General features: G+C 37.9%; 1 protein-coding gene and 3 long non-coding RNA genes across 5 annotated transcripts; 2 read left to right on the top strand and 2 right to left on the bottom strand.

Annotated features, from left to right (window-relative positions):
- Positions 1–30,009: 30,009 nt before the first annotated feature.
- On the top strand, positions 30,010–85,504 carry LOC108948887 (uncharacterized). Its single transcript, XR_011409067.1, has 4 exons — positions 30,010–30,141; positions 30,247–30,351; positions 31,663–32,055; positions 85,235–85,504. It is a non-coding gene; the product is annotated as an uncharacterized lncRNA (long non-coding RNA).
- A 14,208-nt stretch (positions 85,505–99,712) lies between these two features.
- Positions 99,713–101,552, top strand: LOC104115198 (uncharacterized). Its single transcript, XR_690554.4, has 2 exons — positions 99,713–100,305; positions 100,861–101,552. It is a non-coding gene; the product is annotated as an uncharacterized lncRNA (long non-coding RNA).
- Positions 101,553–121,385: 19,833 nt separating this feature from the next.
- On the bottom strand, positions 121,386–124,649 carry LOC104092816 (uncharacterized). The gene is made up of 6 exons (XM_009598490.4): positions 124,403–124,649; positions 124,087–124,307; positions 123,360–123,579; positions 122,608–122,693; positions 122,167–122,258; positions 121,386–122,050 (listed from the first exon to the last, which is right to left on the bottom strand). The coding sequence occupies exons 1-6, from the start codon at positions 124,490–124,492 to the stop codon at positions 121,809–121,811; spliced, it is 951 nt and encodes a 316-aa protein (XP_009596785.1). The 5' UTR covers positions 124,493–124,649; the 3' UTR covers positions 121,386–121,808.
- Positions 124,650–138,077: 13,428 nt separating this feature from the next.
- LOC104097931 (uncharacterized) lies at positions 138,078–142,443 on the bottom strand. Of its 2 annotated transcripts, none has more exons than XR_686659.4 (4): positions 142,172–142,443; positions 141,715–141,782; positions 140,800–141,121; positions 138,078–139,286 (listed from the first exon to the last, which is right to left on the bottom strand). It is a non-coding gene; the product is annotated as an uncharacterized lncRNA (long non-coding RNA). The 2 variants fall into 2 exon arrangements; XR_004507431.2 differs by lacking the exon at positions 138,078–139,286 and adding an exon at positions 140,581–140,719 and having other exon boundaries at positions 142,172–142,442.
- Between the last annotated feature and the right edge of the window lie 1,736 nt (positions 142,444–144,179).

Below are 144,179 nucleotides of genomic sequence, written 5' to 3'. Positions count from 1 at the left end.
TTGTGGATATAATGGATCATTCTCAATTACGACATTGTTCCGATTAGGCCTATTTCTAGCACATGGCACATGACTTTCAAAGTAGTAAGAACAAAAATGGACAGTTTTCTTTGCAAGATAGGCTTCACATATGGATCCTTTAATCCTATTTCTCCGTTTAACAAATTATTTACACTTGCCGATAGTCCTTCACATTGTCATATTAGACGATAATTTTAACGAAAATTACAAGAATGAATCAAGGTTTGATCATTACCTCTTGAATGGATACATCCCTGCATTGAACCGGCCCTCCAAGTCGCACCTCGTGTATAAGGTGAATTGGAAGGTGTTCCATCACATCAAAGAAACCACATGGAAAAATCCTTTCCGTTTATTACTGATTATAGGAATGTTCTGATTCATTTGAAATAGGTTTTCTTCCCTTAATATGGTATAACATAGGTCTTTGAAGAACAAACTTATCTCTGTGATGGGTTTCCAGATATTTTCAGGCAAACCACAAAATGCAATAGGGATTAAGGTTTCCATAAAGATATGATAGTCATGACTTTTCATATGAGTTAGCTTTCCTTCAACCATATCAGCACGTTTTCCCAAGTTCGAAGCATAGCCCTCGAGCATCTTTAGGTTTGTAATCCACTCACAAATATGTCGTCTTTGTTCCAAGTGAATGTGTAGCTGGCCTTGGGCTTGAACACCTTATCATTGTTTGGAGACTGCAAATGTAGTTCAGGTCGCCTGCAATATTCTTGTAAGTCTAGTCTAGCCTTCAGGCTATCTTTTGTCTTATTCTTATCATCCATCACTTTATTGAACAAATTGTCAAAATAGTTCTTCTCAATATGCATGACATCAAGATTGTGTCTGAGAAGATTATCCTTCCAATATGGCAACTCCCAAAATAAGCTTTGTTTGGTCCAGTTATGAGTAACACCATATCCAGGAGATCTAGAAGGTGGGGCCTTGGTAGCTTTAGTGAAGTTTTGAACCCTCTCCCATATTTTCTCACCGGACAAAACTGGAGGTGGAAAATCATGTCCAGCTATATTCTTTTTGAGTGCATTCTTCATTCTTCTACACTCATGATCAACTGGCAAGAATTGAAATGGTTCGAGTGACATTGCATGCCTAATAAATTCATTAACCCCTTCTATAAATTCCTCCCTAAAAAACCGACGATTAGGATAATTTCTATAATACATCCAACTACGATATTCCATCTACATAGAGAACAAATATATTGCATGTAATATTAATTGAGTATTCAAATTAATTTATAGTTTAAGTGTATAAATTTCATAAATAATTGATATTATCGTTACAAATTAATTTATACATTAAATAATTTAAGTGCATAAATTTGAGTTTTATTAATCCATAATCAATGTAATTCAAACCACAGAATTAAGAGCGATAAGTTCATAATTTAAGGTTCCCTAAACCCTAGTTTATATAATTTATAACCCACAAATTAACTATTAATCATAATCAAATAGACCACTATTAGTGCATAATCGATTCGAGTTACAATGTAGTTAACTTTAATTATAATGTATTTAATTCTAAATCTAATATAGTTCAAACAACAAAATTAAGAGAATTCAACTTCATAAATTAAGAGCACTAAACCCTAGTTTATATAATTTATTGTGATAACCCAAAAGGCCATCTTATATTTTAGAACTCGATTCTACGGTCTTAAGCCTTCAAAGTCTCACCTTCACCCTTCTCGATTTGTGTGCGCAGCCCGGGCGTGTTTCCGGAAAGATTTTATGATGAAAATTGATGAAATTAAGAATTTTTGCCTTAAAATTTGATTTTAGTTGACTTCGGTCAACGTTTTGAGTAAACAGACCTGAGCCCGTCTTTTGACGGTCATGGTGGGTCCGCATCAAAATATGGGACCTGGGCGTATGCCTGAAATGGAATGCGGAGGTCCCTAGCTCGAGTTATGAATTTTTGATGAAAATTAAAAGTCTGAAAATTTAATTGTTTTTAAGAATTGATTGATGTTTGGCCTTGTTAGTACCGGGTCCGTATTTTGGTTTTGGAGCCCGGTGTTCATTATAATATTTAAGACTTGTCTATGAAATTTGGTGAGAAACGGAGTTGGTTTGACGTGATTCAGACGTCCAGTTGAGAGAATAGAATTTTTAAAGCTTTCTTAAGAATTTCATTGGATTTGGTGCTAAATTCGTAGTTCTAGGTGTTATTTTGGCGATTTGATCGCGCGAGCAAGTTCGTATGATGTTTTTAGACTTGTGTGCATATTTCGTTTGGAGCCCCGATGGCTCGAGGTAGTTTCGGATAGGCTACAAGATGTTTTGGACTTGGAAAATCTGATTTTTTTGCTGCAACAGCTGTTCTGGTATGTTCCTCTTCGCATTAGCGAAGGTACTCTCGCGAACGCGAAGGGTAAGCTAGTGAGGGTAAGTTTTTACTCTTCGCGAACGCGAAGGGTTGGTCGCGAACGTGAAGCGATGGGGGCTTTACCCTTCGCGAACGCGACCAGCTCATCGTGAACACGTAGTGTTAGGGACCTGGGGGAGGGGTCAATATTTCCTTCATCGCGAACCAGAGAAAGATCTCGTGAACGCGAAGGCTAGGGGGGAGTAGCCTTCAACTTTTCAAAAACCAAACGGGCTAAAGGCGATTTTCAAGCTACATTTTCTTCCCCAAAGTGTTGGTAAGTGATTCTAAACTATTTTCTTTCAATTACCCATTACATTTCTTGAATTATCAATCTAAAATCTAGAGTTTTCATGGTAGAATTAGGGGTTTTGAGTAGAAATTAGAGATTTCGGAAATTTGGGGATTTAGACCTCAAATTGAGGTCGGATTCCAAAACCAATTATATATCCGGGCTCGGGGGGTGAATGGATAAATGGATTTTGGTTCGAACCTCGGGTTTTGACCAAGCGGGCCCAAGGTCGATTTTTGACTTTTTGGAGGAAAATTTGGGAAATCTAAATTTATGCAATGTAATTGATTCCTTTAGCAATATTTGATATTATTAAGTTATTTTTGAATAGATACGAGTGGTTTGGAGGCCAATTCTAGAGGAAAAGTTGTGGTTGAGTATTGAGTGATCTTCGGAACGAGGTAAGTGTCGTGGTTAACCCTGACTTGAGGGAATTAGGAACCTCAGACTATTTGCTATGTGAAATTCATGTGAGCGGCGTATATGTGAGGTGACGATTACTTATGCACCACCAATTTACCTGTTTTTCCCGTTTCTTCCATTTTTCTTAAATTGTCTCTTTTCCATGCCTAATTGCTACAGGTTTAGTCTAATATCGTTAAATTAATCGTTCTTATCATGCTTACGGGTCTTTTGGTGATAATTGAGTATTTATTTCGAAGTTGAGATTGATATTGTGGAATCAAATGTTGAAGTAAAGCTTGTACTTGTTATTCTATCTCCCTGTTGTTATTTATTCATTGCATTATGGTAAGGGAGAGTGTTAATGCACGAAGGGTGATGACGTGCCATATTGTCAGTATTAATGCACGAAGGGTGATATCGTGCAGTATTGTGAGTGTTAATGCACGAAGGGTGATGTCATGCCATGATATGAGAGTTAATGCACGAAGGGTGATGTCGTGCCGTATTGTGAGTGTTAATGCACGAAAGGTGATGTCGTGCCATGATATGAGAGTTAATGCACGAAGGGTGATGTCGTGTCATTTCTATTGATTTTATGGTGAGGTTGAGAGTAAAAGCACGAAGGGTGATGCCATGCAATTTTTTTTCCTTTATTGTATTAGTTGTTCCTGTTGATTCATAGTACATTGGTTGTTTTAGTCATTATTCTGTTGTAGTTCTTTATCTCGTATTTCCCTCAGCATGCTCCCTCTCCCGATATTACTTGTCTAGATTTTCATTAATGTTACTTGTATATACACGGTTAAAATATATAGGTTGATTTGTAGGTGCCTTGTCTTAGCCTCATCACTACTTCGTCGAGGTTAGGCTCGACACTTACCAGTACATGGGGTCGGTTGTACTGATATTGCACTCTGCACTTTCTGTGCAGATTTTGGTACCGGCTCGGGTTGATCGAGATTTTAGATGTTGGACCGCTATCCGGAGACTCAAGGTAGATCTGTCATCATTCACAGACCTTGGAGCCCCCCGTCTATCTTTTCTGTTTTACTGTTTCTTTCATTCAAACAGCTATATTTCTTCCAGACTATTACTTGTAGTGAATTCTAGAATGCTCGTGAATTATGACTCTAGATCCGGGTAGTAGTAATTAAATGTAGTCTTTATATTATTCTGCACTTACTATATTTCATCTTATCTAATTGTCGTTGTTTAGAGAATGGAATAAGGATCAGTTTAAATTATTTTCTAACGTTGGCTTTCCTAGCAAGTGAAATGTTAGACGCCATCACGGTCCCGACAGTGGGAATTCCGGGTCATGACAAGTTGGTATTAGAGCACTAGGTTGCCTAGGTCTCACAATTCACGAGCAAGCTTAGTAGAGTCTGGAGGATCGGTACAGAGACGTCTGTGCTTATCTTCCAGAGGCTATGAAGTTTAGGAACAAATTTCACTTTTATTCTTCTCTGTCGTACGATTTTGTTTTCTCAATACTAATTGAACTCTTCTACTCTTATTCTCTCGCAGATGGCGAGAACACGTATCGCTTCCTCAGCTGAGCACCAGCCAGAGCCCCCTATAGAAGCTCCTACGAGGGGCAGGGCTCAGCCCAGAGCTCGTGCAGCAGTACTAGCAGTGGAGCCTCAGGTAGAGTTGGGCGAGGAGGTTCCAACCAAGACTGTTCCTACCGGTCCAGCTTAGGTTCCGGAGGGGTTCATTGCCACCCCAGTACTTTAGGACGCTTTGGTCCGTTTGGTGGGCCTTATGGAGAGTGTGGCCCAGACTGGCACATTTTCCATGGCACCAGCTGTCTCTCAGGCTGGAAGAGAGGCCCAGACTCCCACTACTCCCGCTCCGGAGCAGATAATTCCCTAGTATCAGTCTCCAGCAGCCCATCCAGTCGGAGTAGTTCAGTCGGTTGTTGCGCCACCGACCGGTGATGGGTTAGCTATGTATTATGAGGCTTTGTGGAGATTGTACAGGTTTACCAAGCTTTTCCCAGTTCACTTATGTGGTGCTCCTTCAGAGGATCCCCAGGAGTATCTGGACAGCTGTCGCAAGGTTCTACGGAACATGGGTATAGTGGAGACCAATGGGGTCGATTTTGTTGCATTTCAGATGACTGGTTCTGCCAAGAAATGGTGGAGAGATTATTTGTTGACTAGATCAGCTGGGTCGCCTGCTCTTACTTGGGACAAGTTCTCTCAGCTCTTCCTAGAGAAGTTTCTGTCTATAACATTGAGAGAGGAGCATCGCCGTCAGTTCGAGCGTCTCCAGCAGGGCAGTATAACTGTTACTCAGTATGAGATCTGTTTTGTGGATTTGGCCCATCATGCTATTCTTTTGCTTCCCACCGAGAGAGAGAGGGTGAGGAGGTTTATTGACAGACTTGCTCAACCTATCAGATTGCAGATGGCTAAGGAGACTGGGAGTGAGATTTCTTTTCAGGCAGCTGCTAATGTCGCCAGAAGAGTCGAGATGGTTCTTGCTCAGGGAAGTCAGGGGTCTAACAAGAGACCTCATTATTCCGGTGAGTTCAGCGGTTCCTCATCTTGAGGCAGGGGTACTTTTGGTAGAGGCCATCCTCCCAGGCCATTTCATTCAGCACTCCATGCATCCCACGGTGCCTCAGGCGGTCGTGGCCCTCAGATGCATTATTCCGACCAGCTAGCCAATAGTTCACCACCAGCTCCTATTAGTGCATATCCACTCCAGAGTTATCAGGGTGGTTACTCAGGTCGACAGGGTCAGTTTCAGGGAGGTCATGTTATACTTGTGGTGATACGAGGCACATTGCTAGATTTTTTCCTCGGACATCGGGCAGCTCACAACATCAGGGTTATCATGCCATGGTTCCGGCACCACCTGCTCAGCCAGCCAGAGGCAGGGGTCAGGCAGCTAGAAGTAGGGGCCAGATTGTTAGAGGTGGAGGTCAGACCGTTGGAGGTGGAGACCAACCAGTTAGAGGTTGTCCCAGGGACGTAGGTCATGGTGGTGGGGCCAAGACCCGATGTTAAGCTTTTCCAGCCAGGCCTGAGACTGAGTCATCGCTATGTTATTATTACAAGTATTGTTTCAGTTTGCAGTAGAGAAGCTTCAGCTCTATTTGATCCAGGATCTAATTACTCCTACGTGTCATCCTATTTTGCTTCATATTTGGTTGTGCCTCGTGATTCTTTGAGTGCTCATGTGTATATGTCCACACCTGTGGGAGATGCTTTTGTTGTAGATTGTGATTATCGTTCATGTGTAGTCACCATTGGGAGTCTTAAGACTCGTGTAGATCTCCTACTTCTCGATATGGATGATTTTGATGTCATTCTGGGTATGGATTGGATGTCACCTTATCATGCCATATTAGATTGTCACGCCAAGACGGTGACCTTAGCCCTGCCGGGTTTGCCTCGATTAGAGTGGAGAGGGACTCCTGGACACTCTACCAGCATGGTTATCTCTTATGTGAAGGCTCATCATATGGTCGAGAAGGGGTATCTAGCTTATTTGGCTTATGTCCGCGATTCAAGTGCGGAGGTTCCTTCCATGGATTCAGTGTCGGTTATTCATGAGTTTCTAGAGGTGTTTCCTGCAGATCTGTCGGGGATGCAACCCGACAGGGATATTGATTTCTGCATTGATTTGGCTCAGAGCACTCAGCACATTCCCCTTCCGCCATACCGCATGGCCCCGCCAGAGTGGAAAGAATTGAAGGAACAGTTGCAAGATTTGCTTGATAAGGGCTTCATTAGACCTAGTGTCTCGCCCTGGGGTGCACCTGTGTTGTTTGTGAAAAAGAAAGATGGATCGATGAGAATGTATTTACATTATCGGCAATTGAACAAGGTCACCATCGAAGTTGAGATTGATATTGTGGAATAAAATGTTGAAGTAAGGCTTGTACTTATTATTCTATCTCCATGTTGTTATTTATTCATTGCATTTTGGTAAGGGAGAGTGTTAATGCACGAAGGGTGATGCCGTGCCATATTGTGAGTGTTAATGCACGAAAGGTGATGTCGTGCAGTATTGTGAGTGTTAATGCACGAAGGGTGATGTCGTGCCATGATATGAGAGTTAATGCACGAAGGGTGATGTCGTGCCGTGATATGAGAGTTAATGCACGAAGGGTGATACCGTGCCGTATTGTGAGTGTTAATGCACGAAGGGTGATGTCGTGCCATGATATGAGAGTTAATGCACGAAGGGTGATGTCGTGCCGTGATATGAGAGCTAATGCACGAAGGGTGATGCCGTGCAATTTGTTTTCCTTTACTGTATTCGCTATTCCTTTTGATTCATAGTACATTGGTTGTTTCAGTCATTATTCTACTGTAGTTCTTTATCTCGTATTTCCCTCAGCATGTCCCCCCCCCCCCCCGATATTACATGTCTAGATTTTCATTGTTGTTACTTGTATATGCATGGTTAAAATGTACAGGTTGATTTGTAGGTGCCTTGTCTTAGCCTCGTCACTACTTCATCGAGGTTAGGCTCGACACTTACCAATACATGGGGTCGGTTGTACTGATATTGCACTCTGCACTTCCTGTGCAGATTTGGTACCGGCTCGGGTTGATCGAGATTTTAGCTGTTGGACCGCTATCCGGAGACTCAAGGTAGATCTGTCATCATTCACAGACCTTGAAGCCCCCATCTATCTTTTCTGTTTTACTGTTTCTTTCATTCAAATAGTTGTATTTCTTCGAGACTATTACTTGTAGTGAATTCTAGAATGCTCGTGAATTGTGACTCCAGATCCGGGTAGTAGTAATTAAATGCAATCTTTATATTATTCCGCACTCACTATATTTCATCTTAGCTAATTGTCGTTATTTACTAAATGGAATAATGATCGGTTTAAATGATTCTCTAACGTTGGCTTGCCTAGCAAGTAAAATGTTAGGCGTCATCACGGTCCCGACGATGGGAATTCCGAGTCGTGATGGCGGAATTACACCTCTATTAGTGTCACGACCCAAAATCTGTTAAAGGTCGTGATGGCGCCGGACACCACTGTTAGGCAAGCCAACACTAAATAGTTCATTAAATTCTCATTTTAATATTTTTGACATCGTAAATATACTTCAATTTATCTAGTAAAAGATGAATTTACAGAATAATAACAATATTTTCCAATTTCAATACTGAACATCCCATAATTATCCCAGAACCTGGTGTCACAAGTGCATGAACATTTTTTAGGAGTTTAAAATAAAATACAATAACTGTCCGGAATACAAATTTGGACAGGAAAGAAAATACAATACTCTAAAGGAGACTCTGCTGGCTGCGGATCGTATATAAGATGCAGCTCACCTAAGTCCCTGTAATAACCACGCCTCTGCACCCACAAGACCACTAGTCATATATGTACATGCACAAAACGTGCAACAAGTGTAGTATGAGTACGTAAATCAACACGTACCCAGTAAGTATCTCGCCTAACCTCAAAGAAGTAGTGACGATGGGTCGACTTCGACACTTACTATGGGCTATAAGTAAATAGAATAATATCATTAAGTTAGACATGGATTAATTAATACGGTGGCAAGTCCATTATTCTGAAGTAAGTAAGCAGTTCTTTTCTAATTAAGAACTCTCCAAATTGATTTACCATTATTTAACAATTTATCTCAAGCTGAGAAGGCAATATCAATTATTACAATTTCCAAATAAATCAATTAAATCATGCGCAAATCATGTCGAGGTCGTACGGCCCGATCCAACAAATATTAAAACGGTGCACTGCCAAAGGGTCAAATGGCGCGAACCATAGATGCATCTATTTACTACCGAGGCTCTCGGCCCGATCAACAAATAACAATTATTTTCAAGAAAACACAAATTTCTCATTTACAGTCATAGAAACCTTCATGTAAGTGAGTTTAACCTTATACAATTCTTTTATCAATTTCTATCATGAATAGGTGATTATATTAGCAAGTAAGGGTACAAACATTCCAAGTATAGCATGATACAGGTCCTAAACTACTCGGACAATAGCATAATAGTAGCTACGTACGGACTCTCGTCACCTCGTACGTACATAGCCCCCACAATTAGGTACAAACATTTATTTAATTCACCTATGGGGTTAATTCCCTCTTACAAGGTTAGAAAGGAGACTTACCTCGCTCCGTAGTTCCATAACCGGCTTCTGAGCCCTTCAAACAACTAGAATCGATGCACAACGCCCCAAAACTAGCCAATAATAATGCAAACCCATTAATATACACTCAATTACTCAATATAATCCAAGTTATAACAATTTCTAACCCTGATCGAAAAGTCGATAAAACTCACCATCAGGCCCACGTGCCCGGATTCCAAAAAAAATCGAAGATAACTTTACCCATAACCTCACGAACTCAAATTCTAGGTCTTCTATCAAAACCCCACAATTTATACTAATTTCCATGTTTAAATCCTTATACAAACCATATATTTAACTTATAATAAGTGAAAATCACTTACCTTGGCATTGATGACGAAGAATGAGCTCCAAACTCGCTCCAAGACCGGCTCTCATGGAGAAAATGAGGTGAAAATAAGCCAAGCCGTCGTTTTTAAAGAACACATTGCCCAGCCGCGACGTTCGAACCTGATGCCTCTTCGTCGCATTTGCGGTCTCGCAGGTGCGGCCAAAAACTTGCACTTGCGCATCTGCGACCTCACAGGTGCGGACAACCCTTTGCACCTGCGGTCACTGCCCAGCTTCACCCACACTACACCTGCGACCACTGGCTCGCACCTGCGACCTCGCACCTGTGTCCCTTATAGCGCATGTGCAATCACACCAGATATCAGCTACCTCATCTTTTCCTCCAAGTCCAAACTCAAACCGTTAACCATCCAGAATCCACCCGAGGCCCTCGGGACCTCAACCAATTATACAAACACGTCCCTAAATACATTACAAACTTAGTTGAGCCTTCAAATCACATCAAACAACGTCGAATTCATGAATCGTACCCTATTCCAAGCTTAATGAACTTTAGAATTCCAAACTTCTACATTCGATGTCGAAACCTATCAAATCCCGTCCGATTGGCCTCAAATTTTGCACACAAGTCATCTTTGATATTACGGACCTACTCCAACTTTCGGAATCAAATTCTGACCCCGATATCAAAAAGTCCACTCCCGGTCAAATTTCTCAAAATTATCCAAATTTCCAACTTTCGCCAAATGACCTCAAAATGACCTACGGACCTCCAAATCCACTTCCGGTCGCGCTCCCAATATCGGAATCACCATGCAGAGCTATTCCTAGACTCAGAATTCCAAAGTAGGCCTGGCAAGTGGGACGGTCCAGGCCCGAGACCGGCCCAGGACCGCGGGCCAGACGGGCCAAACGGCTAAATGGACCAGGATCGGTTGGCCCGCCAGGGCCCGGTCCCCTTAGCGGGCCTAGCGGGCCCAACGGCTAATTTTAAATTATTTTTTTAAAAAAAAAAAAACGTTGGACATAGTATACTATATATACTATACTACATATACATCTTAAGATATACATAGTATACTAGATATATATAGTAGATATACATGTATATATAGTATATCTTAAGATGTATATATAGTATATAAATCGAATATAGCTTATATATAGTAAGATGTATATATATTATAGTATAGTATAGTATACATATAAGCTTATATTTATACTATACTATAGTCTATACTATATATACATCTCATAAGATATATAAACTATATTCGATATACTATATATACATCTTAAGATATACTATATATACATCTTAAGATATACTATATATACTATACTATATATACATATTAAGATATACTATATATACTATACTACATATACATCTTAAGATATACTATATATACATAGTATACTAGATATACTAGATATATATAGTAGATATACATGTATATATAGTATATAAATCGAATATAGCTTATATATCTTAAGATATATACATAATATAGTATATATACATAAGCTTATATATATGTATATCGAATATATCGAATATAGCTTATATATCTTAAGTTGTATATATAGTATATACTATACTATATTATATATATACATCTTACTATATATATCTTAAGATGTATATTATCGAATATGACTTATATACTATGTATATATAGTATAGTGTGTTTATATATAAGATGTATATATAGTATAGTGTGTTTATATATAAGATGTATATATAGTATAGTGTGTGTATATATATATATATATATATATATATAGATATATATATATATAGTATATCTTAAGATGTATACTATAGAATATGACTTATATACTATGTATATATAGTATATTGTGTGTGTGTATATATATATATATATATATATATCTTAAGATGTATATATAGTATATAAATTGAATATAGCTTATATATCTTAAGATGTATATATAGTATATATATATAAGCTTATATATATATACTATATATACTATAGTATATCGAATATACTATGTATATATAGTATAGTGTGTATATAACTATATAACTATTTATATATATATATATATATCTTATAGTTATATAGTTATATATACACTATACTATATATACATAGTTATAAGTCATATTCGATAGTATACATCTTAAGATAATATATACATCTTACTATATATATATATATATAGCTTATATATCTTAAGATGTATATATATATATATTAAGATCTACTATACTATACTATATATATATATATAGTATATCTTAAGATGTATATATAGTATATTTTAAGATGTATACTATGTATATATAATATAGTATATATATATATATATTTTAAGATGTATATATAGTATATAAATCGAATATAGCTTATATATCTTTATTACTATTTTTTTCTCTAACTTCTATAAAAACAAATTTAAAAATAGAAAGTTTCTGTTGGGCCCGGACCGGGACCGACCCACTAAACCCAGGCCCGTTAGTTCATGGTCCCGGTCCCGGGCCGGTTCCAGCAATAAGCTCGCGAGGCCCAGGACCGTTTAGGACCGGACCGTATACGACCGGCCCACTTAGGACCGGGCCCGCGAAGCCCACTTAGGACCGGCCCCGGCCCACTTGCCACCCCTATTCCAAATAGACATCGATAACATTGAAATGTACTTCAACCCAAATTTATGGAATTATTCCAAAATGCTTAACTTTCATAATATGTGCCGAAACGCTCCCGGGGCATCCAAAACCCGATCTGAACATACGTCCAAGTCCGAAATCATCATACGAACCTGCTGGAACCTTCAAATCCCAATTCCGAGGTTGTTTACTCTAAAATCCAAATCTTAGTTAATTCTTCCAACTTAAAACTTTCGAAATGATAATTTTCTTTCCAAATCAACTTTGAACTTCCGAAATGTCAATTCCGACCACGCGTACAAGTCATAATACCTTCTGAAGTGAAGCTCCTCATGGCCTCAAACCGCCGAATGACGTGCTAGAGTTCAAAATGACCAGTCGGGTCGTTACAATTAGAGCATAATCAATTTTAGTTATAATATAATTAACTTTAATTACAATATAGTTCAAAAATCCTATTTATTCACAAAAATCCAAAATAGACAAAAATCCTAAAACATTGCATAAAATTATATTAGGCATGCAATAAATTAAAAATTAAAAGGCTAATAAGGTAGAACACTAACCTTGAAAGAGAATGGCAGTGGTGGCAGCGGGAGGAGAGTGACAGTGGTGGAGGCGGCAGGCGGAGAAATATTGGTGGGGCTAGGGGAGGTGGGGCTTCGATTTTGGGGGTGGGGACTTGATTTTGGTTGGGATTTGGGCAAAAAGATGTGAGAAAGAGAGATGGAAGAGAGAAAGGGAAAACTTGTCTGTTCAGTCTAATTAGAATATTAGCGATCGACGTCGATCGGAAATGTTGGTCGGTAATAATAAAATAATATTTGACCGTTTGACCTCAAGTATACCGATTGAATTCGGTCGGAAACTTTGATTTAATCTTTTCCGCCCAGGTTCAATTATTTTTTTCAATAACAAAAATAAGTTTTTAAAATTATTATGAATATACCGGCCGATTTCGGTTTGTATTAGTGGTCAAAAATGACCAATCTCTTATATATTATTGTTATTTTCAATCTATATATATTTAACAATATAAATTGTATAACACACACACACACACCATATATATATATATATATATATATATATATATATCATAGCATGTTGGATACAACGACTATATCAATTAAACTAGATCAATTATATATATAAAGTTTATCATCTGTGTGCTTTCGTATAAATTACACTTCATATCTGTATACGTGTAATAGATTATAATAGAGTGTATGATTTTATTTTATTTATGATAATTTACACTTACATATATATGATAAGCGTTGATGATGTATTCTCAAATGTTCATACTCGAATGCTTGATCGGTGAATAAATAAGAAAACAAATCTTGGAGTTTAAGTGACTAAATACTCTGGTATAATGAGTGACTAGATGGTCCAAGATGTGTACAATTGACGCAGTCTTGAATGTTTTATTCTCGATCACCTTATTAGTACTTTGCTCGGATACTTCATCAGTGGATCAATTGAAAATTCAATTATATTCGATTAAAACTTACTATAACATATTTAAAAATAAAGTGTATAGTTCTATAAGATGTAGTGCTATATTAATACTTAAATTTTAACAACAACAACATATGTATACTTATATTAATATAGCATATGTTAATATATCATCCTAAATTTTTATATATCCCCCTCCACACATATTTACTACTATTAATAAAGGAGAATCGAGAGGAGATTCCGGTCAAAGTGAAATGACAGGAAAACCATAGTATTTTAGTTTATTCCACACCACACGTCATTAATATTTACTGAACCATTAGATCCCGCTTAACTTTTGCGGCCTACACGTACAATTGCATGCTTTATGGCTATTTACTCTCTTACCATGGGGGCCTTCCTTATAAGAGTAACTTTTAGTTAGGGTGGCAAATGGGAGAGTTTGATTGAATTTGAGCGGGTCAAGATGGGTTAGGTCAATAAATTAGTCATTGTCCAACCCAACCTAAAGTGTAATTGGGCTAAGATGGATTGAGTCAAGATGGGCTAAACAATGAGTCATAACTCAACCCGCCCAACTTGACCCATGTTTAAGAACCATGTTTATCTTGCATAAACAAAGCCTTTTACCTTTTATACACCTATGTATAAAAGGTAAATAAATACTATCAGTATTTTGAGAATCAAAATATATTTTCTTAAATAATAAATTAGTATTTAAAGCGTGTAAGTTGAAAAATATTTTGCAGGTGGGAGTGGGGTGGGGTGGAGATGGGTGGGTGGTGCAGAAAAACGAAAAAAACAGAAAATTGAAAATACAAAAAAAAAAGAAGAAAGAAATTGCGAGGGTGGGTGGTGGGTGGGGGATGCAGAAAAACGAAAAAAGAGAAACTTAAAAATACAAAAAAAAAAATTGTGGAGGGGAGGGGGCGTGGGTGGTGCAAAAAAAAAAATTCCAAACTATTTTGTGCAACCAAACAGTGAAAAATATTTTTCATCATACCAAACACACCCTAAAATTTAAATACCTTGATTCTCATTTTGAAACTTAGATACAAACACTAATTATGTGGCAACTAAGTAAATTTCTAGATAAGTTGGGTTGAGATCCCTTTGTTTTGGGGTGAGTTTCATGGGTTGTATTTGAGCTATTTTATGGGTCAGAATGCGCTATAAAAATTAATGAATTAACTTGGGTTCAGCATAAATAGACTCATGAGCTAAAATATTGTAGCCCAACCCATTAATCTCTGGACGGGTTGAATGAGTTGGATGAGTTTGGGCTCAAATTGCCACCCATACTTTTTAATATTGTTGACTCAACTTTTCGTGTGCACTATCTTTACAAATTCATATTGCACTCATAAATAGTTATGAGAACAAATATATAGCCAGCAAACGAATCCAAAACGAGAATGCATGTAATTTTATTAGGAAATTTGGTGGCATTAATTAGTAAGAATATAGAGCTCCATTTGTTAATATATCTGATAATATATCCGTATAACTTTGTCATAGGTTTACAAAAAATTCTCTACTTTGATGCTAAGTAAGTTATAGTAGTACTTAATAGTTCTATCCACATTAAATCTATTCATCCAGAATGAATGCCCTATTTTACTGATTCTATTTTTACGTTACAATTAATTATTATAGATGAGTATATGGAAATGTTAATTTGCTTTTATGCAATGTCTTAAAATTTGAGATTTATAAACTAATAATCTCATAAATATTGGTTATCTTCCACCTTACAAGTGTTCTTTTTGATTTGATAAAATTTAATTCTTTGTCATTTATCTCTATTAAGTTAATTGACTTTAATAGTAGGATTAGAAACGATTTGACAAATAAATAAAATTACAGTAGTAACACCATTGCCCTCCCTGTAGATGTGGCGTATTTCTAGTGATAGAATATCATCCATGAGGGACCTGCAATCAGATAAAAGATGTAAGTACTTCGGGTTTGGCACTTTAATAATAGAGCAATACCTCAGAATCGTTTTAATAAGTAACAGTGTCAAATTTTTCATGTAAGTGTCACGACCTAAAATCCAACTAGTCGTGATGGCACATAACCCAACCCCGCTAGGTAAGCCAGTTAACCACTAACCAATTCCAATAACAATGAATAAAGTAATTAAGTAAAGAAATATCTGAATCTAATACATTTTCCAAGAACTGGTAGTACAAATCATGAGCTTCTAAGAATAGAGTTTACAAAGCGGAAATAAAATAAATACATAGTATGTTTGAATAGTACATAAACAAAGTTTTACAGATCTAAAGCTACCACGAACAAGAGGCGGCTATAACCGGGACGCAGGCACATCTTCAATCCAGCTCCCATCGAACACAACAACATCAACAACCAACGTCTGCACGCAAGGTGCAGAAGTGTAGTATGAGTACAACCGACCCCATGTACTCAATAAGTAAGAAACCTAACCTTAGGTTGAAAGAAGTGACGAGCTAACAGAAAGGTCGGGTCCAACACCAATATTCTACAATAGTTCATAACAGCATAGTACACGTAACAAAAGAGTATCTCAGAAATAAAAGGCTCAGTCCGTTCACAGTTCCAAAAAAATAGGCATTTCTTTTCAAGTATCTCACTGAAAATCCAAATTTTTACCGAAAAAGCAAAAATACGAGTAAGTTTGAAAACTGTGATTTTTTCCAAAACTCCTTTCAACAAATAGTAAGATATTTCATTTTCAGGTAGAGTGAGGAAAGTACTTCTCTATGCCTACATGTCAAGATATAGGTAAAATCATACATGTCCCCAAAACCGTGTAGCAGAAGAAAATGCACATCTATGCATGTATCTCAAGTACGCATGTCAAATGCAATGAATCTCGATGATGAGCTTATGTACTCACACTCTCAAAGTACTCAATGTCACTGTCTCGCATCCTCTCTCACTATGCTTAATGCTCGGCACACTCAATCACTCAGCGATGTACAATACCCGCTGCGGCATGCAACCTGATCCACACACACACACACACACACACACACACATATATATATATATATATATATATATATAATAGATTGCGCTCACTAGGGGTGTGCAGACTCCGGAGGGGCTTCTTCACCCCAAGCGCTATATTGCTGCGACATGCAGCCCAATCCAATATTGTTGCGGCGTGCAACCCGATCCAATATTATATATATATATATATATATATATATATATATATATATATATATATATATATATATATATATATATATATATATACCTGAAGGCTTGTTGCGGCGTGTAACCCGATCCATATAAAATATAATCAATATCATATGCTGCGGCATGCAGCCCGATCCCAAAATGTCACTCTCACTCACGCCCTCGACCTCACTCAATCATCAATCTCTCCAGTCTCACTCACGGGCTCACAATGCCATGAAACTAGCCCGACAACAATGATATGATGTATCAATAAACAACAACTGAGACTGAGATATGATATGAATGCATGAATATGACTGAGTACAATATATCAATGAAATCAGTGAGATGACAGCAAGAAACGACCAGTATGGGTCCTAACAATATCAGCATAAAGCCTAAAACATGATATTTAGCATGATTGACAACTTAACTACTTTAGCACATGGTGAAAATACAGATATAAAAAAAGTAGGACCACTATAAAGAGCCATGGGAACAACAGAGTCTTAATACACATGGTGCACGCCCACACGCCCATCACCTAGCATGTGCGTCACCTCAATACCAATCACATAACACGTATTTTGGGGTTTCATACCCTCAACACTAAGATTATAAGAGTTACTTACCTCGAACAAGCCAATTCCAACACCGAGCAAGATAAGTGATGCTCCAAAATGCCATCCCGCGCGTTCCGACCTCTGAACGGCTCGAAACTAACCAAAAATAACTCAAGTACATCAAACAATACTAAAGAATCCAATCCCGATCGAAAAAGATTAAATTTTGAATCAAAAGCCCAAAATCGGCCAAAATCCCAACCCGGGATCGTACCTCGGAATCCGACAAAATTTATAAAATCCAACAACCCATTAAATTACGAGTCAAACCATACTAGTTTCACTCAAATCCGACTCCAATTCGATATTCAAAACTCAAAAATTCACATTATGAAACTTTAGGCCAAAACCCCCAATTTCCTCTTTATAATTCACAATCCAATTACCAAAAACGAAGGTAGATTCATGAAATATAACCAAAATCGAGTAGAGAATACTTACCCAATCCTTGTGATGAAAATTGCTCCAAGAATCGCCTCGATCCGAGCTCCATAGCTCCCTGAATGTAAAACTGTCTGAAACCTTTGAAACAAAGTACTATATACACTGCCCGTACGTCCTCTTTCGCGAATGCGGGAAAACTATCACGTTCGCGATGAACAAAATTCACACTGCCACAAAAGGCTCTACGCGTTCGCGATGCACCCCACGCGACAAGATGAACACTACTTCCAAATCTTCGCGAATGCGACTAACCTTACGCGATCACATAGAAGAACGCTCAAATTCCCGGTTGCCATCCTCAACACTACGCGAACGCGATCCTCCATACGCGAACACGAAGAGGACTTGCCCCAACTCTACATGAATGCGAGACATACTTTGCGATCGCGAAGAAACATTGTTGCTGCCATCAAAATACACTACGTGTTCGCGATACTTGACATGCGAACGCGATGAAGAAATGTGACACCAGACACCAGAACACACAAGCATTGAAAACTTGAAGGAAAATAGCACGAAACCGATCCAAACTACGCTCGAGCCCCTTGGGACCCCGTCTAAACATACCAAAATATCCCACAACATAACACTGACCTACTCGAGGCCTCAAAACACACAAAACAACATCGGAACGACGAATCACACCACAATTCGAATTCAATGAACTTTGAAACTTCAACTTCCACAACCGATGCCAAAACCCATCAAATTACGTCCGATTGACCTCAAATTTTGCACACAAGTCACATTCGACATTACAGACCTGCTCTAACTTCCGGAATCAGAATCCGACCCCGATATCAAAAAGTCCACTCCCGATCAAACTTTCCAAAATTTCAACTTTCGCCATTTCGAGCGAAATTCAACCACGGACCTCCAAATCACAATCCGGACGCGCTCCTAAGTCCAAAATCACCCAACGGAGCTAACAGAACCATCAAATTCCAATCCGAGGTCAAATTTTAAAAAGTCAAACTTGGTCAACTCTTTCAAATTTAAAGCTCCCTAGTTGAGAATCATTCTTTCAAATCAGTCCCGAATAACCTGAAAACCAAATCGACGATTCACACAAGTCAAAATACATCATATGAAGCTACTCACGCCCGTAAACTACCAAGCAAAGTGCAAATGCTAAAAACGACCGGTCGGGTGGTTACATCCTCCCCCACTTAAACATACATTCATCCTCGAACATGTCCAGAGTTGTTCTCAAAGCCATTAAACCGCCGTATAACCTTGCCATGCTCATACCCGGGGGTGATCTCACGTCACCCTATCCTATATAGGCCCGACAACACAACATAACTGCAGTTCTTAATTCAACCTAGCCCATAAACCTTAGAATCCAATTTCCAACATCCACGATTTCTATAAGATCAGAATCTCGCATCTACACACTGTATAAGTCTGAACAAGCTGTATCAAGCCATATCTATAACCCAAGATGTAATCACATGATGTACCACATAACTCAAATACCCATAACAAAAATTTCAAATCACAGTAGCTTCTCAAAACAACCCAATACCGGTAATAGACCTCATATCAACCCAAGACTCGCTTTAAAACCTTTGTACACTGCCGATGATAAAAGAAACATGCAGAACTCATAACCATTCATCAGATCAACCAGTCATGGAACTCTCTCTCATTCGACAAGAACTATAGCTAATTCTAAGCCGACTTTCAATATTATCCTTCCAAACATGCTGTAATCAAATCCGATAGTATCCATCCTAAGTCCAATGACCTTATCTCATCCAACACGACCACTCTAGTGACATGACATATCAATACAATCTACAACCACAACCCGTGCAATCCGTGCACCAAATAGCAATATTCCAAATGTACTCAATCATGGAAAAATGACTCAAACGAGAAACCATCCCACAAGCTCAACAAGTACCACCGCAACGAAATGCTTAAACCCATCGCGCACCATAGAACCATAACACACAACTCTAACACAAAGGATCATATTTCCACATAACTCTGCTGCAATGATCTACCCTATCCAAATACTGGTCTATATGAAATACCTCAGACACCATGCTCAAAATCAATAACCATGCATAATCTGACATCAAGTACTCGAAGTGCATTACCATAACCACGGAGAAGCCAATGACACAATGCCACCCAAAACTCGAAAGGACATAACCAATACGTAATCAATCATGCAATACCCAACTACTAATCTCGCTCAAATTCCGCTATAAGACCACAACAGAACCGCACCATGTGTGCCTAAAACCAACGAATCACAACTCCTCGTAGCATAGAAGAGTAACTCACAAAAAATTCCAGAACACGAATAAGCTCAATAACAACCGAATGGCACATTCCTTAAGAATAGCAGTATGGAGCCAACCAATCCGGCTCGGTGTAGAATATACATCCTAATTGGGCCTACCAGTGGACCCCCAAATCAACTCCAGCCACCCACAAATAGATAAATAACCCTCCGAAAGCCCACAATGACTAAATCATAACACATACTATCATCTGGCTAGCTTCGGCCACGACTTCACAGTTCACAACCATGAAACAGTCTGCTCCTGAGAACTCCCAGTCTCCAAATCCATAGAACACACGAATCACCATTTCTGATTCCATCTCCACCGCCCGAATGTCTAACGCATCTCTCATACACGATCATACCACGAGGAATATTTCTAAAATTCTTCTATGCCACCTGACAAAATTTGAATATCAGCAGTCGATCAATCATGAGAGTGTCGTAATACCAATGAAGTGCCCATAAATCAAAACACCTTGCCCCTTATGCAATATATACTCTCATCAGGCCATACCGATTAGTAATATCATTTGCCTAGTCATCTGAATCCGTTCATGCTGCCTACGAATTTATTTCTCTCCCTTCAAAACTGAACTGTGACTTTGCACAAGCAAATCTCAATCCCATGCAATACACCACGTCTACCATGCCATCTTGCGAAGAGTATAAGAATCTCATAATCAACTCTGAGTCACAAGCAGAATACATACCCGATAAGTCAGAAACCTTCCATTTGATCTCATCCCGGAGAAAATTTCAATATGCAACATATTCCTCACACCGGTAGGAAATATACCCCTCAAGCCATGGTAAACGCCATTGAGAACTCTTTGAAACCCATTTGCACACAACCAAGTTATCTGAACCAAATCTCTCTAACTCAACCTAGCCACGCAGGTTGCCAAAACCCAAGAGCATTGCCACGAAACACCTGTAGAGTCTAGCCACATCATAAGTACCCAAAGAACCGATCATACATACTGTTGTGCTAACCCAACCTACTACCACGCTGTCCTACTTCTCCAAGTCCCTTCCAAATTGCCTTCAAGTTGATACTTCTCCTTGCTGGAGCACCACGATTCTTAACCAAAATTCACCACACAAGAGGCCCTAGTATAAACCACCATGCCCTAAGGGCCCATAAGCCGTTGACTTCCCTCGTAAGCACCCCAAAGCACCACAACCGAGATACCCACTCTAAAAAGACCTTATGTGAACCTAAAATTGTTTCCTTCACCTTCTTGATACTGAAATGCATAATCTACCATGATATAAAAATGCCACAAGTCTCGACATGATCCCATGCAAATATTAGATCCTAGCCATATACCAATCCAAAATTCTCAATTTCTACATATAATTCTTGAATCCATTAGAACCATTCTCAAGAGTCATCCACTATACTCAAATCTCAATTGAACCGACCAAACGGGCCGAACGACCTGTGCCCATTAGTACATCAACACCCAAGGGAGCAGTCCATACTCTTAAGTAATCAAGCAAATTCTTACTCCATGTACCCTACATCCTTCGCGAATAACCACTCAATTATTTTACGATTCCCATATACCCATAGAGCGTAATATAACTTGTATCCAGAAATTCCTTTACCTGAGTCATCCTCAATCTCGACCTCTGCAAGTCATTACTGATTCACCAGTATACCCCAAACCGAAACCAATACGACACATAACTGTGCAAATAAGACAAACCGGATAATACCTCAAATCGTCCGCAAATCTCGCACTCACCCTTGTAATAGTCAAGCCAACTTCCACAAGCAATCCAAACTCAAATTGCAACATATATCATTCACTGGTAAAAGAGAACTCTCTACAAAACATCATAAGGACCACACAACCTCAGGACACCTCGCAGGAGATAACCCGCCTGCTCTGCCTCAAATTGACATCTCTCTATACCCTTCCACAGTCACGATTACTATGCAATCACTTAATCTTCTTGATTCTGAACTCATCAACAAGACATGAGAATCTACTTCACTACACAACTAAACAACATGAGAGATCCCTCATCACACCCATAACTCGAAACCATACGCCAAATCAAGATAGAAATCAAACACCCCATAGTCCTTGATATATCTCCTGTAAACTCTTCTCGTCACATTCGAACAATTCGAACATATCCAGCATTCATATCATACTCACCACATAGTTATTCTACCACTCATTGAGCCACAAATTCCACTCATAGAGACACTACCAGACATATAAGTCCAAAAGCACGTGCTCACATAATCAAAATCTCCATGCTCAAGCTACAATCAAAATTCGGCCTTAAGTCCTCCAGACTGGACCATCACCAGCACGCCAAAATCATATCTCGGACCTCAACCATAGAATTAGAAGCCGTCGGCGCACAACAGATACCGAGCGCTCACATGCGCATACGAATGCGTGGAAGGAATTCAAAGAGTTACGCTTCAAGATGAATCAATGTCACATGATAAGGAAAGAAAGATAGGAAGCATATCCTAAATGTCCTGTAGCCTCTCGAAGATAGGTATGGACGTCATCATACCGATCCGCAAGACTCTACTAGATACTTGCTCATGACTTATAGAACCTATGAACCTACAACTCTGATACCACCTGTCACGACCCAAAATCCAACTAGTCATGATGTCACCTAACCCAACCCGCTAGGTAAGCCAGTTAACCACTAACCAATTCCAATAACAATGAATAAAGCAATTAAGTAAAGAAATATCTGAATCTAATATATTCCCCAAGAACTGGTAGTACAAATCATGAATAGTCCTTAAAATCTAACCAATTCAAAGAATAGAGTTTACGAAACAAAAATGAAATAAATACATAGTGTGTTTGAATAGTACATAAATAGAGTTTTACAGATCTACAGCTACCACGAACAAGAGGCAGCTACAGCCGGGACACAAGCACATTTTCAATCCAGCTCCCATGGAACACATCAACAACCAACATTTGCACGTAAGGTGAAGAAGTGTAGTATGAGTATAACCTATCCCATGTACTCAATAAGTAACAAACCTAACCTTAGGTTGAAAGTAGTGACGAGCTAACAGAAAGGTCGGGTCCAACATCAATATTCTACAACAGTTCATAACAGCAAAGTACACGTAACAAAAGAGTATCTCAAAAATAAAAGGCTCAGTCCGTTCACAGTTCCAGAAAAATAGGCATTTCTTTTTCAAGTATCTCAGTAAAAATCCAAATCTTTTACCGAAAATGCCAAAATACAAGTTTGAAAACTGTGAATTTTCCCAAAACTTCTTTCAATAAATAGTAAAATGTTTCATTTTCAGGTAGCATGAGGAAAGTATTTCTCTATGCCTATATGTCAAGATATAGGTAACATCATAAATGTCCCCAAAACTGGGTAGCAGAAGGAAATGCACCTCTATGCATGTATCTCAAGTACGCATGTCAAATGCAATGAATCTCGATGATGAGCTCATGTACTCATACTCTCAGAGTACTCAATGTCACTGTCTCGCATCCTCTCTCTCTATGCTCAATGCTCAACACACTCAATCACTCAGCATTGTACAATACCCGTTGTGGCGTGCAGCCCGATCCACATATATATATAATCGAATTCGCTCACTAGGGGTGTGCAGACTCTAGAGGGGCTCCTTCAGCCCAAGCGCTATATTGATGCGGCATGCAGCCCGATCTAATATTGTTGCGGCGTACAACCCAATCCAATATTATATATATAGCCTGAAGGCTTGTTGCGGCGCACAACCCGATCCATATAAAATATAATCACTATCATATGTTGTGGAGTACAGCCCGGTCCCAAAATGTCACTCTCACTCAGGCCCTCGGCCTCACTTAGTCATCAATCTCTCCAGTCTTACTCACGGGCTCACAATGCCATGAAACTAACAACTAAGACTGAGATATTATATGAATGCATGAATATGACTGAGTACAATATATCAATGAAATCAGTGAGATGACAACAAGAAACGACCACTATGGGTCCTAACAATATCATCATAAAGCCTAAAATATGATATTTAGTATGATTGACAGCTTAACTACTTTATCACATGGTGTAAATACGGATATCAACAAAGTAAGGCCATTATACAGTGCCATGTGAACAACAAAGTCTCAATTCACATGGTGCGCGTCCACACACCCGTCACCTAGCATGTGAGTTACCTCAATACCAATCACATAACACGTATTTCGGGGTTTCATACCCTTATCACTAAGATTATAAGAGTTACTTACCTCGAATAAGCCAATTCCAACACCTAGCAAGCCAAGCGATGCTCCAAAATGCCATCCCACGCGTTTTGACCTCGAATAGCTCGAAACTAACCAAAAACAACTCAAGTACATCAAACAATGCTAAAGGAAGCAATCCCTATCGAAAAATATCAAATCTTGAATCAAAAGCCCAAAATCGGCCAAAGGCGCAACCCGGGCCCACACCTCGGAACCCGGCAAAATTTACAAAATCCAACAACATATTCAATTACGAGTCCAACCATACTAGTTTCACTCAAATCAGACTCCAATTTAATGTTCAAAACTCAAAAATTCACATTATGAAACTTTAGGCCAAAACCCCCAATTTCCTCTTTAAAATTCACAATCCAATTACCAAAAACGAAAGTAGATTCATGAAATATAACCAAAACCGAGTAGAGAACACTTATCCCAATCCTTGTGATGAAAATTTCTCCAAGTATCGCCTCGATTCGAGCTCCATAGCTCCCAGAATGTAAAAATGTCTAAAACCTTCGAAATAGAGTACTATATACACTGCCCACACGTCCTCTTTCGCGAATGCGGGAAAACCATCGCATTCGCGATGATCAAAATGCACATTGCCACAAAAGACTCTAGATGTTCACGATGCACCCCATGCGAACGCGATGAACACTACTACCAAATCTTTGCGAACGCGACTAACCTTACGCGATCGCATAGAAGAACGCTCAAATTCCCGGCGGCCAACCTCAACACTACGCGAACGCGATCCTCCATATGCGAACGCGAGACATACTTCGCGATCGTGAAGAACAATTGCTGCTGTCATCGAAATACACTACGTGTTCACGATACTTGCCTGCGAACACGATGAAGAAATGTGACACCAGGCACCAGAACACTCAAGCATTGAAAACATGAAGGAAAATAGCCCGAAATCGATTCGAACTATGCCCGAGCCCCTCGGGACTCCGTCCAAACATACCAACAAGCCCCACAACATAACACGGACCTACTCAAGGCCTCAAAACACACAAAACAATATCGGAATGATGAATCGTACCTCAATTCGAATTCAATGAACTTTGAAACTTCAACTTCCACAACCGATGCCGAAACCCATCAAATCACGTCTGATTGACCTCAAATTTTGCACACAAGTCACATTAGACTTGAGCATTTGCACTTTGCTCGGTAGTTTACGTGCATGAGTAGCTCTGTATGATGTATTATGACTTATGTGAATCATCGGTTTTAGTTTTCAGGTTATTTGAAATCGAATTGGAAGAATAGATTTCATTGTTGAAACTTTAAATTGAGAGAGTTGATCAAGTTTGATTTTTTGTAAATTTGAACCCGGAATGGAGTTTTGATGGTTCTGGTAGATCCGTATGGTGATTTTGAACTTGGGTGTATGCCCGGATTTTCATTTGGATGTTTCTAGATGGTTTTAGCATACATTGGCAAAAATATTAGAAATTTGAAGCTTTGGAAAGTTCAAAAGTTTGACCGAGAATAGACTTTGTGTATATTGGGATCATATTGTGGTTCTAGGAGTCAAAATAGCTTCGTTATGTCATTTGAGACTTGTGTGCAAAATTTGAGGTCAATCAGACGTGATTTGATAGGTTTCGGCATCGGTTGTGGAAGTTCAAAGTTCAAAGTTCATTAAGTTCGATTTATTGTGTGATTCATCATTTTGATATTGTTATGTGTGATTTGAGGCCTCGAGTAGGTCCGTGTTGTGTTATGGCACTTTTTGGTATGTACGGACGGGGTCCCAAGAGGCTTGGTTGAATTTCAAACGTAGTTCGGATCATTTCAAATGGCTTTGCATTGCTGGTTTTTCTGTTGTTACCTGTTGCTTCTGGCATTCTTCGTGATCGTGAAGGTGATCACACAATTATTCTGTTATTATCTCCTGTCCGTTTAACTACTCCTCGAGACATTTCTGCTGATGGGCCCTTGAATTATAGTAGGAGCAACCTCAATTGTCGTACCCAGGCGTCGGTCTCTAGAAGCTTCTGGAATGTTCAATTTGTATGGCCTCAGTAATAAGAATATTTTGTGTGCCACTTCTGATGATGTATTCATTGGGCATAAGTATATGTTATTTCCGTAGATCAAGGCTTTCAAGGACTCCTGAGTTATGGATTTTCAGTTTATGGGGGGTAGTATGGGATCCGTAGTGGAAGAGAAAATCACACATTTGATAGAACGTGCTGCCAATCAAATTTTACATGTAGCCGCGATTGCAAAAGGTGTTTGGTCAGTGGAGCTATTTGTTTTTCGCGTTCGCGCTTCTGAGGTTGCGTTCGCACTGGGATGAAGATTTTTATCTTCGCGTCCGCGTCCATTGCTATGTGTTTGCATAGTATTGAGGTTTGGCAGTTGGGAGTTGGAGAATACTTCAACGCGATCGCGAAAGGTGAGTCGCGTTCGTGAAGCTTTGCATCAGTGGTCATCGTGTTCGCGTGGGGTGTATCGCGAACACGTAGTGCTTTTGGCGGCAGTGTATTTTTGTTCATCGCGAACACGATGAACTTCCCGCATTCGCGTAAGAGGATACCTGGACAGAAGTATAAAGTACTCTATTTCGGGGGTTTCGGCCATTTTTACATTTTTGGACCTTTAGAGCTCAGATTGAGGCGATTCTTGAGGCAAGTTTCCCATGTGAACTGGCGTAAGTGTTCTCTACTCATGTTTGATTTTATATCATGAATCTATCTTCATTTTCGGCATTTGATTGAGGGTTCCAAAAGAGAAATTTGGGGGTTTTAGCCTAAAGTTTTGTAAAGTTAATTTTTGAGTTTTGAACATCGATTCGGAGTCGGATTTGAGTGAAATTAGTACGGTTGGACTCGTATTTGAATGGGTTGTCATATTTTGTGAGTTTTTCGGGTTCCGAGGTACGGGCGCGGGTGGGACGTTTTGGCCAATTTTGGGCTTTTGATTAAAGATTTGACCTTTTTCGATTGGGTTTGTTTCCTTGGGCTATATTTGATGTATTTGATGTGTCCTTGGGTTTGTTTCCTTGGAGCATCGCTTGGATTGCTCGACATTGGTATTGGCTTGTTCAATGTAAGTAACTCTTCTAAACTTAGTGCTGAGGGTATGAAATCCCAAAATACGTGTTATGTAATTGGTATTGAGGTGACGCGCATGCTAGGTGACGGGCGTGTGGGTGTGTACCATGTCTATTGGGACTCTGTTGTTTCCATGGCACTGTATAGTGGTCCTAGTTTGTTAATGTACGTATTTTCACCATGTGATAAAGTAATTGAGTTGTCAATCATGCTAGATATAATGTTTAGGCTTTATGATGATACTATTAGGACCCATAGTGGTCGTTTCTTGATGTCATTTCACTGATTTCATTGATATTTCATACTCGGTCATATTCATGCATTCATATCATATCTCAGTCTCAGTTGTTATTTATTGATACATCATATCATGGTTGTCTGGCTAATTTCATGACATTGTGAGCCCGTGAGTGAGACTAGAGAGATTGATGACTAAGTGAGGTCGGGGGCCTGTTTTTGAGGATATTGATACTATAGCACGTGAGTTGTCTGTTCGGATCTAGATATTGATACTATGGCACGTGAGTTGTCCGTGCGGATTATAGCACTTGGGCTATAGGAGCCCCTCCGGAGTTTGCACACCCCCAATGAGCGCAGTTGATTATATATATGTATATGGATCGGGTTGCACGCCGCAAATGAGCCTTAGGGCTATATATATGTGGATCAGGTTGCACGCCGCAACGGGCCTTATGGTCATATGTGGATCAGGTTGCACGTCGCAGAAGGTATTGTACAGTGCTGAGTGATTATGTGTGTTGGGCATTGAGCACAGTGAGAGGGAATACGAGACGGTGAGATTGAGTACTCTCAAAGTGTGAGTACATGAGCTCATCATTGAGATGCATTGCATTTGACATGCGTACTTGAGATACCTGGATAGAGATGTATTTCCTTCTGCTACCCGATTTTGGTGATATTTATGATTCTACTAGTATCTTGACATGTAGGCATAGAGACATACTTTACTCATGATATCTAAAAATGAAACATCTTACTGATTATTGAAAGGAGTTTTGAGAAAAATCACAGTTTTCAAACTTACTCGTATTTGGGCATTTTCGGTAAAAGATTTGGGTTTTCATTGAGATATTTGAAAAGAAATGTCTATTTTTCTGGAACTGTGAACGAACTGAGCATTTTATTTCTGAGATACCTCTTTTATTACTTGTACTATGCTGTTATGAACTGTTGTGGAATATTGGTGTTGGACCCGACCTTTGTGTTAGCTCGTCACTACTTTCAACCTAAGGTTGCATTTGCTACTTACTGAGTACATGTGGTCGGTTGTACTCATACTACACTTCTACACCTTGCGTGTAGATGTTGGCTATTGATGTTGCTTTGTTCGATGGGAGCTGAATTTGAAGATGTACCTGCGTCCCGGTTGTGGCTGCCTCTTTTTCATGGTAGCCTTAGATCTATAAAACTCTGTTAATGTATTTTTCAAACAGATTATGTATTTACTTCATTTTAGCTTTGTAAACTCTATTCTTAGAAGCTCATGATTTGTACTACCAGTCCTTGGGAAATGTATAAGATTCAGATGTTCTCTTTCAATTAATTGTCTTATTAATATTATTGGAATTTGATAGTTATTAGTTGGCTTACCTAGCGGGTTGGGTTAGGTGTCATCACGACTAGTTGGATTTGGGGCCGTGATATTAGTATAGTCTTCAATTTATACTCAATGTTTTTAAATTGTTTCTAATTTCAGATTCTTGGGATGAAAAGAAGTAAATTTGTTTTGTTTAATTTTTGGGTATCAAAGTTTTAGTTTTTTTTTATTACTAATTTTAGATTCTAGGATTGAAAAAGAGTAATCTTTTCTATTTGATTTTTGCTATCTTTGAATGATGTTCCTTCTTATACTTAAAATTTCAATTTGTCTAGCTTCTTATTGAATTTGTTTTTGGGCCGATAGAAGTGTTTTTTGTTTTTGCAATATTACTGGGTATCTTTGTATAGTCTTTATTTTATACTCAAAATTTTTAATTTTTTTCAATTTCAGATTATTGGGCTTAATAAATAATTTTTTTGTTTAATTTTTGGCTATCAAGGTTTTTAGTTTTATCCTTGTTTTATATTCTTGAGTTGAAAAATAAGTTATCTTTTTGTTTGCTTTTGGGTGTCAAAGCTTTAATCGGTTTTTGCAATGTATACGTTTACTGAGATTTGCCTTCGATCTAATTATACCGAAAAGCTTCACAAGTAGGGCGTTATTTAGCTTGAGTTTTTGATTTCAAAATATTTGAAATTGCTTATGAATTTGGTGGTTATTTTGACTTAATTTCAGTTGTACAACCACTTTGTTTTACGTTTTACTTGAATCATTGTACGATAATTTTGTGAAACTGATTTTGTGAAATCGTCTAAATAAGATACCAGAAGTTCAATTCCGCCAATTAATTGAGTATTGGAAGGACTCAGATGTCCAAGCAAGATTAAATTATGCATTTCTACTCTCTTGCATTATATCTTTTTTGTTTTAGTTTCTGATTTATTAATTAATATACTTCTTTTGGTGTTAGGCTATGAGCCAATTAAATTCTGAAAACCGGAAAAAATAAAAGTGGAGGCATCGAATGTGACCTATTAATTTCGAAAGAGTACGCGTGGCATTGGTAATATTTAGTTGACACTTTGAAAAAATCTGACTTCCATTTCTTTTTGTACTTTATCGTAACACATTGGTGTTTGTTTTTTACTTTCTTTGATGTAATTTGTAGCGCGCAATCAAAGAGAACAACGAGGAACCATCAAAGTCTGAAATATTTATTACAACCCGTACAAAGAAAGGGAAGAAAGTTCATACAGATACTCAAGTTGCAATAGTAAGTCATGTTGCAAGCTAAGATCTTGTTATTATATTTTTTTCTCTCTTTAACTGAATGTGTTTCTTGTAATGTTTCAGCTTTATTTTTTTTAAAAGATTTACAATGTTACAAAAACTGAAAAGTTATTGTGAAACAATGAATAGTGATAATTTGAAGAAATTTGGCAACAGAATAAGGGGGTGCTTGGGAACAAAAATCAGTTCTGTTTGTGCGAAACTTCATATTAAAATTGTTCCTATTCTTTTCGCTGAAAAATCTATTGACACTCTTGGCTAAATTTTGAGGTTCATTAAACGTTTTGAAATTTTTTTAATTGTTCATGTTATTCATTTCCATCTTAAGGTCAAGAGTTGACGTAAAATAGTGGGAATGTGACAAACTAATTGTCAAAACAAATGAAGCAACAAAGTTTTTGGACTTATTATTCTAATAGTTAGCAAATAGAGTTCTTAGGGGTTGTCTATCCCTTGTTAGTTCTAGACAATTAACTCTAAGAAGAAGCTCTTGCTCGTATTGTTTTAGCGTTGGGACGGGGCGAAATATTTTATTTATTATTGAGTAGCCTGTAGAAGACTATTTTTTTTCTTTCTTTTTCTTTTATGGTGCTTGACTCGCTTCCTGAATTTCTAATTTCTGCCATAACCAACATTCTTAGATGATTACTACAGCGCAATATGGTATATAATGCAAACAGTTTACAAGAAGTAAATTTAGTGGCAACACTCAGATGCATAATGGCAAATTTTGTAGTGAGATGTGAGAATCAAGTTTAAATCAAACAGATTGAAACATGACTGAATTAAACAGGTGTAAGTGCTTCAGGTTTCTAGGCATTTAGCTGCTTTTCACTAATTTGCATAGTTCTAAGTATGCATGTAAGTGGATCATTATCAAACTATTTTTTATTTATTTAATAACTCCGCTTTGTTCTATATATATAACACTTTTTATTCTAGTAGTGGAACAATTTTCTCCTTTAATGATGTTTTTAGTGAGTTTTAAATATTTTTTACTATAAACTTGTAGAGGAACAGGGTTATGACCTTGCTGAAGCTTTCCTCTATAAAACTGTAGTTGTTGCAAGATCACTGAAGTAATACAACAAGCTCATAACCCTTTTTCCTCTACGAACCTTCTGTGGTCATTATTTTCTTATGTTCTTTGCTATTTTGTTGTGTGTTTCTTCTGTTCGATTGAAGTGATTTTCACATAAAGAACATTAATCTAATTTGACTTGTTGAAACTTATTTTAGTGTTCATTCTATCTTGACTTGTAAGTGATGTTCAGTAATATATTTGTTTTGACAGTCTGAACTTGAAAATCATCAAAGTTCCAGAGAAACACCAGATGATGTATTTAGGGCTGTGTTTGGAAAGGAGCAACCTGATCGGATTAGATACTATGGTAGATCGGTCACGATAAGCTCTATGAAAAAAGATGAGGAAATTAACAAGCTTAAACAAAATCATGCTAATGAAATGACTTCTCTGAAGGAAGAAATGAAAGAAATGATGAGAGAAGAAATGCGAAACGTTTTTATTTAGTTGGTACAAAATAACCCTGGAATAGATATTCATGATATACAAGGGTGTGCCGGATCTAATCTTCCTTTACCTGTTGATGCAAGTAGTGCACGAGCTATGAGAGGCCAAAATCTACCACATTCTTCTGGCTCAACTTATGCTCCGAGTCTTGAAAAGGTATTTATATTTCACACTCTCGAAAAATACCTCAGGTTAACTTACAAGACCATGCTTTTCTAAATTATTTGCTTTTTTTAGATGGTAAACTATTTGCTTTTGATGGTTCTGTTACATAATAACATGAGCTATGAATGAACGGAAGGAAAATATGTTTTAGGAATAGAATTTATTTTTTGTAAGTGATTTTTAAAATGTCCTAGGATACCAAGTGAGCCAACAGGATAAGAGGAAATTTTTTTAAGAGTTGGATGAACTTTTAAATTTTGAATAAGAGGAAGCCTTCTCCAATGATACCAAGTGAATTCATTATTTCTTTGACAACTAAAATGTATAAAGTTAAATGATATCAATTGTTTTAAAAGGTTCAAAATCTTACCCACTGTAAATTAGTGTTCGTGCCAGTAGGACTGTAAACTGATGCCTTCAAGTATAGTTGGAAGAGGAAACACTCTATGTCCCCATAAAAGTCAGCATGCTTCTCCCATGGTTGAGAAGCATAACCTCCATAAATATAGCCTTCTTTGTCTTTTATTATCAATAAAGTTGATCCTTTGTCATCTCTGCAATTCAAGTTGGGAGTTAATAGTTTGGATAAAGGAGTTTAACACTTGGCTCAAAAAATGATACTACAACAACCAGACATTTGATGCATGAAGAGGACTATAAAAAGTTGTATAAAATAGCGTGATATTTTAAATTGAATATCGAAAAGCTACTTGAATTTGATGCATGCACCTTTTCTTGTACAAGAATTTCCTTATCTTTAGTCGTTTTGGAGCTAATAGTCATAGATTAAAACATTAGGACTGCTTTCATTGAGGATCAATCAATTTTCTTGTCTTATGGACAATCAGTGTTATCAAAGGTAAAAAACACAAAAAAGTTCTAATGTCTGTGGGAGAAAATTTATCTGTAACGATCTGTCCGGTCGTTCCGAGAGTTATAGCCACGTTTCCCCCATTTTTGGTTTTTTTTTTGTGTTCTTCAGCTATATTATGATATATCGGGTTAGTTGGTTTGGGTCCGAAGTAGTTTCGGAGGGGATTGAGACACTTAGTCCCTAAAGTAGAAGCTTAAGTTGGAAAAGTCAACCGAACATTGACTTATATGTAAATGACCTCGGTTTGAATTTTGATGGTTTTGTTAGCTCCTTTAGGTGATTTTGGACTTAGGAGCGTGTCCGAAATGTGATTTGGAGGTCCGTGATAGATTTAGGCTTGAATTGGCGAAAGTTGGAAATTTGACGATTTTGGTCGGCAGTGGAAATTTTGATATCGGGGTCGGAATAGAATTTCGGAAGCTGAAATAGGTTCGTGGTGTTATTTTTGACTTGTGTGTAAAATTTGAGGTCATTCGGACGTAGTTTAGCGGGTTTCGGCATCATTGGTGGATTTCGGAAGTTTAGGAGTCCTTAGGCTTGAATCCGAGTGTAATTTGGTGTTTTGATGTTATTTTGAGTATTTTGAAGGTTCGACTAAGTTCGTATGTTGATATATGACTTGTTGGTATGGTTGGTTGAGGTTCCGAGGGCCTCGGGATGATTCCGGGTGGTTAACGAATTGTTTGGAGTTGGAAAAAATGCAGCTGAAGCTGTTGCTACTAGTATTTTCGAACCTGCGGAAGGGGAGCCGCAGGTGCGAGGGCGCAGAAGTGCTTGGAGAAGTCACAGGTGTGGGAAAGGTTAAGGTGGACTGGAACTGCAGGTGCAATAAGGCTATCACATCTGCGAGCCCGCAGGTGCGAGACCTGGGGCGCAGATGCGGAAAGGAGGAAAATGACTCGCTTCGTAGATGCAGAGAGTTATGCGCAGGTGCGCAAGCGCAGGCGCGAAAGGTTGACCACAGATGCGGAACCTGGGATCTTAAGTGAGTTCCGCACCTGCGATAGAAATTCCGCAGGTGCGGTGTCGCAGAAGCGGAAAAAGAGACCACAGGTGGTGCTTCGCTGGGCAGAATGTACAAATTGAGGACTTCGTGTTTTTTGCTCATTTCCACCATTTTTAACTCGGACTTTGGAGATTTCTTGGGAATTTTTGAAGGGAATTCAAGGTTATTCACTGAGGTAAGTTGCTTGAGCTCTATTATCATTAGCTATGGTGTTTTCCCATTGATTTCTCACCTAATTAGTAGGATTTTTGAAGTGAAATAAGGGGTTAGGGCTTGTGATTTTAGAGAGTTTAATTTAAGGATTTGAGGGACCAAATAATGTCGGATTTTGATAAATTTTGTATGTATGGACTCGTGAGTGAATAGGCTTTCTAGTTTTGTGACTTTTGTCGGATTTCGAGACGTGGGCACGGGGGCCGGGTTTGAGCCGATTTCGAATTTTAGCTATAATTTGGTATTTTTCTTGTGGAATTGATTCCTTTAGCCTATATTAATCGTATTGTATTGCTTGTGGCTAGATCCAAGACGTTTGGAGGCCGAATCGAGGGGCAAGAGAATTGCGGAGTAGAGATTTGCTCGGATTGAAGTAAGTAACGGTTGTAAATCTGGTCTTGAGGGTATGAAACCCCAGAATTTTGTATCATTTTACTATTTGGAGGTGGCGCACATGCTAGGTGACGGGCGTACACCGTTGGGGATAGTGACTTGGTCTGTCCCGTATCAACTGTAAAGTTGAATATTTTGTTGAAACTATATGATTTTATGTATTTTAGAAAGAATTTATGTAAATCGGGTTGGATGCCATGTTTAGGCCTTATGCCAATGTTATTTGGACACTTAGAGGTCTTGTCTTACTATCCTCTCGTTGTTTTTGATTGAAAATATATACTCAGTCATATTTATACATATTTACAGCATAACTCAGTCTCTATTACTCTATTTGGATGCATCATATAAATGTTGTTTGGGCTGAATACTTTATTTTCTGAGAGCCCGAGAGGCTGGAGAGGTTTATGATTGAGTGAGGTCGAGGGCCTAATTTGTGAGGATATTTATGGGATCGGGCTACACGCCGCAACATGTTTGATATAGGTCGAGGGCCTCATTGATTTATGCCATGATTGGCTTGATATAGCGCTTGGGCTGAAGGAGCCTCTATGGAGTCAGTACACAGCCCCAATGAACACAGGTACCTACTAAGTGCGAGTGCCGAGTGCTAAATGACTGGAAGGCATGAGTAATGGTGAGGTCTGCCTATACGAGTGATTGTGAGGTTTGTCCGAGGGGTTATATATGAGTGATGTTGCCCGAGGGGCTGATTATGATTTCATTATTTTGCTCACCTTTGCATTGAGCCTTTGTTTGAAAACTGTTGAAAGATGTCTTTAAATGATTTTACTGGAACTGGATTTAAAAGAGCTGATTTGATTCAAACTCTGGTTTTAAAAGCACGTTGTATTTTACTGAATTTTTGTGATATGAACTTTACTTGCATTATTGCTCGTCACTACTTCTCAGTCTTTATTTACTATTGTTACTTACTGAGTTGGCGTACTCACATTACTCCATGCACCTTGTGTGCAAATCCAGGCGTATCTGGACATGGTAGCGGCTATTGACTATTCCAGTTGCAGATTTTCTTGGGAATAGCAAGGTAGCTGTCTGGCATCGCAACCCTGCTCTTCTACTTCTAATCTTCCTTTAGTTGTATTTAGCTATTTTTCAAACTGTGTTAGTCTCAATATTATCAGACAAATTGTTGTAGATGCTCATGACTAGTGACACCCCGATGTCGGGCTTTTCTTTTCCGCACTTTTATTTTGATTTGAACTCTTTTACGAAGGTTTTCATGTTAAATAGCCTTGAAATTATCTTTCAAATAAAAATATCGGTTTGTTTTGGAAATGAGTCGGCTTGCCTAGTTCCACGATAGGCGCCATCATGACAGGGTTAGTTTGGGTCGTGACAAGTTGATATCAGAGCCTAGGTTACATAGGTCTCACGAGTCATGAGTGGGTTTAGTAGAGTCTTGCGGATTAGAACGGAGACGTATGTACTTTTTTCGAGAGGCTGCAGAACCTTTAGGAAATCTCACATTCTTGAGTAACTAAACTTTTGTTGTTTCATTCTCTCACAGATGGAGAGGACTCGAACTACCGGTCAGGATGGATAGCCACCAGTACCACCAGTCAGGGCCGCGAGAGGTCGAGGTCGTGGTAGAGGCCACAGTAAGGGAAGAGGTGCAGCCCGCACAACAGCTAGGGTACTACCTGCAGACCCACCAATTACCCTAGATGAGGATCATATTCCAGTTGTTGATGCACCAGCTCAGGGACCACTTGTGCCTATTAAGATTCCAGGCCTTCAGGAGGCCCTAGCTCAGATTCTGGCAGCGTTTACCGGACTTTCTCAGGCTGTCTCTATCTCGACGGTCGTAGCCACTTCTCAGGCCGGGGGAGACACTCAGACTCCCACCGCTCGCACACCGGAGCAGGTTGTTCAGGGGCTTCAGACACCTGGGGCACCACCAGTCAGCCGGTTACAGCTGCTCAGGACTATGCAGTTCTTGTTATGCCTGAGGATGAGCAGCGTAGAATGGAGAGGTTTGGGAGACTCCAGCCTCCATCTTTCAGTGGTGCAGAGGGTGAGGATGTACAGGGTTTCTTAGATAAGTGTCAAAGGTTGCTCCGGACAACAGGTATTCTGGAGACTAGTGGGGTCTAATTCACTACTTTCCAGTTCTCTGGGGCTGCATTCCGTTGGTGGGAGGCTTACGAAAGGCGTAGGCCGGTTGGCGCAACACCCCTTACTTGGCAGCAGTTCTTCATTCTCTTTCTGGAGAAGTTTGTACCTCAGTCCCGCAGAGAGGAGCTGCGCAGACAGTTTGAGAAGCTTCGTCAGGGTAATATGTCTATGACACAGTATGATATGCGGTTCTCCGAGTTAGACATCATGCGATCTGGTTGGTTCCCACAGACTGAGAGAGGATCAGGAGGTTTATAGATGGCCTCGGTTTTCATCTTCGGTTGCTTATGACCACAGAGAGAGTGTCTGATGCTACTTTTAATGAGGTTGTCGACATATTGAGATTGTTTGCAGTCAGGAGAGGGTTGAGAGGGATGCCAAGAGGCCTCGTGGTCAGGGTGGATTTAGTGGTACTCCTCATGGGGATGAGTTCCAGCACGACAGAGGCCGTCCATTCAGGCATGCTCAGTCAGCTCGCCCAGTTCACCGTGGTGCATCATCGGGCCATGGTTCTTATAGTTCTCATCAGGGCCACTCATCCTTTAGTGCCCTCCCAGCCTAGAGTTCGTCCCGTGCTCCATCAATTCAGGGATCATCCATGTCGGGTTCTTCTACCAGTTATATCCCGGTGCTAGGGGTTCCCTTCAGTCCCCGTCTCCAGCATCAGGGGGTTGTTTTGAGTGTGGGGAGTTTGGGCATATATGGAGGCAGTTTCCTCGTCGTCATGGGGGTTCACCTCAGTAGAGGAGTCAGCCATCAACTTCAGCACCAGTTACTTTACCACTCGCCCAGCCAGCTAGGGGTGGAGGTCAGTCAACTAGGGGCCGCCCTAGAGGGGGAGGTCGATCAGGTGGTGGTCAGGCCCATTTCTATGCCCTCCCTGCCAGACCAGATGTTATTGCTTCAGATGTTGTGATTACAGGTATTGTCTCAATTTGTCACAGAGATGCCTCTGTATTATTTGACCTTGGTTCCACATATTCATATGTTTTCTCATATTTTTCTCATTTTCTGGATATGCCCCAAGAGTTTTTAGTTTCATCTGTTCATGTATCTACTCCTGTGGGTGATACTATTGTTGTGGACCGTGTATATCGGTCATGTGTGGTGACTATTGGGGGTCTGAAGACCCGAGTGGACCTTTTGCTGCTCAGTATGGTTGACTTTGATGTAATATTGGGTATGGATTGGTTATCTCCATGTCATGTTGTTCTAGATTGTCACTCTAAGACCGTGACGTTGGTGATGCCAGGATTTCTGAGGGTTGAGTGGAGTGGTTCTATAGATTATGTACCTAGTAGGGTAATTTTATATTTGAAGGCTCAGCATATTGTTGATAAGGGTTGCCTATCTTATTTGGCGTTTGTGAGGGATGTTAGTGCAGAGACTCCTGCCATTGATTCTGTTCCGGTGGTACGTGATTTTCCGGATGTATTTCCTGCAGACCTGCCGGGCATGCCGCCTGACAGGGATATTGACTTTGGTATTAATTTGGTGCCGGGCACTAAGCCCATTTCTATTCCACAATATAGTATGGCACCGGCGGAGTTGAAGGAATTGAAAGATCTGCTTCAGGAAGTACATGATAAGAGGTTTATTCGACCTAGTGTGTCACCTTGGGGTGCACCGGTTCTATTTGTGAAGAAGAAGGATGGTTCCATGAGGATGTGCATTGATTACAGACAGTTGAATAAGGTCACAGTCAAGAACAAGTATCCCTTGCCTCGTATTGATGATTTGTTTGACCAGCTTCAAGGAGCAAGGGTGTTCTCTAAGATTGATTTGAGGTCCGGGTATCACCAGCTGAAGATTCGGGATTCGGATATTCTTAAGACAACTTTTGGGAGCCGATATGGCCATTATGAGTTCTTAGTGATGTCTTTTGGGTTGACCAATGCCCTAGCAGCATTCATGCATTTGATGAACAGTGTATTCCAGCCTTATTTGGACTCATTCATTATTGTATTCATTGATGACACCCTGGTGTACTCTCGTAGCCAGGAGGAGCATGCTTAGCATATGAGGATTGTATTACAGAGATTGAGGGAGGAGAAGCTTTATGCAAAGTTCTCTAAGTGTGAGTTTTGGCTCGGTTCAGTAGCATTCGTGGGGAACGTGGTATCCAGTGAGGGTATTCAGGTGGATCCGAAGAAGATAGAGGTGGTGCAGAGTTGGCCTAGACTGTCCTCAACCATGGAGATTATGATCTTCCTTGGTTTGGCGGGTAATTACCATCGCTTTGTGGAGGGATTTTCATCTATTGCATCGCCCTTGACCAAATTGACGCAAAAGGGTGCTCCATTCAGGTGGTCAGATGAGTGTGAAGAGAGCTTTCAGAAGCTCAAGACTGCCTTGACCAGAGCTCCAGTGTTAGTTCTACCATCAGCTTCAGGTTCTTATACTGTGTATTGTGATGCCTCGAGGATAGGCATTGGATGTGTTTTGATGTAGGAGGGTAGGGTGATTTCCTATGACTCTCGCCAGTTGAAGACCCATGAGAAGAACTATCATGTCCATGATCTTGAGTTAGCAACTATTGTCCACGCCTTGAAGATTTGGCGTCATTATTTGTATGTGGTTCATTGTGAGATCTATACTGATCACCGGAGTTTGCAACATCTATTTAAGTAGAAGGATCTTAATTTGCATCAGCGGAGATGGTTAGAGCTTCTCAAGGACTATGATATCAATATTTTGTACCATCCGGGGAAGACCAATGTGGTGGCCGATGCCTTGAGTCGCCGGAAGGAGAGTTTGGGGAGTTTAGCGTATCTCCCAGCAGCAGAGAGACCCTTGGCATTAGATGTTCAGGCCCTAGCGGTCCATCTTGTCAAATTGAATATTTCGGAATCAAGTCAGATATTGGCTTGTGTGGTGTCCAAGTCTTCTTTATATGATTGTGTTAGGGAGCGTCAGTATGATGACCCCCCACCTACTTGTTCTTCAGGACATGGTTCAATGAGATGATGCCAGTGATATGACCAGTGGTGATGACGGCGTGTTGAGGATATAGGGTTGGATATGTATGCCTAATGTAGACGGGCTCAGGGAGTTGATTCTTGAGGAGGCCCACAGCACATGGTATTCCATCCATCCGGGTACCGCGAAGATGTACCAGGATTTGAGACAACACTATTGGTGGAGGCGAATAAAGAAGGATATAGTTGGGTTTGTGGCTCGGTGTCTCAACTATCAGCAGGTTAAGTATGAACATCAGAGACCGGGTGGCTTGCTTAAGAGGTTAGAGATCCCAGAGTGGAAGTGGGAGCGAATCACCATGGACTTCGTAGTTGGGCTCCAACGGACTTCGAGGAAGTTCGATGCTATTTGGGTGATTGTGGATCGGCTGACCAAGTCCGCACACTTCATTCCAGTTGGTACTACTTACTCTTCAGAGCGGTTGGCGGAGATTTACATCAGAGAGATTGTTCGCCTGCATGGTGTCCCGGTTTCTATCATTTCAGATAGGGGCACTCAGTTTACATCGCAGTTTTGGAGGGCCGTGCAGTGAGATTTGGGTACTCAGGTTGAGTTGAGCACAGCTTTTCACCATCAGACGGACGGGCAGTCCGAGCGCACTATTCAGATATTGAAGGACATGTTGCACGCTTGTGTCATTAACTTTGGGGGTTCATGGGATCAGTTTCTGCCGCTCGCGGAGTTTGCATATAACAACAATTATCAGTTAAGCATTCAGATGGATCCGAATGAGGCTTTATATGGGAGGAGGTGTAGATCTCCAGTAGGATGGTTTGAGCCGGGTGAGGCTAGGCTATTTGGTACAGACTTGGTCCAGGACGCATTAGATAAGGTGAAATTGATTCAGGAGCGGCTTCGCACGACGCAGTCTAGGCAGAAGAGCTACGCGGACAGGAAGGTCTGTGATGTATTTTACATGGTTGGGGAGAAGATCTTGCTGAAGGTTTCACCCATGAAGGGTGTTATGAGATTTGGGAAGAGGGGCAAGTTGAGCCCCCGGTTTATTGGGCCTTTTGAGGTGCTTCAGAGGATAGGGGAGGTGGCTTATAAGCTTGCCTTGCCACCCAGATTGTAGAGTGTGCATCCAGTGTTTCATGTTTCCATTCTCCGGAAGTATGTTGGCGATCCGTCCCATGTTTTGGACTTCATCACAGTTTAGTTGAAGGGTGATATGACTTATGATGTGGAGACGGTGGCCATTTTGGATCGGCAGATTCAGAAGTAGAGGTCAAAGGATATAGCGTTAGTGAAAGTGCCGTGGAGAGGTCAACCTATGGAGGAGGCCACCTGGAAGACCGAGCGGGAGATGCGGAGCAGATATCCACACCTATTTGCGACTCCAAGAGGGGGAGGATGTAACGACCCGACATGTCATTCTGAGAGTTATAGGTCTGTTTCCCCCATTTCTACTTCTTTTTATGTTCTTCAGCTATATTATGATATATCAGGTTAGTTGGTTCGGGTCTGGAGTGGTTTCAGAGTGGATTGAGACACTTAGTCTCTAAAGTAGAAGCTTAAGTTGGAAAAGTCAACCGAACGTTGACTTATGTGTAAACAACCTCAGATGTGTTAACCGGGTTAGTTGGTTTGGGTCCGTTGATTTCTCACCTAATTAGTAGGACTTTTAAAGTGAAATAAGGGGTTAGGGCTTGGGATTTTGGAGAGTTTAATTTAAGGATTTGAGGGACCAAATGATGTCGGATTTTGATAAATTTTATATGTATGGATTCATGAGTGAATGGGCTTTCGAGTTTTGTGACTTTTGTAGGATTTCGAGACATGGGCGCTGGGCCGGGTTTGAGCCGATTTTGGATTTTGGCTATAATTTGGTATTTTTCTTGTGGAGTTGATTCCTTTAGCCTATATTGATCGTATTGTATTGCTTGTGGCTAGATCCGGGATGTTTGGAGGCCGAATCGAGGGGCAAGAGCATTGCGGAGTAGAGATTTGATCGGATTGAAGTAAGTAACGATTGTAAATCTGGTTCTGAGGGTATGAAACCTTGGAATTTTGTATCATTTTACTATTTCGAAGTGGCGCACATGCTAGGTGACAGGCATGTGGGCGTGCACCGTTGGGGATAGTGACTTGGTCCATCCCGTATCAACTGTAAAGTTGAATATTTTGTTGAAACTATATGATTTTATGTATTTTAGAAAGAATTTCTGTAAATCGGGCTGGATGCTATGTTTAGGCCTTATGCCAATGTTGTTTGGACCCTTAGAGGTCTATCCTCTCATTGTTTTTGATTGAAAATCTATACTCAGTCATGTTTATACATATTTACAACATAACTCAGTCTCTATTACTCTATTTTGATGCATAATATAAATGTTGTTTGGGCTGAATACTTTGTTTTCTAAGAGCCCGAGAGGCTGGAGAGGTTTATGACTGAGTTAGGCCGAGGGCCTGATTTGTGAGGATATTTATAGGATCGGACTGCACGCGGCAGCATGTTTGATATAGGCCAAAGGCCTCATTGATTTATGCCATGATTGGCTTGATATAGCGCTTGGGCTGAAGGAGCCCCTCCGGAGTCTGTACACACACCCGGGGGCTGTATACGAGTGATTATGAGGTTTGCCCGAGGGGTTGTATATGAGTCAAGTTGCCCAAGGGGATGATTGTGATTTCATTATTTTGCTCACATTTGCATTGATCCTTTGTTTGAAAACTGTTGAAAGATATCTTTAAATGATTTTACTGGAACTGGATTTAAAAGAGCTGATTTGATTCAAACTCTGGTTTTAAAAGCACGTTGTATTTTACTGAATTTTTGTGATATGAAATTTACTTGCATTATTGCCCGTCACTACTTCTCAGTCTTTATTTATTGTTGTTACTTACTAAGTTGGCGTGCTCACGTTACTCCCTGCACCTTGTGTGTAGATCCAGGCATATCTGGACACGGTAGCGACTATTGACTATTCCGGTTGCAGATTTTCTCGGGGATAGCAAGGTAGTTGTCTGGCGATCGCAGCCCTGCTCTTCTCCCTCTTATCTTCCTTTAGTTGTATATAGCTATTTTTCAGACTGTGTTAGTCTCGATATTATCAGACAAATTGTAGTACATGCCCATGACTAGTGATACCCCGATGTAGGGCTTTTCTTTTCCTCATTTTTGTTTTGATTTGAACTCCTTTACGAAGGTTTTTATGTTAAATAGCCTTAAAATTATTTTTGAAATGAAAATATCGGTTTGTTTTGGAAATGATTTGGGTTACCTAGTTCCACGATAGGCGCCATCACGATAGAGTTAGTTTGGGTCGTGACATTATCATTTAGTTGAAGAAGAATTAAGGCTACATGAAGATGGTATATTGTGAATCCTGTGATAGGATTCATGCACATAATATTTCTTTGTGGTTGTCAATAGCCATTCCACGTCTTAAACAACCGATTCTCGAATCATCCTTGGATTCCTCTAGTTAGGTTATAGACACCTTATTAGTTTCTTGATTGGGTTTGAGACTCTGTTTATGCAAGCTTATGAAGATATTCAATGATTCTTGTCTTTTTCAGATTTACACACTATGAGCACATAATTTTTAACTATATTTAAATTTTTATCACCTTCTACTTTGTAAATACTTTTAGAAATTTAATATATATATATTTTAGCTTTGTAATATTTTTTTATATATGGTAAAAATTTGAAATAATTTAAAAGGTTAATTATTACTACTAGTATTATTTTTATTTTTATCTTTATTTTAAAATAAAATAAATTAAAAAAACAAAAAAACTAGATATATATATATATATATATATATTTTAAAATTTTTGGATGGGAATAAAAAAATAGAAAAAGTAGAAGTATGGAATTAAAAAGTAAAAGTAAAAGTTGGTGAATTGTTTAATAAAAAAAGTAAAAGAGAGTTGAAAATTAAAAAATAAAAGTAAAAGAATGTGAAAATTTAAAAAATAAAAAGTAAAAAAAAGTTAGAATTAAAAAATAAAAGTAAAGGTAGGTGAACTTTTTTTTTTAAAAGTAAAAGAAAGTGGAAATTAAAAAAAGAAAAGTAAAAATAAGTGAAAAATAAAAAAATAAAAAGTAAAAGAAAGTTGGAATTAAAAAATAAAAGTAAAGGATAGTGGGGAATTTATTTTTTTTTTAAAAGAAGAACAATGGGAAGTAGGAATTATTTAAATTAAAAAATAATAAAATAATTTTTAAAAAAATCCGAATTTTTTTCTATAAATAGAAGAGAAAATGTGAGGAAAAAAGGAAGAAAAAAGAAGAAGAGAGAATTGAGAGAATTTGTTTTTTTTTCTTTTACGCTATGAGAATTTCTACTCGTGTAATTCTTTCTTCCTCTTTCTTTCGAAAAATCCAGCCAAAAAGGAGCAGCAAAACCAGCTGCGAAATAGCTCGAAAACAGCTTCAAAATTAGTCCAAAATCAGTTCTGAAACCATCGTTAAAGTGAGGTGATGTTCGAGTTCGCCGGTTCGAGGTTCCGGCGATGTCGCCTTTAGAAGCCTCCGATCTTGGTTCAGATCTCTAGCAGAAGTATTAAGTCGAATTTCTTCATTGTACTTGGATTTGAGAGCTCCTATTTTAAATGAAAATTGCAGCTAATTGAGGTCCGTTCTTGCCTCTTTCAATTTATATTATTTGGTCGATCTTTTCATTTTTTGTTCATGAATCTCTATTTATGTGTTTTCTTGTGGTATTTGTTGAAGAATTTTCATTGGTTCATGTCACGACCTAATTTCCCCTTTGTATGACGTCGTGACGACACCTAGTCTCTATAACTAGGTAAGCCTAACAATTTGCGGAATAAATAAAATGAAAACATAAATTTAACAACTAACTGTACCAATAACACTATAACTGAGTGCCATGCCACCTGGCATGTACAATAACCAACTCCTCAATATACTACACAACATTCCAAAAATCCGAAACATCATGAATCACAAACTACAGGAGGAAAATCTAGTGTTTCTATACATCAGAGTCTATCAAAAGAAAATACAGAAGATAATGAGCATGGGGAAGAGTAGAAGGGGACTCTGGGGTTTGCGGACGCGGCAGATATACCTTGAAATCTCCAAAGCTGTCCCGGCTCAGTGATAGTGCGACTGATAAGGAATACCTCGATCTGCACACAAAAAACATGTTCAGAACAGTAGCATGAGTATACCACAATCGGTACCTAATAAGTGCCAAGCCTAAACTCGGTCGAGTAGTGATGAGGTCAGGTCAGGGCCCTACTGGTATATATAAAATAACACAAGATAGAATGAAATACCGCAGTAAAATAAAGACTGAAATCTAACAAGAATGAAATCATAGAAGATAATAGCTCAGTACACAGAGATAACAACAGGGGATTTTCCGAGATACCGTCTCGTATTCCAACATAAATGTGCAAAACAGGGGGATCTCCCGGAATACCATTCCGTAGTCCCAAAGTAAATATGCAGTACAGGGGGATCTCCCGGAATACAGTTCCGTAGTGCCAAAGAAAATATGCAGTACAGGGGGATCTCCCGGAATATCGTTCCATAGTCCCAAAGTAAATATGCAGTACATGGGGATCTCCGGGAATACCGTTTCGTAGTCCCAAAGTAAATATGCAGCCAAACAAAAGAATTCAATAGTTACGGCACGAAATTCTATAGTTCAACCTAAGTACCAGTTAAGGAAAGACAGGTAAATTCACTAAACATGCTGCACGTAGTTCAAGTAAACAGTTAAGGCAAGTAGGCATGTTATTCTAGTCTAGCCGGATACCGCACATGCTGATGGAACTCAAATAAGAAGGAAATCAGGTTATTACATAGTAGAAAAAATGGTTTTTTATATAATTAGCCCGTGTACATACTCGTCATCTCACGTACACGACGCTCATATATCAAAAACAGTACAAATCCTATGGAAAGTTCCCCGACACAAAGTTAGGCAAGCAACTTACCTCGAACCAAGCTCAATCAATGGGTAAGAATGTCTTTTCCACGAATATCCGACTCTAAATGACTTGAATCTATCCAAAATAATTCGATACAGTCAACAAAAATTATACGAATCAATTTCATAAGAAAATACTATATTTTTCAATAAAAATCCGAAATTAACTCAAATATCGCCTGTGGGGCCCACGTCTCGGAATCTGGTGAAACTTACAAAATCCGACAACCCATTCAATTGTGAGTCCAACCATACTAGTTTCACCCAAATCCGACTCCGAATCGACACCGAAATCTCAAAATTTTGTTTCTATGAATTTTCTGAACTTTTCCCAAATTTCCATCTCAAAACACTAATTAAATGGTGAAAACAATGATATATTCGTGTATATTGACCAAATCCGAGTTAGAATCACTTACCCCAATAGTTTTCCTTGAAAATCTATCAAAAACACTTCTCTTCAAGCTCCAATTCGTCAAAAATGGCAAATGGGACGAAGTCCCCTGTTTTATAATTCTGCCCAGGCAACCCTTGGTCCTGCCTCGATCCTGGCCCTCGATCATGGCTTCGATCCTGAGCCTTCGATCATGGCCCTCGACCCAGGTCCTCGATTATGGCCTTCGATCATGGCCCTCGATTCTGTCCCTCGATTCTAAGTCTTCGATCATGGCCCTCGATCTTGAGCCTTTGATCATGGCCCTCGATCCTGAGCCTTCGATCATTGCCCTCGATCCTGAGCCTCGACCTTGGCTTCGATCCTAGCCATCGAACCTGACCCTCGACTCTGGCCTTCGACCCCGGGCTCGATTTCTAAGCTTCGATCCTGGGGATGATTTTCTGGGCTCGATTTCTGGGCTTCGATCCCTGGCTCGATTTCTGGGCTTCAATTTCTGCATTTCCAGTAGAAGAAAATTGCAGCAGCTTTTGCAACAGCTGTTTAAGTCTAACTTTTGATCCGTTAACCATCCGAAACTCACCCGAGGCCCTTGGAACCTCAACCAAAAATCAAGTCCTAAAATATCATACGAACTTATTTGCAAACTCAAATCACACCAAACAACGCTAAAATCACAATTCACACCCCAATTCAAGCTTAATGAAACTTAAGAATTTCCAACTTCTACATTCGATGTCGAAACCTATCAAATCAAGTCCGATTGACCTCAAATTTTGCACACAAGTCATAAATGACATAACGGAGCTATGAAAATTTTCAGAAATGGATTCCGACCCCGATATCAAAAAGTCAACTCCCCCGATCAAACTTCCAAACTTAAATTCCTATTTTAGCCATTTCAAGCCTATTTTAACTACTGACTTCCAAATAAAATTCAGAACATGCCCCTAAGTCCAAAATCACCATACGGAGCTATTGGAATCATCAAAATTCTATTCCGGGGTCGTTTACACATAAGTCGATATCTGGTTACTATTTGAACTTAAGATTTAAAACTTGAAACTAAGTGTTCTAATTCATTCAAAAACCTCACCAGACCCGAACCGACTACCCCGACAAGTTCCATAACAATTATAAAGCACAAAATATGTCACGACCCAACTCCATGTCAGACAATGATGGGGTCCAACACCGTTGCTGGACAAGCCAACAGTGAACAACTTAGTGATTTCCCATTTAGCTTTACTTATTTTAAAACATTTGGTAAATAAAGGAATTTTAAGGCAAACAAACGGAAACATCTAAAAGTAGCTATAACTATTGAATCCACTGCAAAAGCTCAATATTTAACCATACTATTGACTCGAAATCCTTAGGCACCACACTTTGAAATTTTGAACCCACTAGAACCATTGTTGAGAGTCACCCACTCTGACTTTTTCCCAATTATGATCAAACTCCAAGGCCCTGCTAGCACATGAACACCCTCTCAAAGAAGCAACCAGCTGAATTCCTTTCCTTGTACTTCACATCTACACGAAGCATAAACTCCGAGTCTTCCCAAAGCCTGAACATGAATCGATAAGGCCAATTGTAGCACACATTCCTCCAATCCTTGGTGGAAATCACCACTGATATTCTCTTTCCTTAGTCGTAACAACCCACCAATATGCCAATAACCAAAAACCTCACAAGTAGACAACCATGCAATCCGATCGTAGGCGGTGAGGCTCTCCCACTTAAGCGGTGAGGCTCTGCACACAAAAAACATGTTCAGAACAGTAGCATGAGTATACCACAATCGGTACCTAGTAAGTGCCAAGCCTAAACTCGGTCGAGTAGTGATGAGGTCAGGTCAGGGCCCTACTGGTATATATAAAATAACACAAGATAGAATGAAATACCGCAGTAAAATAAAGACTGAAATCTAACAAGAATGAAATCATAGAAGATAATAGCTCAGTACACAGAGATAACAACAGGGGATTTTCCGAGATACCGTCTCGTATTCCAACATAAATGTGCAAAACAGGGGGATCTCCCGGAATACCATTCCGTAGTCCCAAAGTAAATATGCAGTACAGGGGGATCTCCCGGAATACAGTTCCGTAGTGCCAAAGAAAATATGCAGTACAGGGGGATCTCCCGGAATATCGTTCCATAGTCCCAAAGTAAATATGCAGTACATGGGGATCTCCGGGAATACCGTTTCGTAGTCCCAAAGTAAATATGCAGCCAAACAAAAGAATTCAATAGTTACGGCACGAAATTCTATAGTTCAACCTAAGTACCAGTTAAGGAAAGACAGGTAAATTCACTAAACATGCTGCACGTAGTTCAAGTAAACAGTTAAGGCAAGTAGGCATGTTATTCTAGTCTAGCCGGATACCGCACATGCTGATGGAACTCAAATAAGAAGGAAATCAGGTTATTACATAGTAGAAAAAATGGTTTTTTATATAATTAGCCCGTGTACATACTCGTCATCTCACGTACACGACGCTCATATATCAAAAACAGTACAAATCCTATGGAAAGTTCCCCGACACAAAGTTAGGCAAGCAACTTACCTCGAACCAAGCTCAATCAATGGGTAAGAATGTCTTTTCCACGAATATCCGACTCTAAATGACTTGAATCTATCCAAAATAATTCGATACAGTCAACAAAAATTATACGAATCAATTTCATAAGAAAATACTATATTTTTCAATAAAAATCCGAAATTAACTCAAATATCGCCTGTGGGGCCCACGTCTCGGAATCTGGTGAAACTTACAAAATCCGACAACCCATTCAATTGTGAGTCCAACCATACTAGTTTCACCCAAATCCGACTCCGAATCGACACCGAAATCTCAAAATTTTGTTTCTATGAATTTTCTGAACTTTTCCCAAATTTCCATCTCAAAACACTAATTAAATGGTGAAAACAATGATATATTCGTGTATATTGACCAAATCCGAGTTAGAATCACTTACCCCAATAGTTTTCCTTGAAAATCTATCAAAAACACTTCTCTTCAAGCTCCAATTCGTCAAAAATGGCAAATGGGACGAAGTCCCCTGTTTTATAATTCTGCCCAGGCAACCCTTGGTCCTGCCTCGATCCTGGCCCTCGATCATGGCTTCGATCCTGAGCCTTCGATCATGGCCCTCGACCCAGGTCCTCGATTATGGCCTTCGATCATGGCCCTCGATTCTGTCCCTCGATTCTAAGTCTTCGATCATGGCCCTCGATCTTGAGCCTTTGATCATGGCCCTCGATCCTGAGCCTTCGATCATTGCCCTCGATCCTGAGCCTCGACCTTGGCTTCGATCCTAGCCATCGAACCTGACCCTCGACTCTGGCCTTCGACCCCGGGCTCGATTTCTAAGCTTCGATCCTGGGGATGATTTTCTGGGCTCGATTTCTGGGCTTCGATCCCTGGCTCGATTTCTGGGCTTCAATTTCTGCATTTCCAGTAGAAGAAAATTGCAGCAGCTTTTGCAACAGCTGTTTAAGTCTAACTTTTGATCCGTTAACCATCCGAAACTCACCCGAGGCCCTTGGAACCTCAACCAAAAATCAAGTCCTAAAATATCATACGAACTTATTTGCAAACTCAAATCACACCAAACAACGCTAAAATCACAATTCACACCCCAATTCAAGCTTAATGAAACTTAAGAATTTCCAACTTCTACATTCGATGTCGAAACCTATCAAATCAAGTCCGATTGACCTCAAATTTTGCACACAAGTCATAAATGACATAACGGAGCTATGAAAATTTTCAGAAATGGATTCCGACCCCGATATCAAAAAGTCAACTCCCCCGATCAAACTTCCAAACTTAAATTCCTATTTTAGCCATTTCAAGCCTATTTTAACTACTGACTTCCAAATAAAATTCAGAACATGCCCCTAAGTCCAAAATCACCATACGGAGCTATTGGAATCATCAAAATTCTATTCCGGGGTCGTTTACACATAAGTCGATATCTGGTTACTATTTGAACTTAAGATTTAAAACTTGAAACTAAGTGTTCTAATTCATTCAAAAACCTCACCAGACCCGAACCGACTACCCCGACAAGTTCCATAACAATTATAAAGCACAAAATATGTCACGACCCAACTCCATGTCAGACAATGATGGGGTCCAACACCGTTGCTGGACAAGCCAACAGTGAACAACTTAGTGATTTCCCATTTAGCTTTACTTATTTTAAAACATTTGGTAAATAAAGGAATTTTAAGGCAAACAAACGGAAACATCTAAAAGTAGCTATAACTATTGAATCCACTGCAAAAGCTCAATATTTAACCATACTATTGACTCGAAATCCTTAGGCACCACACTTTGAAATTTTGAACCCACTAGAACCATTGTTGAGAGTCACCCACTCTGACTTTTTCCCAATTATGATCAAACTCCAAGGCCCTGCTAGCACATGAACACCCTCTCAAAGAAGCAACCAGCTGAATTCCTTTCCTTGTACTTCACATCTACACGAAGCATAAACTCCGAGTCTTCCCAAAGCCTGAACATGAATCGATAAGGCCAATTGTAGCACACATTCCTCCAATCCTTGGTGGAAATCACCACTGATATTCTCTTTCCTTAGTCGTAACAACCCACCAATATGCCAATAACCAAAAACCTCACAAGTAGACAACCATGCAATCCGATCGTAGGCGGTGAGGCTCTCCCACTTAAGCGGTGAGGCTCTGCACACAAAAAACATGTTCAGAACAGTAGCATGAGTATACCACAATCGGTACCTAGTAAGTGCCAAGCCTAAACTCGGTCGAGTAGTGATGAGGTCAGGTCAGGGCCCTACTGGTATATATAAAATAACACAAGATAGAATGAAATACCGCAGTAAAATAAAGACTGAAATCTAACAAGAATGAAATCATAGAAGATAATAGCTCAGTACACAGAGATAACAACAGGGGATTTTCCGAGATACCGTCTCGTATTCCAACATAAATGTGCAAAACAGGGGGATCTCCCGGAATACCATTCCGTAGTCCCAAAGTAAATATGCAGTACAGGGGGATCTCCCGGAATACAGTTCCGTAGTGCCAAAGAAAATATGCAGTACAGGGGGATCTCCCGGAATATCGTTCCATAGTCCCAAAGTAAATATGCAGTACATGGGGATCTCCGGGAATACCGTTTCGTAGTCCCAAAGTAAATATGCAGCCAAACAAAAGAATTCAATAGTTACGGCACGAAATTCTATAGTTCAACCTAAGTACCAGTTAAGGAAAGACAGGTAAATTCACTAAACATGCTGCACGTAGTTCAAGTAAACAGTTAAGGCAAGTAGGCATGTTATTCTAGTCTAGCCGGATACCGCACATGCTGATGGAACTCAAATAAGAAGGAAATCAGGTTATTACATAGTAGAAAAAATGGTTTTTTATATAATTAGCCCGTGTACATACTCGTCATCTCACGTACACGACGCTCATATATCAAAAACAGTACAAATCCTATGGAAAGTTCCCCGACACAAAGTTAGGCAAGCAACTTACCTCGAACCAAGCTCAATCAATGGGTAAGAATGTCTTTTCCACGAATATCCGACTCTAAATGACTTGAATCTATCCAAAATAATTCGATACAGTCAACAAAAATTATACGAATCAATTTCATAAGAAAATACTATATTTTTCAATAAAAATCCGAAATTAACTCAAATATCGCCTGTGGGGCCCACGTCTCGGAATCTGGTGAAACTTACAAAATCCGACAACCCATTCAATTGTGAGTCCAACCATACTAGTTTCACCCAAATCCGACTCCGAATCGACACCGAAATCTCAAAATTTTGTTTCTATGAATTTTCTGAACTTTTCCCAAATTTCCATCTCAAAACACTAATTAAATGGTGAAAACAATGATATATTCGTGTATATTGACCAAATCCGAGTTAGAATCACTTACCCCAATAGTTTTCCTTGAAAATCTATCAAAAACACTTCTCTTCAAGCTCCAATTCGTCAAAAATGGCAAATGGGACGAAGTCCCCTGTTTTATAATTCTGCCCAGGCAACCCTTGGTCCTGCCTCGATCCTGGCCCTCGATCATGGCTTCGATCCTGAGCCTTCGATCATGGCCCTCGACCCAGGTCCTCGATTATGGCCTTCGATCATGGCCCTCGATTCTGTCCCTCGATTCTAAGTCTTCGATCATGGCCCTCGATCTTGAGCCTTTGATCATGGCCCTCGATCCTGAGCCTTCGATCATTGCCCTCGATCCTGAGCCTCGACCTTGGCTTCGATCCTAGCCATCGAACCTGACCCTCGACTCTGGCCTTCGACCCCGGGCTCGATTTCTAAGCTTCGATCCTGGGGATGATTTTCTGGGCTCGATTTCTGGGCTTCGATCCCTGGCTCGATTTCTGGGCTTCAATTTCTGCATTTCCAGTAGAAGAAAATTGCAGCAGCTTTTGCAACAGCTGTTTAAGTCTAACTTTTGATCCGTTAACCATCCGAAACTCACCCGAGGCCCTTGGAACCTCAACCAAAAATCAAGTCCTAAAATATCATACGAACTTATTTGCAAACTCAAATCACACCAAACAACGCTAAAATCACAATTCACACCCCAATTCAAGCTTAATGAAACTTAAGAATTTCCAACTTCTACATTCGATGTCGAAACCTATCAAATCAAGTCCGATTGACCTCAAATTTTGCACACAAGTCATAAATGACATAACGGAGCTATGAAAATTTTCAGAAATGGATTCCGACCCCGATATCAAAAAGTCAACTCCCCCGATCAAACTTCCAAACTTAAATTCCTATTTTAGCCATTTCAAGCCTATTTTAACTACTGACTTCCAAATAAAATTCAGAACATGCCCCTAAGTCCAAAATCACCATACGGAGCTATTGGAATCATCAAAATTCTATTCCGGGGTCGTTTACACATAAGTCGATATCTGGTTACTATTTGAACTTAAGCTTTAAAACTTGAAACTAAGTGTTCTAATTCATTCAAAAACCTCACCAGACCCGAACCGACTACCCCGACAAGTTCCATAACAATTATAAAGCACAAAATATGTCACGACCCAACTCCATGTCAGACAATGATGGGGTCCAACACCGTTGCTGGACAAGCCAACAGTGAACAACTTAGTGATTTCCCATTTAGCTTTACTTATTTTAAAACATTTGGTAAATAAAGGAATTTTAAGGCAAACAAACGGAAACATCTAAAAGTAGCTATAACTATTGAATCCACTGCAAAAGCTCAATATTTAACCATACTATTGACTCGAAATCCTTAGGCACCACACTTTGAAATTTTGAACCCACTAGAACCATTGTTGAGAGTCACCCACTCTGACTTTTTCCCAATTATGATCAAACTCCAAGGCCCTGCTAGCACATGAACACCCTCTCAAAGAAGCAACCAGCTGAATTCCTTTCCTTGTACTTCACATCTACACGAAGCATAAACTCCGAGTCTTCCCAAAGCCTGAACATGAATCGATAAGGCCAATTGTAGCACACATTCCTCCAATCCTTGGTGGAAATCACCACTGATATTCTCTTTCCTTAGTCGTAACAACCCACCAATATGCCAATAACCAAAAACCTCACAAGTAGACAACCATGCAATCCGATCGTAGGCGGTGAGGCTCTCCCACTTAAGCTTGAAGCTACCATTACATGACCCTGGAACCTACCAAGATTCCTTCTTCCTTACTGACATGACCTTGCGTAATCGACCCGCCAAATTCCTCGAAGTCTTTCTGTTAACCATTTCATGAATGCTTTGAATCACTAGTCACATTTACATATTTGACCTCTTACCGGAGAGCCAGTAAAATTCTTCGTAGAAGCTTCATCAATACCATGCAATAGTTAACCTGCTCGTCGAAAATAACCCACCTGCGGAAATTCTATGCCGACATCTTCCAACAACGCTGCACCGAGTACATTACCAAGAAACCAATAAACCATCCTCAGCCCGTGCTCGTTCACCAGCTATACAAGTCCGTTCACTCCTTATGGACATCAACTAAAGGTGCGATAATATATTCCAATCCAAAGTCAGGTTGTATCCTTTTTCATACCATGCAATTCCTTTCCGTCATATCTAACCCTCCTCCGTATAGCAGCCAATATTCCAAATTAAGTTCGTAGACTTAGTCACTGAACACCATGAGTTCCAAATCACTATAAACTTTCCTCAACGCGTGTAGCTATCCTACCACAGAACCCAACTGATACTATGCCACTCTCACACTTTTGTCAAACCCTCTCCTTTAACCAACTACTAGACTTCTGCTTCTCAGACTTGGCCCTCTAGAAACTTAACCGCGACAAGACATCTCCCATATGTCTCTTCCTCATCCTTTGCTGCCCATTTATTGCCTTAAATCAAAATCCGCCTCTATAGCACTTGAACCAATAGATAGCTACCAACTTTAAACCTCTTCGAAGATCATCCTTCTCAATCCATCAACACTAGGAACACCGATTCGATCCTAAACCACTGCACATCGCGATCTATGACAACCGCTTCTCTGACACCATTTCATAATACCCTGCCCCGAAGGCGAATTGGAGAAGACCATAACATCAGCAAACTTAACGCATTCAACAAGGACGACGACACCACATCATAGATGAAAATTCCACCACGCTCGAAAATACCAAGTCTCGTTACTCCATCAACCCAAACCTGAACATTCTTAGTCCGAACGCCTTTCCTCCATTTGAAATAAAACACTGAACCCTTGAATCATGCATTGAAAAAAAACTTTCTTTCAAATCATCCACTGCCGCTACGCATAGACAAGTATCCTACCATTACTCAAACAATGTGCGATAGCAATGCATGAATCGCCATAATAATCAATGCCAAATCTCAAAACCTTAGGTAATACTGATACTGAGCTGCATCGACAGAACGACCTTCCATAGGGCAACGACAATAGCCTAATCAAATATGCAGGGAGAAACATCATGCACCACATCTGTAGTACCATTAAAATTCCTCGAATCCCAATTTATAACAAGAGCTTCATGTCACATAAGATTGAATATGAAGGGAATGAAGGCATAAGCCTCAAAGGAATCAAATCGCACGATGAGGAATCAAGAAAGGAAGTGCTTCTAACAGTCATGTAACCTCTCGAAGATAAGTACAGACGTCTCCGTACCGATCTGCAAGACTCTACTAGACTTTCTCATGACTCGTGAGACCTAAGTGAACCTAGTGCTCTCATACCATGTTGTCACGACCCAAAATCCATTAAAGGTCGTGATGGCGCCGGACACCGCTGTCAGGCAAGACAAAAATAAATACTTAATTTGGTTCTCATTTTAATATATTTGAAATTATATTTCCTTCAATTAAATAGTAAAATATGGAGTTTATAGATTAAATAATAATATTTTTAACAATTTCAATATAGGACAACCCAAATCACCCCAAAACCCAGTATCACAAGTGCATGACCTCAACTAGGAATGTAAAATAAAATACAACATCTGTCCGGAATACAAATTCAGACAAGAGAAATATAAATACTCTGAAGGAGACTCTGCTGGATGCGGACTCGTAATGTGGAATGCAACTCACCTAAGTCGCCGCAATAACCGCGCCTTTGCGCCCACAAGGCCACTATACATATATGCACCTGCATAAAAATGTGCAGCAAGTGTAGTATGAGTACGTAAATCAACGCATACCCAGTACGTATCCCGCCTAACCTCGAAGAAGTAGTGACGAGGGGTCGACTTCGACACTTACTATGGGCCATAAATAAAATGTCAATGGTATAATTAAGCATGGATTACGTAGAACGACTGTAAGCTCAATATCATGAAATAAGTAAACAATTCTTTTGCTCATAAGAAATTTCTAAATTTATTTTTATCATTTAACATTTTTGAATCTCAGGTCAATGAAAGCAATATCAATTATTATCAATTCCAAAAATATATCATGCGCAAATCATGCTGAGGTCGTACGGCCCAATCCAACATAATATTTAAACTGTGTACTGCCGAGGGTCGAACGTCACGAACCATATATGTATCTATCTGCTACCGAGGCATTCGGCCCGCTCCACAAAAGAGAAAACACATTAAACAGCCAATTCAAGATTTAGTAAGGGGCAAATATTCCAAAAATTTCAAATTCTCATTTAACGGTCAAGTTAATGAAGTTTAACTTTTTTACAATTCCCTTATCGAGTTTCTAAATGTTTTAAGCAATTAAATTTACAAGTAGGGCGCAAACATCGCAAGTACAACATGATATGGGTCCTAGACTACCCGGACATAAGCATAATAGTAGCTATGTACGGACTCTCGTCACCAGGTGCGTACGTAGCCCCCCACAAATAGAAACACATAATAATTTGATTCACCTATGGGGTTAATTCTCTCTTACAAGGTTAGATAGGAGAATTACCTCGCTCCGAAATTCCATAACCAGCTCCAAAGCCTTTCCAACAACTCAAACCAATGTCCATCGCTCCAAAACTAGTTGGCAAAGGAGAAAATCCATACATATATATTCTAATACTCATAATAATTCAATTTACGACAATTTCCAACTCTGCTCGAAAAGTCGATAAAAATCACCCACGTGCCCGGATTTAGAAAATTTTCGAAGATAATCTTTACCCATAATACCACGAACACAAATATATAATTTATTCCTAATTCCATGTCCAATTTCGTGGTCAAAATCCAAAAATATAAATTTCTAGATTTTTCTTCAAAATCTCAAATTTCCACAAATTTTCTAGTCTAAATCCATATATAATCCAAGTATTTAACTTGAAATAAGTGGGAATCACTTACCTTGACATAGATGACAAAAATCTCCCTTCCAAGAGCTCCAAAAATCGCCCAACCAAATGAAAAATGGAGGCAAATGGCCAAATCCCGTCTTTTAAAAACCTCACTTCCCAGACGACCCTTCTTCGCGAACGCGACACATCACTCGCATTCACGAGGCTCAACAACCTCATGCCCACAATCTCTATTCACGTTCACAACACTTTGATCGCGTTCCCGAAGGCCAGCAGCCCAGACCCCTCGCGTTCGCGTTCCCTTCTACACATTCACGTAGGCCAAATGGCCTCAGGCCCATCTCCCCCTTTGTTCTTCGTGTTCGCGTCGCCTTGGCCGCGTTCGCGAAAGCTTGCCCAGCTCTTGCCTTGCGTTCGCGTCCAGTACCTCGTGTTCACCAAGGACAAATCCCAGCAGCCTCAAAGTTCCTCTTCGTGAATGCAGGACTCTCTTCGCGTTCGCAAAGAAGGAAACCAGATACCAGCAACAGCAGTCCAAAACAACCCAAAATGATCTGAAACCATCCCAAAACACACCCGAGGCCCCCAGGATGCCGTATAAATTGCACAAACCAGTCCCATAACACAATACAGACTTAGTCAAGCCTTCCAATCACATCAAACAGCGTTAAAAACACGAATCACCCTCCAATTCAAACTTAATGAACTTTGAAACTTCAAACTTCTACAATCGATGTCGAGACCTATAAAATCACGTCCGATTAACCTCAAATTTTGCACACAAGTCACATTTGACATAAGAACCTACTCTAACTCCCGGAATCGGATTCCGACCCCGATATCAAAAAGTCCACTCCAACTTCTCATAAACCTTCAGATTTCTAACTTCCGCCAAATGATCCCAAAATGACCTACGGACCTTCGAATCCACTTCTAGACACACTCTCAATACCAAAATCACCATACAGAGCTATTCCTAGACTCGGAATCCCAAACAGACATCGATAACATTGAAATACATTTCAACCCAAATTTATGAAATTCTTCCAAAACGTTAACCTTCCACAATAGGCACCGAAACGCTCCCGGATCATCCAAAACCCGATCCAGACTTATGCCCAAGTCCAAGATCATCATACGAACCTGTTGGAACCTTCAAATCTCGATTCCGAGGTCGTTTACTTAAAAAGCATACCTTAGTAAATTCTTCCAACTTAAAACTTCCGAAATGAGAGTTTTCTTTCCAAATCAACTCCGAGCTTCTCGAAATTAAATTCTGACCATGCGCACAAGTCATAATACCTAAAGTGAAGTTGCTCAGGATCTCAAACCACTGAATGACGTGCTAGAGCTCAAAATGACCGGTCGGGTCATTACACAAGTCACCGATTTATTTTAAAATCCCAATTCGAGGAAATTGACTCTTATTTATGGTCTGCGAACACAGAAGAACGGGTAAGGAATTATGTTAACCCAGGAGAATGTGTTAGGCATTCCCGGATTTTGTGGTCTTAGCACGGTCGCTTCAATCATACCCTGCTTAATTGTTAATTATGTGTTTAAAAACCTATGTGCATTTTGTCTTTTGACCGCTTTTAAATTATGGCTTTATGGATTTATATTTTTAACGGATAATGTGTGCATGAATCCATTTTATTTGGGGTGCTAACATCATGTCACGCGTACGTGTACAGGATTAATCACGCTTTATTATTCTTAAGGATTGCTTGGCGAAAGTCGCGCGAACGCGTACCTTGATTTATTTTGTGAATCATAATTATGTTATGCGAACGTCTACACAATCATGATAGTAAATTAAAATTCCGCCTAAGTATACTACGAATGTTTCATGAGTTGATTATTTTCCTAAGATTTTAGATTATTGGGAAAGTCCAAGAATTATGGAATTATTGATGGAAAATGTAGTAAATTAGTTATGGAAAGGCGGGCTAGCTTATTAAATTATTTAAGGAAAAGGGCTAGAATTATACTGGGTCTGATGAAGTTGAGCTTATTGAGGCCCAAATTCTTCTCTTTCATTATAGTCCAAAACAAAACTATCATATGTCAACCAATCCCAACTAATTGCCAAATCTTCATGGCCCAAGACACATTTACAAACAAATCACATGTACTAATTTATTAACTAATTAATCATATATAAACTCTAAAATATAATCAGCAAAACAATCAAAACTCATGGTAAATAAGGATATGAACTGCAATGACCCAGCCAGTCGTTCTAAAAGGTTGTAGCCCCCACTCCCCTATTTAGTGCTCATTCTGAGCTTTATAAATGTTATGAAACTTATTGGGGTAGTCGGTTCGGGTCCGGTGAGGTTTTGGAATGAATTGGAACACTTAGTTCCAAGTTTTAAAGCTTAAGTTCAAGTAGTGACCGGATATTGACTTATGTGCAAATGATACCGGAATAGAATTTTGATGATTCCAACAGCTCCGCATGGTGATTTTGGACATAGGAGCGTGTTCGGAATTTTATTTGGAAGTTCGTAGTTAAAATAGGCTTGAAATGGCTAAAATAGAAATTTAAGTTTGGAAGTTTGACCGGGGAGTTTACCTTTTGATATCGTGGTCAGAATCCAGTTTCAAAAGTTTTTATAGCTCCGTTATATCATTTATGACGTGTGTGCAAAATTTGAGGTCAATCGGACTTGATTTGATAGGCTTCGACATCAAATGTAGAAGTTGGAAATTCTTAAATTTCATTAAGATTGAATTGGGGTGTGAATTGTGATTTTAGCATTGTTTGATGTGATTTGAGGTTTCAAATAAGTTCGTATGATATTTTAGGACTTGTTGGTATTTTTGGTTGAGGTTCCAAGGGCTTCGGGTGAGTTTCGGATGGTTAACGGATCAAAAGTTAGACTTAAACAGCTGCTGCAAAAACTGCTAAAATTTTCTTCTGCTGGAAATGCAGAAATCGAAGCCCAGAAATAAAGCCAAGGATCGAAGCCCGGAAATCGATCCCAGAAAATTGAGCCCAGGATCGAAGCCCAGAAATCGAGCCTTGGGTCGAAGGTCAGGGTCGATGGCCAGGATCGAAGCCATGGTCGAGGCTCAGGACCGAGGGCCATGATCGAAGGCTCAGGATCGAGGGTCGTGATCGAAGGCTCAGGATCGAGGGCCATGATCGAAGGCTCAAGATCGAGGGCCATGATCGAAGGCTTAGAATCGAGGGCTATGATCGAAGGCCAGAATCGAGGGCCATGATCGAAGGCCAGGATCGAGGGCTAAGGTCGAGGGCCAGGATCGAGGGCCAGGGTCAGGGCCATTGGTCGAAGGCTCAGGATCGAAGCCATGATCGACGGCTATGATCGAGGAAGGACCGAGGGCTGCCTGGGCAGAATTATAAAACAGGGGACTTCATCCCATTTGCCATTTTTGATGAATTGGATCTTGAGGAGAGGCGATCTTTGATAGATTTTTAAGGAAAAACATTGGAGTTAGTGATTCTAACTCGAATTTGGTCAATATACATGAATATATCATTGTTTTCACCATTTAATTAGTGTTTTGAGATGGAAATTTGGGAAAATTTTAGAAAATTCATAGAAATGAATTTTTGAGATTTCGGTGTCGATTCGAAGTCGGATTTAGGTGAAACTGGTATGGTTAGACTCATAATTGAATGGGTTATCAGATTTTGTAAGTTTCGCCGGATTCCGAGACGTGGGCCCACAGGCAATTTTTGAGTTAATTTCAGTTTTTTTATTGAAAAGGGTAGTATTTTCTTATGAAATTGATTTGTATAATTTTTGTTGACTGTATCGAATTATTTTGGCTAGATTCGAGCCATTAAGAGTCGGATATTCGTGGAAAAGGCATTCTTACCGATTGATTGGGCTCGGTTCGAGGTAAGTGGCTTGCCTAGTTTTGTGTGGGGGAACTCCCCGTAGGATTTGTACTGTTTTTGATATATGAGCGCCATGCACGTGAGGTGACGAGTTCGTACACAGGCTAATTGTGTAAAAACCCGATTTTTCTACTAAGTAATAACCTGATTTCCTTCTTATTTGAGTTCCATCAGCATGTATGGTATTTGACTAGACTAGAATAGCATGCCTACTTGCCTTAACTATTTACATGAACTACGTGCAGCATGTTTAGTGAATTTACCTGCCTTTCCTTAACTGGTACTTAGGTTGAACTATAGAATTTCGTGCTGTAACTATTGAATTCTATTGTTTGGCTACATATTTACTTTGGGACTATGGAATGGTATTCCGGGAGATCCCCCTGTACTGCATATTTACTTTGGGACTACGGAACGGTATTCTGAGAGATCCCCCTGTACTGCATATTTACTTTAGGACTACAGAACGGTATTCCAGGAGATCCTCCTGTTATGTACATTTACATTGGGACTACGAGACGGTATCTAGGGAAATCCCCTGTTGTTATCTTTGTGTACTGATTCTGGTGTACTCATGCTACTCTTCTGTACATGTTTTTTGTGTGCAGATCCATGTACTACTTATCAGCCACACTATCGGTGAGCCGGGACAGCTTTGGAGACTTCAAGGTATATCTGCCGCGTCCGCAGATCTCGGAGTCCCCTTCTACTCTTCCCCATGTCTATTATCTTTTGTATTTTCTTTTGATAGACTCCGATGTATAGAAACACTACATTTTCCTCCTATAGTTTGTGATTCACGATGTTCCGGATTTTGGGAATACTGTGTAGTATATTGAGGAGTTGGTTATTGTACATGCCAGGTGGCATGGTACTTAGTTATAGTGTTATTGCTACAGTTAGTTGTTAAATTTATGTTTTCTTTCATTTATTCCGCAAAATGTTAGGCTTACCTAGTCATAGAGACCAGGTGCCATCACGATATCATACAGAGGGTAAATTGGGTAGTGAAAAGTTGGTATCAGAGCTTTAGGTTCATAGGTGTCATGAGTCACAAGCCGGTTTATTAGAGTCGCGCGGATCAGTATGGAGACGTCTGTACTTATCTTCGGGAGGCTATGGAATGTTAGGAAAATTTCACTACTTTGATTCCTTGTCATGCGAAAATTGTTGTTTTCAAAAATTCTAAACTTCAGTATTCTATTCTCTCACAGATGGTGAGGACACGTACAGGCGGATCTGATGACCAGGCACCCACGCCCCCTGCTAGAGCTGTGAGAGGCCAGGGCCGGGGCTGGGGTGGAGGCCGAGGACGTCCACGTGGTGCAGCCCAGAGCACCCACACGAGCTGCTACAGAGGAGCCCCCAGTAGCTCCAGCTGGAGGGCAGACACCTAAGGTTCCTGTTTTTGCACTAGCCCTCCAGGAGACTCTAGCCGACTTTCTGAGCATGTTCAGCACCATAGCTCAGGCTGGATTGATTCCACTTGGTCCTACCACATCTCAGGCCAGGGGAGGAGCACAGACTCCCATCGCCGGTACTCCAGAGCAGGGGGTTCAGGTCGACTAGGTTCCAGAGATTGTACCAATGCAGCTGGTAGCTCCAGCTCAGCCCTAGGTTAGGGCAGCAACTTCTGAGGTGGAGCAGCTCAGACTTGAGAGGTACAAGAAGTACCACCCACCTACCTTCAGCGGATTGGCTACAGATGATGCTTAGGACCCCACCTACTCTGCCAGCCCGAGGTGGAGGTAGAGGTCTCCCTAGAGGGGGAGGCCAGGCTAGATATTATGCCCTTCCTGCTCGTATAGAGGCAGTTGCATCTGATTTTGTCATTACAGGTATTGTTCCAGTCTGTCATAGAGATTCATCAATATTATTTGACCGAGGCTCTACATATTCCTATAAGTCCTCTTATTGTTTCCCATATTTGGGCGTATCTCGGGATTCTTTGAGTTCCCCTATTTATGTGTCTACTCCTGTAGGAGATTCTTTTGTTGTAGACCGTGTGTATCGGTCGTGTTTGATTGCTCTTAGTAGTTTTGAGACCAGAGCCGATTTATTATTGCTTGACATGGTGGACTTTGATATTATTTTGGGCATGGACTGGTTGTCGCCCCATTATGCTATTCTTGATTGTCACGCTAAGACCGTGACACTGGCTATGCCAAGATTTCCGCGACTAGAGTGGAGAGGTACCTTAGAGTATACTCCCAGTAGAGTTATTTCATTTCTTAAATCTCAATGAATAGTTAAGAAGGGGTGTGATGAGTATCTAGCTTATGTGAGAGATGTCAACATTGATACCCCTACAGTTGAGTCAGTTCCAGTAGTGAGGGACTTTCCAGATGTGTTTCTAGCTGATCTTCCGGGCATTCCGCCCGACATAGATATTGATTTTGGCATTGATCTGTTGCCGGGCACTCAACCCATCTCTATTCCTCCATATCGTATGGAACCTCCTGAATTGAAGGAGTTGAAGGAGCAGTTACAAGAGTTGCTTGATAAGGGCTTTATTCGGCCCAGTGTGTCACCTTGGGGTGCTCATATTTTATTTGTGTAGAAGAAAGATGGTTCTATGCGGATGTGTATTGATTACCGCTAGTTAAACATAGGCATAGTGAAGAACATGTATCTATTGCCTTGTATTGATGACTTATTTGATCAGTTACAACGTGCTGGAGTGTTTTCCAAGATTGAATTGCGTTCAGGTTATCATCAGTGGAATATTAGGGAGCCAGATATCTCGCAGATTGCTTTCAGGACTCGGTATGGTCACTATAAGTTTCTTGTTATGTCTTTTGGGCTGACCAATGCCCCATCGACTTTTATGCACTTGATGCACAGTGTGTTCCGACCTTATCTTGACTCATTCATCATTGTGTTTATTGACGACATTCTGGTGTACTCCTGGAGTCGGAAGGATCATGAGCAACACCTGAGGACTGCGCTTCAGACCTTAAGAGAAAAGAAGTTATATGCAAAATTTTCAAACTGTGAGTTTTGGCTAGACTCAGTGGCATTCTTGGGTCATATAGTATCGAGTGAGGGGATCCAGGTGGATCCGAAGAAGATTGAAGCAGAGCAGAGTTGGCCCAGACCGTCCTCAGCTACAGAGATCCGAAGGTTTCTTGGTTTGGCGGGGTATTACCGTCGATTTGTAGAGGGTTTCTCATTTATTACAGCTCCTATGACCAGGCTGACCCAGAAGGGTGATTTTTTAAGGTGGACAGAGGAATATGAGGAGAGCTTTCAGAAGCTCAAGACAACTTTGACTACAGCCCCAGTATTGGTGTTGCCTACAGGTTCATGGTCTTATACTTTATATTGTGATGCATCGGGGATTGGTCTCGGCGCGGTGTTGATGCAGGACGGTAGGGTGATTGCCTACGCGTCCAGACAGCTGAAGGTGCATGAAAAGAACTATCATGTCCACGACCTTGAGTTAGCAGCTATTGTTCATGCCTTGAAGTTTTGGCAGCATTATTTGTACGGTGTTCCTTCTAATATTTACATCGATCACCGGAGTCTGCAACATCTGTTCAATAAGAAGGATCTTAATTTGCGTTTGAGGAGGTGGTTAGAGCTTCTTAAAGATTATGATATCACCATTTTGTACCACCCTGGGAAGGCCAATGTAGTGGCCGATGCTTTGAGTCGCCGGGCAGGGAGTTTGGGGAGTTTAGCATATCTACCAGCAGTAGAGAGGCCATTGGCGTTGGATGTTCAGGCCTTAGCTAGCCAGTTTGTGAGATTGGATATTTCTGAGCCAAGTCGGATATTAGCTTGTGTGGTCTCTCAGTCTTCTCTTTATGATCGTATCAGGGAGCGTCAGTATGATGACCCCCATCTGCTCGTCCTTTAGGATAGGATTTGGCAAGGTGATGCTAGAGATGTGACTATTGGTGATGACGGCATGTTGAGGATGCAAGGCCGGATATATGTTCCCAATGTAGATGGTTTGTGTGAGTTGATTCTCCATGATGCTCATAGCTCGTGGTATTCCATTCATCCGGGTGCCACAAAGATGTATCAGGACTTGAGACATCACTACTGGTGGAGGAGAATGAAGAACGACATAGTGAAGTATGTTGCTTGGTACCTAAATTTCCAGTAGGTGAAGTATGAGTATCAGCGACCGGGTAGGTTGCTTCAGAAGTTAGAGATTCCAGAGTAGAAATGGGAGCAAATCACTATGGATTTCGTTTTTGGACTCCCACAGACTCAGCGAAGGTTTGATGCAGTTTGGGTGACTGTGGATAAGCTGACCAAGTCGGCTCATTTCATTCCTATGATGACTACCTATTCTTCCAAGCAGCTAGCTCGAATCTACATCCGTGAGATCGTCAGGCTTCATGGCATGCTGGTATCTATTATCTCTGACTGGGGTACGCAGTTTACCTCACGGTTCTGGAGAGTTGTACAACATGAGTTGGGTACTCGAGTTGATTTGAGCACAACATTTCACCCTCAGACGGATGGACAATCCGAGCGCACTATTCAGATATTGGAGGATATGCTTCGCGCTTGTTTGATAGATTTGGTGGTGCTTGGGACCCATTTTTGCCACTTGCATAGTTTGCTTACAATAACAGTTATCAGTCCAGCATTCAGATGGCACCGTATGAAGCTTTGTATGGTTGGCGGTGTCGGTCCCCAGTGTGTTGGATCGAGTCGGGCGATGCTAGATTATTGGGTACATACTTGGTTTAGGATGCCTTGGAAAATGTTAAGGTGATTCAGGATAGACTTCGCACAACCCAATCCAGACAAAAGAGTTATGCAGACCGGAAGTTTCGTGATGTTGCATTCATGGTTGGTGAGCGGGTCTTGCTCCGGGTTTTGCCTGTGAAAGGTGTTATGAGGTTCCGGAAGAATGGCAATTTGAGCCCTAGGTATATTAGCCCTTTTGAGATTCTTAATAGAGTTGGGAAGGTAGTTTACAGACTTGCACTACCACCTCGTCTCTCTACAGTTCATCCAGTGTTCCATGTTTCCATGCTCCGGAAGTATCACGGTGATCCGTCTCATGTGTTAGACTTCAGTTCAGTTCAGTTGTACAAGGATCTATCTTATGTTGAGGAACCAGTGGCTATTTTGGACAGGCAGGTTCGAAAGCTGAGGTCAAAGGACATTGCCTCCGTGAAGTTTCAGTGGAGGGGTCATCCGGTCGAGGAGGCAACTTGGGAGACCGAGCAGGATATGCTCAGCTGTTAGCCTCATCTTTTCACCACTTCAGGTATGTCTTTATGCTCGTTCGAGGACGAACGATTATTTTAAGATGGGAAGGATGTAACGACCCGGCCACTCGTTTTAAAAAGTTGTAGCCCACACTCCCCTATTTATTACTCATTCTGCAATGACCCGATCAGTCATTTTGCTTTCTAGAACCCCATTCCCCTAAATAATACTTCTCATACATGCTTTTACTGATTTATGACTTGCGGGGATAGTTGGTTCGGGATTTGGAAGAGTTTGGGGTGGAATCAGAACACTTGGTTCCTTAAGGTTGGCTTGAAAGGCCAAGTTTGACTTCGATCAACAATTTGAGTAAACAACCTCGGAATCAGGATTTGTCGGTTCCAATAGGTTCGTATGATGATTTCAGACTTGGGCGCATGTTCGGATCGGGTTTTGGATGACCCGGGAGTATTTTTGCGCCCAATAGTGAAAGTTGGTTCTTGAAGATTTTAGAAGTTCTTTAAAATTTGGTTTGGAGTGGGTTTTGGTAATATCGAGGTCCAAATGGAATTTAGAGACTGGGAATAGTTCCATAGTGTCATTTAAGACTTGCACGCAAAATTTGGTGTCATTCCGAGTAGTATAAGTATGTTTCGACGTATTGGAAGCAAATTGAAGAACTTGAAGTTCTTAAGTTTGATTCAATTGGTTTTAGGGTGTGATTCTTAGTTTTAATATTGTTTCGGGCATTCCGAGAGTTCTAGCGAGTCAGATTTCTGATTTCAAACTTGTTGGTACGTTCGGACGGGGCCCCGGGGGCCTGAGTGTCAATCGAACGAGGCTCATACCAAGTTGAAATTTGGAAGCCAAAGCTGAAGCTCCAGCTGCTGTCATAATCTCACCTGCGCTTGGTCAGCCACAAGTGCGAGCCCCATGATCGCAGATGCATCCCAGCATAGGCTTCCATACCATCGGAGAAGCGGAAGAAGGACCGCATCTGCGAAAGCGCAGGTGCGAAGGCAGGCATCGTAGGTGTGGGCAGTGTCGCAGATGCGCGTCGTTTGTCACTGATGCGTGGCCGCAGTTGCGATCACCTAGGCGCAGAAGCGATATGAGGTAGCCTGGATTTTGTTCGCACTTGCACGAGTTGTCTGCAGAAGCGGAATTGCAGGTGCGCCAATTTAACCACAAGTGCGGAAGTCGCTGAAGGGCAGTGATGTTTTAAATCGGGGTTTGAGCACTTTTGCTCACTTCTTACTCTTCTTGGGGCTATTTTGGAGCTGGTTAGAGAGGGGATTTCCATCAACTAGTTGAGGTAAGTAATTCCTATTAAATATGAGTTATATACATGGTTTATGGGTTGATTATAACATGTAAATTAGTGAAAATTACGGGTTTAGATGAAAACCTAGGTTTTTCATAAAAAGGAGATTTAACCACGAAATTCTTTATAAAATTTAGTAAAAATCATATATTTATGTTCCTAAGGTTATGGATAACAACTTTTTTTAAACATTTCCGGGATACGGGCATGCGGGCCCGGAGGTGAATTTTAGGAATCTTGCAATTTATGTTGGGTAATCACTTAAATGGTGGAATTATGAACTTTTGAGCATAGATTGATTAGTGTATCTAATGTTTGACTAGCTTCGAGTCGTTTGGCGTCAAATTTGGAGGTTTAAGCGCGTTCTTGAATTGGAAAGTAGGCCTTGAGATGAGGTAAGTCTCCTTTCTAACCTTGTAAGAGGGAAATTACCCCTAGGTGAACTAAATTAATATGTGTCGTTGTTTGTGGGGGGCCACAAACACACAAAGTGAGGAGAGTCCGTACGTAGCTACTATTTTTATTATGTCCGGGTAGTCTTAGGCTTACACCATGCCATGTTGATATTGTTATTGCTTTATGTATATTGTTTGCCTTGAGAAGGGCGGATAGAGTGTGCTTATTAAATGTTTCAAAAGGAATTGGAATTGAGGAAAAATAATGGGATCCTAAAAGTTTTCATTTGAATGTCGTATTTTGAAAAGAATGTGAGAGTGCTATAGAAATTTATGAGATCTTTGTGTAACCGCGTCGCATGTATGATTCGTGAGCGGGGAAATTCCTTAAATTTATGTTTGACCGCGTCGCATGTATGATTCGCGAGCGGGGAAAATAGATGCATCTATGGTTCGCGTCGTTCGACCCTCGGCAATGCACAATTTAAATATTTTGTTGGATCGGGCCGTACGACCTCTGCATAATTGCGCGTGCTAATTATTTGGAAATTCTCCCTGATTTATTCTGCTTAAATGCCTTGAAATGTAAGTTGCTAAATAGTATTATTGAAATTTATGTTATAATTATGAAAGAAGGACTTATCTCTTCCTGTTGTTGAACTGACAGTATCATTCATGATATCCATCCTTAGCATAATAGTTTAATTATATTATTATTGACCTAGTAAGTGTCAAGTCGACCCCTCGTCACTACTTTTTCGAGGTTAGGCGGGATACTTACTGGGTACATAATGTTTATGTACTCATACTACACTTCTGTACTTAATTGTACAGGATCTGAGGATGGTGCATCTAGTTACTCGCCCGGCGCGCATACTTGATCTTGTACCGAGACTTCACGGTGAGCTGCCTCTTCCGAGCCGTTCAACAGCATGCCATAGTTTCTCTTTTATTTTTATCTATCTATTCTGTTTTAGATAGTAGGAGGATAGTCATCTTTTGTATATTCTACTAGTTGCCCACACACTTGTGACACCAAATCATGGCACGTATTAGTAGACTTTGATTTTTGGGTTGTAATTCAATAGTTATAACAGCTTTTAGATGTTTCCATTCGTTTGCCTTAAAAATCCTTTATTTACCAAATGTTTAAAAACAGTAAAGCTAAATGGGAAATCACTAAGTTGTTCACTGTTGGCTCATCACGGCCTGGCATACTGTTGGGTCGTGACAACATGGTATCAGAGCACTAGGTTCACGTAGGTCTCACAAGTCATGGACATGCCTAGTAGAGTCTCGTGAATCGGTGCAAAGTCATTCGTACTTATCTTCGAGAGGCTATAGGGTGTTAGGAAACTACTCTTTATTCATCTCCTATCGTGCAATTGATGGTATACTAAGTTTCTTCCTTTTATTCTCTCACAGATGGTGAGGAAGCGTACGGAGGATGTTCCAGACCCGGGATGAGCTGCTTCCCTCATTACTAGAGGCCGAGGCAGAGGACGGGGGAGTGCACCGGCCTGAGGTAGGGGTCGAGGGAGACCCAGAGCTGCCCCAGTAGCACCACCGACGGATCTGGTGGAGGATCCCATTATTGAGGAGCAGGGCGTGGTGCCTGCCGCAGAGCCAGCCAAGGTAGATTTCATGACAGCACGAGGCTTTCAGGAGGTCATGGGACATATGATGCGGTTCATGGACACCATGACTCAGGCTGGTTTATTTCCAACGGACCTAGCCACATCTCAGGTAGGAGGGGGAGCACAGACCCCTACTGCTCAGGCTCCTGGGCACGCAACTGCGGTATATCAGACTCCGGGTGTACTACCCGTGGGCAGAGCCCAGCCAGTTGCGACAGCTGCATCTGAGCCTAGACTGACTACGGATGGCGATCCGTAGAAGTTATTGGACAAATGGACTAGGTTACACCCTCCTCTCTTCAGGGGCGAGCGTCATGAGGATGCCCAGGATTTCATTGATAGGTGAAGGGACAAACTGCACAACATGAGGATACTAGAGTCTCATGGGGTTGACTTCACTACTTTTCAACTGGAGGGCAGGGCTCGTAGATGGTGGCAATCTTATCTTCTTGGCAAACTAGTAGGTTCTCCTCCCATGACTTGGAGCCAGTTCACACAGCTTTTCCTGGATAGGCATATTCCACCCTCCAAGAGGGAAGAGCTGCGGTATCATTTTGAGCAGCTTCAGCATGGTCAGATGTCAGTGACCGACTATAAGGAGAGGTTTTCTGAGTTGTAGAGAAAACGCAGGGCCCGTAGAGTCTCATGGGGTTTTCTGAGTTGTAGAGTCTCATGGGGTTGACTTCACTACTTTCCAGCTAGAGGTCAGGGCCCGTAGATGGCGACAACCTTATCTTCTTGGCAGACTAGCAGGTTCTCCTCCCATGACTCAGAACCAGTTCACACAACTTTTCTTGGATAGGTATATTCCACCCTCCAAGAGGGAAGAATTGCGGTATCAGATGTAGCAGGACAAGAGGGCCCGTTATTTGGATAGTTTAGAGGTGCCCCGGCTAGGGGCAGAGGTCAGATCAGGAGGGGTCAGCCTGGTAGGCCCACATTCACTACCACCATCTCCTCGGGGTGCTCTGGCGCGACCCTATTTTAGTGCTATGCCAGAGAGTTCTTATCGCCCACCAGTTCATCAGGGTTCTTCCAGTGCTTATTTTAGCGCCATGCCAGAGAGTTTATACCGCCCACCAGCCATTCTGGGTTCTTCTAGTGGGTATTCAGGCCATCAGGGTCATACTTCAGGGAAGCAGTCTATGGTATGGAAAGGTTGTTACGAGTATGGAGATCCGGTCACATGAAGAGATCCTGCCTCAGGCTTTGGGTCAAGCCAGTACAACAGGGTCAGCAGCCCATGATTTCAGCTCTAGCAGCCGCACCAGCCGTCTGGCTGGCCAGAGGCGGAAGGCAGGTAGGTAGGGGCCTTCCTAGAGGTGGAGGTCAGGCAGGCAAGGGCCAGTCAGGTGGCGCCACAACTAGATTCTATGTGTTTTTGGCCAGACCAGATGCAGTGGCCTCAGATGCCGTGATCACATGTATTATTTCTGTCTGCGGTAGGTATGCTTCGGTGTTATTTGATCCATGATCTACCTATTTATATGTATTATATCTGTTTGCTCATTTCCTGAATGTTCCTCGTGAGTTCTTAGGTACTCATGTTTATGTGTCTACTCCTGTGGGCGATTCTGTGGTTGTGGATCGGATCTATCAGTCCTATGTGGTCACATTCTGTAGTGACGAGACTAGGGCAGACCTTCTATTACTTGATATGACCGACTTTGAGGTCATCCTGGGCATGGAATGGTTATCTCCATACCACGCCATCCTTGATTGTCATGCCAAGACTATTACCTTAGCGATGCCAGAATTACCGAGATTGGAGTGGAAGGGTTCCTTGGTTAGTACAACTAGTCAGGTCGTCTCTTTTCTGAAGGCTCTACATATGGTCGAGAAGGGTTGTTTGGCTTATCTAGCTTATATTCGGGACACCACCGTAGAGTCTCTGACGTTTGGTTCAGTTCCAGTAGTCCGGGAGTTCGCCGATGTGTTTCCTTCTGACCTTCCAGGTATGCCGCCAGATCGTGATATTGATTTTTGTATTGATTTGGCTCCAGGCACCCAGACTATATCTATCCCATCATACCGTATAGCTCCGAAAGAATTAAAGGAGTTAAAGGAGCAGCTAGAGGAGTTGTTATCAAAGGGGTTTGTGAGACCAAGTATATCACCTTGGGGTGCACCAGTGTTATTTGTGAAGAAGAAAGATGGGACTATGCGGATGTACATTGATTACCGCAAGTTGAACAAGGTTACCATCAAGAACAAGTACCCGTTGTTGCGTATCGATGATTTGTTTGACTAGTTGCAGGGTGCTAGGGTGTTTTCTAAGATCGATTGAGATCGATGTACCATTAGTTGAAGATCTGGGACTCATATGTTCCGAAAACTGCCTTCCGTACTAGATATGGTCATTATGAGTTTCTAGTGATGTCCTTAGGCTTGACTAATGCCTCAACAATGTTCATGGATTTGATGAACAAAGTATTTAGGCTTTATATTGATTCCTTTATTATTGTCTTCATTGATGACATCTTGATTTACTCACATAGCCTGGGGAGCACGAGCAGCATTTGAGAGTGGTACTTCAGACATTGCGAGAACATGAGCTATATGCTAAGTTCTCCAAATGTGAGTTTTGGCTAGAGTCTATGGAATTCTTGGGGCATGTTGTATCAGGAGAGGGTATTAAAGTGGATCCCAAGAAGATTGAGGTAGTTCAGAGTTGGCCTCGTCCCACTTCGGCGACTGAGATCAGGAGTTTCTTGGGGTTAGCAAGCTATTATTGCCAGTTTGTGGAGGGATTTTCATCCATTGCAGCACCTTTGACTAGATTGACCCAAAAGGGTGCCCCGTTTCGTTGGCCCGATGATTGTGAGGCGAGCTTTCAGAAGCTCAAGACAACCTTGACTACAACACCAATTTTAGTGTTGCCTAACGGTTCGGGGAAGTATACTATGTATTGCGATGCTTAACGCGCTGTCTTGGGTTATGTATTGATGCAAGAGGGGCGAGTTATTGCATACACTTCACGTCAGCTGAAGTCCCATGAGAAGAATTATCTTGTGCCTGATTTGAAGTTAGCCACGATTGTTCATGCTCTTAAGATATGGAGGTACTATCTGTATGGGGTGTCATGTGAGGTTTATACTTATCATCGTAGCTTACAACATTTGTTCAAGCAAAGGGATCTCAATTTGAGGCAGCATAGATGGCTCGAGTTATTGATGGATTATGACATCACCATTCTTTATCATCCGGTCATGGCAGATATGGTCGCAGATGCCTTAAGCAGGAAGGCAGAGAGTATGGGTAGCTTGGCATTTATTTCAGTGGAGGAGAGGCCACTAGATTTGGACATTCAGTCATTGGATAATAGACTTGTGAGGTTGGGTATTTTAGAGCCCAACCGAGATCTTGCATGTGTTGTTGCTCAGTCTTCATTAATGGGGCAGATCAAGGCCCGACAGTTTGATGATCTGCACTTGGCAGTTCTTAGAGAGATGGTACTATAGGGTGGTGCCAAGGCGGGTTTCTATTGGTGATGATGGTGTTCTGCGACTCCAGGGTCGTCTATGTGTTCCTAATGTCGATGGCTTGGGGGAGAGGATTCTAGAGAAGGCACACAGTTCTCGGTATTCTATTTATCTAGGTGCTACGAAGATGTATCGTGACCTAAGACAACACTATTGGTGGCGACGAATGAAGAAAGACATAGTAGAGTATGTAGCTAGGTGTCTAAATTGCTAGAAGGTCAAGTATGAGCACCAAAGGCCAAGTGGCCATCTTCAATAAATGACTATACCTGAGTGGAAATGGGAGTGCATCACTATGGACTTCGTAGTTGGATTGCCATGGACCTTGTGGAGGTTTGATGTAGTTTGGGTCATTGTCGACAGATTGACCAAGTTGGCACACTTCATTCCGGTTGTGACTACATATACTTCAGAAAAATTGGCCCAGGTTTATATTAGGGAGATAGTTCGGTTGCAAGGTGTGCCTGTTTCCATCATATTAGATAGAGGCCCTCAGTTCACTTCACATTTTTGGAGAGCTGTAAAAATTGAATTGGGGACCCGGGTAGAGCTCAGCACAACATTTCATCACAGACCGACGAGCAGTCAGAGCGAACAGTTCAGATATTGGAAGACATGCTGAGAGAATGTATGATTAACTTTGGGGGACAGTGGGATTAGTTTTTGCCTTTGGCTGAGTTTGCTTACAACAACAATTATCAGTCCAACATCTAGATGGCCCCATTTGAGGCTTTATATCGCCGGTGATGTCATTCTCCCATCGGGTGGTTTGAGCCAGGCGAGGCAAGGTTATATGGTACTAATCTGGTGAAGGATGCCTTGGAAAAGGTAAAGTTGATTCAGGAGCAACTTTCGCACAGCATAGTCCAGACAGAAGAGTTACGCAGATCAGAAGGTGCGTGATGTGTCATTTATGGTAGGCGAGAAGGTTCTCTTGAAAGTCTCGCCGATGAAGGGTATTATAAGATTCGGAAAGAAGGGCAAGTTGAGCCCAAGGTTTATCGGCCCATTTGAGGTGTTGAAGAGTTGGGGAGGTTGCTTATGAGCTTGCTTTACCTCCTAGCCTATCCGGGGTTCATCCAGTTTTTCACGTGTCTATGCTCCGGAGGTACCATGCCGACCTGTCACATGTGTTAGACTTCAGCACTATTCAGCTAGATGAGAGCTTGGGCTTTGAGGAGGAGCCAATTGCTATTGTTGCTAGGCAGGATCGCCAGTTGAGGTCCAAGAGGATTTCCGCGGTAAAGGTTCAGTGGAGGGGCCAACCAGTCGAGGAGGTGACTTGGGAGTCCGAGGTGGACATGCGGAGTAGACATCCACACTTATTCAGCACTTCAGGTATGAATCTAAACTAGTTCGAGGACGAACGTTTGTTTAAGAAGTGGATGATGTAATGACCCGACCGGTCGTTTTGTTTTCTAGAACCCTGTTCCCCTAAATAATACTTCCCGCACATGCTTTTACTGATTTATGACTTGCGGGGATAGTTGATTCAGGATTTGGAAGAGTTTGGGGTGGAATCGGAACACTTGGTTCCTTAAGGTTGGCTTGAAAGGTCAAGTTTGACTTTGGTCAACATTTTGAGTAAATGACCTCGGAATCGGGATTTAACAGCTCCAATAGGTTCGTATGATGATTTTGGACTTGGGCGTATGTTCGGATTGGGTTTTGGATGACCCGGGAGCGTTTTGGCGCCCAATAGTGAAAGTTGGTTCTTGAAGATTTTAGAAGTTCTTTAAAATTTGGTTTGGAGCGGGGTTTTTTAATATCAAGGTCCAAATGGAATTCCGAGATCGGGAATAGTTCCGTAGTGTCATTTAAGACTTGCACGCAAAATTTGGTGTCATTCTGAGTAGTATAAGTACGTTTCGGCACAATGGAAGTAAATTGAACAACTTGAAGTTCTTAAGTTTGATTCAATTGGTTTTAGGGGGTGATTCTTAGTTTTAATGTTGTTTCTAGCGTTCCGAGAGTTTCAGCTAGTCCGTTTTCTGATTTCAAATTTGTTGGGACGTTAGGACGGTCCCCGGGGGCCCCGATTGTCAATCAGATGACGCTCGGGCTAAGTTGGAATTTGGAAGCCAAAGTTAAAGCTCCAGCTGCTGTCATAATCGCACTTGTGCTTGGTCAGCCGCAGGTGCGAGCACCATGATCGCAGATGCGTCCCAGCATAGGCTGCCCAGCCATCGTAGAAGTGGAAGAAGGACCGCACCTGTGAAAGCGCAGGTGCGAAGGCAGGCATCGCAGGAGTGGGCAGTGTCACAGATACGTGTCGTTTGTCGCCGGTGCGTAGCAGCAGGTGCGATCACATGGGCGCAGAAGCGAGATGAGGCAGCCTGGCTTTGGTTCGCACCTATGCCAGTTGTCTGCAGTAGCGGAATCGCAGGTGCGGAAGTCGCTGAAGGGCAGTGATGTTTTAAATCGGGGTTTGAGCACTTTTGCTCACTTCTTACTCTTCTTGGGGGCGATTTTGGAGCTGGTTAGAGAGGGGATTTCCATCAACTAGTTGAGGTATATAATTCCTATCAAATGTGAGTTATATACATGGTTTATGGGTAGGTTATAACATGCAAATTAGTGAAAATTACTGGTTTAGATGAAAATCTAGGTTTTTGATAAAAATGAGATTTAACCACGAAATTCATTATGAAATTTAGTAAAAATCATATATTTATGTTCCTAAGGTTATGGGTAACAACTTTCTTTAAACATTTCCAGAATCCGGGCATGCGGTGTCGGGGGTGAATTTTAGGAATCTTGCAATTTAGGTTGGGTAATCACTTAAATGGTGGAATTATGATTTTTTGAGCATAGATTGATTAGTTTATATAATGTTTGACTAGCTTCGAGTCGTTTGGCATCAAATTTGGAGGTTTAAGCGTGTTCTTGAATTAGGAAGTAGGCCTTGAGACGAGATAAGTCTCCTTTCTAACCATGTAAGAGGGAAATTACCCCATAGGTGAACTAAATTAATATGTGTCGATGTTGTGGGGGGCCACGTACACATGAAGTGACAAGAGTCCGTACATAGCTACTATTCTTGTTATGTCCGGGTAGTCTTAGGCTTCCACCATGCCTTGTTGATATTGTTATTTCTTTATGTATATTGTTTGCCTTGAGAAGGGCGGATGGAGTGTGCTTATTAAATGTTTCAAAAGGAATTGGAATTGAGGAGTTTTCATTTGAATGTCGTATTTTGAAAAGAATGGGAGAGTGCTATAGATATTTATGAGATCTTTGTGTAACCGCGTCACATGTATGAGTCGCGAGCGGGGTAATTCCTTAAATTTATGTTTGACCGCGTCGCATGTATGATTCGCGAGCGGGGAAAATAGATGCATCTATGGTTCGCACCGTTCAACCCTCGGCAGTGCACGGTTTAAATAATTTGTTGGATCGGGCCGTACGACCTGGGCATAATTGCGCATGCTAATTATTTGGAAATTCTCCATGATTTATTCTGCTTAAATGCCTTGAAATGTAAGTTGCTAAATAGTATTACTGAAGTTTATGTTATAATTATGAAAGAAGGACTTATCTCTTCCTGTTGTTGAACTGACATTATCATTCATGATATCCATGCTTAGCGTAATACTTTAATTATATTATTATTGGCCTAGTAAGTGTCAAGTCGACCCCTCGTCACTACTTCTTCGAGGTTAGGCGGGATACTTACTGGGTACATATTGTTTATGTACTCATACTATACTTCTGTACTTAATTGTATAGGATCTGAGGCTAGTGCATCTAGTTACCCGCCCGGCGCGCATACTTGATCTTGGACCGAGACTTCACGATGAGCTGCCATTTTCGAGCCGTTAAGAAGCATGCCGGAGTTTCTCTTTTGTTTTTATCTGTCTATTCTGTTTTAGATAGTAGGAGGATAGTCATCTTTTGTATATTCTACTAGTTGCCCACACACTTGTGATACCGGATCTTGGCACATATTAGTAGACTTTGATTTTTGGGTTGTATGAAGAGTGGCGTGGAGTGTTCTACGTTATCTTTAGTCTGCGGTATGGCATTGGTGGAACGGGAGAAAATAACTTCAGATTCATAGAGGGATTTTCAGAATGGGTGTACCGGTTGAAGATACGAATATGCGCATACGGAGGGTATGAGATGGTTCGTGGGTTTTGGAGACAACGTAGTCTCGTGAAATAAGGTCACTCAGGATGAGTGCGGATTGGATTCATGATGTTTTGAATGGAGTTATTATTATTTCTAGGGCAAGTCCCGAGTAAATTAGAAGAAGTGGCTCAGTTGGTAATGGTTGAATCAGCACGGTTATGGCAGCGACCAGTTTCCCCAGCGTGAAGTTATACATGTAGTTTGTGGTTGTACACTTAGGATTGGAGTGCCACCACAACTTGGATGATTTGGGAGGTATTTGATTCGTATGGCTTTGTTGTTCAAAGGGATTTTTGGAAGAGTTATGGCAGTTTAGATTACGACATGAGGTTGTATTTTTTGCGGTTTGGGAATTTAGTTGCGTGTTGCATTGGTTCTTCTGAAATGAGCTAAGTAAAAGGTTTCTATAAGATGAAGTGTTTATCCTATTAGTGGATTAGGGGTTATTATGGAATTCTGGTTCTCTCGCGTATTGGCATGTTAGGTGCAGTGAGCGGCATGGGGAATTGGAAGCTGAGGATCAAGGTTGTGGTTCGGTATTGACAAGAATGGAACGAGCTCGGATGATCAGGGAAGAATTTAGATGGTTAGAATCAGCTGATATTCTCTTTAGCATCACCTGAAATCGGTGTCCTATGTAAGAGGCTTTGTGTACTGACGGCTTCTTGATTTGCTTTACAGCATTTCTGTGGCCGGTGGTATGGATGTCCAGACTTGTTACCTAGTGCGAAAGGTCGTGGGAGCGTATCCCACGGGAAGATTGTATAAGTGTGACATGTAGTCACTTGATTGATTAAAGATTGGAACCAAGTATGGAGATTTGGTACTATCGCTAATGTGAGAGTTTAGTCTTGAAAGGCGCTCTATTCAGTTGGTTGTGAATTGTGGAAGTTTGTTCCGGATTTGACGACTGTTCTTGTGTGTCATGGGAAAAAGGGTTGTTGTGGATCCTTGAAAGGTTATTAGCCTAGTGCGGTACGATCAGAATCGACTTGAGGTCTTTGGATGGATCTAAATGTGAATATGGGCTCTATATCAGGCCGGATGTGTTCATTTCAGCATAACGCTATTTTCGGAGGGGTCTTCGGGCCTTAGATGTTATTTCTATTGTCGGCCCTTCCGTGTAGACTCTATTGTGCCATGTGGGTTGTGAGGCGGTTTGATTATTCGCACTTGTATTGAGATCCCTTATAGTTTGTGGTGTTATATGAGCAGGATGGCTCTCGAGATGAAGGTCATTTATTGCACCTTAGTCATGCTTGAGTTTTATAGCGTATGACGTTACCCGTCTCCCCAGGATTTTGTATTATGCACTTGGCGTGCTTATGGTTGATATTCGGGCATTTCATGAGTATAAGCGTTACGGCTCGACGTATTTTCTTTAGATTATTATATGTGGATCGGGTGGCACGCCACTACGGGAATATGGTTGGATCGGATGGCACGCCGCCACGGATATGTTGTTTGGATCGGGTGGCACGCCGCCATGGGTATCATGGTTGGATCGGGTTGCACGCCGCAACAATGTGATGTTAAGTACAGTATCCCATATCGTCTATTGTGTATTTTAGTTCTCAATTTTTTCTGAGGAAAGTCCATAATATCATTGTGGTTGTTTAATTAGTCACGTGGGTTGAGCAGTTCTTTCCAGAGTTTATTTTTCCTTATGTACCACATTCGAGTTTGTGGATTGTTGGAACATGGTGGCATCATATGAGACCTTTGGTAGTGTTTGTGGTGGCTTATTGCCAGAACGACTTGTACTGAGTGAGACGAGATTTTTGGACCTGGGATTAGTGCGATCAGATTTATATGAAGCATATTAAAGAGCAAATATCGTTATTTGGTTTATAATGAGGTAATGGTTCTTGTCAAGAGAAGAAACCCAATGATTTATTGACTCGGCAGCTAGTTATGAATTTCTGAACATCTCTTCCATCGTGGCAGCATTGCAAGAGTTGGAACAGGACTTATACGTTTCATGAAGTGTATTGTGGGCATCAGATTCGTGGAATTGCGGCTATTGTTATCGGAGGATATTTTTATGGTCATGTGAATTATAAGGTGCATAGTAAGAATTTAGTAAGGGTATACAATCGTGTTTGGTGTAGTGTGTAGTGATTTATACGGTGTTCATATGTTAGAAACAGGCCTGGTGGAGAATTCCGGATGTTGGAATTTGACTATAAGACTTACTTAACTAAATAAAGAAGAAGATCTTCAGATTGGCTCGAGTTAATGTGCTCAACTGGCTTGTGGTAGCACGGGTAAGTGCATGAGGTGTTGACCAATGCTTTCGGACAACTCCAGAGCAGTTCTTAGCACGTTCGAGGACGAACGTATGTTTAAGTGGGAGAGAATATAACGACCCGACAGGTCATTTTGAGCTATAGCGCGTCATTCAGCGGTTTGAGACCCTGAACAGCCTCACTTCAGGTATTAAGTGATTCACACCTATTGCAAGTTAAATACTTGGATTATATATCGATTTAGATTTGAAAATTTGTGGAAATTTAGAATTTTGAAGAAAACCCTAGAAATTTATATTTTTGGAATTTGACCACTATATTGGACATGGAATTTGGAATAAATTATATATTTGAGTTCGTGGTGTTATGGGTATAGATTATCTTTGAAAATTTTCTGAATCCGGCTACGTGGGGCCGAGGGTGATTTTTATCGACTTTTCGAGCGGAGTTGGAAATTGTCGTAAATTGAATTATTATGAGTATTATTTCGACCTTTCCAGTAAAGTTGGAGCGATGGGCATTGGTTTGAGTTGTTGGAAAGGCTTTGGAGCCGGTTATGGAATTTCAGAGTGAGGTAAGTCTCCTTTATAAACTTGTAAGAGGGAATTAACCCCATAGGTGAATCAAATCATTTTGTGTTTCTATTTGTGGGGGGGCTATGTACACACGAGATGACGAGAATACGTGCATAGCTACTATTATGCTTTTGTCCAGGTAGTTTAGGACCCATATCATGTTGTACTTGCGATGTTTGCGTCCTACTTGTTAATTTAATTGTTTAAAATATTTAGAAACTCGATAAAGGAATTGTAAAAAAGTTAAACTTCGTTTACTTGACCGTTAAATAAGAATTTGAAATGTTTGGAATATTTGCCCCTTAATAAATTTTGAATTGGCTGTTTAATGTGTTTTATCTTTTGTGGAGCAGGCCGAATGCCTCGGTAGCAGATAGATGCATCTATGGTTCGTGTCGTTTGACCCTCGGCAGTGCACAGTTTAAATATTATGTTGGATCGGGTTGTACGACCTCGGCATGATTTGCGCATGATATAGTTTTGGAATTGATAATAATTGATATTGCTTTCATTGGCCCGAGATACAAAAATGTTAAATGACGAAAATAAGTTTAGAAATTTCTTATAAACAAAAGAATTATTTACTTATTTCATGATATTCAGCTTACAGCCATTCTACGTAATCCATGCTTAATTATACCATTGACATTTTATTTATAGCCCATAGTAAGTGTCGAAGTCGACCCCTCGTCACTACTTCTTCGAGGTTAGGCAAGATACTTATTGGGTGCGCGTTAATTTACGTACTCATACTACACTTGCTGTACATTTTTGTGCAGGTGCATATATGTCTAGTGGCCTTGTGGGCGCAGAGGCGCGGTTATTGTGGCAATTTAGGTGAGCTGCATTCCACGTTACGGGTCCGCAGCCAGCAGAGTCTCCTTCCGAGTATTTATATTTCTCATGTCCGAATTTGTATTTCGAACAGATGTTGTATTTTATTTTACATTCCTAGTTGAGGCTCATGCACTTGTGACACTGGGTTTTGGGGTAATTTGGGTTGTCCTGTATTGAAATTGTTAAAAATATTATTATTTACTCTATAAATTCCATCTTTTACTATTTAATTGAAGGAAATATGAATTCAAAAATATTAAAATGAGAACCAAATTAAGTATTTAATTTTGGCTTGCCTGACAGCGGTGTCCGGCGCCGTCACGACCTTTAATAGATTTTGGGTCGTGAAAACTTGGGACACCATAACAAATATTCCAAGTGGTGACTCTAATTAAATAAATAATCCCATTTCGAATAATGTCACTTTAATTGAAAAAACTCCCCTCATTCCTCGGGATAAAGGAGGTGTGACAGCTCTGGCGGCTCTGCTGGGGATCGAACCCAGAATCTATGGTTCAAGATTCAAGGTTCAGAATTCGATCTTAAAATAACTGTTATGCTTGGCTTTCTTGTGATTGTCTGATATCACATGTTTGAGCATAATGTGCTAAATGCCGCTCTTTACCGCTTTGATATTGTTTGAACTGTATATAAAATTATTACTACACCCTTCTTCTCTCTCAGTCTTCTAATTCTTCTAGGGAACATGCGCTTCGCATGGCTTCGTTTCTATTAGAGTCATACCCAAATTTTAGAACGAGGATCGGACAAGTTGCAAAGCCGGTGAAGCTTTTGTATTCTCGGTACGTTGCCTCCCCCCCCCCTCCCCGTCTCGAGTTGTCCGCTCGAGTAAGCCAAGTCTAGAACAACACACCTAAGATTTAAACCTAGAATAACATAGCATTATGCCGGATCCCTAGTAGAAACGTTTGTTTGCATCACGTACATTTGACTTTGGGGACTCAACACAGGGGTTGGGTCCGTTTATGACAGGTATACCCAATATAAAGACCATCCTGATGCATTTTACGTGCTACTTGTGCATATATTTGTTTCCACTTGCATGTTGACCGGTTTCTAGAGTAGAGAAAATAATTAAGAAAAAAATAACCAAGAGTGAGGTAGAATTGACCCGGTTCCTGAAAACCCTGGTACCTGAAAAAGAAAAAAAAAGATCATGAAACCCTACCGAATTTTTAGAAGGTTGTCACAAATGAGTACGAATTTTCAAAAATGACATTTTTCCTCGGTCTTGAAAAACTCACCAAACTACGCGGGTCTGATTAGCACCGGATGTGAGATACGTAGGCAAACCTCATCGGTTCCGGCCCCAATTTTCAAAAAATTCAAAAATATTTTCCCTTTCCTTAGTTCCCTCTTTAGAATTCTTTCCTTATAAAATCCAAAAAAAAAAAAACTAAATCCAAAAATATTTTCCTTCTTTTCCGAATTCTTTCATTCGACAAAACAAAAAAGAAAACAAATTTCAAATCAAAATCCAAAATATTTTCTTCCTTCTTTAGAATTCCTACTTTTAAAAAAAATTCAAAATTCCAAAAAAAAAAGAAAAAACTCAAAACAATAATAATATTTAAAAGTCTTTATAAAAAAAAAGAAAAAAAAAATGGGTTAGTCTATTCCCGATCTTTCCGAACTACACAAGATCTGATTCATGTGGCGTCATAATATGTAGGCAATCCACATCGGATTCGATCATAGCCATTAAATAAACCGAAAAAAGAGAAGAAAGAAAAAGAAAGAAATGAGTGACAAAAATAACAAAGAAAAACAAAGAGCGAAAAAAATAAAGAAAGCAAGAGTGAAAAATCTAAAAGAGAACTCTATGTCCAGTTTGACAAAGAAAATCGCGGAAAGTTTCCGTGAATATGCTGTCAAATGGCGCGAGCAAGCTGCCAGGGTAAAGCCTCCAATGGACGAAGTAGAAATGGTTACGGTCTTCCTACAGGCTTAAGAGGCGGACTACTTCCAGAATATGATATCCGCTATGGGTAATCCGTTCATCGAGGCTATTAAAATTGGGGACATGATCGAAAATGATTTAAAAACAGGCTGAATCTTGAGTCATGCTGCCTTTAAGGCAACATCACAGGTCGTTATGAATGGTTTGGGGGTTTGATGAACAGAAGCAGGAGGGAAGAGGGAGCCATGATGTCTTCGAGCTCGAGGGGGCCCGCATGTCATTCAACCAATCATATAATCTTCCTAATGTCCCACAACACTATTATCCCCATCAAGATGCTGCTTATGCTGTGGCACCGCCTCCCTATGCAGTGATGAACGCGCAACCTTACATGCATCCAGAACATTATACACAAAATCGAGCTCCACCTCCCAGAAATGCCCATCCCTACCAAGCTTTGTATAATCCCCAATACAATCCTTGCCCAAGAGAGCCTCCCAGAAGGAATCAGTTCACCCCTATTAGTGAATCATACTCTAGCATGTTCCTAAAGCTAGTCAGACGAGGTCTGCTGCAGCCAGTGGCCCAGAACTGGCCAAACCCCAAGTCCCTCTCGCACCGAGATGATGCTAGATGTGAATACCATTCTGGAGCAGTGGGACATCATACTGAAGACTGTTGGACTCTTAAAAGAGCAATGGAAGACCTCATCGAGGTCAAGGCAATAGTTCTTAAGGAAGAAGAGGCCTCTAATATGATGAACAATCAGTTGCCTGCTCACAACACTGGGCTAGTCGTTGGAATGATCTATGATGATGGGAAATTTGATCTGGCACTGAAGGCCATTGCAGCCACTACCGAGACAGAAGAAAAGCCAAAAAACGGTCGCCAAACCTGAAAGTTCCTTGTCAGACGGGAGTCTCGGTAACCGGTCTTGCTATCATTTCTGCGTCCGGATTATTTTAGGGTATAATCCGGATGTTTTACTTTTATTGCCTTACTTTCTAATGTAAACCCTTCTATATTTAAAAATTAAAAAAATTAAATCAAATAAAATTAATTTTTCATTGTCCAGGAATGTCTCTTTTCTTAATCTTGTCACATTTCTTATTCTCTTTTCAGTTATGTTAATGTAGATTTTAATAACATGACATGCTTGCGGACTTCATGCCCAGATCGTAAAACGCTATCAGATCTCGAAATAATGAATCAAGAAGCAGAATGTGTTGAAAATAATAAAATAATTAAAAAAATCTGAAAACATTACGAAATATTTTCTATAAATAGATGAGAAAATATGAGGGGAAAAAGGGAGAAAGCAAAAAGAGAGGAGGGAATTGAGAGAAATTATTTTTTTCTTCTTCTACGCTAAGGGAATTTCTACTCGTGTCATTATTTCTTCCTCTTTCTTTCGAAAAATCCAACAAAAAAGGAGCAACAAAACCAGCTGCGAAATAGCTCGAAAACAGCTTCAAAATCAGTCCAAAATCAATTCTGAAACCATCGTTAAAGTGAGGTGATGTTCGAGTTCGCCGATTCGAGGTTCCAGCGATGTCGCCTTTAGAAGCCTCCGATCTTGGTTCAGATCTCTAGCATAATTATTAAGTCGAATCTCTTCATTGTACTTGGATTTGAGAGCTCCAATATTAAATAAAAATTGCGGCTGATTGAGGTCTGTTCTTGCCTCTTTCAATTTATATTTTTCGGTCGATCTTTTCATTATGTTTGTTCATGAATCTCTGTTTATGTATTTGCTTGTGGTATTTGTTGAATAATTTTTATTGGTTCATATCCTGATTTGACATGAGTTTTGATAGTTTTGCTGATTAAATTTTAGAGTTTATATTTGGTTAATTAGTTAATAAATTAGGCCATGTGATTTATTTGTATATGTGTCTTGGGCCATGAAGATTTGGCAATTAGTTGGGATTGGTTGACATATGATAGTTTAGTTTTGGACTATAATGAAAGAGAAGAATTCGGGCCTCAATAAGCTGAACTTCATCCAACCCAGTATAACAATTCTAGCACTTTTTCTTAAATAATTGAATAAGCTAGCCCGCCTTTGCATAAGTAATTTACTACATATTTTCCATCAATAATTTCATAATTCTTGGACTTTCCCAATAATCTAAAATCTTAGGAAAATAATCAACTCATGAAACATTCGTAGAATACTTAGGCGGGCTTTTAATTTACTATCGTGATTGTGTACACGTTCGCATGAAAAAATTATGATTCTCAAAATAAATCAAGGTACGCGTTCGCGCGACTTTGGCCAAACAATCCTTAAGAATAATAACGCGTGATTAATCGTGTATACGTACGCGTGACATGCTTTTAGCACCCCAAATAAAATGGATTCACGCACACGTGATCCGTTTCAAAGATAAATCCATAATGCCATAATTAAAAGTGGTCAAAAGACAAAACGCACATAGGTTCTTAAACACGTAATTAACAATTAAGCCAGGTATGATTGAAGCGACCGTGCTAAAATTACGGAATCCAGAATGCCTAACACCTTCTCCCGGATTAACAGAATTCCTTACCCGGTCTTCTGTGTTCGCAGACCATAAATAAGCATCAATTTCCTCGATATGGGATTTTAAAATAAATCAGTGACTTGGGACACCATAATAAATATTTCAAGTGGCGACTCTAATTAAATAAATAATCTCATTTCGAATAATGTCACTTTAATTGAAAAAACTCCCCTCATCCCTCGGGAAAAAGGAGGGATGACACATACTACTGTTATGCATATGCTTTCATATTGACTTTGTGGGTTATCAATCTAGGCAAAGTTTTGTGCATACTATATGTAGGTTTTTTTCTAATTTTTAATTTTATTTTGAATGTGTAGGAAAATACGGGTGATGCAATTGGAAGTGGTAGCCACAAATCAATGTGACCTATTGAAGTGAATGGGGAAGACTTTTTGAAGAATTGTGGTGTTTATTATTATTGATACTTATATGAATAAATTTTGTTTTGTAACATTTATTGCCAGTGAACTTGAAGCAGTGCTTTATTAGTATGGGCAATACTACACAAATTATATTTCTTTGTTCAAGTTTATTTCAAGTATATGCATTTGACCTATTTTTATTCTGTTACTTATTATCTTATTTAATACTTGAGATCATAATGCATATGCTTGAAACAAATGTGAATACAAAATTTAATGTAGGCAACTAAAATTTCTTAACCACACAATTGTGGCAAATATAAATATTTTAAAAATGATTTTAAAGCATACAAAAAATTGCCACGTTTAGAAAATCTGGCCATAGGGACTGGCAATTTGGCATTATGATTGATGATTGTTGCCTTAGAAGCCACACTTTAAAAGCGTGGTCTATAAGGAACCAAAGACCACGCTTCAAACACGTAGCTTTACGTCATAAAAGCGTGGCTATAAGATAAAATATAAGCGTAGCTTTTTTACCGCATTGGCCACACTTTTGAAGCGTGGCTTCTAAGGCGACGCGTAACAAGCGTGGCCATAGGCCAAAGGTTACGGTCTTTAGGCCACCCCCGTAAAAGCGTAGCCTAAAGGCGTAAAATATTGCCTTTGATCAAATACTACACTTCTTGACATCTTAGGCCACACTTTTCAGGGGTGGCTAGAGGCCTTAAATGTTGTAGTGGATATTGCAGATCACGCGATTAATGTGTGATGCAGGTCTTATATCTTTTGTCAGGGGTATAATTGTCATATTATTACGGATTTTTGTGAACTGGCTACCAAATCAAGAATTTTTAAAAATATGGTACAGGTTAAAAGGTGGCATAAATATAGAGTACGATTGCAAATCCCCCCCCTCCGCTAGTGTGTGTGTGTGTGTGTATATATATGTGTGTGTGTGTGTGTGTATGTATTGTTAAATATATGTAGATATTGTAAATAACAAATAATCTAACAATAATATCGACCGAAATCGATCGGTAAATTATATATATATAATTTTTGTTATATTAAAAACCAATTGACCCTAGGCGGAAAAGAATAATGTTAAATTTTCGACAGATTTCGGTTGGCATACTTGAATTTTTTTAGTTAGAACTTATTTTAGTAGATGATATGCAAGTATAACTAGGTCTTGGTCAAACATTGATCAATTTCCGACCGACATCGGCCGGAATTTTTATGTGTCAGACATAGCAGTGTTTCTTTGTTGTGGGATCACTATTTCCGACCGATGGTGGTCGGTATCTTTGTGAGAAATATTGTTTTTGACTTTTGTGACCAATTTACCTTTTTCCGACCGACTTCGGTAGGTATTCTGTGGACGGATTTTGACACTAACATTATGTAAAACCTATCTTATTTTCTTTCTTACTAACTCCACTTATATTATAGACAATTACATATAGTTATTCTTTAAGTGACTGAACAATTGTATCCACTGCTAAAAATGAGAATTGTCAACGGACATTGCCGCCGGGCGCCAAAATGTGTGTAACACCTTGGAATATTTCTAAGTGTTTTAAGACCATTAAGAAGATTGGCGGGTGCTAATTATATCAACTCGTGTATGAACAAGACTGGTAATCTGAATGATATCAATTGATCATGATAATATATGTATGAGGTGCATTAAGAATGGTTTAGGGTCTAAGAAGAGCCCTAAGGCTAAGTTAAGTTGAAAATTATATGATGGGATAAAGTTTCAAGTGAGTTTGCACAAAATCTAACTTCAAACGAGCATAACTCTCAAGATATGAAGAGTTATATGGTGTATAACCTTCAAATTAAAGCCCTTTGAGTTTAGTATCCAACTCATAAAACCGTGCGTTATTTGGACATTCCTACTAAACATTAAGATCAAATTACCAAAGTTAGATCGCCCAGTTATTTTGGCGGACAGCGAAGTGAGGGTCACTTCGCTAGACCGGGCGCAGATCCTGTCTTCTCTTATATGCAGTGGACAGCGAAGTGAGGGTCACTTTGCCAGACCGGGCACGGGTCAGCTCAAGCTCTTTTTAAGCCAATCCGGGGCTCATTTTCCCCATTTTTATTAGGACGATTTTGGAGCTCTTCTCCACTCTCTCAAGACCACAAACTCCCCTTTTCTTCAAGGTAAGTAATCCCCATTATCTTGATGTTAAATTCCATCATTTCTACACTAGTATTGATGAAATCTACACATAAAATACTTTGATCTTCAAGAAATTTCTTCAAGAACTCAAATGAGGGTTTTGCAAGATTTCTTCCAAAAGGTAATCCTACACCCTTAGGAGGAAAGAGTGATTGTGAGGTTAGAGTAAATGAGAGGACTGAGTGACTGTTACTCTGAGAGGATGCATTGATTTCATTATTGCTGCACTTCAGCTATCATATATCACTGTTTTGGCAAACTCTGAAAGATATTATTTCTCTTTCAATATAAATTTGATATGAAATTGATGTGGAGTTTTAAATGTTGAACTTGAAAGCATGCCTACCTTTTCATGTTGTAAAGTATTGTATTTGGACTTAGCTGTGAAGCTCGTCACTACTTTCAGTTCTTTATTTATTATTGTTACTTACTGAGTTAGTTGTACTCATACTACACCCTGTATTTCGTGTGCAGATCCAAGTGATCCCGGACATAGTGGGTGTTGATTCTTTCGCACTATTGATTTTTCGGAGATTCAGAGGTAGTTGTCGTATTTCGCAGACCTTGTCTCTCCTTCCCTATCTCTTGTTTACTGTATTTGATCTTAGACTATTATAGACCGTGTTTTCCATGCTTGCAATGTATAGATGCTTATGTACTCAGTGACACCTGGTTTTGGGAATATGTTTTACCTAGTATTTGTGGTATTTTCTATTAAACTTAATTATGATATTTTCCGTATTTTAAAGATATTGTGGGTTATTGATGATGTTGGCTTGCCTAGTATTGAGATAGGCGTCATCACGACGGGTGAGATTTTGGGTCGTGACAAGTTGGTATTAGAGTCTAGGTTACATAGGTCTCACGAGGCAGGAGCAGGTTTAGCAGAGTCTTGCGGATCGGTACGAAGACGTCTGTACTTATCTTCGAGAGGTTTCCGAACCCTTAGCAAAATTTTGCTTTCTTTAATTCTATCGTGCGAACTTGTTGATTTCGGAAAAACTAAAAATTCTAATTATTCTATTCTCTCACATATGGTGAGAACACGTACTACCGGATCAGACGGTCAGCCACCAATGCCGCTAGTTAGGGCCGCGAGAGGTCGGGTCCGTGATAGAGGCCGAGGTAGAGGTAGAGGTGTCGCTTGTATAGTAGTTGGAGCAGCACCTGTAGCACCACCAATTGCTCCAGCTCACGAGCAAATTCCAAATGTAGTTGAGCCGGCGGGACCCGCTCAAGCACCAGCTGTGCCCATTTATATTCCAGGCCTACAAGAGGCTTTGGCTCAGATATTGACAGTTTGCACTGGCCTAGCTCAGGTGGTTTCGGCTGAGGCCGCACCTGCCACTTCTCAGGCCGGGGGAGGTATTCATACCCCTGTTGCCTGTACTCCAGAGCAGGTAGTACATGGACTTCAGATACCGGGGGCACTACCAGCTCAGCTGGCTGTAGCTGTTCAGGCCCCGCTAGTCCCCGTTATGGCAGATGATGAGCAGAGGAGACTCGAGATATTTGGGAGGCTTCGACCTCCATTATTTAGTGGTTCTAAGCCATAGGATGCTCAGGGTTTTCTGGATAGGTCCGCATCCGAACTTCAAAGAGGAGTGAAGTGGGGATGCAAAGCATCCAGGGCAGCATTCGAAACCCATAAATCTGGGCCTATAAATACAATACAATTTTGGGGTTCATTTTCTCCATTTCATTTGGACGAATTTTGGAGCTCTTCTCCACTCTCTCAAGACTACCAACTCCCCTCTTCTTCAAGGTAAGCAATCTCCATTATTTTGGTGTGAAATTCATCATTTCTACACTAGTATCGATGAAATCTACACATAAAATACATAGATCTTCAAGAAATTTCTTCAAGAACTCAAAGGAGAGTTTTGCAAGATTTCTTCCAAAAGGTAATCCTACACCCTTAGACTTACATGTATGGATATATTATGGGAATATGAGTATGAATTAAGTATAGGAACTCATGGTATGCTGATTGGAAGCCATAAGTTCCCAATTTAAATACATAACCATGGTAGAGATTGAAAGGTGATTATTTGATGGAATTTTGTTGGTTGGGTGAGAATGGTTGGTCACACATGTGATGTTAGGATTATAAGTTGTTAAAGAATGATGGTGGGATGAATTGTTGGTAAATAATGGTAGTTGGTAGAACCTAATTCTATAGTTATGAAATGTATAAATGTATGCCCACTAGGTGTTTGGTAAATTATCTAAATGGCCTAAACTATGGAATGGGTTACTAATGTTGGTCCCAATGGATGTTGATATTGTAGATTGAAGTTGCTTAGTATAGTATATCATTGTAGTATCAATGAATTGAGGAGACAAGAAGGCATTCAAAGGTGGATACACGCGGAATGGAATTTCCTGAGTATTGATTAACTTGCTCGACGTTGGGTTCGTCTTGTTAAGGTAAGTAACTCTTCTAATCTTGGAGTTGGGGGTATAAACCCCGGATTATGTATTATGTGATTGGTTTTGAGGTGACGTACATGCTAGGTAATAGGTGTGTGGGCGTGCACCGTAGGAATTGTGACTTGGTCAAATTCCATGGAACTATGTAGTTGAATAATCTGTTGATACCAGCACATTCGCTATGTGTTAGAGAAAAATTGAGCTGAGACTCGTATTAAAAATCATGCTTAGACATATGTGGTTATTATTGGTACCCACTGGGGTCATTTCTATGGTTGAATTATATGTTTAAATTGTAATTTCACACTTAGTCATGTTCATTCATATCATATCATATCTCAGTCTCTATTGCTATTTATTGATTCATAATACCATCATTTTGGGATGATTTTCATGACATTGTGAGCCCGAGAGACTGGAGATATTGATGACTGAGTGAGGTTGAGGGCATGATTGTGAGGATGATTATGGGATCGGGGCTGCACGCCGCAGCAGGCCATATTGACGTTATATATATATTATTATTTATGGAATCGGGCTGCATGCCGCAACATGGTTGACTGATTTATGCCATGATTGGCTTGTTATAGCGCTTGGGCTGAAGGATCCCCTCCGGAGTCTGTACACCCCTCCCCCTCCCCCAGTGAGCGCAGGTACCTACTGAGTGCGAGTGCCGCGTGCCGAGTGTGAGTGCCGAGCGCGAGTGCCGAGTGATTTAGGAGGATTGAATGACTGTGAGGCATGAGTGACTATAAGGATTGAGTGATTGGGAGGACTGAGTAACTAAGAGAATTGAGTGATTGGGATGACTTAGTGAATTGATACTCTTTGAGTATGCATATTGTTTTATTACTATGTTGTATTGCATTGGCATGCACATTGACATGTAGGCATAGAGATGTACTTTCCTCATGCCATTTGAAAATAAAATTTCCTATTGTGGAAGAAAGTTTTTGGGAAAAATCACAATTTTCAGACTTACTCATATTTTGGTGATTTCAGTGAAAAGAATTGAGTTTTACTGTTATACTTGAAAAGAAAATATTTATTTTTCTGGAACTGTGAACGAGATGAGCATATTATTATTGAGTTATTCTTTGTGTTGCCTCAATTTTATTATTATGAGATGTTATTGGATATGGGTGAGGACTCTGACTTTGGTATAAGCTCGTCACTACTTTCAACCTAAAGTTAGGTTTGTTACTTATTGAGTACATGAGGTCGGTTGTACTCATACTACACGTCTGCACCTTGCGTGCAAATATTGGATATTGATGTTGCTGTGATCGACGGGAGCTGGATTTGAAGATGTACCTGTGTTACGGTCGTAGCTGCCTCTTGTTCATGGTAGCCTTAGATTTATAAAAATCAGGTTATGTACATTTCGAATAGATGATGTATTTATTTCATACCAGCTTTGTAAATTCTAATCTTAAAAGCTCATGATTTGTACTACTAGTCCTTGTGGAGTGTACTGTAGTCAGTTAAATATTAATTGAATCGTATTGTTGTTATTTGGCTTACCTAGCAGGTGATGTTAGGTGCCATCATGGCTAGTCGGATTTTGGATCATGATAGTAATCCTACACCTTTAGACTTACATGTATAGATATCTTATGAGAATATGAGTATGAACTAGGTATTTGAACTAATGGTATGGTGATTGGAAGCTATAAGTTCCCAATTTAAATACTTAACCATTGTAGAGATTGAAAGGTGATTATTTGATGGAATTTAGTTGGTTGGGTGTGGATGGATGGTCATGTATGTGATGTTGGAAGTTATGAATTATTTAAGAATGATGGTGGAATAAATTGTTGATAAATGGTAGTAGTTGGAGGAACTAATTCTATGGTTAAGAGATGTAGAGATTCATGCCTACTAGGTGTTTAATAAAATGCCTAAATGACCAAATCTGGAAATTTGCTTACTAATATTGGTCCTATTGAATTATGTTGATGTAGATTGAAGTTGTGAGAGTAGTGGAAGTTTTTAACATCACTAAAGAGTTGAATTAAGAAAGCTCGAAAACGTCAGAGGCTCTATAAACGGGATTTTTGGCCATTTTTGACATAAAAATAGTTGGGGAGCTCGGCTTGGGCGATTTTCAGAGGCAAACTTCACAAATTGGATTGGGTTAAGTGATGTTAACTTGATTTGGTCCGTTATTCATGAATCTAACATTATTTTTAGTGCTTATTTAATGATTTGGGGGATTAGAATAGAAATTTTCCAAAAATTGATTTGAGGGTTTGAAGGCCGAATTGGAGTCGGAATTTAGTAATTTTGTATGGTTGGACTCGTGCTTAAATGTGCGTTCATATTTTATAACTTTTGTCAGGTTCCGAGACGTGGGCCCCACTGTTGATTTTTGAGTTAATTTTGAATTTATTTGTGAAATTTAGCATTTTCATATAAAATTGATTCCTATACCTCGTGTTGATTGTATCGAATTATTTTGACTAAGATTCGAGGCGTTTGGAGGCCGAATCGCGAGGAAAAGGCTTATTGGAATAAAGAATTTCTCGGATTGAGGTAAGTAACAATTCTAAATTTGGTCCTCAGGGTATGAAATCCCAGATTATGTGTTATGTGATTAGTTTTGAGGTGACGCACATGCTAGGTGACGGGTGTGTAGGCGTGCACCGTAGAAATTCTGACTTGGTCAAATTCCATGGAGCTGTATAGTTGAATAATCTGTTGATATCCGTACATTCTCTACGTGTTAGAGAAAATTGAGCTGAGACTCGTATTAAAAATCATGCTTAGACATATGTTGTTAATGTTGGTACCCACTGGGATCATTTTCTGTGGTTGAATTATATGTTCAAATTGTAATTTCACACTCAGTCATGTTCATTCATTTCATATCATATCTCAGTCTCTGTTGTTATTTATTGATACATCATATTATCATTTTTAGGCTGATGTTCATGACATCTTGAGCCCGAGAGACTGGAGAGGTTGATGACTGAGTGAGGCCGAGGGCCTAATTGTGAGGATTTTTATGGGATCGGGTTGCACGCCGCAGCATGTTTCATTAATTTATGTCATGATTGGCTTTTTATAGCGCTTAGGCTGAAGGAGCCCCTCCGGAGTCTGTACACACACCCCAGTGAGCGCAGGTACCTACTGAGTGCAAGTGCCAAGTGCCGAGTGTTGAGTGATTGAGAGGAATGAGTGACTGGGAGGAAAGAGTGATTGTGAGGTTGGAGTGAATGGGAGGACTGAGTGACTGTTACTCTGAGAGGATGCATTGATTTCATTATTGTTACACTTCAGCTGTCATATATCATTGTTTTGGAAAACTTTGAAAGATATTATTTCTGTTTCAATATAAATTTGATATGAAATTGTCGTGGAGTTTTAAATGTTGAACTTGAAAACATGCCTACCTTTTTATGTTGGAAAGTATTGTATTTGGACTTAGCTGTGAAGCTCGTCACTACTTTCAATTCTTTATTTATTATTGTTACTTACTGAGTTGGTTGTACTCATACTACACCATGCACTTCGTGTGCAAATCCAGGTGATCCCGGACATAGTGGGTGTTGATTCTTTCGCACTGTTGATTTTTCGGAGATTCAGAGGTAGTTGCCGTGTTTCGCAGACCTTGTCTATCCTTCCCTATCTCTTGTTTACTGTATTTGGTCGTAGACTATTATAAACCGTATTTTCCAGGCTTGTAATGTATAGATGTTCATGTACTCAGTGACACCTGGTTTTGGGAATATGTTTTACCTAGTATTTGTGGAATTTTCTATTAAACTTAATTATGATATTTTCCGTATTTAAAAGATATTGGGGGTTATTGATGATGTCGGCTTGCCTAGTATTGAGATAAGTGACATCACGATGTGTAAGATTTCGGGTCGTGAAAATGGGATTTTCGAGGGAAAGTCCGTCGAAAATGTTTCCAGCAAGCCAATTTCCATCGGAAATTCGCGTATTTTAATAGTGATCTAAGTTAAACTCATAAAGTTTTAAAACGCAGTGGGTAATGCATGATTGGGGAGACGAAGATTGTGTTAAGATCTTGACGAACTGTAGAAAGGCGATACCGGAGAAAACTGGAAAAGTGATCATAGTTGATGCAGTGTTGATGTCGGAGGGTGAGGGTTTATTCGACGACATGGGATTTATACTTGATGTGCTTATGATAGCGCACAGCAGTGGTGGGAAAGAAAGGAGTGAAAATGAATGGAAAGTATTGTTAAAAGAAGCTGGATTTCCACGTTACAATATTATTTAGATTCCTGCTTGGCCTTCTATTATTGAAGCCTATGCACAGTGATTTATAGCAATCACATGAGAAGTTTAGATTTGCTGCCAAGATATATGCAGTTTTCTTTAAATAATTGGAATGCACCTTTTCCTTTGTATTAGAAGTATAAAATATAGATACCTCGGCAGCAGATGTCACATGATTGTAAGGATTGCTTGCTTTTTCTACTAGATATAAGTAGTATGTGATCATCTATGACTTCTCTAAAAGACAAGAAAAAGAAATGGATTGACCCCTTTATTCAAATTGGATTTTCTGGTGGAAAAGCATTAGGAGTATTCACCTTCGATATTTTACACTAAACTAATATATATATATATATATATATGTTTTTTATATTTTGTATCACTTAACCATGATTAATCACTCCCTCTTTGTTTAACTAGATTTATACGTCATAGTTTTAATACATATTATTAAGTGGCACGTGATGAAATGCAACAGAAAGTATAGTAGGTATTCTTACGTCAATATTTTACTACTTCGTCATGATAAATTAATGTAGTTTGGTGTAAAAATCAAACGTCATAAGTTTTTTTTTAAGATAAGAAACTTGAACCTTAAACAAATCGTCTATTCGAATTTGCTAAAGATAATTTAGTTCGTTCTTTTCTCTTTGATCTAAAGAAGTTAGGTCTGTACTTCAACCTCATCATCATTTTGAATTGTTTCAAACGAATATCATTATGAAAAGGGAAAAGGCTCATTATTGTCCCTATACTATTATATATAGTACTATACGCTTGTTCTCCGTTTTACAACCCTAATGGATGGCCAATGTGACAGGTGATCCATTCTATTTTTTTCATGTCAGCTGCCAAGTCACTTATTTACTCAATAAAAAAAATTAAAACATATCCCCCCAACCCCACCCTTTCCGGGCTCCCTATTTCCTCTTCCATGAGTTCTTCATCTTTGCTTCAAATTTTTCAATCCAAACTAGACCAAGTTTTTCATCAAACTAACTCAAGTTGCAACCATTACTTCTCAACATTAATTTCTCAACAAATTTCAGCTAACACTTCGCTTAAACTTCAACAAATTAGAATATGCATTTTATGTTCTCAAGCACTCTTATAAATCCTTCAATGGTAATTTTTTTTTTCCAAATCTATAAACATCAGTGTTATTCTTCCCGTTTCAAGCTCCAATTTTTTTATCACTCGATTTCAGTGGAAAACAAGCAAGAATTTCAGATTCTTGAGTCTTTTTTCAACTTCAAATTTCGGCAACCCACGAAATTAATGTTTGATTCACGATTTTAAGCTCCAAATAACAACACCCAGCTGATTTTCTTCATATATAATCAACAAATCGAATTGTCAACTTCAATTTTTCGACACCCAAAGAACACACCACAGTGGGTTTCGAGATTCTCACCACTGAATTTTCAAACTTGAAGCAGACATGAGTGATAGCACTAGTGAATCCAAATAACTTCATAAAGGGTCACACCAAATCATGGGCCAGAGACGGAAAAACAATGAAAGTGTGAACGACACCAATTCATGGTCAATCACAAGCAATCGATGAAGCAAACCAATTTCACAACAGAAAAATTATAGCAGTAGGCTAACGAGCGATGTCCAAAATAACAGGTTCGGCGGAAACTTAGCAGTTACCGAAGTTCGTGTATTCCGGCCAGATTAAGAGAAAAGAAAGGCCACCAAATGACATACCGGTCACATCCGTTCAGATCCGACCAGATCCAAGGGTTTCGGATGGACCTTCAACGAGATGGAGTTTTCCACTGATAGAGGTTTCACCGTTTCGGTCGCTACTTTCGTCGTAACTCAGGAGAAAGAAAGAGAAGGGAAATATTTGAGTGGAGACTAGGCTAAGAATTAATGGAAAGCTGACTTGGATCCTATGTGGTAAAACTTTTGCGGGGTCAGGTGCCACGTTGGCCATCCGTTAGGGTTAGGAGTAATTCCACTTAGTTTGTTAACGGTAGGGTGAGTTTTAGACGTAAAGTGAAACGGAGGACAAACGTATACCGTACTATTTACAATAGTACAGGGCAATAATGAACTTTTTCCCTCGTGAAAACTAAACTTATGATGTTGACACATTCTAAAAGCCCCAAAATTTTCTTATTTAAACAATGCTCCCCATCCCCCAAAATTTTCTTATTTAAAAAATAGTTCATAGAAAATCTGAATAGTGGTGTGTGAGGTTCTTTCTAAAATTTAAATATTTTAATGTTTAACTCCAAAATTTTATTGCGTTCGAAATATATAGAGAAGCAGCGATCAGTGATTTCAAAATGACACCTAGTAGGGTGTTAAAAAGACATGTTAAATAAGTGTCTAAACTTCTGTGTTTGTTTCGTTGTGCACTTAAGAAAAGTTGTGAAAAATTAAAATAAAAGTTTCCACAAACTTTCCATATAGCTGAATAAAAGGTCAACGATTAAACAAATCCTATGATTTTTCCTAATTTCTTCAAAATAAATTTCTAAAAATCTCTCAAAGGACATTATTTTTTATAAGGAACTGCTTAAACGTTTTTCAAAAAAAAAACAGATATAGATAATGGGCCGAATTAGGGTCCACCATGGAAATGAAAAGGGAAAAGTTGTTGTGGCGCCCTATTTGGTCGCCCCATTTAACATGTACTCACTTTTTAATTTTTTTAAACTTGTAGACACTGTTTAAACAACTCCAGAACTTTTTCTCCTTCTTCTTCTCCTTCTTCTTCTTCTTCTTCTGGTAACAGTGATTTTATATGCTGTTTGTGAACATATTTTAAGATAGTTTATGATATTTTATAGTGGTGAGGTGTTGTAGCGATTTATTTTTTACTATTATTTAGGGTTTCCTCTTTTTCTTTTTCTTAAGCAAAATGGGTTCGTTAGATTTATTATTGTTTTGACAAATTGATGGTTGGGGTTTGTTCTTGATGATATTTGGAGGTTATGTTTCAAATTTGAGCTCATTTAGAGTAGATTTTGTAACGACCTGACCGGTCGTTTTGAGCATTTGCACTCCGCTCGGTAGTTTGAGGGCATGAGTAGCTCCGTATGATATATTATGACTTGTGTGAATCGTCGGTTTTGATTTTCATGTTATTCGAAATTTATTTGGAAGAATGAATTTCACGATTGAAACTTTAGAGTTGGAAGAAATGACCGAGTTTGACTTTTATGAATTTGAACATGGAATGGAGTTTTGATGGTTTCATTAGGTCTGGTGGTAATTTTAGACTCGGGCGTATTTTTCGATTTGTATTTGGATACTTCTAGAAGGTTTCAGCGCTAATTGGCGAAAGTTGGAAATTTGAAGGATTGAAAAGTTCATAAGTTTGTCCGAGAGTTGACTTTAAGGATATCAGATTCAGATTGAGGTTCCGGGAATTGAAATAGCTTCATTATATCATTTGGGAGTTGTGTGCAAAATTTGAGTTCATTCCGGGTTGATTTGATATATTTCGGCGCGAGTTTTGGAAGTTGAAAGTTCAAAGTTCATTTGAGTTCGAATTGAGGTGCGGTTCGTCGTTTCGATATTGTTATGTGTGATTTGAGGCCTCGAGTAGGTCTATATTATGTCACGGAACTTATTGGTATATTCGGACGAGATCCAGAGTAGCTCGGATGGGTTTCGGACGGGGTTCAGGTCGTTAGGAGCCTTGTTGAAGTAGCTGGAATTTTTGGTTGCTAGTGTCTTCGACCTGTGCATGAGGGACCGCATGTGCATGCTCGCAGAAGCGTGAAGCTGGTCGCAGAAGTGACCTGGGGAAGACCGGCTAAGGAGGCATCGCATAAGCAGCCGCTGGTGGCCAAGGCTATCTCGCAGATGCGCGACCTTGTTCCGCAGAAGCGAAGGTCGCAGGTGCGACCTATTGTCCGAAAATGCGGAAACGCTGGGCAGAATGCTTTAAGTTCGAAGGTTGGCCATTTTTATCATATATTGAGTTATAGACTTCAGAATTGGACGATTTTTGTAAGTATTTTTTTACCATATGGATTGAGGTAAGTGTTCTCTACTCGCTTTTGCTTATATTTCATGAATCTATCTTCGATTTTGTCATTTGGATTATGAATTTGTAAAGAGAAATTGGGGGTTTTAGCCTAAAAATTCATAGAGTGAGTTTTTGAGTTTTGAACATCGATTCAGAGTCGAATTTGGGTAAAACTAGTATGGTTGGACTCGTAATTGAATGAGTTATCGGATTTTATAAGTGTCGTCGGGTTCAGAGGCGGGGGCCCGGGTTTGACGTTTTGGTCGATTTTGGGATTTTGATTAAGCATTCGACCTTTATCATTTGGAATTGTTTCCTTAGGTAGTATTTGATGTATTTGAGTTTCTTTTGGCTAGTTTCGAGCCGTTCGGAGATCGGTACGTGCGGGATGGAATTTTTGGAGCATCGTGTGGCTTGCTCGGTATTGTATTTGGCTTGTTCGAGGTAAGTAACACTTCTAAACTTGGTCCTGAGGATATAAAATCCTGAATTACATGCTATGCGATTAATGTTGAGGTAACACGCATGTTAGGTGACGAGCGTGTGGACGTGCACAATGTGAATTGTGATTTAGTCAATTCCATGGAACTACATAGTTGAATAATCTTGTTGTTATCCGTATATTCCCCATGTGTTAGAGAAATTGAGCTGCAAGTCATGTTAGAAATCATGCTTAGGCTATATATTGGTATTGCTGGGATCCACAAAGGTCACATTACATGTTGAATTATTTTCTTAATTTGAAATCACGCACTCAGTCACAACTATTAATTTCATATCATATCTCAATTTCTATTGTCATTTATTTATACATTATATCATCATTGTCTGGGTGATTATCATAATTCTTGTGAGCCCGAAAGACTGGAGAGATTGATGACTGAGTGAGGCCGAGGGCCTGATTGAGAGGATATTTATGGGATCGGGTTGCATACCGCAGTATGTTTATCTTAATTCATGTCATGATTGGTTTATTATAGCGCTTGGACTGGAACTGCCCCTCCGGAGTTTTCACATCCATAGTCGGCGCATGTACCTATTGAGTGCGAGTGCGAGTGCCGAGTGTGAATATCTAATTTTTTGCACTATTTTAACACCTCCTAAAGTCATTATTGTTTTGTTACTTTAAATATTTTTCTCAATTTTTGTGTCTTTGATTGCATATTTCCTATAATAAAAATACCAAAAATAGTTCTTTCATCATTTGTGCATTTTAGGAATTAACTAACTATTCAATTGGTGAATTAATCTAGTTAATTGATTATTTAAATAAGTTACTTAATTAATTTATTTATTTGTATAAATTTAGTTTAATAAGTATAATTAAGGAAAATAGGCAAAATTGAAATGATTTAAGTGTCCGAAAGTGCAATGGCCAATCCATAAAGGGGCTGCCAGGCATAGATAACGAAACGGCGTAGTTTCGGACCTAAACTACGTCGTTTTGATAAGTAAAGGTGGGATCAAATCTCATCCCTCCATTTTGATTGATCCAATGGCCCTGATTCAATTTCCCATTTTGTATATAAGACCAAAAATCAGGTTTTTTGACCTCATTTACACCCAGCCCAAACCCTAATCTCCTCTCCTCTCTCTCCACTCCTCTCTGCTGCCGCGACGGCTCCTCATGCCGGAAGTCGCCACCGACTGCGTCCAACCTCCAAACAGCCCTAAAATTTCACCATGTAACCCCCAATACCTTCTCTTTCCATATCTTCAAACTAAATCCTTCAAAAACCCCTCAAACTCTACAAATTTTAGATCTAGAAAACCCCAGCAGCCACCTTTTTGCCCAAATTCGTGAAGCTCCGGTCACCTTCGCCCCATAACACATATATGAACGGATTTAGCTCCACGATACCTACCCTTTCCCCTTGCTCTTCACCAAAACGCCATCCGAATCTCAGCGACCACCGCCCGCCGCTGCTCCTTTTCTTTTCCTTCTTATTTTCCTCTTCCCTTCTGCCCCTCTTGCCTAGACACGACTCGAGCGAGCTTTTCACGTTGGCACGATACCAAGATAGAAACTCGTTCTCCGGATCTTTAGTTTTGGTATCTGCCAATGTGAAGAGTTTGCTTCGCGGTCGATTTGTCGCTGCCCGTTATCCCCGGCACATTCTCACTGCTCGAGTTAGCATCGAATCCCCTATTTTGGTAAAATTCCATTTTTCCCTTTTCCATTTCTGTTTTTTGCTTCCGTAATTAGGTTTAGTTTAGTTTAATTTTTTATTTCTTATTAGTAGCTAATCTATTGCTCATTTCAATTGTTATTATAGTTCTTAGTCATTTCGTGTAGGCACTCAATTATTAGTTTCATTAGCAGTTGTTTATCTATTTGTTATTAGGGATATTCATTTTGTTAATGTGATGAGTTTCTGTTTAGTTAAGTGTTTTGTTTAAGTCATAGTTGTTTAATAAAATAGTTAGTTTGTATGTGATATGCTAAGCTCATGGTTTCAATTAGTTAGTTTGGATAATATACTTGTTTTTATTTGATTCTGAGTTTCCCTTAGTTGATTTATAGTTCAATTTCTAAGTCTAGCTATGTGTTTTTCTATCTTAGTTTGGTTTGAATCACATAGGTTGGTACTAATATTGTAAGAGCTAAAGTTTAGGTTATTTTATCATAAAATAGGGTACTAGTAACCAACTTTTTACTAGTTGGGTGGCTGAAATGATATTTTTTTCTCCTTGCTTCTGCGATAGCAGATTTTCAGGTTGTCCTTTCACCTTTTGGACATCCTTTGAACAGTGTTTAGCACACAAAGTCGGCCCTTTTGGACAGACTTTTGATGAACCAAAATCTGTCCAAAAAGTGACTTTATTTGCCTATTTAAGGGGATGCTCTTTCTTCACTTCAGACTCTGGAATGACTCCAAGTGAAAACATAAAAACCTTGAGAGAAAAAGATTGCTGAACATATAACAACAAAGCTAAAGAACAGAGAGTTTCTTTGGAGGGATAAACTTTAAGAGCAAAAATCCTCTAAAAAGTTGAGAGTCTTTCAAGGTTCTTTGGTTTTCTTTTGAGATTCTTGTCTATTCAACTGTGGCTGGTTTATTCCTTGGTCATTGTCGAGGTTTCAGGCTGTTGAATTGTTGTTCGTTCTTGCTGGGAGCGCTGTCCATTTTTCCTTTTCAAGCAAGTTTCTTCACTGCTTCTAGTTTCTACATTTAGTTTATCTTCTGATTTTTCTTTCTTAATGTAATTTGATTTGGCTTGGAATGAAGGCATGAAGGTGTTGATGTGCTATAATTGTGTCATTACGTTGTGTGATTTCTGCCCACAAGAGGAGTGAATAAATGTTTAACTTCACGGGCTAGAGTTCCACTCGTTATTTTAGATTATTGAACTGTCGTGATCCATTCTTAGTGGTTATAATACATGAATGATTTGAGTTATTGTAGTATGTAATGAAAGAAGTAGAAAAATATAGTTCTAAGTTCATACCTTTCAATTTTTAGTGTAGTTGCAACAGTCCCTATTAAGAAAAAGAATTAGTTTTACTTCACTAAAAGTTCTTGTAATAATCTGTCACATTGAAGTTTACTTAAATATTTCCTTCACGTATTGCCATTGTCCTTTGATGAGATTCATAGCTACATGGTTTCATGAAAGTTGGTGACACATTCTAATACAATCCTTGATTAGCTTTTTTCTACTTTAAATTTCTTTAATATGATTAATATAGAACTGTTGCATTTTTATGCAATTTTCATTCATGAGATTCTCCAGTTCGTATAATGTTCACAAGTATAGGAAATATTGTTTGGCTAATTGTTTGCTCACTAAGAAAATCATGAATTAATCTTGAAAGAAAGGATGAAGTAACAATTGGGTAACGGTCAGGTTCTGACGATTTGGATAGCTTTGACATAAGTAAATGTACTAATTGAACTTAAATGGGGTTGGACTTTTCAACATTTTCATTGGTAGTTTGGTACTTCATAAGAAAATATCATATTTTGAATTAAGAATTTAATAGCGTAATTAATTTAAACGTTAGGCGCGCGCATTAACTTTTTCATTCACGAACTCGCTTGAATTAATTTTATTGATGTTTTTTTCCATAAAATTAATTCAATAATCTCATCCCCTATTCAATAGTCTTAGTTAATTTTTAATTTAATTAATCCTTTGCTAAAATCGCGGATTCGCTTGCGTAGCGCGATACTTGACATTTGATGAATTTCAAAATTAATTTTCTCACATGTAGTAATTTTCCCCAAAAGTAATAACTTGTCATGACTGCGAACTCACTTGCGTAGCGCTGTTATGACAAAAAATTAATAAATCTCGCCTCGATCATGCATTCGCTTGCGTAGTGTGGTTACGACATCTTATTATTCAAACATTCTTTAATAATTTTAATAATCAAGCAATAAAAGCGGACATAGGAAAAAACATGAAAACCATATAAAACACGTTTTGTCCAAATTTAATTTAAGCCAAATGTAGTCAATAAAGCGCTCATGCTAGAACCACAGGACTCGGAGAATTCCTTACACATTCTCCCCGGTCAACAGAATTTCTTACCTGGACTTTGTTTTCGCATACCAATAATAATAGAGTCAAACATTCCTTTGACTAGGGATTCAAATAAAATGTGACTTGGAACACCCAAAAACTCAACTCCAAATGTCGACTCTGTAAATAAAATAATCCTTACTCAAATTTGTCACTTTAATTGAAAAAGTTCTTTTACCCACAACAATCGATAACTCACTATATCTTTTTGGGGTTGAAAAGGGGTGTAACACCGAGCGATTGGGAGGATTGAGTGGCTGTGAGGACTGGATTATTGGGAGGACTGAGTGGATTGATAATCTGATAGTATGTATATGGTTGTTAACTATGTTGTATTGCATTCGGCATGCACACTTGGCATACAGGCGTAGAGATACATTTTTCTCATGATGTGCGGTATCACGTCATTCATGACTTCTCATACACATTGACATGTAGGCATAGAGATGTACTTTACGCATGCCATTTGATAATGAAACGTTTACCTGTTGAAAGGTTTTTGAAAGAAAATCACGGTTTTACAAACTTATTCATATTTTGGTGATTTCGGTAAACGATTTGGGTTTTACTGTTTTATTTGAAAAACATGCATATTTTCCCATAACTGTGAATGAGTTGAGCATCATACCTCTAGGTTATTTTCTGGCACTATTGTTATTATGATTGCTATGAACTGTTGCTGGTTATTGGAGCTAGACTCTGAACCTTGCCCCAGCTCGTCACTACTTTCAACCTAAGGTTAGGTTTGTTACTTATTGAGTACACGGGGTCGGTTGTACTCATACTACACTTCTACACCTTGCGTGCAGATGTTGGATGATGATGTTGTTGTGTACGGCGGGAGCTGGATTTGAAGATGTACCCGCGTTCTAGTTATGGCTATAACTTGTCCTTGGTAGCATTAGATTCGAATTCTGTTCTTTTACATTTCAAACAGATGTTGTAATTATTTCAATTCAGTTTTGTAAAGAAATCTAAATCTTAGACGCTCATGATTTGTACTACCAGTCCTTGGGAAATTCTTTATATAATAGTCCAGTTGTATTATCATTCTTCTCTTAATAAATATCATTTGAACTGGTTTATTGTTAGTTGGCTTACCTAACGGGTTGGGTTAGGTGTCATCGCGACTAGTTAGATTTTGGGTCGTGACAGATTTAGGTATTAAATCGTATATTTGATTGTTAAAATTCGAAGAACAAATTTTTGTTTCTCGGCAATTTAAACTTCAGGCCTATTTGGCCTTAAGTGCATGAAAACGTTGGTTGCACTTTAGACCTTTTAGCCTTAAGTGCATTTGAAGTACAATTTTTCACTTCAGACTTATTAGCCTTAAGTGTAGGAAAATGTTTGTTGCACTTCAGACCTTTTGGCCTTAAGTACATCTGAAATGCTATTTTTCACTTCAAACTTATTGGTCTTAAGTGCATGAAACCATTGGTTGCACTTCAGACCTATTTGGCCTTAAGTGCATCCGAAGTGTAATTTTTCACTTCAGATTTATTGGCCTTAAGTGTAGACAAATATTTAATGCACTTCAGACCTTTTAGCCTTAAGTGCATCTGAAGTGTAATTTTTCAGTTCAGACTTATTAGCCTTAAGTGCATGAAACCATTGGTTGCACTTCAGACCTATTTGGCCTTAAGTGCATCTAAAGTGCAATTTTTGCACTTTAGACTAACTTTTTTTTAACTTCAGACTCGATAAGTCTGAAGTTGATTGTACAGTGGGTAGGCTTGCAATATATTTTTACAAAGTGAGTGTAGGTTCAATTGTGACCCCAAAACTGGATATAGATGCAAAACCACGATGAAAAGGTACAAGAATTTTGGGCTTGTGCCCACAACTTCGAATCCTCTCAAAGAGATGGGCTTATATGTTGAGTTGATAAGTCCTATTATTGGGTCTTCTCACAGGGGAGTAAAAAGTTGAGCAACTTAATGACCCGTTTGGACAAAGATTCACAAATATTTTTTGAAAAAATTGATTTGGATGAAGTTTTATTTGAAAATAAAAATGTGTTTGGACATGAATTTTGGGGCAAGTTTTGACATGTTAAAAAGTCATTTTTTTAAAAGTCCCTTTTTCAGCTAAAAAGTCTCAAATGATCATGATTTTTCTCAAAAAGAGGTCTTAAGCTATATTTGGGATTTGAAGTTTTGGTTTTCAAAATCTCCTAAAAACTAGATTAATTCTATAAACAAACACATAAAAATAAAAATAAAAACTTCCACATTTGGTCGGTTGGCCAAAAATAATTACTTACACTAGTCAAATATATCAAAAATATATATTATTTATGTATAAAATATATATTATATACTAATAAATAAAAATTATATATTTTATCGGCTATTATTTTTGGGAGCAACTATTGTTATTGGATATTCTCATGTAATGTGTTAGTGCATCAGTTAAGCAACAACAACAACAACTATTGTTATTACGCCTCACTTTCAAACAAGTTAAAATCAGGTATATGAATCATTACGCACAATGTTACTTCATTTAAGCATTCAAATTCAAATTCAAATTTGTGTCACATAGTATAATCCATTTAAGGAGAAGGATTCTGATCACCAAGAGTTTCTCCATTTAGAATTAAGCGCCGTCCATTGTTCTCTAATTGATGGCACCCTTTGCCTGCTTGTTCAAAATTTATTGAAAACTAGTGAAGTTGCCCGCGTTTCGCGCCGGCATAAAAGATATCATCCGTGAATTTATAACATAATGTTTTTGAAAATTTATTTATACTATTCCGTAAGGAAAGCTCTTCTCGTTCATTAATTATTTCACTTTCTTGGGTTGAATGAGAGCTTTGTATAGGAGTGGCAACTGGGCCGGGCCCGGTTCTAAGTGGGCTTTGCGGGTCCGGTCCTAAGTGGGCTTTGCGGGCCCGGTCCTAAGTGGGTCGGTCCTATGCGGTCTGGTCCTAAACGGTCCTGGGCTTCGCGGGCTTATTGCTGGAACCGACTCGGGACCGGGACCACGAACTAACGGGATCGGGTTTAGTGGGCCGGGACACGGTCCGGTCCCGGGCCCAACCGAAACTTTCTATTTTTTTTTTTTTATAGAAGTTAGAGAAAAAATAGTAATAAAGATATATAAGCTATATTCGATTTATATACTATATATACATCTTAATATATACTATATATACATCTTAAGATATACTATATATATATATATATATATATCTTAAGATATACTATATATACATCTTAAGATATACTATATATATATAGTATAGTATAGTAGATCTTAAGATATATATACATCTTAAGATATATATATATATATGTATATATAGTATATTAGTATATCTTATGATGTATACTATCGAATATGACTTATAAACTATGTATATATATTATAGTATATTATAGTGTATAATTACATTTTAAGATATATACATAGTATATTCGATATACTATAGTATATATACATATATATATATAAGGTTATATATATACTATACTATACTATATATACATCTTAAGATATATAAGTTATATTCGATTTATATACTATATATACATCTTAAGATATATATATATATATATATATATATATACACTATACTGTATATGCATCTTATATATATACACACTATACTATATATACATAGTATATAAGTCATATTCGATAATATACATATTAAGATATATATAATATATATAGTAAGATGTATACATAGTATAGTATAGTATATATATATAAGCTTATATATATATGTATATCGAATATAGCTTATATAAGATGTATACTATCGAATATGATTTATATACTATATATATATAGTATAGTGTGTGTGTGTATATATATATATATATAATATATATATAGTAAGATGTATATATATATTATAGTATAGTATATACTATATATACAGTTTAAGATATATAAGCTATATTCGATATATTCGATATACATATATATATATATATATATATATATATATATATATATACACATATAAGCTTATATGTATACTAAACTATACTATAATATATATACATCTTACTATATATAAGCTATATTCGATTTATATACTATCTATACATCTTAAGATATACTATATATACATGTATATCTACTATATATATATCTAGTATATCTAGTATACTATGTATATATAGTATATCTTAAGATGTATATGTAGTATAGTATATATAGTAGATATACATGTATATATAGTATAGTATATATAGTATATCTTAAGATGTATATATAGTATATCGAATATAGTTTATATATCTTATGAGATGTATATATAGTATAGATTATAGTATAGTATAAATATAAGCTTATATGTATACTATACTATAATATATATACATCTTACTATATATAAGCTATATTCGATTTATATACTATATATACATCTTAAGATATACTATATATACATGTATATCTACTATATATATCTAATATACTTAATATATCTTAAGATGTATATGTAGTATAGTATATATAGTATATCTTAAGATGTATATGTAGTATAGTATATATAGTACTATCTTAAGATGTATACATAGTATAGTATATATAGTATATCTTAAGATGTATATATAGTATAGTATATATATAGTATATCTTAAGATGTATATATAGTAAATCGAATATAGTTTATATATCTTATACTAGATATACTAGATATATATAGTAGAGATACATGTATATATAGTATATCTTAAGATGTATATATAGTATATAAATCGAATATAGCTTATATATAGTAAGATGTATATATATTATAGTATAGTATAGTATACATATAAGCTTATATTTATACTATACTATAGTCTATACTATATATACATCTCATAAGATATATAAACTATATTCGATATACTATATATACATCTTAAGATATACTATATTTACTATACTATATATACATCTTAAGATATACTATATATACTATACTATATATACATCTTAAGATATACTATCTATACATAGTATACTAAAAATACTAGATATATATAGTAGATATACATGTATATATAGTAGATATACATGCATATATAGTATATCCTAAGATGTATATATAGTATATAAATCGAATATAGCTTATATATAGTAAGATGTATATATATTATAGTATATCTTAAGTTGTATATATACTAAACTGTACTAAAATATATATACATCTTACTATATATATGTATATATAGTATATAAATCGAATATAGCTTATATATCTTAAGATGTATATATAGTATATAAATCGAATATAGCTTATATATCTTTATTACTATTTTTCTCTCTAACTTCTATAAAAAATAAAATAAAAAGAAAAAGTTTCGGTTGGGCCCATTTAGGCCCGTCTGGGCCCGAGACCGGCCCATTTAACCCGGGGCCGTTAGTTCGTGGTCCCGATCCCGAGCCGGTTCCAACAATAAGCCCGCGAAGCCCAGGACCGTTTAGGACCGGACCACATAGGACCGGACCCACAAAGCCCACTTAGGACCGGGGCCGGCCCACTTGCCACCCCTAAATACGGGTAGACCATGTTGTAGCATAAGACTGTATATAGTAGATACTGTACCCCTTCAAATTTCATATTCTGAAGGATTAATGAAAAATCACAAATAATCATGATACATCAACAATGCTTCTCACTGCACGGAAAAAAAGATAAGAAAAGAACAATCTAAATTTTCGGATACAATTTGACAAAGCTAAAATATTATTTCCGTAGTTACATTTTGCTCATGCACATAGAAAAATCAGCATAACTTGTGTTATACGCAGATTCAACATTCCTTATATTTACTAATTAAGGAATTAGTTAGGCATTTGACAAATTTGAATTAGGAATAGAATTCGTAACATTCAAATCCAAAACTAATGATCGTGTAACCTATAGCCACATGTGTATTTGATGAGAAGATAATTGAAACTTACCACCTGAGAGCAAAACCTTTTGTTGCTAGTTCAAAAATAAAAAACTCTTTTAGTACATAAAAAGAATTATAGCAAAATATGAAAGAAAAAAATGTGAAAAGAAAATTTAAGAGATAAATAAGGACACAAACGGTTGGAATATTACTTCACTTATTAATTCTAAACTGGAAATATGAAATGAAACAACAATATAATGACATGTAATAGTCATAGAAACCTATCAGATATAGGAATGGCTAGTCGAAACATGAAAAGCGGCTCCACCTTGATAATAATCCTCCACAGAAATGGTTGTCCCAATGTTGTTACATGAAAGCCAGGAATTTAGTGATGCAAGATTAATAAGGATTGTATTTGAGTCGAAGGGTTAGTATAATGTCCGTTACAAAAAGACATTTAATGTGATCTGCCGTTTCAATTTTCATATATTTAAGTGGTGAGTTTTTTCAGTTATCAGATTAATTGTACGAATTTATTACTTTCAAATAGATGGAAAAAATAGAGTATTTGATAGGAAAAGTAAGAGAAATGATAAAAAAAAAGGGAGAAAATAGATCTTTGGCCAAAGAGATGTGCCACCTCATCTCTTATTATCCCCGCTCTATATATAGATATATAGATGTTTTTCTTTTTCTTCTTTTTCTTGACAATGCAATACACTGGTGAAAGCTCTAGGATTTCCTGTCAAAAAGTTCCTAAGCTTTTTTTTTTTTAAAACCAAAAATCTAATAGCATATTTTATCACTTGAACTTCTATTGCTTATAGACTTTTCAACTTTTGCCACTTCAAAGTTATCGCGGCATAATACATAAATATGCCTTCAAACTTGGACTCAGCTAGTAAATATAACCTCCAACTTTGGGCGTGCACAAGCAGGCACCTCATCTTGTCTCCACTTTGTTAGTTGAACACTCCAACTTACAAAATGATCATCTAGACACCTCCAAAATTTATGTGACGCGTCAGTATTTGTGTTTACGTGTTCAACTTTATACAAGTTGAGGTGCCGACTTGTGCACATCCAAAGTTGGAAGGCATACTTGCTAGTAGAGATCAAGTTTGAGGGTCTGTTTATGTATTATCCTATTTACTTCTTCTAATTTTTTTATTTTTTTTCATATGTTCTTCCCTTGAAATAGTATCAAGCTAGACTTTGTAAACTAACAAATTTTACCCAAAAGTTCAATGCCTAGCACATATTTAGGCAATTAATGATACCAAGCTTCATTAGCGGCAGGTGAAGTCACAAACTCGAAATTACCACACATATATTGTATTAACACCACAAGCCTAAGTGACATTTAAGTTAAGAAAAGAATGATTACTCTACTGGGACTACCTGTCCAGTGTTAGAACAATTTTGTCTTTTTTTTTCCTTTTTTTTTTTTTGTCTTGAGCTGTAAATTTTCCACTTGGTAATAAAAATTTAATTACCAAAAAAAGAAAAGAATGATTACTCTATTTGCTTAAACTTGTTCAATCATCAACCACTAGAAAGCATAGTAACCCCTCCCCCTCCACACATTCCTCGATAAATATACTACGAACACCAACAACTACTATAACAAAAAAAAAAAAAACCAAGTGTAATCCCTCCCCCTCCACACATTCCTCAATAAATATGATCATCAGAATAAAAAATAAATAAATATGACCATAATAATGGTCTTCATAACAGAAAAGGTAAATTATATCCTTCACATTCATTCTTTAATCCAAAAAGTAGATCGCATAATTTATTTCATCCTATACGCGTTATTGAATTGGAGCAAGTGGAATACAACAAATGTGGACATGCCTCATTTACTTATTGACTTTCAAAAAGAACCAAAATGGCCCATGTGTATTTTGGAGTTGTTTGTTAGTGGTTGCTCACTGAGGTTCACTATAGTCAGTGGTTGCACTTTAAAGATCAATGTGATGTTCTTTGTCACAATAAATTAGTGAAGTCATCCTCTCTTTTGTTGGGTAAAATAGACTAAAATTACTCTTTAATATGGTGTAATATTGTCCGTTTTGGATCAAGTTTATACGATTTTTTTCAAAATGTCTCGTACAAGAGTATCTAACTTCTTATAAGTAGAATCTTTTTCCTTTTTACTTCCCATATGGGGCTTTGTTGACACACACCCAAAAAAAATTCCAGGTTAATTAGGAGATTAATCGTGTACCACCACATGATCTTGAGTATTTACGGTTACCAAAGTCCAAAGGTTGTGTATGCGTCTTCAAAGCTACGAGTAAAGGTCGTAAACTCCGTAGACGGGCAAAGGCACTGAGCCGGCCCCCAAGCCGCACCCCGCCACATTCATAGTCCCACTAAATCATTGGCTCTTATTGGACTAAAATAGCTTAAAGATACTCTTAATATTGTGTGATATTATCAGCTTTTAGCCAACTCCGTACGGTTTTTCCAAAAAGGCTCACACCATTAAGAGTATTCAACTTCTTATAAGTAAAATCTTTTTTCTTTCTACTTTTCATGTGCATGGGACTTTGTTCACGTACACCCAACATCTTTTTCTTTTTTCTCTCTTTGGACCATTTTTAAGGGGATATTTTCATGTATTGCCTATAAAAATAATTATATTGAGTAAGAAGAAAAGTCAAATTCAGCTAGCTGAGTATCTTGTCCATGAGGGTGTTTGTGGAGTTGAAAGTAAAGCACTTGCTTAAACCAGGAACACTCCTAATTATAACTTCTAACAAGTGAGATACAACAAATGTGGGCATGTCCATTGACTAAAAGACTAGCAAAGAACCAAAATGCCCCATGCGTATGAGTTGTTTGTTGGTGGTTGCACGGAACCGAAGTCAGAATTTAAAATTTAATAATTTATGTATACTTTAATAATTTTTTAAGATAAATATAGAATTTGGACAAAAGTTACTGGGTTCAGTTGAACCCATATCCGAAGGTCTAGCTCCGCGCCGGTTGCTCACGGAGGTTCACTATAGTCAGTGGTTACGTTGCACTTTGGAGATCAACGTGCTGCATGTTCTTTATCTTAATAATTTAGTGAAACCATATCCTCTTTCTCTCAACTAACTGAGTTTGTAAAGTTTGATTGATATCCTAAAACCCAATTTCAAACCATAACTTTAAAATTCAAACTTTTCGATCAAAATAAAAAGAGACAGTTCAAGAATGCAAAGAAGTAACAACAAAACAAAGAACAGAGAAAAGGAGTAAAATCGATAGCTAATTCACCAGAAAGAGGGAGAAAGAGAAAGCTATCATGAAGGAGATGGAGAGAGAACAGAGAATATGAAAATCTGCTCAAATGGGAGAGAAGCAGCAAAAAAATGTAAACCTAAGTGTATTTACAATTTGACACGTACCCTGATGGAATGTTTTCAATTTAAATTACGAAAATACCCTCTGAACTTTCACTTATTATATAGGTAAACAATGGTGTTTGTGGAGTTGAATAGTGTTAGGAGATATAATAATGTAGAGAATTGAATTAGCTACCGCGTGAATACATTATCTTAATGATATTTCGGCGAACATATTCCTCAGGATTCTTATGATCTTAATGTTCGAATCAGTAGTTCAACTATTCCATAAGGTATCAGAAAACACTGCAACCAAGCTTAGAAGAGATGGTCCAAAATACCATGAATATATAGGCTCATGTTGTACTGGCTAGTTTGACAAATTTAATATTATACCGGTACGTTTCAAGGCAGAGACGGATCTAGAAATTGAAGTGTATGAGTTCCTACCGTAATTTTAAGTCAATATATTACAATAACCGAATTAAGGAACGAATATCAATATCCAATATATATTAAGAAAATAACAAAACACTTAAAGACAACATATGAATATAAACATAATCATTACAATTGTACTCGAGACTTGTCATGTTTTGAAAACGATCAATGATCGCATCATTAGGTACACTTTCAAATACTTCATCCTCTATATAACAAACTAAACAATCATTAAAAAATTCATCACCAATTCTGCTTTGTAAGTCATTTTTAACGTACTTCATCGAAGAAAAAGCTCTTTCTACCGTTGCAGTAGCGACAAACAATATCAAACTTAACTTCACAAGCAAATAAACAAGTCTCCAAGTCATGTGCAAATTTGTTTTAACCAATTTTTTTAAAAGATCTCCAAGTCTTTTCAAGTTAGAGAATTCATTGCCCGCCTCTCGCACATAGTTGATATAGATGTCAAGTGTTGCGGCCAAACGCACATGCAAGTATACGCGGTCGTTAAGTAATAAAGTGACTAAAAGTCGGATTTTGAATCCACGAGGATTTATGATTAACTATTAACTAAATTAGACTATCCTAATTATCTAAACAAGAATTAAACCTAAAAATATTTTATTCTAAACTAATTAAATAAAAAATATAAATAATGAATTTTGAACAGAGAAAGAGCAGATTTTTATGATATCAATGTAATGAAAACGATCTAGGATTATGGGCTATCTAACAATCCTATTGTATTCTTTAATTGAATTGACCGACTAATTTATCTAGTTATTGGTTGACAGGGGTTAATATTGCTCATAAGAATCTGTCGAGTTCTTGATCGCCTATTCAAGCTAACCTAACGCCTATATGTCTATGGAGTTAGATCAACAAGAACACATTTATAATTCTTGTAAATCAACCAAGCAAGGCAATTAGGTATATGTCTATCATAACCACGAATTTGTTCCTCGATGCCCGAGTTCAAGAACTTGCTCTACTCAATCCTATATGCAATATAGAATTTCCACTTTCGAGTTCAATTCTAGATTCGTAGATAGTATTCAATTGGTGATCAAGTAATTAAATAATTAAGCGCAAGAATGAATAAATAAACCAATATGATAAATCAAGAAGGCAAAATCAATATCTGAATAACAATATTCATGAAAGAACCACAACCCTAGAAAGTGAAGTTTAGCTCCACATAGACATGGTAGCCAAACAACAAATCATACAAAGAAACATAAAAATTACTAAGTTTGGGGGAGAAAGATGGAACTTGATGAATTTCGGCCTCCACGGCGGCTCTGTGCTTGTGTTTTTTCTCTCAAAACGTCCTCTCCTTCAAAAATAGGTTTAGGTTGGCTTTTATATGAGTTGGGGGGTCTAAGGGTCAAAATAACCGAGTCCTAGTCGAAAAAGGATATTTTCCCGTCTTGAGCGTCCAGGGCAGCGTGGGGCGCTGGCCTGGCGCTCAAATATTTTGGCTACTGTAAATTGCGATCACTTTTTGCGTTTTTGTCCCGATTTCGCTCTAATTCGCGCCCTTTCATCCCAAATTACATCTGAATGATCCCTACACATAGAAATACCAAACTTTAGCATAAAAAATCATATTAAACATCTCAAATCGTCGAGACATGAGCAAAATATGAGGCGATATATATTAAAATATGCATACATTAAGCCGATTATCAACACCCCACACTTAGACTCTTGCTCGTCCTCGAGCAATGGAACTATATTAGCACCCCCCCCCCAAAAAAAACGTACTTAGCACTATGAAAGAGTACCTCACAATTACATCAATCAAACACTCTATCTTTTGACTATGATCGATGTCGGCAATTAAGCATGAACACACAAATTTCACATTCTTCCCGATTTTAAATAGCCCAAGTATACTCAATGTTTTCCAACCAACTCAATCAACTCAAGCAACCTCTCCACAACCACCTTACCTCAAGAGACGACTTGTTACCACTAAGCATCCTCAACTCACGCACTCACCCAACACAAGAAAGTATACAATATCACTAATCCGTCATGAGATCAAGTGCCCTCACCACAAGCAAAAGAGTGAATATCAAAGTAGTCCACAAATTTAAATATGCCATTGAACATAAATTAAGGACATCACACAATTGAACAACATTCACTCACTCTCACAAAGAATTCATGTGCATCCCGTGATCGTACCATAAGCTTGCCCGTAGTGTACATCTCTACTAATCTAAGCTAGCTAAATCTAGGATCAATTAAGACTTTAACATTGTAATGTAGACTAAGGGACGGGTAGGATATATTTAGGAATAGTGACTAACCCTCCTAAGCACTTTAATACACTACACTCACAATTAAAGCGCAATTGATTCGCAACCCATTCACTTGCCATACACCATAACTAACATAGCCTTCTTTTCCATCAAGCACCTCTATGGTTTCACTAGCACGAGTGAGAAGGATTAGGAGGTGTGTCTTTCTACATTTATTGAACTTTTGTTTGCTTTTTCTTGCAAAAAAAATCCTTTTTTTACACACTCCATACATTGAAGTTCATAAGCTAGTGACCTTTATTCACAATTTTAGTGCACCTTAAGAGCCCTTCCATGGTTCCACTCGAAAGCCACTTCCCAATCTCTCACCTTACTTCTTTTAGCGACTAAGTGCCTTAGGAGGTAAAGGTTCAACAATCTCACATTAAGAACAAAGTAGGAGTACGGCTTGTAATGTAGGTGCCAAGGAAACGGTCTATATGCTCAAAGGGGATAGCAATGGGAAAATTCTATTTGTCAGTGACAAACACAATTATGGTCAAGCAAGAAACGCCTACGCCATCTCCTAGAATAGCACAACTTAATGGTTTCGCATTGATTAACACACAGGGCAAGTTCTAGACTACACAAGATAGCACAGAATATCAACAATTCTTACACACACATGGCACTTGACTCACTCAAGACGGTTCTGTGTGACTCTCAAGTCAAGCAAGCATATCAAGTTGAGAATTTTTTTAAGGAACACTGCACTAAGTGGCATACAAGTCAATCGACTGAGAAAAAGGCGTCAAAGAGTAGGCTACTTAATCTACTTGGGCATTACAATTCAAATCATACATGCAGGAAGACAGAGCGCATGCTCTAACTTAACTTGACAACACCAATCATATCAAAAGGTATCTCCGAGCACCTCAGTTTTCTCCCTTATCCTACTAAAAATTTAAAAAAATACCCGGTTCGAGCTACACCCTTGGAAAAGAACCGGCGTCCAAAGAAAAACCAAGGGATACTACCTAACTATCAAAAATAAAATAAAATAAATTTTTTTTGGTATTTTTAATCGAACTTTAATCCCTCAAGAAAATTGTCCAACAGATCCATCGTCAGGAAAAGTCCAAAAATAAATTTTCAATTTTTTCTAAATTTTTTCTGTTTTTTTTTATCTTTTTTTAATTACTACTACTACTATACTACACCATTAATTCTATTTATGCTATTAAAAATAAGAAGCTAGCTAATAATAAAAAGATAAGAAACTAACAATATACTAATATAATACTATAGAAAGAATAGAGAATCTTCCACTCCACACTTAAAAGAGTGCAGTGTCCTCAATGCACAAATAAAGTAAAAATAACAAGGGTGGACAAGAAACTTCCTGAAAGACCAAAAGCCGAAGCAATAGCAGCTCACGGGATACTCAGACTTCTCCCATGGATGGTCCTTTATGCGGGTACCTCACACTAGTTCCAACCATCTGACTCGCTTTTGTATGCTTCCAGTGACTTTTCTTCCTATGCTCATAATCCTACAAAACAAAACAACACTACAAAAATAATAAAATAAACAAAAATAAATAAAGCAGTAAAGTTGGGTTGCCTCCCAACAAGTGCCTAATTTAATGTAGCGGCACGACATGAATCGTTTTTTGCCTCCACCTCGAACTTATGAATTGATCCCCTAACATGGCATCCAGTATACGGCTATGCTCCAGTGGTGAGGCTACAACGATAACCAGGCCAAGTAATAAATTTTTCACTCTATATTTCTCGACCTTTAGATGAGGAATGTAATTTTTACTTTTTGGCACAACAAATTCAAGAATATAAGCACTCTCATCCTCACCCTTTGACCCCCTCATTGGCTCATATGGCTCGATTACTATCTTACTATCTAAACACAATGTGGAAAAATGATTGGAATGAGGTCTAATGCGCCCTAACTCATGAATTGTACTACTATTTACATCCCCATATATACACACACTCAAGTCTCCCAAAGTAATGTTATCTATTCCTTCATATGACTCTAGAGCATTCTTCTCAACATTGGCATCCTCAAGAAAAACATGGTCTAATGATTGGTATTTTCGTTTTAGCTCCTCAATTTGGTCTAGAAATTTTTTTCAGCTTGACACAACTCATCATTAAATTGTTGTTACATGCATCAACCTTTTCATTCAAATTTGCATCCAAGTTATGCACAGCCAAGCCAAAATTATCAATTTTATGTGCAAGATCATCTCTCTCCTTATACCAATCATTCACCAACGTTGTCGGAAGACAACGCCGTTTCGCATATTCCCTTAATCGAGAATATTCATCCCAATACCATCCCTTACTCCCATATTCAAATTCAAATTTCCAAGAGTTCAAGTCATGACAAGCCCAAAATGACGGGCCATATAAGTATTCCGTCAACCAAGAGTCTTCATCAATAACCCTACCTCCATATATTTCATTCCCATATGTCATGGTGAAAGAACTAGAAACACACTAAGAGAAAAATCAAATAGTTACAAAAATAAAATATTTACAAAAAGAGAAGGAAAAAAAACTTGTAAAGATAAAAGTAAAAGCCTAATGTAGAAAAATATTTAATTTTTAAGTCCCCGGCAACGACGCCAAAAACTTGTTGCGGCAAACGCACACGCAAGTATACGCGATCGTTAAGTAATAAAGTGACTAAAAATTGGATGTCGAACCCACGAAGACTTATGATTAACTATTAACTAAATTAGACTATCCTAATTATCTAAACAAAAAATAAACCTAAAAATATTTTATTCTAAACTAATTAAATAAAAAATATAAATAATGAACTTTGAACAGAGAAAAAGTAGATTTTTATGATATCAATGTAATGAAAACGATCTAGGGTTATGGGCTATCTAACAATCCTATTGTATTCTTTAATTGAATTGACCGACTAATTTATCTAGCTTATTGGTTGACAGGGTTAATATTGCTCATAAGAATTTGTTGAGTTCTTGCTCGCCTATTCAAGCTAACCTAACGCCTATATGTCTATGGAGTTAGAATCAACAAGAACACATTTATAATTCTTATAAATCAACCAAGCAAGGCAATTAGGTATATGTCTATCCTAACCACGAATCTGTTCCTCGATGCCCGAGTTCAAGAACTTGCTCTACTCAATCCTATATGCAATATAGAATTCCCACTTTCGAGTTCAATTCTAGATTCGTAGATAGTATTCAATTGGTGATCAAGCAATTAAATAATTAAGCACAAGATTGAATAAATAAACCAATATGATAAATCAAGAAGGCAAAATCAATATCCGAATAACAATATTCATAAAAGAACCACAACCCTAGAAAGTGAAGTTTAGCTCCACATTGACATGGTAGCCAAACAACAAATCATACAAAGAAACATAAAAATTACTAAGTTTGGGGGGAGAAAGATGGAACTTGATGAATTCCGGCCTCCACGGCGGCTCTGTGCTTGTGTGTTTTCTCTCAAAACGTCCTCTCCTTCAAAAATAGGTTTAGGTTGGCTTTTATATGAGTTGGGGCGTCTAAGGGTCGAAATAACCGAGTCCTAGTCGAAAAAGGACACTTTCCCATCTTGAGCGTCCAGGGCAGTGTGGGGCGCTGGACCTGGCGCTCAAATATTTTGGCTACTGTAAATTGCGATCACTTTTTGCGTTTTTGTCCCGATTTCGCTCCAATTCGCGTCCTTTTATCCCAAATTGCATTCGAATGATCCCTACACATAGAAATACCAAAATTTAGCATAAATAATCATATTAAACATCTCAAATCGTCGAGACATGAGGAAAATGTGAGGCGATATATATCAAAATATGCAGACATTAAGCCGATTATCATCAAGCTCAAAACTAAGATCATCAACCATAGATACAGTGAACCCATTCGGGTAGTGTGTAGCAAGTTTCATAATCTTGTCTTTATCATAATTTGCAAAAGAATTATATGGACTCAAACTAGCCATACCAAGAAGTAGATTAGTATTCACTTCATTGAAAAGATTGTTAAGTTCCGAAAGTTACAAATCAATAATAGCATAGAAAACCTCTACACGCAAATGATAAGAATATGTAACACTTGATTTCTTACGTTTTGACTTTCCACGAACATAATTCATATCCATTTCGGGGATCATAATACCATGCTTGACACAAAATAAAGAGACGTCTCTTATCAAAGAATTCCATCTAGAATCTCTCATATCTTGCAATTGTCTCTTTGCGAAACCAACAAGCTTCATTGCACTTACAATATCTTGATCTTTTTTTTTGCAAAGCAATATTTAAATCATATGTAATTGCCAATACTTTCAATATTAAATGTAACATATACATAAAGTCATATGATCTTATGCTGAAGGAGTATCATTCATAATCAAAGTTTTAAGACCATTAATTTCTCCCTGCATGTTACTAGCTCCATCATAATCTTGTCCCCGTATTTGAGATTTACTCAATGAATGTTCCAAATGCAAAGAATAAATTACTTCTTTTAATGACTTTGCAAATATATCTTTAACATGAACAATGCTAAGGAATCGCTCAATAACTTTACCCTCTTTGTTGATATAACGTAAAATAAGCGCCATTTGTTCCTTATGAGAGACATCCTTAGACTCATCAACCAATATCCCAAAGTAATCCACGTTCAAGTCTTCAACAATTGTTTTTAATGTTTCTTTCGCACAAGAACTCACAATATCTTTTTGTATATTTGGACAAATCATAATGTCATTTTTGGAGCATTTTCTAATACAACTTTCTTTACATCATCCTTCTTATTTGCATACCTCTTTAAGAGATCCAAGAAGTTGCCTCTTCTTGTAGAAGTTTTACGTTCATCGTGACCCCGAAAAGACATTCCTTCTTTCAAAAGATACTTTGCAACATCAATTGAGGCATTCAGGTGAACCCAATACTCACTTTTCATTTTCTCGGATTGCGTATCAAAAGATGTTAAAATAGATTGTACTTGATTCGATAAATCTAGCATCATCTTGAAACGCCGATTATGAACACTATTCACTTTACCCCACATGTGTGTTAAACCTCTCTATACCTTTATTCCAAGCCTTAAAACCAACTTTTGTAAAAGAATCACTTACTTTTTTTCCCATATCCTCCTATCTCATTTTTAAACAAATAACAACATAAGCAAAATGTTGCATCTTCTAGAATATAATGTCTTCTCACTCGGTCACGCTGATTAGGAGGAAATTCTGAAATTTGTTTTCTTTCATCAGGATCAGGTTTAAGAAGATTCTGATCCAATATAATATCTTTGTGTGATGGTTGGGAAGAATTGACAATTATCATTAATCACTGGACAGGAAGGAGAGCTTAGTGAAGGAGAACTAGAAGTAGAACCTGAAGAGGTTTGCGGCTTGAAAAATCTCTTGATCATATCGAGGCTCAGTATAATGCCCTACAAATCATAAAACACAAATTAAATATTACAGATGAATATAAGAAGAAAATAGTTAAGAAATATTATTTTATATAATATAATATAAGAGGAAAATAGTTATAAAAAAAAGATGAAGGAAGGAGAGGACCTACAATGGATTACTGCTTGTCTTTGATAGGCAACAGAAGAAAAGTCAAGATTGAAGAAGAACGAAGGTCGAAGAACCAGTGGCTTGCAAGATTGAAGAAGAACGAAACCCTAACTCTTTTTTTTTTTTTGGGGAACATTTTGGTGTTGTTTCTTTTTAGATTCATTTTAGTCATCTAGTATTATTAAAAAAATAGACTAAAGTGAAAGTTGTACTAACTTGACAGAAATGGAGCAATGTTTTTGTCTGTTTAATAAAAAGGACTTATGGGGACTCAAACTTGCATCAACAAGAAGGGAAGCAGGCCACATTTGGGTTCCAAGATTTACCATTGGACTAGAAATGCATTTTGAAATTGGGTTCCCATATAATTATTGTTATATATTCAATAGATTTCTTAATACAAATATAAGATCTACACAAAAATTACTGGGTTCCCGGGATCCCATACATAATACCGTATGTCCGCCCCTGTTTCAAGGTAAGGCAAATAAAATATTTCTCCGACAATTAGTTATTGGTACCTAACTTATCAAAACGAATGATGCCTAACCCAATTAATTAATAAGATTTATAAGACCCCAATCTATAACTTCTGCAAGTGAGATATGATGTGATAATGTGAACTTCCAACTGCATTAGAATCATTGGCTTCTTTTCTCCACAAATGGACCCACATCTCTTCAAAAAAAATTGACTTCTTGTGAAATGCAGAAGAGATCATCAAACAAGTCAACCTCATCCACTATCATTAGTCCATTACTCAAGGAAATCATTATCAACTCGAGTATTGTTTTCCGACCACTTTACCGCCTACTTTGATTTTACGTTTTTGTGAATTATATACACGAATTATGTCGGAACTAAAACTAACCCTTTTTTGGATCCACCTTATATGAATAATATATACTCCCGTGGGAGGAGAATGAGCTTGTTTGGGTGCAAGTTGGTTCGAACATTCAGTGAAAAATTTACATTTTGAGGTGCGTGTAAGTTGGTCTGAACATTCAGTGGCAGTTTACGTTTTTAAGTACTATCTATGAATACATAACACAATTTGGCCAAAGCCAATCGGTGCTTTAGCACTTGTACCTCAAAACATAAATCTGCCACTGAATGTTCAGACCAACTTGCACGAGCATCAAATAGTTCACTGGAAACTGCTAATTTTCATCAGCACAAATACTAAATAATTACAATTATTCATCAAGATTTAGACAGACAAGAAACACCAACATATGTAGTCCTCTTTCCATTAACAGCATATTAGTTGTTTCTCCACTTCAAATGGAATGTTTGAAGTGTAAAGATATTTACATGAAAATGTACAAAAAGGAAGCTTAAAGCACTTAATGAATCATACAAGAAAAGGAAAGAACATTTTGCAGAAGCGTGCAAGTATTGCTCATAAGAGAAAAGGCTTAATCATAGTCATTTCATGATCATGTTACACCATTAGTCCACAGTTATAAGCACCGTCCACGCCAATATCTTGCTTCACCTCAAGTTTTATCCCTTCAAAACTAAGCTAATCCCTATACAGAAACTGTCACATAAGTCTATTGCCTTTACAAAGAGGCATTCACCATAATCCTAGTTCAAGAATCAGTCGATTTGTGGGGTTCAAAGAGTATGTCATCATCTGTGTTTTTAGCCACGACGAATGCCCAAGAAGTAGTTAAAGTCATGGTGTTGGACCCCCAATTGCTTTAGCCATGAATCGGCCACGCTTAATAGTGACACCAGCCTCTCTTGGTCTCTTCCACTCCTGTCCGAAATCCACACATTACCCTGCATCTTGTAAGTTGCCAAACCGAAAGGTGAAAGAGGGATCGTTTCCCCTTCATCTAGTTTCCTAATACCTTTTTCCATGTTATCTTCAAGGTCCATATCTGCACAAATCCAACAGTATAGTATAAGAATCTTCTGCATATTATCGATCTAGTAACATAGGCAACCAAATTTCAGTTGTTCGTCGGACAAAATGATACGACAAAATGAATAATACCTTGAAAAGAAGAAGAAAGGGTGTGGAATGTGAGAAAGCAAGTAGACAAGTCCTTAATGGTTTTCCCCATGGGAATGTGATAGATAGGGTACCTATATTTTTCATATCAATAAAGTTAGTGACACAATCTTTCCCTGATTCCATCTTTCATTATTTCTGGTTGCAAAGAGAGAAGCTCGTCAGCAATAATTAATTGTAAGAAAATTAAGCATCATAACATAAATGAGGTGTATTAAGTAGGATTTGTTACAGGATAAACAAGATCCCGTTGAACATCAATGAAGGTGCAAATATAATAATGTCACCAAATATAACGATTTCGATTGGAAAAAGTTTTTATACATTGAAATCATCTAAATTTGGTAAAATATACTCAAAAAGAATCATCAGTTTCATGATTATAAGTGCGCGGAGAGACAGAGATAGAAAGAGTTGATATACCAAGCAACTGACATCCAACTAGCTGGTGAAAGATCTACACTTCGCAATGACATTAATCCAGGGTGTCTTTCAGCTAAGCTACTAATCTGAAAGCAAAATGAATAGTTAGATACACACTGAATACAAAATAAAGCATCATAATCTTAAGATATTCGAACTACAGTTTCCCTTACATAGAACAAATGCCTAATTATATCAGAGTTACACAAGTAAAGAGGCAAGTAATTGCCATAATTAAGGAGATCTGACAGAATCGAATCAAGATGATACATTATTTGTAGCATCAAATAGTTATAGATAAGAAATCGCGCAAAAAAGGAGTGTGCATTTGTATAATTCTGTCATAGCCATTGCCATTTTTTATTCAATCATAATGCTCAAAGAAGAAAACAAGAAACAGTTGAACCTGAAATAGAGCACAAATCAATTTACAACTTATATGCTTCTACCACACATGAATCACTGGCCAATAGCATAAATTATACAACGACAACAACAACGAACAACACACTGGAATACCACAAGTGGGGTTTGGGGAGGGTAATGTGTACGCAAACCTTACTTCTACCTTATGAAATTGGAGAGGTTGTTTCCGATATACCCTCGACTCAAGAACAGTAAAAAGTACGCAATAATCAATTAATAACAACAAAAATGTGAAGCAGAGTAATAGGAATGGAAACAATGGGCACAGTCTATAACTATAGCTTTTCTTTGTGCAAAAGAATGGCAAGAATTGGGAGACAAATTACCTTATCCATCAGAGGTACTCTTCCATATGGAGAAGATCTCTCAAAGTATTGATAATAAAGGTAACCCAATCTGTCATTCATTTGCAAGTTGCTATCTTGATCAAATAAGCCTTCCTCTGAGGAACAACCATCCCATCTTGATAGCTTCTCACTCTCACTCTCATCACTCAATGAATCACTAAAAGAATCCCTTGTCTCCCAAACAGACTCATTCTCCTCCCTATAAAAAAACATAAAACAAGTTTTAACTTCAAGAAAAGGCTTTATACCACAAGAAATGTGCTTTTCAACTAGCTGTCTTTCAACTATGTTGCTCAGACTCTCCAAAATTGCTAATGCACCCATAAAAATCTGAATTTCTTCTGTAAAGAAAAGGACCAATAAGTCAAACCAGACTCATTCTCCTCCCTAAAAATAATTATAAACATCTCACCATTTTAACTTCAAGAAAAGGCTTTATACCACAAGAAATGTGTTTTTCGACTATCTTGCTCGAACTCTCCAAAATTGCTACTGCACCCATTCGGATCCTCCAAAAATGCACTACTTTTGAGAACTCAACAAGCATCCAACGGCATTTTTGAGGAGTCCGAGCAATATAGTTTTTATAAGAATCTGAATTTCTTTTGTAAAGAATAGGACCAATAAGTTAGAAAGTCAAGCCAAACCATGAACTATGATCAATTTGAGATAACCTAAGAATATAATGTAACATACAAAATGGTACCTTAAAATGCTTACAGATGAACTGCTGGTGAAAATTTGAATAGCTGAAAGATAAGGCACATAATATTGGACTAAAGTTTCACCACTATCTAATTTAATAGGAACTCCAGCACCATAAGCACTCCATTCATCATAACAATTCCATAAATCAGCCAATGTAAAGTATTCAATCTCTTCCTTTTCTTTAGGATGCCAAAGCCTATTAAGGTTTCTCATCTCACTCTGTAAATAATGACACAAACAAAATAATATCATACAAAATTCCAAATGCTCATCCATTTAAAAAAAAAGAACCAAAAAAATGTACATAAACAAACCTTGGCAAGAAACTGAGATGGTACTAATGGTGTAGTGCAATTCAAGAAAGAATCAAGATTTGATTGCATTGATCCTTTATCAATAGTCATGATTATTTAATAAAAATGAAAATGAAAAAAGCACAGAGAGAGAAAGAGAAATGAAACTGTTTTCTCTCTTCTAACTCTGTGAAATTGTGAATACAAGGATACCCCACAAAGGAAAACAAAGACAAAACAGAGGAAGAAAGCAAATTATTATATAGAGAGAGGAAAAGACTATAACAGGATTTTATTACCCTTTATATGTCAATGAGAAAAAAAAAATATGAAGACTTTAGGACTTTCGAAAAATTAGTGATAAAATAAATAAAAGGAAACAGAAATCTTTTTTATTTCCTGGTATTCTCCTTTTTATTGCTAGTTGAGGGAAAACACCGCAATATTATAAGAACACAAACAAACCAAGAATTTCAATCCCAAGATTGAAAGCAAAAAAAAAATATAAAAAAAAGGAAATGGAACAAATTCTGTTTATTTCTGGAAAATGACGTAACCCCATGACCAAAACAAATCCAAGAAAACTACCCCCTTGTTTCCCGCAGGAAGAAAGAATGAAGAAAACGATGAGGAAAAGATTGGACTTTTTAGGAAGACGTTAGTGTCACGTCAAGAAACCAAGTGTTTAGCTTATTTGTGCTGTAATAACGGAATTTCATGGTGTTGGATAAAAAAGGAATCAATTTTGTTCACGCTATAGAATAAGTGAAATAACCCATGTATTACTTTTTACTTTTAGGGAACGATTTTTTGTATTATTGAATTTAATTTGAGTGTATAATCGATCACTAGATTTTTTGTGACTATGAACAGGCTTAGATGATGGAAAAGGAGAGAGAAAGAGAGAGAGAGAGACGAGGGCGTGGGCGGGAGCTACAATTAAGGCATGAAAGTAGAATATATTAATACTTGTTTTTGTCTGTTTATCTCAATTTAATTTCCTTTAATTTTGGGAATATCTCACTTACCCAAAATAATACATCTTTCATCTTTTGAATGGGATAGGAACGGATGAATTATTTATACTCTCAATACAAACTTCTCTCAACTTTGAACAATAAACAGTCTTCCATTTATTTCTTAAATTATATAAATAATAGAGAAAAAGTGCAGGGACGCAAAACTACATGAAGGTTAGACCGTTAGAGGGTTCAAATGAAGCCTCTCTCGCCAGAAATTTGACTGTGCAAATAAAGTAACAACCAACTTTTTAGTTATATATAAATTATTAAATATCCTTGACATAAGAAAAGATATTATAATACAGTAGTAAAGTGGGTTTAAGAATTATTTTAGGTCACAAGTTCAAATCCTAGATATTCATATTTGAGTTTGTTATTTTAAATCCTCTAGTATAAATTTTTGACTTTGCCGCTATGATTTAAATATATACTTATAAAATAACAATAATAATAATAATAATAATAATAAACAACGATAGAATTTGTAAGAATTTTATAAAATAAATATTCTTTATTACTTTAATAAAGTAAATTATAACTTATAATGAGGTATAATATAATTTAAATTGTAGGTAATAGCATAAAATAATATCATATATAATTAAAAAAAAATACTACATAGAGGAGGGAATGAAAAATGGCAAGGGCAAAACAAGCATTGTACAGGATAAAGGGGGAGAATGTGAATAGTTCATAATGGGAGGGGGGATTAATTTTTAAAGCAAAGCTGGGAGTGTGAATGATTTTCACACAATAGGAATCTGTTGATCTTAAATCAACGACAAAGGATGAGTTAAGTCAATATACGAATTTTATTAATATCGAAAGTGCCAATTATGATGAATTATTAGATGTTTTTCTCAAAATTAAAAAAAAAGCCAAAATTATCCAATATTTATAATGACGGAATTATAATATGGAGATAAAATAAGTGATAAAATTATTTAATGGATATTTATATTGGGAGATATTTGATGAATTGGACTAAAAATGGAATACATAAGATACAATATATAATATGTGTTTGTTGTACACTAGACTAGCGTTTGGACATAAATTTGGTTGAAACTCGAAAAAAGAATTTTTTGAAGTTGTGTTGAAAAATAATATTTGAAAGTTGACGTTGTGTTTTGGATATGTATTTTACTTGAAAAAAGTTGAAGTTTTGTGAGTGAAAATAAAATTTTCATCCAAAAGCCCAAATTAAATTTTTGAAATTTTTTCTTCAAAATTATTTTAAAAACTGATCAAATTCCATGAAAAAAAATAATATTTTAATTTTTTTTTAGAAAAGGGTAAAAGAAATCTATGTCGAAGCGGGAGCTAGATAAATTAGGATAATTTTTTATTTAAAATTTTAATCTTATTTTTAAAGGACTTTAGAAGAAGAGCTTGAGAAAAAGATATTTCATCATTGTAATATTTTATTCCAAAATTATTATCCCACCATCGATGGAATAGAGTAATCACACAATTATGATATAAATTAATCTCCATGCTAGTTCTCCATTTGAAATTAACCAAACGCGAAATAAAATAATTCGATGTAATTCTAAAATTATCCGATTAAGACAACCTTTTTTCGCAACTTTTGAGATAGAAGATGTAAGAGTATAGATTGAACTACCGAACCTCCACGTTGCAGAATGTGATGATCCAATGTAGGCCTGGCAAGCGGGCCGGTCCAGGCCCGGGACCGGCCCAGGACCGCGGGCCAAACGGGCCAAACGGTTAAACGGGCCAGGACCGTTTGGTCCGGTTTTAGTGGGCCTGGTCCGGTCTCGTGGGCCGGTCCTCTGATTTGGCCCGCTAGGCCCGGGACCGCTTGGCCCGTCAGGGACCGGGACCGGACCGGGACCGGCCCGGTGCCCTTAGCGGGCCTAGCGGGCCCAACGGCTATTTTTTTTTTAAATTTTTTTTTTTTTTTTTTTTTTTTGACTGTAAAAAAAATAGCCGTTGGGCTGTAAAAAATAGTCGTTGGCTATTTATGAAATAGCCATTTAACCCCTCAACTTTGTTTTAATCCCAAACTTTTTATAATTACACTTTTTCCCTATTTTCAACTATAAATACTCTATCATTATTTCATTTTTTCTTACAAAATCATCAATCTCTCTCTAATTTACTTCTACTATTGCTTACTTTATTGTTACAATTTGTGAAACAATTGTGAAGTTGGTGAATTGAAGTCTTCAACGATAATCAATTTCCAACAAGTTGTTCGTCAATTCGGTAAACTCGTTCCAACTCTTAAGTTTTAATATTATAATTTTTATTGTTTTATTTACTTTGCTTGATTAATTAAGATGGCTTATTCCTTAAAAAATATGTTTAGTAAAAATAAGGGAAAATCGAAGATTGGTGAATCTAGTGGCCAATATGTTCCTCCTCCACTTCCCCCGGCTCCACGACCCAAACATGTTACCCGTCCTACACCTCCTATTCTTGATAGCGATAATAGTTTATTACAATTTACCGAGAGTCAATTTTTCCATAATATAGTACCCGGTGAACAATTAAACCATGAATATATGAATGCTCTTTATGGTAATCCAACTATTAATGAAAATGATGATGAAGAAATAGATTTTGATGAAACGCAACCGGATGATGATACACCCACTAGTCATGCTCCTGAAGTTAACCCAACTAATAATAATCTAGATGATCTCCCATCTGACCCTCCTATTAGTGCCCCTACTTTTTCTAGACAACCTCCTAAACGGGCAGAAACATCTCTTGTTTGGCAATTTTTTACTCAACTAAGAGAAAAAAATAAGGCTAAGTGTAAAACTTGTGGCAAAGAGTTAGTTTTTCAATATGTTGGAAGTCGGGGGGGTACGGGAAGTTTGGCTAGACACATATTGCTACACCCTCAAGATAAAACTAGATATTTTTGTATGAAAACTTTGGCTGAGGGGACAAGTACACCTAGTCAGGCTGACCTTAGTACCGGGTCAAATCAATTTCAACCGTGAATTAACACTGTTACCGGTGGTATTTTATATTATGATCCAAAAAAAGATCGGGAAGAATTGGCAAAAATGGTCACTGTTATGTGCTTACCCTATAGTTTTCCTTCTAACCCCCACTTTGTGCATTATATTAGAAAAAATTTTAATCCTACTTATAAAGGTTTTCCTCGCACAACCGTAAAGAGTGATATTTATAAATATAAACATGAATATGAACAATATTTGCGCTATTTATTTACTCATATAAATTGTCGTCTTGCTATTACAACTGATATTGGTAGAAGTGGTAATGACTGTGATTATCTTACTGTTACCAGTCATTGGATTGATGAGCATTGGATAATGCAAAAGCGCATTATTGCTTATAGAATAATTAATTCACGTCACACAGGGCAGTTTATTTCTAGCACGATTGCGGATATTTGTAGATATTTTTGCATTAGTGATAAAATAATATCAGTTTCAATGGATAATGCTACTAGTAACACAAATGCTGTAGCCTTGCTTACCACGATACTAAGTCCTGTATTTAGTAATATTTTTCATGTTAGATGTATTTGTCATATTTACCATTTAATTGTGGGTGATGGCATGCGAATTTTAAATGTTGAAATTGAAAAAGTTAAAATGGCTCTTAATTGGCTTTTTTATTCAAATCGTAGAAGTAGACTTAGAGAATATTTTAAAAGATGCGATGAATTTGGCCTAAGAGAAAGAAAGGTTCCTAAACCTTGTCCAACTAGATGGAATTACATGTATGAAAGTTTAGTTATTGCATATGAATATAGAAACCCCATAAACTCAACGTTTAATGCTCATGTAAGTGATGATGATGAGCACCTTACAAATGCGGATTGGGCTAATGTTAAAATGCTTGTAGATTTTTTAGAAAAATTTCATATTGCTACAAATGAATTTTCTGGGCAATATTATCCTACTATTTCTAATTGTTTAGTTTATATTGCAGAACTTGCAAATTTATTTGATCATTTTTCATATGGGGGAGAAATTTATCAACTTGCTATTGATTCCATGAGAAAAAAGTTTAAAAAATATTTTTTCCCTATTCCCCCTATTTATGGTATTGCTGCATTGTTAAATCCTACTATGAAATTAGGAGGTCCTCAATTTTGGTATGAAACTGTTTATAATGGTTTAGCACTTGAAGATGAGGAGTTGTCTAAACTTCCGAACGCAATAGCCTCAATTAAAATAAATGTTCAAACTATTTATAATGCTTATCAAGTTGCATTAGATCATGCTAGACCAAATGTTCCAACTCCTTCTTCTTCTAGTTCTCAATCATCTAAAAGAACTGCGGGAGTAAGAGCACTTAGTGCTTGGGCAGGGTTCAGGGGTTCTCAAGGTTCTAGTACTAGTGATTTTTCACAACTAAATGAGCTTGAAGTTTATTTGTCACAGGGAATTGAGGAAGTGAATCCCGACGGCTCCTTTAATATTTTGGAATGGTGGAAGGACAAAGAAAAACACTTTCCAATTCTTTCAAGGATGGCCCTAGATATTTTAACTATCCAAGTTTCAACAGTGGCATCAGAGAGCGCTTTCAGTCAAGCAAGACTTCAACTCGGTGATTACAGAGCGTCTATGAGGGAGAGCTTGGAAAAATCAGTACTTTTCAGAGATTGGATCCGTTCGGAAAGAAGAAATTTTGGACTTGCTGAATCACAACCAGAGGTAGACGAAGCTTATGAAGAAATGCTAGCTGAACTTGCGGAGGATGATGCTTCGCCTGGAAGCGGTGATGAGCAAGCTTCATTTCCGCCACCACCAACGGAAATTCCTCCGAACCTTGAAGGATTTATGAAATTTGTAAGAGATACCATGTAAATTAATATGTAACTTGTATTTTGGCACATCTTGATTAGTTTCTTTTTGTTCTCAATGGTGGTATTAGCACCTTGTTGTGCTCATTCCATAGGGGGGAGGAAGACTAAGAAAGATATTGCCATGATTTTTAATGCTATAATAAAAATATAATGCATTGATTTGAATATCTCTATACTACATATACATCTTAAAATATACTATATATACATAGTATACTAGATATAATATACATATAGTATAGTATACATATAGTATACATAGTATACTAGATATATATAGTAGATATACATGTATATATAGTATATCTTAAGATGTATATATAGTATATCTTAGTATATATATGTATACTATATATAAGCTATATTCGATTTATATACTATATATACATCTTAAGATATACTATATATACTATACTATATATATATCTTAAGATATACTATATATACATCTTAAGATATACTATATATACATAGTATACTAGATATATATAGTAGATATACTATACTATATATACATATTAAGATATACTATATATACTATACTATATATACATATTAAGATATACTATATATACTATACTATATATACATCTTAAGATATACTATATATACTATACTATATATACATCTTAAGATATACTATATATACATCTTAAGATATACTATATATATATATATATATATATAGTATACTAGACATATATAGTAGATATACTATACTATATATACATCTTAAGATATACTATATATACTATACTACATATACATCTTAAGATATACTAAGTATACTAGATATACTAGATATATATAGTAGATATACATGTATATATAGTATATTTTAAGATGTATATATAGTATATAAATCGAATGTAGCTTATATACTAAGTATACTAAGATATACTATATATATATCTTAAGATATACTAAGTATACTAGATATATACAGTAGATATATACATCTTAAGATATACTATATATACTATACTATATATACATCTTAAGATATACTATATATACATAGTATACTAGATATACTAGATATATATAATAGATATACATGTATATATAGTATATCTTAAGCTATACATATAGTGTAATATAGTATAGTATATATATATATATATATATAAGCTTATATTTATACTATACTATAGTCTATACTATATATACATCTCATAAGATATATAAACTATATTCGATATACTATATATACATCTTAAGATATACTATATATACTATACTATATATACATATTAAGATATACTATATATACATAGTATACTAGATATATATAGTAGATATACATGTATATAAAGTATATCTTAAACTATACATATAGTATAGTATACATATATATATATATATATATATATAAGCTTATATTTATACTATACTATAGTCTATACTATATATACATCTCATAAGATATATAAACTATATTCGATATACTATATATACATCTTAAGATATACTATATATACTATACTATATATATACATATTAAGATCTACTATACTATATATACATATTAAGATATACTATATATACATCTTAAAATATACTATATATACATAGTATACTAGATATACTAGATATACTAGATATATATATAATAGATATACATGTATATATAGTATAATATAGTATAGTATACACACATATATATATAAGCTTATATTTATACTATACTATATATACATCTCATAAGATATATAAACTATATTCGATATAATATATATACATATTAAGATATATATATATATATATACTATATTATATATACATCTTAAGATATACTATATATACTATACTACATATACATCTTAAGATATACTATATATACATAGTCTACTAGATATATATAGTAGATATATATTAAGATATACTATATATACATCTTTTTTCGATGTAATTCTTTTTTCTAATTCGATGTAATTCTAAAATTATCCGATTAAGACAACCTTTTTTCGCAACTTTTGAGATAGAAGATGTAAGAGTATAGATTGAACTACCGAACCTCCACGTTGCAGAATGTGATGATCCCATGTGAAGATTTGACCAAGTCCTTCTTCACCAATTCTTTAATTTAATGAGAAATGAAGTTGGTGTTTAGGTGGGGTTTATTTTAGAAATTTTTACTCAAAATATTGTTTTTAAATTTTTTTTACATAGTGCAGTTCGTGCTACGTAAGACCTATTAAATAAGAAAGTATTTCCTATCAAAAAATTTTACCTCCCAAATTTTAAATCCAAGATCTTTGATTAAAGGTGGAGATCGTATGCATTCCGACACAACATTGTGGTGAAAAATACTTTGATTGAAATGCAACATGCACCAATTAATAGGTATTAAAAGATAATTTAACATTCTATAGCCTATTCGTTTTCGAAACTTACTTTCGAAAAGAGTAAATAAATTTTGATGTATTAATCAACGTGTACTCAATAATTTAAATTAAAAAGAAATCTATTTAACACTTCACGTACTCTCGAGTCTTGTGTAAGATTAGTGTGACAAGGGGCAAAAGATCCTTTTAAGAACATGTGTGGAGTTTTACCTTTTATAGTACTTTCGGCTCTATCTTATTGAAGAACGTCGAACAAATGGATTTTTCAAAGACAGAAATATATAAATTATTTAATAATTCTAAGTGATGCAAAGTACTCCAACACTTTTTAGCTAACACTGTTGAGAAAACATCAATATATAAATTCAACATAAATCTGCAATTCGATTTAAACTTTTGAAACTGTTTGGTTTCAATACCAAACAACTTTACTTGATTTATTGTGTTGAATTTAGTTTTGAGAATCCAAGACGTCGTGTAGGTTCATTAAAAAGGAAATCATTTTTTTCTAATATTTTTTTTCTTAAAACTTGAACCCGAAACCTCTAGTTAAGGCCATGTATAGGAACAATTTCTTCTCTTGGATTTGACAATTTTGGAAATATTGTGAAGAAATAGTTTAGAAATAATTTCTAATGCTTAAAACTAGCTTACAATTAGAGGACTCCTTTCCACTGTACTTGGATAATTTTGTAACTACACAATTGCGACTCGTTATATTACTTCATAACCTTTCATAGTAAATTATCATTATTAAATCCTCGTCCATTATGGAACCATTTTAACAATATAAGTAAAGCAACATGTACTAAACTCACACGGCGAGTTTATAATATAGAAAATATACGAAAAAGGAAAGAAAAAAAAAGAGCATAAATAATTCATTAAGAAAGAAATGTATGGAATATACTATATTAAAAAGTCATGAAATAATAAGAGGAAGGGAATATCTCTGATTTTTTTAAAGAAAGGTCAAAATGATAATATTTGCAAGTTTATTTTTGTTTACTTGAAATGTTTTGGTATGATTTCTGTTAAATCGTTTTTATTCTTTTTATTCCAAAAAAATCGAGTTTCCATGTTTTAGAGAACATTATTACAAACTTATTAGAACCAAACATGGCATATTTGTTATGTTTGGACCTTTTTGAGAGGACATCTAACAAAATTAAATTCATGTTTAATGTTTCACGAACGCATTATACTTTAACCTTTCCAAGTCAATCATGACATGTGAGCCAAAAATAGTATTTATAAATGTTTCATTTTGACGCTAAAGTGATTTTGTCTAATCATACTTCTGAATCTTGTTAAAAAATAATAAAAGTTCATGAAACATCCACTTAAAAGAACTAAAATAAAATAAAACAGAATGAATTCACCTACTCGAAAAGTAAAAGGAGATGTTACCCACTTCAGTTTTTACAGCAGTTGCATTTTTCTATATATTAAAAAAAAAGGAGAGAATTTGGCAAAATTAAATTAAATTAAAGAATGAGAACAAAGCACGTGGGACTAAACCTCTAGGATTTTGCAACCCACAATTATCCGATAAAATTTCACCATAGCATATAATAGTAAATTCGTATTTATTTTTTGGATAGTCATATTTGTTCTACTTGTTAATATTGTAAACATGATCTCCTTTATCATGACCAAAAAGATAGAAGAGAAAATATTTCGCTTGGGAACAAGTAATTTTGAGATTATATAATAATAAGAGTATAATACAGAGATTAAATAGTGATAAGATTATTTAACGCATATATTTTTATTGAAAGATGCTTGGTTTACTGGATTAAAAAATAGATGTAGGGTTATAATATAAAATACTATCTTTTGTGTAAACTAGATAAATGAGGATAAACTTTTACTTCCAATTTTAATCTTGAATTTCTTAAAAGTCTTTGGAGGAAGAGTTTTGGAAAAGGGCATCTTTATTGTTGTAGTATTTTATTCTAGACTTAAGTAATCACTGGATTATTATTCCACATTCAACATGAAATATTTTAATTATGGTATAAATTAGTCCCGAGATTATTAATTTCGGATTCAAAATTCAACTAATAAGAAATAAAATAATTTTATATTTGATCATGAGATTATTATCCCTTATCCCGCTGACCAAACACGACAACTTAATGTCTTCCTCAGTATCTCGAGGAATCTAGGCACACGGACCTTTTTTTAAGTCTTTTCATGTACAACCTTTATTCCAAAGATACTGATGATATTCTCAGCAGTCTTTAAGTTGCTAGTGTTTATCTGTAAAATGGTACAGTTGAATTTGTTATGTGATTTATAGACAAGTGAATTAATTTGATCCCAAAATGATAAATAAATTAAATGAAAAGTCAGACTTAGCGTTGAAAACGAATGAAATAGCAAGTCTGGTTTCGAGAGCAAGGCTTCCGAAGACAGCAATAAGACAGTATTAGACAAGAAATAAGATTATATTATTCAGCTTAATAGTAAAATGTAGCATAAGTTTTGCCAGAGATTTCGTATGTTACAATGGTTCTTCAAGTCCCCTTTTATAGCTATACCTAAGGAACAAGATCCTAAGATCAAGTATCTCTTAAATGACAATAATGGACGCCATTGATAAATATGTAACGGCAGGCCATGAATGCCAAAATTCTCTATTGCGTATTTAATACTAAGTAATATACTTCATTAAATGTCATATGATGACAAACATTCATTTGCCTCCGTTGACTGCGTTCTCTTCGAGATCTACTCGATACCAATAGAAGTTGTTGTCCTCGGCCTTGGTTCCCACTCGCTTCATCTTCCATCTGTCTCCAGTTCCACGTGTCATGCCATTATTCGAGCATTTAATATAAACCAATTTTACCCTATATAGATAGTCCCCCTGCTTTCTGGTGGCATATCTTTGTGTCATTGGGAAGTTGGTAAAGATTCCTTTCTTGCCAAAAAATTTTCTGAACCTTTTTGAAAAGTTTCTGACGCTTGATTAGACGCATGTCTCCTCGCATTTAATACCCCGAACACATGCTATCCCACGATTTAGCAATATTGTTGTCGGTTCTCCAGCTAATTATGACCACGATTTTAGCCGCTTATACCTTTACTTATACGCATCACTCTTCTTCTTTCACTTCTAACAACTTCATAAGCTTCCTTAAGTTCTTTGCATTTAATTTCCTTCTACTTTCATATCTTTTTTATCTTATTAAACTCTTATCATTGTCTTTTCATTATGGCTTCTTATACTAATTCTTCCACTCTGGTCTTCTATTCGATGGAGGTCTGAAGAGGAGCAAAGATAAAGAGGTTGATGTTGATGTTGATCCTCCCACGGTGAGCACCATCAACCATAAACATTTAAACAATGCTAAAGATTTTGAAGAGAAATTCCCTACTTCAAACCCTCGAACTTAGGCTGTTGGTAGATACCCTTCCTCTATCCCCCTTCTAGTATTACTGCTGTGAAGGAAGATTGTGATTGCCATGCCCTAAATATCATTGTCCCTGACCTAATGGAGCGAGTGACCTTCACTAAGAAGGGTTTTACATATGTTTACACGTATCTCTTCACTTTGGGTCCATTTTTCTTTGATCGGGGGACTTGACCCCATGATTTTGGAATTGTACCACCGGTACCAAGTTTGTTTGTCTTAGGTGGGCCCTTCAGTATGGCAAACGGTGGCCTGTCTGTGGCGGTTGTGCCTGGAAACGAAGGAGCCCCTTACCTTTTCACATATGATGAACCTTTACTCCCCCAAAATCTTCCCCTGGGGAGTAATAAACTTCAGCAAGTATGGCCACCATGCTTTGCTTACCAGCATGGATGATAACAATAACCGTGGATGGATATAGCGGTTTGTCGTCATTGCTACCAGGGATATCATCCCGACCACGACTCCATCTTTCCCCGAATCCTAGAATCGTTCATGTAAGTTCAAAATTTACCTCTTTTTTCGAAAAAGGTTGTTCCATGTCATTGCTAACCCTTTTTCTTTCGTTATTTCAGCTACTCGGTAGTCACCACCAAGGGTTGAAGGCCTGGACCGATGGGTTCATAAGACTCTGGACATCACCACGCCAAAGACCCGTCGGTGGAAGGAGTTAGCCCCCAAATACGGGTGGAGGGCCAAGAACTACGGTAAACTGACTCCTCATTCATTCCACCTTTGTACGTGAGAAAACCTGTTAACTATACCTTTTTGTTTGATTCAGGTCTCCCGCAGGGTTCTGTTTCCTGCCCTGAGGAGGATGTTTTGGTCGATCCCACAGAGGCTACGAGGTTATTGCAAGAGGCTCTTACCTAGACCGGTGACCTCGGGCCTGCTTCCGATGCATGTGATTTTTCTCGGACTCCTCGACTAGAGAACAAGCAAACAAAAAGGCGGCGTTCTTCCTCAGTCGGTGGTAATTATAAGAAAGTAAAGAAAGTCACGCCCAAGCCAGATGTAGCCACTGTGGTTATTGACGATGATGGAAAAGCCAGTGATGAAGAGGCTTCCCTCCAAAGGAGACAACGATCTTCATCAGCTCAATAGAATACTCAATCTGGAGAGCTTAGAACCCCAACCGAGGGCGATGTCCGAGCGCTCTAGGGAGAATTTGACTTAGTGGATAATGTTGATTCTCTCTTTCCATGCCCAATTGCTACTTCCGGTACTATGAGGTCGTGTACCGGGCCTCTACTGCCTTCGGTTGGTGAGCAACTAACAAACAACACTGCTTCTACCGCAACTGCTTCCAACCTACAACTATATCATCCTCGTCTCCATCTACACCAATTGTGCCTTCATCTCCAACAACTACTACATCTCCCCCATCGGCCAAGACGCCGAGAGGAGGATGTCCCTCCTCCCTAGTCCCCTGACCACGTAAATTTGGGGAACAACTATTCACCCCATTTTACAGATCCCCAAGGGAGGAGTCTCTCTCTCTCTCTCTCTCTCTCTCTCTCTCTCTCTCTCTCGGTGTCAAAGGAGTGACACATGTCGTCCAGTACAATGGAGATCGCCAATTATCTAAAGTCGCTAGCTTCAGAGAAAGATAAGAAGAAAATACACTCTCTTTCAGAGAAGTGTATGTTAAATAACGCCATGCACAATGCAACAATGTTATTGTACTTGTTTTTTTACTGCTTGTTTATATTCGCACTACAAGAAAATGGAGTTATTACGGTGGTTATTTTAACATATAATGGCGATTTCGAACCGCCGTAATACACATTAACGACGGCTTTTAAAAGCGTCACAATCCCGTCGGTCAAAATTATATTATGGCGGCTCTAGGCAAACCGTTGTAATTACATTTGAAAATCGTCGTATTTTAATCATTTTAATGCGGGTTTTTTTTTTTGCATATTGTAGCAGTTTCAAACCGCCGTAATTTTAATTTTTACTGCTACTATAACCGCAGTTTGTTCACAATCCTATTTTTTCACATTTACAATCCTATTTATTGAATGTTATGCTTTGAAACTTCTATAGCACTTCATAATCATTTAAACCCAATATAGAAGATTAAATAAGAAAAATATTCATTATATAAAACACAAGTATACCAAAATTACATCATCTAAATATTAATGCTTCAAAGTGTATTTCAGTTGTAATATCCAAAAGATTCATAGTTGATCCTACAAAATAATCACTAATCACACTTGGACGATCATCATTGTTACTTTCATCTAAAGATCTTTTTGGTTCAACTGTTGATGGTGCACCACTTCCTAAATCTGGTGCTTGAAACAAAATAATACTGTCAATAAGCAAATAACTAAAATTTTAACCGGTGAGCTGAAGTAGTGAGAACTTCCTAAGTGTTGAAAGAGTTGTGCAGCTATACATGTGGAAATTACATGCATTGGTAATTTTCATGCTCTTAAGTCTTCAAGACTTGATCAAGCACTGATCAAGTCCTAAAATTCCAGCATTGTGCACTCATGACTCACTCCACAACACTAATTTCAATTCCTCGAACATTCATCATCCATCATTTATTACTTACACATGAAATAAATTACCAGGAAGATAAGCCAAAACTTCACGCAGTTTGTATACATAAAAAGCACAAAGCATCAGAAATTCTTCAAAGACAACAAAATCACATACCAAAGCATGCTTATTCTACCAATTGCATTCGCATAACGGAGAGTTTTAACTTATGCCAACAAGCAAATTCTACTAAAAACAGGCATCATCAATTAAACTACCATGATTTCACATATTTCAACGCATTCTATCATGTAACTAGGACTGGATATACAGAAATCACATTGAAATCAATGAGTTTAATCACCCAAAAATATAATTACACAGCCTAGGAAACCACTTTATGTTATAAAAAACTCATAAGAAAAGCAAATAACTAAAATTTTAATGTAGCAAGAGAACTTATACCTGTGAAGGAGTGGAAAATAAGTGAACAAACTCCTCGAGGATATTCCCTATGTTCCTTTCGTATAAGCTAATTAGTACATTTAATTTAGATTCCACATCTGTCATCTCTTGATGCCACTCCGGAGTTAGAGCGGTAGTGCTAGATGAACCCACATAACCACGACAGTATCTCGCAGATGTCTGTTTGAATGCTACAGTTGGAACTACACCCAAGCCTAAACCTCGAACACAATCGGGGTGCTCGGGACCGAATACTATGCCAAGTGCATCATTTGGTGAAGGTTCATCAAGACTTTCTGCTCTTTCACTTCGAGTTTCTTCAATTATTTCCTACAAAATTTGAAGAAGCATAAATTAAGCAATATATCAAATGACTGGTACATCGAAAAAACATCTTTATCATCCCAAGGCCGGGCTCCAAATTCCTTGAAAAGGAACAGAAGAAAAGCTAACAGCAGGAAGTTGGTCAAAGATTGATCCGCCGAACTTTAAGCTCCATAACGATAGTTTATTTCAGGTACACTTGAGTGAAATCTTCTCCTTTCCAATTAATAAGTGTGATATAATATGTAATGGACTATTCACTATTCATACATTTCTTTGATTTTGTCACATGAACTGCAGAGACAAGAAAATATCACCAGCTCCAAATGTGTCTTCTTATACTCCTATTGGTGTTGATTTATTTGTGTCCTAAAAAGATCAACCACATTGAATTCAACTTTCTGTTGAACTTGTTTCTATTCAAATTCCTCTACTTTGCCTTATTTTAATGTATATAAGCTCTATTAACAGAGATTAGTTGAGGATGATATGGAAAAGGTTAAAGGATTTGCAAGAGAACATTAATTTAAGTAGTTTCCTCAGCTTCTTTCGCTATTACAAAATGCAAGAATCCAAATGAAGCAACTACCTAATGTCTAAATGACACAAGATTTCTGCTTTCAGTAATATCAACCCATAAACTTCTAGACAGTAATAAAATATTTACAGACAAAATATATATAAGGGCGGTTGCTCTAAAAATAGCTATGGAAACTTTATTCTATATTGAAATAGCTGTGGAACTAGACAAGTAGTACCAATCTGAAAATAAAATATAATTTCACAGCAGAAGGCACCAAAAATGTTACTTATCCCAATCACCCTAGCCTCATTAGTTACATAACTCTCATCTTTCCTTTCATGAGTCTCAATCTACATTTTGCCTCGATCAAAAGCTTTTTTCATCACCTTCTTAAATTTTTAAAATGAATAATGTTAGTAATTAATTAAGAATATATATCTTATCTAAGTTAATCGCTTAAACTACCATTGCTGCCTTTTTTCTAGCCAAACTCATAGCACAAGTATGAGGAAGTTGGTTTTTTCGAATCTGTGCATTCTTCTTGCAACGCTCCTACAAATTAAATAGGTGAAATTATATTACATAAGACCAAAATAAGCAGAAGCTACTATGATATAAATAAAAATTTAAGTTCAGTGATTGAATTTATCCATCGTCAAGACAATACATATAGAACTTCTTCTGAGAACTTTAAACTCATTAATTACATCATGTTATATGTTATTGTGAAGATAATCAAACGCAGGTTTGTCTTTTGTTCTAATCCATAAACAAAAGTTTTAGCAACAAGAAAAATAAAGTCAAGTTAAAATTGATGCATGATATTCATCAAATTCTACAATTATACGCAATCTTTTATCCAAGTTATGGACATCCTTAACCTTCAATCTAATTGTTTTTATTACTTGACATTCATCTACAATAAAATAAAGTCAAGTTAAAATATTAAACGAGGAAAACAAATAGAATACTCAACCACTTGAAATTTATATGTACCTATAACATCGACAAACCAATGAGGTTTTTCATTGCTAGTACTACGTCTAGTTTGTCGTGAAGAGGCTGCACCAGATGATGAAGATGGAACGGCGGGGTGAGAAAATACCCCATCAGATGATGAAGGTGATACAACATGCTGCGAAGAGACTCCATCAACTGAAATAACAGGTTGTGTAGGTTGTGTAGGCAGTGTAGAATGTAAAGAGACTCTATAAGATGTTGAAGATGAAGCTTGAGCCTGTGATGACTGCCTCGGAACAAGTGTAGATCTCTCTTTGACTGATTTGAATTGATTTTTAACCCTATTTTGCTTCGGCATCTACATACATAAAGGTATATAAAGCAAAACAAGAAAATCTTGATACCAAACCAGTTAAAACTTCAAGACAAAATAACTTAAGCTTAATTAATGAAAGAAAGTAACTAGATGCAAGGACATAAAGCAAGTCAAGAACAAAAAAGGACATAGCTATAATCTAAACTAATTTGAAACGAAAATATATTAAGATGCTTCCTTCTAAAATGTGAAAAGGGCTAGCAATGACTCTTCAAATATGTTCATCTTTGCCAATCTCATTTTCAATATCGCGATCAATTAATATTTCATCAGTTTCATCCTCCCTACACAAAAGCAGATTATTAATATCCCCAAAGTGTTGATCTAAGTCTTGCACTGGGAATGGCTCATTCTCAGGAAATTCATTATCTCCTTCTCCTCCTATATCATATAAGTCTCTTGAATGACATATCTTTCTACCTATACAATTGGTAGCCGTTTGATAAATAAGTTGAACCTATTATAGCAGAAAGATCTGCTAATCTGCTAGTGACAAAAGAAATAATCAATCTACCTTTTAATAAAAATAAATCTGCTTAAAAGAAAGGACAAAATTAAACTGAAATGAGCTATACCTATCAAATGTTTTACTGTCGACCTCGATCCCAATAGCTTCACCAGTAGTTTTTGATCTCTCGGCTACCTATCAAGCCCATATATAATATTTAGGTTAATATTAGCAAGAACAACAACTTAAAATATCAAAATTAAGTGCATCCAATCGAAATACCAAACAAAGCATAAAATATTTAAAGAAATACCAAACTAATTGAATAGAAAAATAACAAAAATGGACTCAAAAATAAAAGAAAGAAGTACTGAAACCATTAGAACATTAATGTTTTCTAATAATAGCAATCGTCATTCTATTTTCCTTTTTCTAGTAATAGATTACTATTTTGGATGTTATATATTTAATTGACTGAATGAATCATAGATTATCGGACTGAGGAACAAAAAAATAGAACAGAATTGGGGACATAAACCCTAATAAAGAGAAAAGAACTTTTGGTACTAAATATGAGTCATTACCTAAAGATTATTGAAGCTGTTAAATGAATTTCTAAGAATCTCGATTCGTCTAGCCAGAGAAACATATTGGAAGAAATAGAAGAATCTGAAGTTAGAAAATTGGGAGTTCGTTGCCTATTGAGGGAAATAGAATGAATCGGGGGAAATAAAAATTGGGGGAAAGAGATACGAGACCTATGGAGGGAAGGAATTGGGGGAATTCTGGAGGGAATATCAAATTGTGAGGGGGAAATACTAAAACTTATTGAGGGAATAGTTAAAATATTGTGATTAAAACATTACGGCATTTCTAACTGCCGCAATACGAAATAATTGCCGCTATAAAAACAATTTATTCCGGCAGTTGGTAAAACACCATTTTAATTAGATTTTGTGGCAGTTATTTAGAACCGCCGTAATATAACCGCCACAATAATTCCAATTTTTTGTACTGTGATCGCCTGTTACAACAGGGTTTGTGACTTTAATATTTATTTTACATGCCAACTTTCTCACTTTTGACGGCCTTCAGAGATTGATCCTTGACAAAGAAGGACTTATGTGAGAGCGAGATCAACTGTTGGCCGGGAGAAACCAATTCACTGCGCGCCTCCCGGTATTAGAAGCGAAGGCTGCTGAAGCGGCCGAGCTGAAGCCACTCGGCTACATGCATAACTTTAGAATGCAAAGGCTAAGTGGGTTGAATCTTAAGATGTTGCTCTTGTTGTACCCAGCGCGAGTCTGCCTCCATTGAATGAGCAAATAATGTATAGGCAGATTTGAACTCCAGAGCTGAAGAAGTTGTTGCTGAGGAGAAGCAAACCTGGATAGAAGATAAGTATAAGAATATTATGGATCAAAATAAGGTTCATATAACCACAAGTCGTGATCTCGATCTTAGCTTTAGTACCATGAGATCCTGGCTCAGCCTGATACAACTGACGCTTCTAGTCCCAGTTTTGAGTTTTCGGGAACTGAGGAGGAACCTGAGGAGGAGCGTGAAGAGAATAATGATGAAGGCCAAGAGCTTGTGCCGGCGGCAGATCTGCCTACTTCTCTCGGGGGCGTACATGCCTCTCTATCCCCGAGTTCCAGTGGACGCAGTTTAGCCTTTTTGCTTTCTTTTCTTTTGTTCTTTTCTTTTGTATCTTTATATTCATGCCGCTTGGCATGTTTGATAAATAAAAAGGACCTTTTGTTTAAGTATTGTGCAAAGTTCATTCCTTTTTGTGTCGAATTAAGTAAGGCTTCAGGTGTGTTTTCTTCCGATAGCTTTTGGGTTCAGGGAATAAACTCTTCTGGAACCAATCCTTTACTATGAGGGTTTCATAAGATAGGGTTCTCTTATGTTTACAATGCTTTTGAAGAAGATGTCTCATGTTCATTCTAGCACTAGCATTTTATGTTTTTAGTTAACTTTCAAAATATAAAATCAATTCATCGTTTGGACAAAAAACAAGCATTCATTTGCTGAAAGAAAATAAATTGCCAATAAATGTGGTTAATTTGTACAACTTGTATCTACGGGGCTAGATGTGCAGCCCCCATTCCCGATGAGACATTATTGTTCCCGAGCCTCGAAATCCCGATTTTCGTGGCAGTCAGGTTGCCATACTCTCATACTATTTCTCCCCCTAGTGTTTGAATATGAAGAATGCGAATTGGAACACTGGAAGTCTTGCTCATTTAAGGAAAAACACTAGTGAATGGCCGGATAATCTTTGATTCGATGGCAAGTTTCGTTTCCCATTAGGAACTTCGCCATCGAGCCAAAGATTATCTAACCATCCCCTAGTGGCTTGTTGTTTCAGTGCCTTGTCATTTAAAGGTCTTAACTTTGTTGATGATACTTCTTTCGTAGTATGCTTTACGTTGCTGCCTACTTAAAAACCTTGCCAGAAAAACCCAATTTGGACAAAAACTGGTCAAAGAAAAAAAGAGTGAAGCACATACGTTTAGTATAAGCAGGATCCATCAGCAGTAATACTTTTTTAGGTGAGTCACGTTCCATTTTCTTGGTAATTTGACT

The sequence above is a fragment of the Nicotiana tomentosiformis genome, chromosome 6 (genome assembly GCF_000390325.3).
Source record: "Nicotiana tomentosiformis chromosome 6, ASM39032v3, whole genome shotgun sequence".
Lineage (NCBI taxonomy): Eukaryota > Viridiplantae > Streptophyta > Magnoliopsida > Solanales > Solanaceae > Nicotiana > Nicotiana tomentosiformis.
The sequence above is the reverse complement of the archived record's forward strand: the minus strand, read 5'-3'. Positions and strand labels throughout refer to the sequence as shown.

What these genes read in the sequence shown, in the direction of transcription:
- LOC104092816 (XM_009598490.4), bottom strand. Translation starts at nt 124,492, where the DNA reads ATGACTATTGATAAAGGATCAATGCAATCAAATCTTGATTCTTTCTTG. An exon ending in TCATCTGTAAGCATTTTAAG is followed by an intron (nt 123,580 to 124,086) that starts GTACCATTTTGT and finishes GTTTTTTTATAG; the next exon opens with GGAGGAGAATGAGTCTGTTT. An exon ending in AGTTGGATGTCAGTTGCTTG is followed by an intron (nt 122,259 to 122,607) that starts GTATATCAACTC and finishes TGAAAAATATAG; the next exon opens with GTACCCTATCTATCACATTC.